Source organism: Dreissena polymorpha, chromosome 12 (assembly GCF_020536995.1).
Source record: "Dreissena polymorpha isolate Duluth1 chromosome 12, UMN_Dpol_1.0, whole genome shotgun sequence".
Taxonomy (NCBI): domain Eukaryota; kingdom Metazoa; phylum Mollusca; class Bivalvia; order Myida; family Dreissenidae; genus Dreissena; species Dreissena polymorpha.
This window is the reverse complement of record NC_068366.1, coordinates 1,693,519-1,824,847: the sequence shown is the minus strand read 5'-3', so window position 1 is coordinate 1,824,847 and position 131,329 is coordinate 1,693,519. Positions and strand designations below refer to the sequence as shown.

At 35.2% G+C, this 131,329-nt stretch overlaps 2 protein-coding genes across 2 annotated transcripts; one reads left to right on the top strand and one right to left on the bottom strand.

Annotated features, from left to right (window-relative positions):
- Positions 1-16,500: 16,500 nt before the first annotated feature.
- LOC127853770 (uncharacterized) lies at positions 16,501-82,712 on the top strand. The gene is made up of 6 exons (XM_052388537.1): positions 16,501-16,733; positions 48,025-48,544; positions 57,159-57,317; positions 70,155-70,737; positions 76,934-78,551; positions 82,634-82,712. The coding sequence occupies exons 2-6, from the start codon at positions 48,098-48,100 to the stop codon at positions 82,710-82,712; spliced, it is 2,886 nt and encodes a 961-aa protein (XP_052244497.1). The 5' UTR covers positions 16,501-16,733; positions 48,025-48,097.
- Positions 82,713-93,259: 10,547 nt separating this feature from the next.
- Positions 93,260-99,965, bottom strand: LOC127853769 (acetylcholinesterase-like). Its single transcript, XM_052388536.1, has 2 exons — positions 97,984-99,965; positions 93,260-93,680 (listed from the first exon to the last, which is right to left on the bottom strand). The coding sequence occupies exons 1-2, from the start codon at positions 99,573-99,575 to the stop codon at positions 93,260-93,262; spliced, it is 2,013 nt and encodes a 670-aa protein (XP_052244496.1). The 5' UTR covers positions 99,576-99,965.
- Between the last annotated feature and the right edge of the window lie 31,364 nt (positions 99,966-131,329).

Here is a 131,329-nt window from a genome sequence, read left to right as displayed (position 1 = left end):
TGCCCATTAGAGGTGCGCAAGCTTAAAAAGGTAGAATTACCGAAATTCCCGTTCTTACACGTTGTAGCATGGATCGGGTATTGAACACGATACACGTGTGTATTAGCACCCTACTGTAGTCCCGGCGGGGTTATCAACTGCACCAATACACCGGTAAGCAACCAGGGGAATATCATATGAAAAAAGAACTATCATGCATGTTTGTTTTGTTAAAGTGTGTCACAAAATTTCCCTAACTGCCGATGTCGGCTATAATCTCGGTATAAACATGCAAAGAAATTAACATATATATAATGTTAATGCCGATATGTTATTGGACATTTTGTATGTCAAATGTTCATTATTTGCATTAAAATTAAGACGATTGTATTGAACACGATACACGTGTGTATTAGCACCCTACTGTAGTCCCGGCGGGTTTATCAACTGTACCAATACACCGGTAAGCAACCAGGGGAATATCATATGAAAAAAGAACTATCATGCATGTTTGATGTGTTAAAGTGTGTCACTAAATTTCCCTAACTGCCGATGTCGGCTATAATTTCGGTATAAACATGCACAGAAATTAACATATATATAATGTTATTGCCGGTATGTTATTGGACATTTTGTATGTCAAATGTTCATTATTTGTATTAAAATTAAGACGATGCTTATTTGCCAGAAAGCGTTTATTTCAAATTCAAAACAAGCAATAATCATACATAATACCAAAATATAAAACTAACAAAATGGCAACACTCTCGCTTAACGCAACGTTCAGAAGCACGCGCACTTAACAAAATTATTGCAACTAATGCGAGCTGTAATTAATATGTGACTACTTGCTATACAACCAGTATCATGCGAAAATTGATCTTATTTAATTGTGGTTCCCTCTTTGAATTTATGTTGCCTGTCGACTTTTAGAATAATGTGTCAGTAAGAAATGTATTGCTTGCTCTACAACCAGCATCATGCGAAAATGGATCTTATTTAATTGTAAATCCCTCTTTGAACTTAAGTTGTCAGTCGACTTTTAGAATAATGTGTCAGTAATAAATGTTTTTCTTCAGTTTCACATGTTTTTTAAGAAAATTTAGTGAAAGATGCAAATGTGTCTTATTTATTTTTTTCTGTGTCTTCAATGTATCTTATTTTTTTTTCAAGAAATGAAAGATGCAAATGTGTCTTATTTTAATTTTATCCATGTCTTAAATGTGGCTTATTTATATAAGATAAAATGATATACTGCCAGTGTCATGCAAAAAAGGATCTAATTTCTTAATATCCACATTCACGCTTTGTTCTTTATTAGCACCGTCTTTAATTAGGCTATCTATTTAAAGTACAGATTACTGTGAACTTAATAATTGTGCAACGGTGATGTTGATCCATTATCGTTGTTAATTTAAAATGTAGACAACAAGTTAGCAATTAATGAAATCAGTTATTTTGGAAGTAAATCTAATTGTTTCTGTACAGTAGCCAGGTGGATGTGTATTGAGCGGATAAGATAGGGATCACCACAACAAGTTTCTAATACACAGTATAGACTTCCCCTATTATTATTAATTACCTGATTGGAATAAAAAAAGTGTTAAAGATCATTTCATGTGAAAAGCAGGATTTCTGACATAATTTCAATCGTTTTGCTTTTATACACAATTTCATGGAACAATGAATATATTGGCGCGATGGAACACAATTTATAAATCAAGCTGACAGTATAGTATCATTTTTTAATTATGTGTAATTTAATTCGCATCTCTCCCTTAACTCGTTCAATGACACGTGAACTTATATCAATTATAAAACATCACGTGCATCATTAAATATTTTTTTTTAATTATGAAAACATATATGTTCTACATGGTTTTGTTTAGTTTTTTTTCTCAACCAGAGAGACATTATAAAACATTGTTATATATAAAGCGCTTTACTTTTCTACATTACATAAAGATATATCGATTTTTTTGTTAAGTGTACGTGCTTGACATATTTATAAAAAGGCAGTGTTTATTTTTGTAATAAAATCGAAAATTGACATTTAATTTGATGCAATCCACATTGTTTAGCGGCCAAGCGCAGTATTCCGCTCTCGGCGGCCGATGGTGTATTGCAATATATACAATGAAAAGCTGGGTTTCTGACATAATTTCAATCGTTTTGTTGACGCGGAAGTGCTTTTTGGTGGCCAAAAATACTATTGTTCCCTTTATTTAAACCTAAATCAGTATTTTTTTACACTTGAAGGTTTGTACAGCGGGGATTTCGGTACCGGCGCGGGTTTATGTGCTTGTTAAGAATTACCAAAATCCCCGCTAAGAGGCAACATATTATCCTGATTTATGCTTTGATTAAACATTGATAACTAAATTGCAAAAGTGTATAGCATATTGTAAATAAGGTAGTACGATATCATTTGTTTCATCAGATTTGTTTGGAAAATACTTTCTGAAGACTTATTATTACTATGTCATGTTATATTTACATATACTTTTGTGTAACCAATGTTTTAAATGTACATTTTACCTTTTTTACATTCGTTTACACATTTTTCACATTAATAAACTATTTAATAATGGAAAAAATATTCTGATAAGAGTGTTTAAATGATTAACACTAATATGATTGTGTACAAATCAACATTAATGCAAAGCCAAAACCCAAACATAATGACATATAGACCCTTTAAGGCGTAATATGGGGGATTGGCGTAAACATGGGTGATTTCTGCTCTGGGCGTACGAATGTAGCAGTACCGAAATCCCCGCTAATTATTTTCCAAAAGAAGTAACCGAATGGGAGATAATACATGTCACTGGTTGCTAATGAAAAAAAACACTATAATAATTTTGTTGACACTTGAAGGTTTGTACAGCAGGATTTCGGTACCGGCGCGCGTTTAAGTTCTAGTGTAGAATTACCGAAATCCCCACTGAAAGGCAACTTAATGCTGTCAAGAGTGCTTAATAATTAAAATTAATATCAAATTTGTTGCACCTTAACATTCATGTGAAGTCAAAAACCATTCATACCGATGACCTATTGACCCTTTAAGGCGTAAATATGGGGATTTCGGTACTAGGCGGGCGAATGTAGAATTACCGAAATCCCCTTTTCATCATCGCACATTAGTGTAACATAAATTTTAACACAATATATGTAGGGAAACTCATATGAATCGCGTAATGTGAAAATGATTATTATGCTATAATTCGACCACGAAACTTGACGTGACTTAATACCGGACATTATGGAATGGAGCTACGCTTGCCGTATTTGACATAAGACCCATTTTCGCAAATTATCTTATCAATGCTTATATGAATTTGATTGCTATAATCTTATGCGTATTCGACACGGAATTATTGTCAAGGTTTTTCATTTTGTCAATATTTATCATAGCAGGGGACATTGCTGACATCAATATGGATACTGTTTTCATTTTCTGTCGAGAAATGATATGACTTATTATCAAGATTATTTTATAGTACGGTAGCGTTCTCTTCACAATTGAGATTTATTTGTACAGGTAAATTGCTCTTATACTCACCATTCGGACTCGACGATCGGCTCGAATAAAAATGTTAGTCGCTTAAAAGTACAAATTCATCATATTGAGCACGATTATTATTATTATTATTATTATTATTATTATTATTATTATTATTATTATTATTATTATTATTATTATTATTATTATTATAATTATTATTATTATATAGCTTTTAGAAACTTATACCTTAAAAAAAATCCCATTGGAAAAAAAAAATCCCATGGGAAAAAAAATCCCATGGGACAAAAAAATCACATGGGAAAAAAATCCCATGGGATTTTTTTATTATTTTAAAACACGATATAACGCGTTGAAATCGCGAGAAATGCTCATCATTTGTTAAAAGGTAGTGTTTCTGAAGGTTACATGAATAAATCTCTAAAAATCAGAAAAAAATCCCATGGGATTTTTTTTCCCATAAAAAAATGGGATTTTTTTTCTATCAAAGTAAATTGAACGAAAATAAGCACAAATGCTTTAACAATGCTTAAAATCGATAACTAAGCACAAACGAACGTGTTTTATGTTTTTGAAAATCCCATGGGATTTTTTCTCCCATAAAAAAAGCTGGAGAAAAATCCCATGGGAGAAACCAAAATTCCCATGGGATAATGAAAAATCCCATGGGAAATTACAAAAATCCCATGGGAACCCCAACTTTGCAAATAAAGTTCATAGTGAAGAAAACGCATTTAACAAGCAAAAATAACCAATTATTAATCACAAGTTAGACTTTTATCTTATACTTTATCACAAATAAGCAAACCTTCAAGAAAAAGGGTACTTAAGTTTGCGAAATTTCGGTTTCGCAAAGTTTTTCCGGTGGCCGTTCAGTGTGTCATTTATGACCCAAGGGGCATGATTAGAACAACCTTTTCGATAGGCCGTTTATATAAGTCCACGAAGTTGGCTCAATATTCAACATTCGACATCTAAAATTTCATTCGCTTAAAGGGGCCTTTTCACGGATTTTGGCATGTATTGAAGTTTGTCATTAAATGCTTTATAATGATAAATGTAACCATTGGATCTATAAAGCTATAGTAAAAAAAATCAAGGATAAAATAACAGAAAAAACAACAACAAAGTAACCCGCCACTGGGCTTGAACCACTTATCCCTGGAGTAAAAGTCTAACGCTTAGACCACTCGACCATCCCTACTTATGCAATGCTGATCCTATTTATAATTTATATAAGTAATCCTCGTAGTATCACAAACTATAACGACAACAACAAAACTCTCAAAATTATTCTATCGTTTCTCGTAGCAACGCTTTATAATAATGCAGGTTTTTAAATCGTCAACAGATGCATATAATGTATATTTGTGAGCATGGTAAATGTTGAGTATTACTGTTTGCTCACAAATATTATAACTACAACGAAAAATTGCGAATCAGAAACTTTTTTATTTTATTTTTTGTCAATTTACCAAAACATGAAAAGGCCCCTTTAGTCATTATTTATGGAAACCATTTAAGCTGTACCATAACTGTAATTGATCCTCTAAAAAGTTGTCATTTTGTTATACTTCAGGTTTTTTTATCCGTCAAGAAAGCACAAACGCCCGAAACACGCAAGCACGCACTTAAGTCATGCGCTCTTCCACAAGATGCATCATTCCTCGAACGACTAAATCATAATTTGATCCCCGCCGACCACACCCCGACCTCAAAACGAGTCCGAAATATACACGAATACATGTTTTCTGTATTTACCACAAATCATGAGTCAATCTATGAGTCAGTATTTTAATTCGAGTAATTATCTAAGTTATTACAAATCAGCACACCACGATACGCATAAATTCTAAAAAGCAGAGTTCTTCGTGTATACTTAGAGCACACGAGTAACTAAATGCACTGGTCACTTACTATTGCGTTGTAATATTGCAACCGATAGTATGTTTTTAGTGGAAGCCGGTTTAGGGACGCTGTGACATTAAAATTTGCCCACAATTATTTACAAGGCATGTTTAGTAGGCGTAGCTAGCTTGAAACGACAACAGCATAGTAACGGCAACCGAATTTCAAACTGAAATATAATAAAATGCACCATTAAAACTGCTCGATCCATTCTCCGTTTGCCAGATGAGCGACCTGCTATGACCGAAACCACGTCAGACATGTATGATCCCGTTCGGAATATTGCCCACTTGCATGGCATTGCACGTGGACAAATCTTACGTGTACATATGCACGCGCGTGCATGGCAGTACCAGCAATGTCAGACAAATACCAATTATTAGCATAGGACAATGTGAACTAGTAATTATGCATTCTTTTTTAGCTTAGACCGCCCGATTTGTTTGCCAAAAGCGCAAAGCGTGTTATGTATTATTCTACTGGAGTATACGAATTATATATGTTACCCCCAACTTTTAACTTTAAATCGAACAGTTTTTGATTCACCATGTAACGTACACAATTCGCCGCTGACGACATTAGTAATTGTAACTACGTGACGAAAGACGAACTCAGTATTTACGGCAAACAGTTAATGTTTGTAGCTGGGTTTAACAGCTGCGCCTACAAATTCGTCCCAACTTTTGTTGGTCTAGTATGTTTTTAAGAGATAAGTGTTGGGGCACACTTCGAAACCTAACACAATGTAGCCTCAGGACCCCATAAACTTCGAAATGCAAACTCACAGACAAACATTCTGAATGAAATAAGAAATACTTATCTATAAAGAATTGTTTACCGGACAATACATAAATGTTTGGAAGCCATGACGATGTCATCACACGTACACATTTAATTTGAAAGCCATGCAAACGAACCCATTATATGAGGATTCGTTAGATATAGTCTTTACTACATGGATTATACGGCACAATACACTAAAAAAGTCATACTCACCGTGCATTATAAAAAACAGATTTATTGACAAACGGTTTATTTCACAGATCTTTCATTAAAATACGGTAACAGCGGAGACGATGTTTATTATCATTAAATGAGACGCGTTCTGAGAAAACGCGGCTTAATGCTTTTTTGGTGAAATGATGTCTCTTTTAGCAAAATTACAATTAAGGCGGAAAGTGTCGTCCCTGATGAGCCTGTGCGAACTGAACATGCTAATCTGGGATGGTACGTTACGCTAATGCATTAAGCTCAGTTTTTGCAGAACTAGGCTCAAATGGTCAGTTGAGTCATTACTTGGGAAAGGTTCGGTGGTAAAAATGTGTTTTTAGTACATTTAATTGTAGTATAATATATTAGCTATTGTTTTATCACCTTTGTTTAATCTAAGATATTCGCACTGTTAAGGTCGTTTACTTGTTGGCAACAAAAATTCACTTTTCCTTTATGATAAATGTACGCCATCGTTTTGGCATTTTGTAAAGTAAAAAGACGACTGCTACCTTAACTGTGACACTTCAAGGTCAATGATAAAGGACGAAACTTTCCGCTTAAACGGGACTTGCGACTAGAAGATATTTTCTTTTTACAAAAAATGCAGTGGACAGTGTCATCCCTAATTAGTCTGTGCGGACTGCAGGGCTAATCTAGTTATACGATTTACGCACATGCGTTTTCAGAACGAGGCTCACACGAAGACGACGCGTTGCGTACAATATCGGTCTCCCTGCATCACGGGTCTAGATCAAACTTCAAGGTCAAATTTAGGCCATTATTTTCGGACTGAAAATTCAATATTTATCATGCAATTTTAAATAACTTATCGGTATCATAAATGTCCACCGTATTGATATGGTTTTATCTGCCCCTTAGGATTAGTCAAGGTCACACTAAAGGTCAAATATCAAACATGATCATGGCGCAGCTTGTCAATAATGGCATGCAGTATTTACAATTGGCTGACAGTGCTGTAGCTAGGACATACAAAGGACAGGGTGCATATTTGACAAAAGGCACGAAAGCGCACGCGGCCATATTTCATTTGTTTCATACATGTATTTCAATACAGCATGTGCACTATTATGTTTACATGTATACCTGAATCTCATAGTAAATTTAATTTAATGTGAAGCATTGTTTCTTTAATTAATAAAACTAGTTTCATGTTAAATTTGATTAAGTTATTTAAACACTAAATATCATTTGCTTTAAAAAAAATGTGATCAGATCATGAAAAAAAGCATGGCGGGGTCCAAGGGTGAAGGCATGTCTATATTTGCCTAGTAAGCATAATCTCATTTTGGACTTCATTTACTCGTGGTGTCCTTTGTTCTGGCGATTGGGTTGACTCACGTCATACGCACGGTTTATTGTTACCATATTTAGTATAATCTAAGAAGAGCACTTTACTGCAAAACAAATAGTAATCACAAACATGTTGTCCAAAAATACTGCATGTAATGCTGGGGTGATCTAACGTAATATTTGTCTGTGTCACCGCGACATTGGTCCCTAAATTTAACTCTGTCTACAAACTGCTCATTGTGTGATAAGATATCGTGAGTAAAGTTCAGTTCAAGCACTCGACCAACATAAAGAATGTAAAAAAGCAAATAAACCGCGATATGGGAAAATGGCGCTTTTTGGAAATCGTTGCCCCAGATTAGCATGTAAAGTCCACGCAATCTTAAAGGCGCATTATCACATATTTCGGCATGTTTTGAAGTTTGTGATTAAATGCTTTATATTGATAAATGTTAACATTGGATATAAAAGGCTCCAGTAATAAATCAAGAATAAAAATTAAAAAAAGGAAATTCACAGCAGGGCTCGAACCACTGACCCCTTGAGTCCTGGAGTAAAAAGTCTCCCACTTAGACCACTCGGCCATCCTTTTGGATGCAATAAACGGTGTATTATATACTTCATATAACCAATCCTCGTAGTTTCACACAATATGACGACAAAAAAAGAACTCTCCAAATTATTCATTCGTTTCGCATTGCAACGTTTTATAATTTTCGGGTTTTTAAATCGTCAATAGATGCATGTAATGGCTATTTTAGAGCATGGTAAATGTTCAGTTTTACTGTTTCCTCTCAAATAAATATCATAACTAAAACGAAAATTTGCGCATCTGAAACAACTTTCTTTTTCAATTTTGTTAATTTACCCAAACGTGAAAAGGCCCCTTTAATAATTATATGGTAAAGCACCATTCGACATTCAAAAGCGATTTAGAGATTTGAATGATTTTAAGGCAGGGTGATCACAAAAGCTACCTAGCACCTCATGAGCTAACAAATTAAGTCAACTGAGAAAACATATGATATGAGCATGACATTGTGTGTAGGGGAAAGTCGTGTAGTCACTATTTTTATCATGGGATAATTTGAACAAATATAACTGAACTTGTTATAATTTGAAGTAGACTATTTTAAATCAATTTATCGAATAGCAAATAACAATTTAGATCTGCTTCATACATCAGTAGACCTTTACAATCTAGTGACAAAAAGTGAATTTAATTCTTACAAACATGTTCTCCTTTTGTCTCTAGGTTTTAAAATTCGTCTGCAGGGAACAAAAGATGTCTGAAACTTTAGCGCATTGAAGTCTGAACATATGTTCAAAGTTATCACAAGCTAACTTTTCAGCAATGTTAATTACATAACTAATATTTCGGGTTTGAAAAGAGTGATGCATACATACATAATTTGCCATTTTTGCAGAATTTTACTAGATAACTTCTTATTAATTCGTCATGATTCAATTTCCTTTGAAACATGACTGATTGTTTCCGAAGCAAGCAATGCATAATGTTTGTGAAAAAATAAGACGTTATTACAGGTTACTTCTCCGTTTGTCATGCTGTTGTCGTATCGAAATGAAACTGTAAATATATGTTTAGTATTTAAAAAATATATATGTGCAGATGATTTGTTTTTTAATCAGTTACAAATGATTGGGAATTAATGAATTAAATATTTAATATCGCCAATGCTAAATGTTTTATATTCATTTAAAGAGAAAAGAGGCGTTTAAAAAATATTCATTCGTTTGACAGATTGTGGCATTTTTCATGGTTCAACGCAAAATTTGCGTTGTCGTATTATCATCTGCAGGTGTCTTATGTTTGGACTTCTCACGAAAACTTGGAATGGGTATTAATATTTCTAAACAGCGGTAAGTGGTTCATCGATGCTTAATAGTTCTATACTGTATGAGAGAAACTGCCACATATTTCATACTGGACAGATATCCATTTAATAGGACTGCAACACATTCCAGATCAGCTAGAGATAATGAGTTTATTTGTATAAGAGATTGGCGGCCAGGTCAACCAGGCCCCTCGCTAGTCAACTAAAAGTCGTCCCTGATGGACAAATGCTCAAGTTATCGGTCTAACTGATCGGCCATACAGAGATCAAGTTATCGGTCTAACTGATCGGCCATACAGAGATCAAGTTATCGGTCTAACTGATCGGCCATACAGAGATCAAGTTATCGGTCTGACTGATCGGCCATACAGAGATCACGTTATCGGTCTAACTGATCGGCAATACAGAGATTAAGTTATCGGTCTAACTGATCGGCCATACAGAGATCAAGTTATCGGTCTAACTGATCGGCCATACAGGGATCAAGTTATCGGTCTAACTGATCGGACAAACAGAGATCAAGTTATCGGTCTAACTGATCGGCCATACAGAGATCAAGTTATCGGTCTAACTGATCGGACATACAGAGATCAAGTTATCGGTCTAACTGATCGGACATACAGAGAAAAAGAGACAAAAGAATACAGTCATTATTAAGTCTAACTGATCGGGCATACAGAGAAAAAGAGACTGTCTCATACAGTCATTATTAAGTGGACATTATTATTACAGAGCTAACTTTATTACTTTTGACCAAAGTCCTAAGTTGTGGAAACTCATTTGAATTGTCTTAATGAGACGATTCGAACGAGCACCAACAACATAGGATGAAATTAACAATAAAGGAGTTTTTCACGTGGAAATACACTTTACGCCTCCGTACCATAACCCCTGTGAAATAAATGTGTGATTTTATTTTTTCACTAGTTGGACTGATGCCAGTCTAGGACTTTTGCACAAATCGCCATGATATTACAGAATAACTATTGAAAACGGCGTAAGCTAACCTAAACCATTGTGGCTTGTCTTGTCATAATATTATGACTTATCACCTGGGGAATACAGCACTTAACCCACTTACTGTCAAAGTTAAAAGCACTTAGCTTTGAGTTGCTCTGGTCGAGACTCTTGTATTGATAGATGAGGCACAGCAATATTTGCTTCAAAAAATATTTGTACTATTCTCGTATTTTATAATATCTGCAACTCATCTTGCTACTAGTTGTTTATTAAAATATATTTTATATTCAAAATCTTACGTGACCCACCCAGTCATGTAAGGCGAAATGATCCGTAAAAGTAAAACGTGTTTTTTGTCGAATGTACAAATCTGCACTGAAACTATATGTAGGTACACATCGTTCATGCATGATCAACTAACAAACGAAAGTACGGTTTATATTAAAATGCATTATTTTTCTCCTTCCGGGATATTGTTTTAGTTTGTTGATGAGGCATGTACAAATATAAGTGTATATGAAATGAAAACACCAAAAATAAACAACGGTTGCGATAGACACCTACTAACTGTTAGATGCCAATAATATCACTTTAATTGATGTGTTTTAGACAATTTACACTTTATATATTTTCAAATTGTGTATGCATTTATAGTTTCAGGCTTTTGCTGTTTCAAACTAAATGTATACATTATATTTTATATGTGTCACCAATAAGATTCCGAGCCTTAATAGCTCAGTAGGAATTGGATGAAACGTTGATTTTTCTTTTCTGACAGATGATTGAAAACGTTCGCTCTGCCAACTGGACGGACCCGGCGGTGGTCAAAGATTGTATGGACAACTTAAGCATGGCGAAACATTATCATCGATGTAACGGGCAAAATTTCGATGTAAGCATTATATCATAACTCCGTATTATATTTTAGGACTGGTCAAAATAGAAAACACTAGCAAATAAATCTTTGAAACGAAGATGAATACTTTTTTGTAATTAAGAGCCGATTACAGCAAAAGGAGAAATTGCTATAATGAGCATTTTCTCTTATCGTCATACTATTTTCTACGTATGTAAGTATTTAAAATATGGAGTAAATGTTAAGAGACTTTTCTAAAGATGAATAATAAATCAAATTCACTTGTTTTGTCTTATATGCATGAACATGTTAGGTTGTTAGGAAAATTACGAAAACAAAATCACTACTGATTCGAACTCATATTGATGAGTGTCATGTAAAAATCATTCATCCAAAGGAATTCCGTCTCAAGCTTCAAACGGTTTATTCTTCTTTACATGTCGTTTAATGCCGTATGCTCTTCCTTTCACACAAACAACCACCTCATATATAGTGCCTAACTTTATTAAAGCCTACTCAGCTACAATTACATTAAACAGTTGGAAACAACATTTAAATGAATTTTAAAATGCAATGAGTTTTAGTAGGTAAATATATCCCAAGTATATGTCGATAAATATCGCCCGCAAAATGTATTCAAAAGAAGGAGATTATATATGCCTGTAAATGCAATTATAAGTGCGCCAACTGTAGCTTGAGCACAGAAACATATCTTGACTGACCAAATGGGCTCAGACTTTTCTTTGGTAAGATAATATTATATATCCTCCCATAATGAATTCCCAATTCATGTAAATCTAACAAAGTCTTGGCATTGACTTAACACGATGGCGATGTTATTTCTACTACTTTCCAGGTGTATGCTGGTACGTATCGCGAACCACTTCCACACCTGCCCTATGTACCTCCAGCTCCGCATTGTACACATAACTAAAATGGTCGCCATTTGGATTGGTACCATGAAGTTGTATCTACATTGGAACCAATAGAACATAGAAATGATCGGACCAGAAAACCGGACGATGTCTTATAGACAAACTGTCGAAATAAATATTAGAAACAAGTCTTGTTCGACGTTTACCTTTTTTGTTGGTTTCGTTCCCAAAAGCCATAACTTGCGCAGTACAATCTTCATTAACAGATTTAAGGCTCGAGGCTGACATTGTTTTCCAATTATACTGGATTGGTCTCATTTTCAAACTCGCATGGCAAACGGCCGAGATCGTGAGACAACTACAATTGTTCGCGACAAAGTCGCAGGAGCGCATAACAAAGCTACAAACATTCTGAGAAACCGTGCATAAACTTAATACAATGTTGAAGGACAAATACTTCTGTACCCTTGGCAAAATGGAATACATGACATTAAACTACTTTATAATTTTAGGGTTTACACAAATAGCCTAATCGTGAGTAAAATAGGAAAATACGTCTTCTATTGTGGTCAAAATATAATCTTTTCTACACAATTCATACATGTTGAGAGTATTTGTATTTGTAACTTTCCACCGATATATATTCTCTATAACTCATGGACATAGCTTCTTACATGTTTTAAGGAACATTTTCTTTGTGATTAATTATGGGTCAGTGATATTTATTTACAATATAAACAATATAAACAGCTCTGAAACAGGTAGAACAAATATTCATATCCTCGAAGCAAAAGCAATTAAAAAGAAAAAGAAGGACTCCCAAAATAATGCCCGAAATGTCTTAAAATCGTTTAACGCAAAAATCTAAAAAAAAATATATTACTTGTGTTATTATTCAAAGCCTTTATGTAAATTTCATAACATTATCCGTTATCTCTCTTTTCTTTATCGCAATAAAGCTTAAAACATACTTATATTAATTCATGGGGATATCTTTTATTGAAGAAAGCTGCATATCAATACAATATATTCTAAATTTATAAATTAAATTTAATTTAAATTTAAATTTTAAATGAAATAAAGGGTATGTCAATATATGCTTATGGATATGAAGTTTTATATATATGTTTAAATATTTATAAATAATAATAATATATATATATATATTGTTTATGGTGTGCACACTATTATAAGTACATTTTTACTGACGTCATTTAATACAAAATGCGGTTGCTCGATATAATTGAATTTTAATGGCAATGGCTACGTTGTAGTTATATTACTGTCCTCAAGAACAAATATGTCCGCGATAAACCTTGTCATAAGTATGCAAAACTTCGACTCATTATCGGCAAGTCGTCATATCGAAAAGCGGTCACATGATTACAATGGAATGTTCTGAATATAATTATACCAGCAGATAATCACTGTTATCATCAAGTTTCGGTAATCCATCGAGGACGAATGGTGGTTGATACGTTTTTAAGTTTTATTTCATCATGCCTCACAAAGTGTAATAGTTTTGGTCTATCTATTTAATTGTGAACGTTTTCGTGGTTATGAAATAGTAATTACAAAAAAAATCGTAATCTCATATTTTTTATTTAATTTGAATTGCGATGCTATTAGGTACACAATAATTTACACTTAAAGATGTATACATACATCTATGCCAAGTGCGGGGTTAAGAGCTCATTCGAACCGGTTTACAAATTCACCTCTCTGAATGGACCGTTTAACATCGGTTACTCCGATTATTATTGCTTGTGTGATTATTGAGTTGTCATAGTCTTCTCCTGTAGTACTACATTTATTGTGTGCCTCACTGTTTGGCACTAGGTACATTCCCATCAATAAATGGCTACATGCTGTAATATCGTTTCACTCCTAGGTCCATATTCATTATCAAATTGTTAGACTTACGTCTAAGAATAAAACATATTCTTAAAACTGTTACATCATTCATCAGATAGAACAGTGTGCGTGTGACATAAGCCTTTTTTCATAAATCTATTTATATTTTGGGGTAAAATGTCTTGGATCTCAGTCTATTCTTAATACTTAAGTAACACGAGTAGGTAATTGCGGACACTGATGCTGCAGCTAAAATTTCAATTCATACATAGATAACAAAGCAGATATTTCAGTGTCGGAGAGGTATTTTCAATTTTTATTTATCTGTAAAGCCGAATGAGACCATTGTTCTGACATTCAGTTAATTGTATGCCTTTACTAGCATGTGTTTAAATATGATATAGCATATACATTTACTATATTGTATATACATTTTTTGGTTGAAACCTTTCTAAAAACGTTTATTTGTGCCAATGTAAGCAGTGCATTCATTTGGTCATATGTTTGACTGTTGGTCTACGCAAGGCACTTTAAAACAAGTATAATTTACTGGTATACACACCTCTGATATCGTTAATCAGATGTTGCCCTACCAATCGAGGAATTAAATAACAAATTAAAAACAGATAAATGCCCTTTATCGAACAGACCATTTGTGTAAAATGTATTTATAAAGGAGCAGATATCGGCCAAGGTCTAAATGAAGTAAACGTATCACGAGGACGGTGCATGATGCTGTCTGTTAGCTTTCACATATATGCGTAGCTAGCTTCTTTATCCCAAATATATAAACAATGTGTAATTGCAATTATGTTAAGTTAGATTTAAATTAAATATCGATTTATCTAACATGTGAACAATTAATAACATGGCATAACGTAGCGCGCATGTACTCTTTAGACAAGAAATCGCATTTCTATTTTCATTGACAGATTGCGTAAGTTTAAATACTTCTGACACAAAAACTGGAACAATTTGTTTATGATGTAAACACTTCAAGAAATGACGGAAATATACAGTCCAACCTGCCCGAGCGACCGCCTGTTAATAGCGACCAACAGTCAATAACGACCACCCCGATTTCCTCCCGAACGATTTTGCTATATATTGAACCTGCGAATAAAGCCCACCTGCGAACAAAGACCAAAGACCGCCCTTTTACATTCCCAAAAGTCCATTTTGATAGATTACAACGACCACTGCAATCATAAAAATCAACGATTTTGCAACTTTCAAAAAACAAAATGGCCGCCATGACGCTGTGTTACACATCTTACCAGTGGACGCGTTGGTCGCTATGGAAATATTGGCAAGTGACAGTTTTTTGCACTCGATAGCAGTTGTTTGTTTATTAAACACGCATTGCTAATTGGTAGTCGCCTGCTTCTTTTATGCATTTGACAGTTTGTCAAAAGTGTAAAAATATTGCCTTTGTATTAAATTGACTCGCGATTAATGTACTAATTGCTGAAAATATCAAAGACAAGTTTGGGGCTTTCATCAACTCATTAAGAAAATTAACGGTTTTATATCAATAACGATGCCTGAAATACAAACATTTTGATAGCCATTCCCTTCTTACATTTCTCCTTGATAAGACGTGCATAGATTATAGACAAGTAATCAGTTCAATTTAACCATCATGGCTTCCAAGCGTAAGTTCTTGATGTTGGAAGAACGCGTTGTGACATTAGTTTGGTAGTTAAAGGACACAATTGTAGACGAGTGGCTAGTGATCTTGGTGTAGGCAAAACTCAAATCCAGAACATTCTGAATTACATGTACATATACATGTATGTCAATAATTATTTATAAATGTATATGATTAATGAAATAAATAATAAAATCATAAGGGAATGGAAATAATAAAAACAAAACTGTGTTTTCAATCCTTTATTTATTATACATGCATAAGTATTTAAACATTTAAACAAAAGAGCACATACATAGATAAGGTACCTGCTAAAATACTACTAGCATATTTTGCAAAGTTTCAATCGACCCTGGGAATAAAGACCACCTGTGAACAAAGACCACAACGACCAAATCCCTTGAGTGGTCTTTATAGACAGGTTAGACTGTAAATGTGTGTTGATGAATATGCAAATATTTTAATTGCATGCTGAGCAATATTAAGAAAAATATCTATGGTATATGGCGTGCTAGCTATTTGTAAACAAATGAAGCTGACGTCATTTTAAACAGTTAACGCTTTGTCAAAATTATAGAATGTTTATCTTATTTTATTTCAAAATCGTATGTGTCTTTTTAAGTTAGTGTACCAATATGAAAGTATGATGAAAACAATTGCTACGCTTATGTTATATTGCAGTCATTTAAGATAAATACGTTATCTTTCCCGCACATGAATCTTATCTCGACCAATAAAATGCTTTTGGAAATATCACCCGGGAATAAATTATGATAAACCGTGACGTTGTTTGTTCAAATCTTCAACCCTTTATCAGCAGTTCGTCTCATCAAATCGCGGTAGACAATCAGTATCATGTGTCAAGGAGTAAATCATTGTTAGCACGCAGCACTTAAAGCAGGACATGTGTAGAGTCGACATGTAGCACTATAAGCAAGACATGTGTAGTGTCGATTAATGGATTAAGGTAAGATGATTGTTGTATTATAAGGTGCGAGTGATTGGCTTTAATGAGCTTCAAATAAAGTTTCAACAACATAAAAAATTTGTATTCATATGTGTGGCAGAATTCGTTAAGTTATCAGAATGTTGAATGAGATTTGTGAAGGCTCAATCAGTACAGTAAATGTATTGGTAAGTCAATTTATAAACTGAACTTTGGAATAACCTCTTTAAAGTTAATAAAGAAAAATAGTACACACTTATTAGCAATGCAAATTATTTCATTTAATATTGGCAGGTTCTCAAAGTCCGAACGTCGTGAAACAAAAAAAATCGGCATTTTAGGTGTTAAACATGTAAAAGTTTTCAAACAAATTATTTAATCATGTATTAATTTTGTAGGGTTTGTTTTTTATGTTTGTGTTTCGTCAAGTTCGTTTGTTGGTGATACATTGTTTGACAATTTTTGCTATATATTAATGCCTATGTGTTATAAAACGGTTACATTACTGCTAGTTCTTGAATGTTTTTATATGTTTAATTTTGTATTTTTATGTGTGTTAAGTTGCGTTATTTATATATTCGTGAATGACTTGCGACAACATGTCACCGTGTAGTAATTAATATAATGTCCGCCTAGTGACAATTAAGCTACCTATTTGGTACCCGCTCTTCTCAATATTTCATGTATGAACTCCAATCAGTGAAAATAACTTAATAAGCATTAGGCTTTCGATGTAATCGAGCTGAAATAAATAGGCTTAAACTTAAACAGGTAATGGTATTCGTCGATATGTTAATGGTTTCCGAAGTTAAAAAAAAATATACAAGGAATGTGTCTCATTTAAGTTGGAAATAAGTGATTCATTGTTTATGTTTTATATGCAAAGCAAACGAATACAAAGGATTAACAAAGAGTAATTTTTAAAGTCTGAATAAACGCTGTATTTGTCATAATACCGACTTCTGAAGTACTTAAATAATACTTTCATTACAACTAAAACCCGCTTTTAACATCGATTGGGAACTTCAGCCGTAGAGGACATAATGGAATATCGATAAACGTTGATAACACAGTATTGCTTTCAAGATGAGAAAACAAAAGCTACCGAAATAGTTTAATGTCAAGATAAGACGCAAATAGTTTCATTGCCTAATTACAAGTGTTCGCCGTACTCGGTCAGTCGGTATGGAAATCGTTCTTGAAATACTCAATTTATAACGAAAAGTATTTTCTTCCATGTTTCATTTATAATAAAAAAAAATTGCTAAGACCCGCGTCATGCGAAAATGGGTCGTATGCCATATGCAGTCAGCGTAGCTATAGCCCAGCATGCATCTCGCTATCTGGTAAGGAGATACCTAATGGGACCCCGAAACTTTGCTTGATTTATAACGGTCAGCGCCGCTCCTGACCATACTGCGCAATTGCACAGATTGGGCTTAGGCTACGCTAGACGACGCGCCATAACACCCATTTTTTGCATGGCAGGACTTTCAAAGAGTTATTTGAATTTGTTGATAGAACACTGCGTGTTCATCAAATTTTAAAATACCACACATTTTGATGGTGAAATAATATACTCATAACAAGCGATGTGAGGACACATATGATGCCATCTTCTGTAGTATTTTTTTAACATATACGTGTGGTTTGAATATACGTACACTTTATAACACACATTTCATGCGGTGATTATGCAACTATACGTGACACAAATCTACAATAATTCAAACCTTGTTTAATTTAGTTATTTAAAAACTTATTTTGTCTTACTTTATATCAAAGTCAGGATATTAAATGTTATTGTTTCTGATTGCCAAAATCGCCAATGGCGATTAAAGCTTTTATCTGGCGATTAAAATTGAAAATGCAAAAGGAAAGGGCGATTGTAAAAAACTAAAGGTATCAGTATCCCGTACTTTAAAAGATCACCATGTAACTACATCTACGCGTAATCGAAAAAATTCCCCATGGGTTAATGGTTAATACACTGATAAGAGATAGCATGGCGCACGTATTGAATTGTCAACCCTTATAACAAAGTCATGTGTGCTGACACAGATGCGTCACGAGACATTCTCCGGTAACTGTCTATTCGTAAAACTGCGGTGTTTACCATACGATCAGCTAACACTCTGGATCAGCAGACGATTTATTTCATAAATCAATCTCTGGGTTAATAGTCGCCATCTTTCGAACTACTTTCAAAAGTACAACAACAACAATAACAGTAGAAGACAATTTTAATTGCGAAAAGTTGAAAAATTGAGTACATGTGTCAGGGTTGTTGAGTGGAATAGTATTATTTTCAACTGTGTACGAGGCATGTGAACTGGTAGTGGAATAACCGAATTGTTGGTGGAAATGGAATTTAGAAATGGTAATGTAACGACTCGCCCCCTTAACGACTCGCCCCATAACGACTCGCCCCACTTTTTATAGCGACTCGCCCCACATGTATAACGACTCGCCCCACATATATAACGACTCGCCCTATCAAAATAAAATGTTATATATGGTAATATAAATGAAATCAATTCATAATATGAATTTAATGTTCGGCATTGTTTGATAACCATCGTTCAGCGGTTTTTTGCCTTATACCTGACCTTATATACGTCTATTGCAGGCATATTCTGAAAAGTAATAACAGAGACGTATTTTTTATTTCATGATTTTTTTTTTTACATCTTTGTTCAGTGACAATATTATCATAAAGCAAGACTATTGGATATCGGCACATTTGTCTCATGTCATACTTTCCTTTATATTTATAAAAAGAAGCAAAGGCTAAGATCATATCGACAATTAAAGATTCCCAGGTTAAATTACTCAAGAATTTAGGGATTATCGTTATAAAGGAGACCGATGAATTAACATTCAATAAATATTTTTTTTGCAATATTCAAAATACAAGTGTTTCATAGCTATGGTGCTTTTGACATAGTTCACTAACCATCAAGACTGAAATGATTCATGCACACAGGTAAAGTAAATAATTGGATTTGTGCAGAATGTTTATTTTTTACAAATTATTATTTAATTTAACCAATTTATTTTAGATAGATTGCACTGAAACTCATAGTCTAAAGCTTAGTAAGACACTTAAGCCAGTTTTCTGAGAAGAAACAATACTTGTTCAGAGTATAGCAGGCTCATGCGGACTGTGGTTTATTTATTTGGCCTCGGCCTTTAACCTGGGTCGCTTTGATTTCAGGTGTTTAGCCCCCATATCAACAAGGCTTTCTCGACCCTATATGTACTTATTCATATTGTTTAAAGATTTTGAGAACCCTCGCTCAGTGCCAGTGGGGATAAAACAGGGACCTTCTTATAGCTAGATGAATGCATCAAATATGCCAGCAACACTTTATAATCAATAACTTTATAATTGATGATTCTGTTCTTTTAACTACATTACTAATTTACCAAAACAATGTGATGTAACGTAACATAGATTAATACATAAATTAATTATGTATCCATATATAACATAAACATTATGTTATATTTAATTACAGATAGACATTAGGTTGATTTCTTGCATGTAGGAACTGGTTCAAATTGCCGGGTCAGTTTATCAAGAGAAAGTAAACATGACCTATCCCTGCACTCATTGTACAGTTCAATAAGTCAACATGGTGAAAGATCAAAGATAATTTATATCTTAAGTCTGTATGTTTAACGAGGCATTTATTTGATGGAGTGACCAACACTGTTGACATAAGGGATTTAGGGTGATGCTTTGTTTGCATTTAAGACTTTATATCACCATGTTTGATAAGCGTGTACAAACCTAAATATTAGTCTCTCAGTACAGTACATTAAGATAGTCAGTTAAGGAGACTTGGTTTGGGTTTCGAGGAGAACGGATCGGTAAAGATCCAATCATGTAGCTATCAGACTGTATTTGTATAACCAAAAATATTAAGTATGTTAGACATTAAATTGGACTAAAAACTGATACGTGGTGTTGTTGAATATTTTATCCTACATTATGCAGAGACATGCGTGACACGAGAAAATGGTAGTTAATGCAAATCTCGTCATCTTGGCAAAACGCGCATGACGAGATATCGAATGATATGCTACACACCGGTAATTAAAGAGTAATGAACATTGTTAGTAACTATGTGTCGTCCATGAACTATGAACGATTACGTGACAGTGAAACACATTTTTATGCTCCCAAAGGAGGGCATATAGTGATCGCACTGTCCGTCTGTCTATCCGTCACACTTTGCATTTAGGTTTCGAAAAAATGCTCATAACTTCTATGTCGCTTCAGATGTAACATTCATATTTGGTATGCATGTGTATATGGACAAGGCCTTCCCATACACACACAAATTTTGACCCCTTTGACCTTGAACTTAGGGTCGGCGTTTAGGTTTTGAAAAATGCTCATAACTTCTATCAAAGCGTTTATCGGGGGCGTATGTCATCCTACGGAGACAGCCTTTGTTTTTGCTACTGTCCTCTGCACAAACCATGATATATCTGCATATATGCATCCAACCAAATCAGTAAAACTATTTGTCACTTAATTACAGTAAACTTATTGCATGTTAACTTTTCAACAATATATATATATATATATATATATATATATATATATATATATATATATATATATAATTATATATAACAGATCTTAAAAAAAAAAAAACACATCAAACTTCAAATTGTTTTAGTAAATTATAGGCTTTAATTGGTATTGTGACATTGACAACACTCATGCATGCAACTATACGATTATACAACTATGGAACACATTATTCATGAGAAATTCCAATACATCAACATCAGGGCTTTTTTTCCTTCTTTAGGACACGCCGAAAAACGGCCCTTTCCCCTCGGATTTTTTTTCCCCCTCAGCTGGTTAATTTTCCCCCAGACTTCATTTTTTCCCCTTTAAAAAAAATGTGTTTTTTTAACTTTAAATACATAAGTTAACCTGATCCAGTGTAGAAAAAATAACATATTGCATAATTGAATTATCTGTTGCCTTGAATTTGTTTTAAAAACAGCAAAATATGTTAAATTGATAATTTAAGACTTTCCTTATTTTCCCCAAAATCCGGAATTTCGCGAAATTTTTTTCCCTCAAAAAAGGCCAGGCTCTTTCCCCTAAATCAGATAAAATCCCCTGAACATAACGTCTCAGATTTAAGGTAGATAATCTAGTGCTTTTTTGCTGCCATTTTTACTATTACACATTTTTTCATTTTATGTTATGTTGCATTGATCTTGTTTCTAAATTAACCAAGCAATCATGTTAAACTTTTGAAGAAAGATGTTGTCTGATAAATATTGAAAATATAATCACTACAACATGAACAAAATTCAGTTGAATACTGTGACCAAGGAAGATTTGCCAAAGAGCAATTCAGATCATGATTTAAATTAAATACAAGTAATATGAAAGTCTGCCTATTGGATCCCAGTTATGACTTATTTGTCAAATCTGCACATTAATTTGCCCTTGGCCATGTAGAATTGGGGACTAAATACCATCAAGTCATGTAAAAAGGAGCAGGGCATAGCATGCTGCTATTGGTCTCTTGAGCTTTCACATGAATTTTACGGGTAATTTTCATACAACAAATGATATTATACAGTGTAATGATAAAGCATTATGAGCACAAATTATATCTCTTACTAGTGGTGCAAAAATCAATTAAGTGTCACATTTCAAAAGAAATTTATATAAAAAGGTATTATTAATTGTTAAAACGTTATAAAAGGTTATTTCAATTCACTAAAGCATTTAATTACAAGAACAAGTGCATTTTATGTCCATTACAATACATGTAACAGTATTGGCATTGTATTTATCTGCATTTGATGTGCATTTAATACACTTAAAAATGCAGACCAGGCACACTTCTAACAGAAACAAATGTATTTTTTTCTGCATTTTTCCAGCATTAATACTCTTCAAGTGTATTTTTTATCATCCCAAATACACTTTACCAGGAAAAAGGTATGTTAAAATGCATTTTTAGTTTGTTTTAAGTATATTTTCAAATGCATTAAGACACTCTTTTGCAAAAAATGTTGAACAAAAACTTGAAAATATTTAATATACTAAAGTGAAGTAATAATTAAAGTTTTGTATGAGCATCAAAAACAGTGTCAAATTCATACCAGTGCCTATTTAGTAGCAGTAGGCCTTATATGGTCTACTTGTGGTAGAAATAATGCATTTTGTATAATACAACATACATAAATTAAAAAATATAGCTGCCCATACAGTTCAATACAATGTTCAATTAACTACACTATGCAAAGTTGAAATATGACATCAAGCTTGGAATAATCTTTTCAATAATGTATAATATGCTGTTTTAATTTATAAGTGAAATAGACACTTGCATATAAAAACTGATTTTACATCAAAACTAAATGTTTAATTTGATTTTTAGCTCCACTGGCCAAAGGTCCTGTGTCCATCGTGCGTCCGTGCATTAACTTTTCCTTTAAACATCTTCTCCTAAACTACTCGTCCAATTCTGATGAAATTTCTTAGGAATGTTCCTGGGGTGAACCTCTTTCAAATTTGTTCAAATTATGCCCCTGGGGTCAAATTTGACTCTGCCCCGGGGGTCACAAAATTGAAAACTTGCTTATATAAGGCCTATTTTGTGAAAACTTTCAAAATCTCCCGTCCATAACCATTGGGCCAAGGGCTATCAAATTTGGTATGTAGAGACATCTAATAGTCCTCTACCAAATTTGTTCAAATTATGCCCCTGGGGTCAAATTTGACCCTGCCCCAGGGGTCACAAAATTGAACATATGCTTATATAGGGTATATTTTGTGAAAACTTTACAAATCTTCTCGTCCATAACCATTGGGCCTAGGGCTACCAAATTTGGTATGTAGTGGCATCTTATAGTCCTCTACCAAGTTTTTTCAAATTATGCCCCTGGGATCAAGTTTGACCCTGCCCCGAGGGTCACAAAATTGAACATATGCTTATATAGTGCCTATTTTGTGAAAACTTCAAAAATCTTCTTGTCCATAACCATCCGGCCTAGGGCTATCAAATTTGGTATATAGTGACATCTAATAGTCCTCTACCAAATTTGTTCAAATTTAATCCCTAGGGTCAAATTTGACCCGGCCCCGGGGGTCACAAAATTGAACATATGCTTATATAATGCCTATTTTGTGAAAACTTTAAAAAAATTCTTGTCCATAACCATTAGGCCTAGGGCTACACAATTTGGTATGTAGTGACATTGTATAGTCCTCTACTTAGTTTGTTCAAATTATGCCCCAGGGGTCAAATTTGACCCTGCCCCGGGGGCCACAAAATCAATTATATGCTTATATAGTGCCTATTTTGTGAAAATTTTAAAACTCTTCTTGTCCTTAACCATAAGGCATAGGGCTACCAAATTTGGTATGTAGTGACATGTAATAGTTCTCTACCAAGTTTGTTTAAAAATTCTACTTTAAAGTAATCATGATAATTTAGATTATTTTCAGAATATTTAATGATGATAATGATACAATTATATATTACCTAAATGATAAAAATAAAACATGTAATGTTAATTTATGAAAAAAACGTTTTAATTTTATCAATATCATGGTAATTACAACTAGATACAGGCAATTAGATCACAAACGTGCATTAATTATATTATTGATCAACCCAGACATTTGTAGTGATTTATGGTCACTATTTTGATTAACGCTCTATACATGACCTGTCATAAAAGGTATTTTTTAACCAGTACTACAATCGGCAATGATAGTCTGAATTGCATACATATTCCACCGTCTAATATCGATTCGCTTCCTCAAACTGAACAAATATTTAATGTTTACATCGCGAAACGTAATGCATCTAGTTTCACTTTCGGTTTGGTTGGTTTTGTAAACACCGTAATTTCATCTTAAAAATTGGATGATAGGGTGATTAAATAATAATGGAAAAGTAAATCACTTGGATAATTGGTCAAAATGCAACACAAATGAACGTTAATAGTGCTCTTAATATCAAAGTTTCGGTAAAAAGTTTGGCGCTAGTTCAACGCGCATCGTATACAGCCTCATAACAATAGACTGACAACCTTTTGGGTAGTAAAGTAGTAATACAAGGCAATATGGCGACCGTTAGCCACGAGGCCTATCTTACGGAGGAATCCGAGATAGCCGATGTATCACGATTGATGCGTCACGAGACATTCTCCGGTAACTGTCTATTCGTAAAACTGCGGTGTTTACCATACGATGAGTTAAGAGTATGCGTATGGGGGCGGGGTTAAGTGCCGACTATGGATTATGATTGACGTCGATCAATTAAGTAAGCGTTTACGGAAGATAGGTCAACCGGTAATTGCAGATTTACCAAGTATGTAATAAAAAACGGTAATAAATACAGTTCACTGACACAAACCCTAACCTTAACCCATTATCATCACACCTTTTCCCTGTTAGTGATAGCAACTTATGAAATGTAAAAAGCAAAGGGCTAGCAATTGAATTTTTATGGCGCGTCAGTTGTGAAAATAATACCTTAAACAAAAATCGCGGTATCAATCATCATCATTATCATCATCAGCAGCACAACCACCACCACCACCACCAAAACCACCATCATCATCATCATCATCATCATCATCATCATCATCATCATCATCATCATCATCATCATCATCATCATCATCATCATCATCATCATCATCAACAACATCATCATCCTTGTAGTGGTTTTCGTCATCATCATGATCTTCGTCTAAATCATCATCATCATCGTCCACATAATCCAGTTATAATCATCAGTAGCTAACGAATCACTTAAAATCTAGTTTTAAATTTCCACCTTCTTCATCGCAGATTTTGATAAAAATGTAATTTGCAAGAAAAGCAAACAAATGTACACATTTAATTCAATCAGAATATTCATATAAAATATATAACCAAATAAATTTTGTCATGAACATTTTACTTCAGATATCAAATTTTGAAAGCAGGTGAGCGCCATTTAGAATTTGTCGTTAACTCATGGGGTATATGTCTAATGTTATATTAAGATAATGAATTAATATAAATATAATATAATGTACACGTGAACATTAAGATAAGATAAGTTATGTGTTTGTAAACGTATTCGACCATTTTCTTTTTTTGTATACGGGACGGTATTTAACATGTTCTCCAGTTTGTCATTACAATACATATTGTAGCTACAACTTACACACGGTACAATCGATACAAAAAACAACATCCTCCTTTTGAAACACAGTTAGTGTTAGCACATAGCAAGGCCGTAAATCACGCGCGCCACCTCTTATTTGAGATGCATTAATAAATGAGACAATGCTATTTCAGAGGTGGCGCTCAGGCCCGCATGTTTAGAAATTCAACGGATAATTTTACACAGTGATTAGGTTATTTAAGGTTTTTAATATAGTTCGCATTATTTTAAAAAATCGACCGATGTAGTGCGATTCAGCGATTATAAATTCATCCAAAGATGTACAAACACATACACTCACAACCTATTGGGAAACGTGAGGATCTTTATAAGTTGTGGCATGGAATAATTCGTAAAAGCAAATCGTTGTCTTTTGCCAAGGTGAGCAAATTCCCAGCCAATTAAATCGCTAATGACTGCAACGATTGCTTCGAACCTGTACAAGTAAATGCTTGCACAAAAACATCGGCTTCTATCCGAGCTAAAAAATAAATTTGCATTTTTCAAAAAGAGATGCAGCCAATGCAAAGGAGGTGGCGCTCAGACTAGGAGTCTGCGCCAATGCACATTAATAGCTATTTTAAAGTGAAATAGTGTATATTATTGTTTCTTTTATGTTTACAGTGCTTACAGTTTTTGTTAGTTTACCAAATTTAGCACATTTGAGTCGTGTGCGTTTTTAATTAGGAAAAATAGTGTTCTAATAATGTCTAGATGTATTTAAACGTTCGTCTTAGTAAGAATAGAACATTTAATATGTATTATACAAACAAATTAGCGGAAAATACCGGGCTATCTTCATCTGTTTGGAGCTGATAGTTGGAAAAACAAGATATATGAGCCCAATTAAGATGGGTTGACCTTGGCCTTTTACTTAATTAAGAATTTGGATTAAGGGGCACAAATCATCGTTTCAAGAAGACGTATTGTTTTATATTTATTTCGTGAATTATCATACTGTATACAAATAGTGATATGAATGAATTTTTTTGATAATATTGAACATTAAGGTATTTGTTTTATCGAATATTACATATTTTTGGTATATATCATACACTATGTTTTATTCATGTTGGTGGCTTCTTGATTACTATAAAATGTGTTTATGTTCTGTAATGATTTGGGCCTTCGTATATGCATTGACAACTAATCAAAATGTCAAATGTATGCCATGTGATGATGTTATTGCAATTCACATGTTAATTATCACATCCTACATTGTCGCCACCTCATATCATTAGCGCCATCTCCTTAGCATTGGCTCCATCTCTTTTGGAAAAATGGAAAATTATCTACTACGTCGACAAGAAGCCAATATGTCTGTTTATGCAACATCTAATGTATGTTGTACGCAATCGTATGCTGTCGTAAGCGATTTAATTGTGTGGAAATGTTCTCGGCACACAGGAAAAACTCCTCGTCATGCTTTTTAAAACTCCACCATGCCACAATTTATAAAGGTTCTCACGTTTTGAAATGGGTTGATAATGTGTGTTTCTGTACATTTTTTGAATGAATTAATCTTTGCTGAATTGCACTACATCGGCCGATTTAAAAAAAGCGATATATGTTGGAAAAAAAACATAAAAAACCTAATCACCATGTAAAATTATCAAACAAAATTCAAAACATCCGGGCTTGAACGCCACCTCGGAAATTGCATCGGCTCATTCATGCATCTCAAAAAAGAGGTGGCGTGCGTGATTAACGGCCGTGGTATAGACTTGCTTTGACAAACACGGAAACGACTTATTCACCGATTATTATTCAAGAAATTACCCTTTCAAGTTTAAATTTCCTTCGGAAAATACAACTTCACGAAAAATGAACGTTTACTATTGAACCACGCGCGTTTCGCTTTTAAATATGTTGGATACACCGTTATATTAAAAGTAAGTTTATTTTATATGTTTTAAATGTGCAATGTACATAGATTTTATCTGCATGTATCGATGAGCAAAAGGTCTTTTAACTTATAAGTGGATATGTGATCCATCACCCACTCATATTTTCAATAAAAAATTAGCAGCGCTTTATTGCTGTGCTTTTTCCCGATAAAGAATATAAGTTGTATTCGAATTAACGTTGCATCTGATATCTCGATGTTCATGAAAGTGAACTTTGTCGAGTGAAATTCGTAACAAGTAATCAAAAGAACCATATTTATTGCGAATATGTCACAAGCGGAAATTGTGTATTCAAATTTATTGAACTTCGTTATTTGCTTGAGCAACAGTCTTAGTTCAAAATAAATCCTATACATATTAACACTTTACCGTTCAACAATATTAACTAGTGAAATAACGCTGTTTTATACCTGCGTAATTATTATTATTGAAATGAAATGTTAACATGTATATATGGAGAAATGTTTCATTCGTATATAAAAAGTTTAGGTTTATACGGCTGAACACATTAGCCAATCGGCTGTTGTTCTAACCGTTGTCAGCTGGATTATTATTTATCGAGCCGATGTTTGTCCGTTATCTGTTTAATGATATGTTAGCATCAACTTAATGCATAAATAATAAAACAATAGAACAAACACAATAACAAGTCATACCATATTTAATTAAACGAGTTCAGGAATTGTGTTAGTAAGCGAGCCTTTGGCGAGCTTACTAACGAATTTCCTGGACGAGTTTAATAAATTATGATATAAAATGACAACGAGTGCCAGATCTTTTTTATCACAGGCTTTTAAATGAGCAAATTAAATAAATATGTACGCAGACATAATGCTACATCCCGAATGTTGTTTACATTTCGTGACGTCATTTGACGTTGCAGCGTCATCTCAGCAAAATAACAAAATTGGTCAATTGAATGAAAACTAATCCAATGAATTTGCTTAAAATGTATATTACACATGTGAACGATAAACATTTTCGTAATGATTATATTACATGGAAAACAGGATATGGCATGTGCTAAAATGATATTATTCACCATAAAAAACCTTTATAATTCAAACAATTTTGTCTTGAAAAACATGCATTTATAAGGACAATATATTGAAAGTAATTTTCTAACAGTATTCTATTTTTTCATGACAATGAAATTTTTCTTCACCATTTTGAGTATATCTATTGTTAATCACGCACTTTTTTAGACAACCCATTTGGGAGAATAGCCAGTCTTGAAACAAAATAAGATTGAATACAAAATCAAGTTAAATAAACAATATCAACTGCAGAATGAAAGAAACGTGTGTATATATAAATTATATCTGGACGATCCATTTTAAACTATTCCAGACAGTCTTGCTTGCATTTGAACAATCTGAGGTTGTATCAGTTCCCAATATAGCATGTTTAACGTCATTACGGATAAAGTGTTCAAGATATAGGAACTTTCATTCGTGGTCGTTTTGTATTGAATTTATTAAACTCGTGATCTAAATGAAGATAAAAACGAGGCTTGCCGATGCATCTTATGCGTTTTCTGGATGGTTTGAAGGATGAATATTCCTCCGTGAAATGGCCCACTGAAGATACTCTGAATTCCTCCTGTTACATGGAAATTTAAACGAGATTCATTCGACATGAGGGATGTAGACTGCTGTGTTGTGGGATTTAATGAGTAGTTCATATAGGTGTTTTCATTGGAATTCGAGTGCAGTATCTGTGAAATATTCCTATGCTGGATCGGATTTATGTGACTGTATTTATTGATAGAGGCAATGTTTCTATGATTCGAGATCTGCATGATTTGGTTTGGAGGAATGTTATTGTCATTTAATTTTTTAACAAGGTATTTCCTTGCACTGTGGTTGACAGTCGCTTGTCAGGATTCATGTCAGCCTGCTTCACCGTACGTTTCAACATAGAGGCAAGCTTGTTTACTCCGACTGGATTTCGTTTTGATCATTTTTCCTGGAGTGAAGGTAGGTAAACAGTTGTTATTGCATTATTAAAAGGATGATCAGCATTACAATAACTGTATGGTCTTTTGTCGGCATAAGTCTTGTAAACAGTAATAGTGCATCGATCAGGGTTTTGTGTATTAACCCACAAGTCTCAAATCCCTAGGGTTCTCACCAGAACGCGTCTTGTTTCTCTCTCGGTGAACTGCACATATTCACGGCCATGTTCGTCAGTTTACAGGGAAATGTCACCCCAACACATATCACGATTCTCTTGACAGCTTCGCAAACCAACATGTATGGTGTAATACTACTATAAAGTCTGAAGAAGTGTACCAGTGGTAGATACATTGAGCTGTTTCGAAGCCCATAATTGATTTAGATCGTCATCAGACAGCGGATCACTTTTTTAGGGAGATTGCCTTTACCGCTCCTTTTCAGTTGACGCTGTTTCATGGCTAAAGTTTCAATAACCTTCTTAAAAGTAGGACCCTGCGATATTGTCTGGCCAAAACCCTTTCTCCGAAACTGGCGATCGAAGCTGGGCACCATTCCTCTTATTACAGACGCCTCATAATCGTCGCCTTTCTGTTCCTTGACACTGACTAAAAATCGATGATGATAATTCTCCTTCGGGGATTTCGTGAATTTCGCGGAATTCATTTATTTCAGGTTCCGCAAAAAGGCTTTCAATATATTGAGGTCATTTACAGTTTTCGATAAAGTGTTTTTGTTGCTCTGTTGATGATAAAAATCATCAACATATAAGTCAGAAACGACCTGCTGGGCCATTGTCTCGGCATCCGATGCGTGCCAGTATTCGTCCCTGCGTTCGACAAAACGGTCAATCGTTCCCGTTCTATCTTTACCTCAAAGACTATGTCAATAATTTTAACCATGTAGAGTGTGGCGAATCCGCGGAAAATAATTTCTGTTCCGATCCATATCCTTGGCCATCAATCTGCACCTTGTCGGTGACAGATATGTAAAATGACGCCATGTTTGTTTTGATTATTTTGACTGCGCGTATAAATATCTTTTTAAGTTATTCGGCTAATTTGCGTAGTTATATAACTAGTGAAATAACACCCGTGTAATAAACACAATTGAGCATTAGGTTATTTTACTTCTGGAGCGTAAGTCATGTTATAAGGTATTTTAATGGAATTACGAATCTGTTTACCAAATGATCCATAGTCCATAGTTAGCGTTTACGATTTCTAGGTCGCGTTGTAAAATAGTCTACGTAGGTACACGAAAATCGGTTTAAGCTGTATACGTACTCCGTATCGCCATCGTCTGATTAAGATGACATGCTGTGAATATAACGATACATGCATATTATCACTAGTTTCGGTTAACATGGGAAACCATCGAATACAAGAGGTAGTTAATGTGTCATTATGTTGGTATGCATTTCATTTTAACATTCAGTAGTTTTAGGTGTTTATAGAACTTAGATTAACATCGCTTGTATTGCTATTTTATTAAAACTGTGGTTCAATTAGTTGTGATGCAATGAGGCAAACTATTTTCATAATAAATCTCTGGCCCATTGTGATGTTTGAAGCTCGCTCAAATAGGTTTAAAATCACACTGCTCTGAAATGAGCGTTCGAAGTAGGTTACCCAGATTTATAATCTAATTTATTAATGTGTTAATTGTGTGTTAATTTTTGTTGTCTAAAAATACTTTTCAAAATGGAACTTATGTTCGACAATAGGTACCTTGCAATAGGTAAACGACCACATGCTATACAACGGTTGTACTTCTGATGATGCATTTAAAGATTAACTGTGTGTATATGACAAACAGATATTTTCCAAGTATTATATTATATCGTCGGCTCCGTGCGAAAATGTCGTAACTAGAAAATCTTAACATTTCAGGAGGAGGAAAAAACTTCAGTACTTTTTTAAAAGCTGCTGAAATTTGGAAATATTTGTCAAATGGTCATCAATAGCATTACTTTACGTATTTTTATGTTGGAAACTGCTGTAATTTGCTTTGTCTTTAAATGTATCGAGATTTCTCAGGAACAATTAACACAATTCATACGAAACATTAAGATTCTCCAGATACGACATTTTTTAAGGGAGTATATATAAAGTTTTCTCTCGAGATATGTAATTATCCTTGCTACTTGAATACGTATTTCCATATATCTATACCTTTATGTTGATATCTGTCAGATTGAATCGTAGATGTATAAAAATACAAACAATCACATTCTTAACCGTTATTTTATATTATTTGATGTCAACATACTCATCACACTGACTGGGAAATCGTTACTGCACAAATGAACATTTTTTGTGTGATAAATTAAATCGTCATAGAAATAAAAGAAAACATGTTAATGATATTTATCTTTAGAAGTGTTTATAGTAATATTTATAAAAAAAGCTTTCCGACTATGAGATAAAACATTTTAAAAACATGTCCATCTTTTCTCGGTACAATGTTACAATGTGACATTTAACGTAACACATCATGGCAACTCCTAATTTAACAACGTACTTCTTGTTTTTTAAGTCACATGTCCATACTATTCACTAAGAAACTCTGATACCTATCATGGTGTTGTATATTTATGGACCGCTCATGTTAAATTAAGCGGCAATAGTCATTCGAGTGCGTGACTGGTAAAAAAAATCGACGGAAGAAAAAGTTACCGTTATAAATCATATAATTCAAAATGAACTTTTAATAAAAGCATGCGAATGCTATCGCGTAACAGTCATACATGCATGTCTACAACATTAACTTGTAGACTATCGTCAAATTAAGTAACGCACAAGGATATATTTGGACATTATCTAAAGTCGCCACAACGTAACTTTACAGAATTTGTGACCAATTATCTGCGCTAAAAAGCAGTATGAATAACAAGTAACAACAGCTATTTCAAAATCGTGTTACAACACTCTGTTTATAGAGGTCTAAACTAGAGTGAAAATATTAAGCGATAAAATGGAAAACTGTACTTATTAATTCAAAACTTTTAATAAGCAAAATTAGTACCATTTATTCGTTTTGCAGAAAGTGATAACAAAAACAATTTCATAACATGAACTGCTTCTATAAAAAAAGTATCTAGATCATAGGAAAATCTATAAAATCCATCGAAAACATTTTTTTTTCAATTTTTGCGCAATCACAAAATACTGTATAGCGTAAAAATAGTTATGTTTAAAAATGAACATTTTGGCCATTTTTCAGTCACATGTCATTTATTGAATTTGTAAGAGCAACATAGCTTGTTCGTTTTTATTCGTGGGATCAGTGTGTCCCCTGTGATATGAAAATCAAAACCAAAACGTTAAAACGATATGCACTTCCACTTCTATCTTCCATGTCTTTATCGAAACTTAGTTTCAACCACACTATTTTATTGTATTTCTATCGAAATATACATTTATGCATGATAAACAAACACTCCAAAATACGTTTTTAACACATAGTTTACTGCTAAAAAACACCACGTCCGACATGTCCTTAGAGAGTTTAGATAAAACTATTGTGTTTTGTGACAGAAATGACGTCACACGATGCGCTACGTAATATATTTCGTAATATAAAATTTTTCTATTTTTGGTGCGTGTAATGTGACGTCATTAAATGGGTCGAAGTAGTCCGGCTAGTATGGTATTACGGAATTGGAAACAATGAGTAGCGTAATACGGGATTTTTTATTTCAACGATTGATACAACCTGTATTTTGTTAAAAGCAACAATGAGGTCAATGTGTTCACTACATAATACAATCAGATCAATTTGTTCGCTGCATAATGCAACAAACAGGTCAATGTTTTCACTGCATTACGCAACAAACAGTTCAATGTGTTCGCTGCATATTGCAACAAACAGGACAATGTGTTCGCTGCATAATACAACTAAATTAGGTCAATGTTTTTGCTGCATAATACAACTTAATCAGGTCAATGTGTTTGCTGCATATTGCAACAATCAGGTTAATGTGTTCAATGTATACAACAACTAAATCAGTTTAATGTGTTTGGTGCATAATACAACAATCAGATCAAATTGTTTTCGCTGCATAATGCAACGTTCATGTCTATGTGTTTGTTGCATAATGCAACAATCAGGTCAATGTGTTTGCTGAATAATGCAACAAACAGGTCAATGTGTTCACTGCAAAATACAACAATCAGGTCAATGTGTTAACTGCATAATGCATCAAACAGGTCAATGTGTTCACTGCATAATACAACAATTAGGGCAATGCGTTGTTTTTTATTAAACAACTAAATCACTTAAATGTGAATGCTGCATAATTAAACACTCACTTCAATGTGTTTGAATCAAAATGCAACTAAATCAGATCAATGTATTTGCTGCATAATACTTCTAAATCAGGTCAATGTGGTCATTGCATAACACAACTAAATCAGGTGAATGTGTTTGCTTCATATTGCAACACTCAGGTAAATGCGTTGGCTGCAAAATGCAACGAAATGAGGTCAATATGTTTGCTAGATAATACAAAATCAGATAAATGTGTTCGCTGCGTAATACAATAAGGTTAATGTCATGGCTGAATAATACAAAAACCAGGTTAATGTGTTATCTGTATAATGCAACACTGAGGTAAATGTGCTTCCTGCTTTATACAACAATCAGGTAAGTGCGTTCTCTGCATAATAAAACTTAATCATTGCCATTCATACCTTGACAAATAAATTAGTTTTTACAATGATGTATGCATTTGATTATTCGTTCATTTGCTCTTCTTATTGATATCCGAGTTTTTCAAATTGCAGCGTTTTATCTTCCTCTCATATATTGTTTAAGTGCTAGAAGGTAACAACATTGCAATACATAGACCTATTTTTTGTAAAATAATACATGTCATTTACCCACAATTTATTTCATTACATTTCTATTTGATTTATTGTTTTTTAATAACACAAAAAATACGTCTGGGGCAGTGAGGCAAAACTTCCGTGTCATACAAATATAAACGATTAATAGGAAACATCCTTAAGGGTATGGCGATTTAAAAAAAGTGCTATGTTGCAGATAATATTATAACATGCATATTGCCTTTCTAAGATTTGCTTGTCAGCATGATCGTGGCAGTCCAACTAGTATTTTCCGGTCAAAATTAGCAATGTTTGTATGAATCCGGAGCGAAATATACATAGGACAATTTGGTAGTGACTATTTGATATATCTGTTAAGTTGTTAACTCTTATCGTGTTTAATTTGGTTGTTATTGTATCTATGAACTATGATGTTCATAATAGCAATACTTAACTATCGGTCCTTCATAGTCAACATTTAAGTATGCCCTTTCATTTATCAGATCTGCTTGCCGCTCCTCACAAGTAGTTATTTCCGTTGATCTTGATTGTGACACCAAATTGTATGTGGTACTTACAGTAATATATTAAATAGTAGACCGAATCCGAAAATATTGTGTATGCTCCGGAATTGACTGACTGACAGGTATATAATGATTGACTCATCCTTCCATCTCTACATGGGAAACACAAAATGGCACATTCCATAGAATATCAATTATTCTAACCTTATTAAGGTTAATCACTCTAACCTTACCTCATGTTGCTATTGACGCTGACCTACATTTTGCTCAGACTAATGCAGAGTCCAATCTCTTGTTTAACCCTTTTTAACTTAGATACATATTTGTACACATTTGTAGTCTCTTACACAATACTATTAAATTAAATTCCTATTTAACAAGATGCAAGTTGTAAATGCCTCATTTTCAACCCTTAGATAATATAAGCAGCGAACAGCATAAAAACCTGAACAGTCTGCGAGTTACTCGCAGGGTTAGAGTTAGAACGGTATTTTAGAACTTTTCTTTTTTCGTCAATCTGGTTGACCGCCCCTTTAAGGCTAGTGACTAATTACTGACTTTACAATACTGATCTATACATCGTATCTTAAAATCTGTTTCTTGTGCAAAGTATGCTGTCTCATCATGTGTTTTTAAAAGTCCTTTTTTAGACAGAATTTCACTACCAACACCCTACCAGATCACATGGAAATATGTATAATAGGTGCCCAATATACATAATTATGTATCCTTATCAAGACATGGCAGTGGGGAAAGATTCGTGCCTAATATCATTCAACATGTATTTCTATGAAGTTAGTCAAGAGCCACTTATTCAGAAAACGGATGCAATTTTTATTAATTGCTATTTCCAGCCATCCACTATTTAAGTACTCACAGTCAAACTCAACAAGGGTGTGTGTTGACTTTCTTGTTTTACTGTAGCTGTCTTATCCAGGGGTTTTGATCTAGATTCAATTCCATACTTGTAATGATTGTATACAGCGAGAAAATTGATGGCAGATATAATTGCGCACATGTTCATGTTTTTTGTATGTTCATGCTATTTAATTGCATCTTCCTCCCATGTCGACATTCACGCAAACAATCTGCCGTCCATGTAAACTTAAGTAGATTTTACGCAAACAATTGAAGGCCACTATTTACTGTACATGAAATATTAATGCTAGACATTGTTAAATCTATAAAAAACATTTTTGTAGGCAATTTTGTTATGCTCTCTTTCAAAAACACTTTTAATAATTTAACATTCAGACTGGAGGAGGATGAATGGTAGATTGTTCTCAAGTGGTTCAATACAGAGTCATGAATGCATACTTCAACCACTAGTTAATAACTAGAAGTGTTCTCCTCAACAAGGAAGATTTTATTCATAATGAGAAATGTTTAATTGAAACATAAATTGATTTTTGAAAGACACACTCAACTTAACAATACCATCAGTGTGATTATATACTTGGAAAAAGTATTTTGAAAATGAAAACCCACCAATGGTTAAAGAGGTTTGTTTTTAGAACATTAAGTTCGTACACTTATTATACAATTTTAAGCAAGCTCCACAAGACACTTAGCAAATTATTTGTAATATGACTGACATATATAGTTTAATCATATAGAATACATACATGTGCTATGTTATCTCTTTGATCATCTATGGCAGTATAGTGCTTGCATATTTCTTCATATTAATTTTTTATCATTTGTTTTCAATGGTTTTTATACCTGAATATAGGCAATAATTTCCTTTTGCCTTATTAAAATGGCATGAGCTAACATTTTGGTTCAAATTGCAGTATAAAGTGGATTCTAACAAGTTTACAATTCCACTGCAATTTGCAGAATCATTTTTAACTTTGCTTCAATTAATTATCATTCTTCCACCACCCGTACCTATTTTATGTAGACATATTTTGAAATTAAAGGTTATTGTGCGACAAATCATATGGTTATACTGCAAAACATTATGGAGTTATTCTGCTATCAAAACCTGTAAATGTTGTAGGGCTATTTTCCTTCTTTGCGTGTGGCCTGGGTCAGTCATCTCACAGTTTTGATACAAGCATTTCAAAAATCTAATATATCCACACTCTTTTACAAAACCAGCCTTTGTAAGTTGTTTGACATTTAACAGACATTTTATATTCAAAAGTACAATTCATCCGTCTGTCTGTCAAAAACATTTTAGAGCTATATCTCAGAAACTATTTAAGTTTTTAACATGAAACTTCATAAGGGTATATATATAAATGAGGAGAAGGGGGATATCCATTCAACGAATTTGCTTGATGTTAAGAAATTACAAGTATGAAATTGGTGAAACCAGTGTTGTAACGTTTGTTCGGCTAAAAAAACACACCAGTGCATAATGTATAGTAAATTGTATAGTAAAACTTGAGATCCTTTGTTTAAAAAGTCAGCATGGGGATCTAGATTTGTTTGAAGATATCACAGTAAGATTTAATCATGCACTTTTACATCGGAAATACCTTGAATCAGAAAGATCATGTGACGAAAGTGAAAACACTTGAGTAATGTAGTACTGACAGAGAGCGAGGCAAGGACAGCAATTTGGAGTAGATTTTCGTATTCTTATCCGTTTATATGTGTAAATTTTTTTCTTTAAAGCTTGAATAATTTCCTTTCAATTTCCTTTAAAATAGATTAAATTGCATTTTCATGAAATGCATTTAAATGTCAAATATTGTTAATATGTATGATTTATAGGGAATCCTTTGCGCATGTGACATGGCACAATTGTTATTGACAAAGGTTAAAAACTTGGAAAAATAATATGGCTTACATTTCTCACACGAGAACTAAAATTCAATGTATAACTAATGTGTCTAGCCACACAACAGAAATCACACAGACAAACATTTTGATGTTTGTCAAAAGTATTGACTATGGATCATTGAAGATACAGTTAAACCTGTCAGAATTTAGTTGCTCATATGATGTATGATTTAATTTTTCGAAAGCAAAAGTGTCCAGCCAATGAAAATATTTTACTATACCTATGCATAAAAATCATCATTTTACAATTTCTACAAGTATGTGAATATTGTTTGTAAAATTTTGAAGATTTTGGGACTAAATTTCTCACAATTTTGCAATTTGTGGGTTTTTTTTCCAAATAAATTGAGCGTCCTACATTTACTTCAAAAAAAGGAAAGCGAGCCCTACGTTGTCATGGTAATTCAAGAATTCCCAGATGTTCAGATCAGTAAAATGGGCCTCCTTAAATATGTGATATAGGAGACGTTTAACAAACATATCATTTCTGCATTCGGCCCAGTGATACCACATTTAAGTAGTAAAATGTTCATACATAAATTACCAAACCTGTTTACTTGGTATACATTTTGCATGATTAGTTTAATATTTTTATTGAATGTAATTTCCTCAAATAATCTTAATGAACCTGACAAAAGTTTTTATAATTTAAGTGTGTTGTCGTCATGAAAACAAATGTATGAAAAATGGCATATTATGTATTCAATCATGTTAGATTTAAAATTATATATAGCTTACGTTGTTTTTTAAGGTAATAACCAACGGTTTGTTATTCTGATGCTTGTATTTAATTCCTATTCATCGGAACTCCAAACCGTTGGTGATTACCTCACGAAGACAATTATAAATTCGCTTCTAATTAACTCATGTCCATTTTGTCTGGGTAAATCAACAAAACATGCAAAGTTTAATACTTTCATGCCATCACAGTCGGGACCTACAATGATTTCATTACAGTTCATGACACCGACAGCAAAGTAGAGCAAAGTTACAGTACAGATCTAATAAAGCAAACTCCGATTTTCGGAATGCACTCCTCTTTTTAGCTCATCTATTTAAAAAAAAAATAATGAGCTATTGTCATCACCTTGGCGTCGGCGTTGGTGTTGGCGTCGGCGTTGGCGTCGGCGTCCGGTTAAGTTTTGCGTTTAGGTCCACTTTTCGCAGAAAGTATCAATGCTAGTGCATTCAAACTTGGTACACTTACTTACTATCATGTGGGGACTGGGTAGGCAAAGTAAGTTAACTCTGGCGTGCATTTTGACAGAATTATCTGCCCTTTTTATACTTAGAAAATTTTGGTTAAGTTTTGTGTTTAGGTCCATTTTATTCATTAAGTATCAAAGCTATTGCTTTCATACTTGCAACACTTACTAACTTTCATAAGGGGACTGTGCAGGCAAAGTTATGTAACTCTGAATGGCATTTTGACAGAATTATGTGCCCTTTTTATACTTAGAAAATTGAAAATTTGGTTTAGTTTTGTGTTTAGGTCCACTTTATTCCTACAGTATCAAAGTTATTGCTTTCATACTTGCAACACTTATTAAGTATAATAAGGGGACTGTGCAGGCAAAGTTATGTAACTCTGACTGGCATTTGGACGGAATTATGGGCCCTTTATACTTAGAAAATTTGGTTAAGTTTTGTGTTTTGGTCCACTTTACCCCTAAAGTATCAAAGATATTGCTTTCATACTTGGAACACTCGCAAACTATCATAAGGGACAGTAAAAGGACAAGTTGCATAACTCTGGTTGTCATTTTTACGGAATTATGGCCCGTTTTTGACTAAGTAACTTTGAATATATGGTTAAATCGTATGGTGTTACGATCCACTTTACTTCTAAAGTACCAAGGCTATTGCTTTCAAACTTCAAATACTTTCATGCTATCATGAGGTTACTGTACCTGGCAAGTTGAATTTTACCTTGACCTTTGAATGACCTTGACTGTCAAGGTCAAATTATCAAATTTTGCTAAAATTGCCATAACTTCTTTATATATTATTATATATGATTGATACTTTGACAAAACTACTCTTACCTGACAAACCGCAATAGACTCCACCCTAACCTCCCCCGTGCCTCCCCCCTCCCCCCTCCCCCCGATTTCCCCCCTCCTTAATTTGTTTTAAGATCATCTCACAAATGACCACCACACCCTCACACTATACCCCCCCACCCCACCCCCCCCCAATTTTTTTTTGAAAAGGTTAACAAACACAAATATTAATTGTTATTATTTTATTTTGAAATACCGTCCAACCATCGCACCCAAGAATCCCCCCCCCGATTTTTTTTTTCATTTTTTCCCGCATTTTTGGAAGATGATGTAATAAATGTTCACACCCCCACACTATACACCCCTCTTCACTCCACCCTCCCTCCTTTGTGATTGAAATTGAGAGTCCCTTCACCTTTAAAAAGAAAATAGATGAGCGGTTTGCACCCGCAAGGCGATGCTCTTGTTTCAATCTCGTTCCAACAACATACTTACTTGAGAGAACGACCTACTAACTCAAACTCGAGGGAACAGTTAGCTAAGTCGAGTGAAAGATATAGATAAAAACAGGAGTGCACAACTAAATGAAAGAGGCGTACAATAAAAAAATAGCGGTGCAGTAAATATATTAGAGGTGCATTAAACAAAAGAAGAGAGCATTTTAACTATCGCAAGGGAACGACTTACTAACTCGTGGGAACGAGTAAGCTATGTTGTGGGACAACTTACTGAGTTAAGGGAACGATCGAGATAAAAAAAGAGTGCAAAACTAAATAAAATAGGAGTGCAACGAAACAAAGAGCGGTGCAGTAAAGTGTTTAATGCACTCTCTTTTATTTAATGCACTACTCTTTTTTTCATTGCACTCTTCATTTATTTAGTTTTGCACTACTCTTTTTTGTATCTCGTTCTCTCGACTTAATAAATCATTCCCACGACATAGTTAACTCGTTCCCTCTAGTTAGTATGTCGCGGGAACGAGATAGAAAACAGAGGAGTGCAGTTTATAAAAAAAAGGAGTAAATGTCATCTCTTTGCTACTGTACATCTAAATATGAATGCAAACATGACTGTATAAATTTAGTTTATTCTCAATCATTTAATATTAACTAGTTATATTTGTTTCACAATACATTTAAGCATATTAATATATTTAACTTTGCTTTGAATAATTGTTCATTGTTTTTTTTCATTCTGCCTCATCTAACCATGTTAAGGATGGCCCCCACCATTTTTATTGTCATATGGGCTGGGATGGTCATGGAAGGATGGAAGTGTAAGATTTTGAAGGGACTTGTTCACATATTTTGTGAGAAGGTTGACTGACATAAGTCAGTGATATAACTAAAAGAAATTAATACAGCAACAAATTTAAATTAAACAAAAACAGACATATACCGGTAACTACAAATTATACAGATATATAGCAGTACATATTGTATGGTATCGTAATATGCTTTTACTGTTTTTTTAATCTGTATATTATTTTAAGTAGGCATGTTTTAATAGACATGCGTATCTTTGTTTAATATTTATTTTATGTCATTTCATAAACTGTATTATTTCCGTTTCAAACCGAGATCGTATGATTTTGTCAAATATTTATGAATTTATATAAAACGTGTAAAAACTTAATATACATATAATTCAATATAAATTAAAATAAAAGTTAAGAAGGACATGTGTCGAAAAATGCGAAATAAGCCTGATATTCTGAATTCGACAATGTCTGTATAGTCGAGTTCGCCAGCATGTATATCATGCATGTACGATGTGAATCTAAATTTTGTTTTACGGATCATTTTAATTTCCTGCAACAATATATATTCATACGACACACGAACACTAACTCCGAACCTAATAAAAAGATGAATTCTTCAGTTATTGTAGGAAAATATGTACGAAATATATTCGTCACAATCGGCTCAGGGCGCTAATTTGTCTTCGCTTCATTTTATGAAATTCGTCTTCAATGTATATTTGTTCTTGCCTATTTTGCGTTATTGTAACATATTTTAATCAATACATTTAAGAAATAATCGACGGGTAACCGTTGGTTATTGCGGTAATAACCAACGGTATGGAGTTCCGATGCGTAGGAATTAAACCACGATGGCGTAGCCCGAGTGGTTTGATAACAAGCATCGGAACGACGATTCTAACACGATTTCATTTATAAGTTACCCGCGATTTAAAGGTTATAAATGAGAATTATCTTAACCGAACGTCCTCCATCTATCCGCGAAAACGCGACGTCACCACAACAATGAAAATCAAATGACGTCGTTCTTCTTCATAAACAGTGCACGGACAATCAAAAATGACGTCATACTAACAATCGTTGGTATATCGAGGTAATAACCCACGGTAGGATTCCTTCTTTGTATATAGAAAACAAGTCGCGTGCCGTGGTAGAATACACTTTAACACATACAAAAATCGTATAGTCTTGCTTTAATAATATTTGTTAAAATAAATTGCGAACTTTTTAACCAATTTATGTTATATTGTTTCATCTAAATCTGTAAAGAAAATGACACTAACACAGGGCATCAACAAGAACGATCAAGACCGTGTCCTAAATATTGCTCAATCTGTGTCAGTTTGCAACATGTATGGGGAAAAATTGTTGCCTTGTTTTACTGATGATGGATTTGAATACAGAACATGAATATATCTTTAAACATTTTCTATAAAATATGTGTTCGTCATTATCAGTAAACAAATTGACTGCATAATGTTACATAAAAATTCTGCCAGGAGAAAAAAGTCAGTTGAGGAAACCACGAAATCATGCGAGAATTTCTAGCTGCTGATCTACTCTGGAATGTATGGGTTTAGTTTTAACCTACGCCTTATATATTTTAATTTGAGTAAAGATTGATATTATTCAAATAAAAGTTGGTTTGCTATATTCTCAAATCTTTTTTTCTAAAAATAAGGGATGTAGTTGACACTTGTTCGTAATTTCATTTCATCGTTCCTCAAAAGGTTCTAACTTTGTTGCTCTGGTCTCTTCCCTACCATTGAGTAATTAAATGGTAATTGAAATGAATGCGTTTTAGTTTCCTTTTATAATTGTTTAATTTGAGTTGCAATGCTATGAGGTTAAATTTTATTGACACTTATATGTATCATGAATATTGCTGGGCCAAGTGTGAGGTTGACCGTTCCAAGGCGGTTACCCAAGCTTTATTATTATATATGTTTATGTTGTTTTGTTTTGTGCTGTGTTGTACTATTTGGCAATTGGTCACTTGCCTTAAATTAATGACCAACTAATTGCATGTCACTAACATGCAATACTGCTCCAGCACCTTGAGTTTCACTTCTTTATTTTCAATGAAAAATTTAAAGATATGTTATTCACTACAGTAAACATATATGAACAATGATTAAAATATTCTATGTCTTCAGAATATCCACAAAACATGTGTTTATTATAAATCATTAGAATTTTTTTTTTATTTCGATGCGCACACTATGACAAGTTTTGTCCACCAGTTTATACTAATAAACATAAAGATTGACGTTTTTAAATGCACATTCCAATGACGTCATACTGTGGATTCACTTATTTTAAGGAGGTCTCATTTTCGCACACCTACAATTTCTCCAATTTATGATCACTGGAATATTTACCAATTAGGTTTTCCGCATTCTTCACGTTAAACGTGAAACGTCGAATCAGATCAGTCGTAACACCCTATGCCGTTATGTTTGAACATAAGACGTTCTTCTGACGTTGATATGAACTCTTTGTAAAAATATAAGCACAACTTTGGCATGTTAAACGTTTATTTGAAAATAAGTTAATAGATGCACAGCTTTTAACATGCTTTTTCAAACTTTCAATGTGTAATGAACTACTTGAATGCTATAACCATAAAATTATACATCTGCAATAAAGCCTTTCTATAGTGGCTCTTACCCCTCGATATTATGCCCCCCTTTGAAGAAGAGGGGGTATATTGTTTTGCACATGTCAGTCAGTCCGTTGGTCGGTCCGTCCACCAGATGGTTTCCGGGTGATAACTCAAGAACGCTTAGGCCTAGGATCATGAAACTTCATAGGTACATTGATCATAACTGACAGATGACCTCTATTGATTTCCAGGTCACTAGGTCAAAGGTCAAAGTCACAGTGACTCGAAATAGTAATATGGTTACCGGATGATAACTCAAGAATGCTTATGCCTCGGATCATGCAACTTCATAGATAAATTTATCATGACTGACAGATGACCGCTATTGATTTTTAGGTCACTAGGTCAAAGGTCAAGGTCACAGTGACTCGAAATAGTAAAATGGTTTCCGGATGATAACTGAAGAATGCTTATGCCTAGGATCATGAAACTTCATAGGTAAATTGATCATGACTGGCAGATTACTCCTATTGATTTTCAGGTCACTAGGTCAAACGTCAAGGTCATAATGACTTGAAACGGTAAAATGGTTTCCTGATGATAACTCAAGAATAATTAGTCCTAGGATCATGAAATTTCATAGGTACATTGATCATGACTGCCAGATGACCCCTATTGATTTTCAGGTCACTAGGTCAAAGATCAAGGTCACAGTGACAAAAATCGTATTTACACAATGGCTGCCACTACAACTGACAGCCCATATGGGGAGCATTCATGTTTTACAAACAGCCCTTGTTTTATAAAAAAAAGTTGAAAACTTTTAATTGGGCATTTTTTGTCAGTCATAAGAAAATTTGTTGATTTTCCCATTGGGAAAGTGCCGTTTTCCGATACTTTATAAAGAAGGACGAAAATCAATGAGTGTGTTGTAGATTAAATTAAATGGTGATTTAACAAACATGTTCGAAAGTGTTACGTACTTAGGGGTCGGGAGTCCGAAATTTGTCACAGTTGGATGCCAGGGGGATGGGCTAAAATGGTAAAAAATATTGTGACATACTAAATGAACGGCCCCCTACCCCACCCGCTATAGCATTCTTATTAAACCAAAAGAAAGATATGTATCCATATTTGTCCATAATACTTTTTCTGGAGCATAACATTATTGATAGGTTTACAAATAGCTTGTCAGAAGGGATCAGCATGTTGAGGTGGAGTGTGGTGCATAAGAACCGGATTGCTAGTTCAAAGATCACGGTAAGATTTCAAAGTCAACGATGATATTGATCAATATAATCAATCTTAAGTTTTTTTTATGATGCATATAATCAGCAATGATAGACTTTGAAATGACTCAGCAGATGTGCTCAGCATGATGAGACGGAATGCCACATGCAACAAAACAGGTTCCTTGACCGAAGGTGTTTGTCACAATTTATGTTCATATTAAAATTAAATTCACACTTTGTCAAAAGCATTAATATATATCCAGAAAGGAAGGATTTGAATATAACTTGGCAGAATGTTATCTGAGCTTTCATAAGATGTTTGCTTATTGTGTGCTCGTATTACGTTTATAAGTCAGCTCCTTTCATCCGACCTTTCATATGATGACTACTTGTTGTGTGCAAGCAGTGTTCAAAACTAACTAATCTGAGAAAGGGGTCCTTTGGACATCTTACTTTTAAAATTTAGTCCGGACAGATTTCAAGGAGTCCAACAACAGTGTGTTTGTTTTCGTTCAAATTTGGGTCTGTTATTGGGAGTCCCACTGTGGGACCCATTCCCAATGGATAACATATTGTATTTTTCCCAAATGGGAGTAAGGACCTTAACACTCCAAATTGAAGGTGTCAGAAAGATAAAAAAAGAGTATAAACATGTTATTTATTATGCCCTCCTTCAAAGAAGAGGGAGTATATTGTTTTGCACATGTCGGTCGGTCGGTTGGTCCGTCCACGAAAAGGTTTCCAGATGATAACTCAAAATTGCTTAGGCCTAGGATCATGAAACTTCGTAGGTACTTTGATCAAGACTGGCAGATGACCCCTATTGATTTTCAGGTCACTAGGTAAAAGGTCAAGGTCACAGTGACTTGAAACCATAAAATGGTTTGTGAATGATAACTCAAAAACGCTTAGGCCTAGAATCATGAAACTTCATAGGTACATTGATCATGACTGGCAGATAATCCCTATAAATTTTTAGGTCACTAAATCAAAGGTCAAGGTCACAGTGACGCGAAACAGTGGAATTGTTTCTGGATGATAACTCAGCAATGCTTAGGCCTAGGATCATGAAACTTCATTGGTACATTGATAATAACTTGCAGATGACCCCTTTTAATTTTGAGGTCACTAGGTCAAGGTCACAGTGACCTGAAGCAGTAAAATGGTATCTTTCGTATTCAGACATTGGCTGCCACTTCAACTGACAGCCTTTTTGGGGGCATTCGTGTTTTACAACAGCCCTTGTTTAAAAATTATATTGTATTATCAATTTTAAAGTAGTTGTAAGCATAAAATCAACAGAATAAAATTCCCCATTTTAGTCAAAATGATGCAATATTTCCCAATTCAAATGAAAAAATAACTGAACTGCTGTTCAGTATTTGTTATATCATATTGCACAATTATTTGCCACACATTCAAGTAATATTGAAGTAATCACGCATAAGGATTGCTTGTTTAACCTCGACATTATGGTTATAACCATAATAGGAGTATTCTGTGTTGTAAGTTTCATACTTATTAAATAATAACATAAGGACGTAACAGCCCTATACTTGCCATTGCTGTATATATATTATACATAGTATTTCTAAAAATGTGAAAATGTGGAAAGACAATATAATGCTAATTTTATTTCAATGTTATCGTTTACACCATGAAAACATAAAATGAATAATGTTAAAACAATATTATGCATGAAAAGCACAATTTCCATGTGGATTACACCAGGTTTCCATAATCAGTCTCTGAAGCAATGTTTTATTGGTCATTGTCCGCTCGGGTACTACTTAAATGTGCCCCGGGTACTCTTACAGTAAGAATACTTAAATGTACCCTAGGTGTGAAAAATATACCAACACATACCCGGCAAATTTAGACTGTATCCGAGTTGTATTTCCGCCAAAAATGCGATGTCGGAAAACGCCCTACGGAATACGTAACGGAATTCCCCTATTCTCATTTAAGTAGTAACCGAGCCGACAATGAACAATCAAGCTTGAGTAACTTGCCACAATTGCATCATGGAGGAGTACACTGTAAGAACCGATTTGTGTGGTTGGTATGTCACAGCCTTCAAACTGCAATACACCCACTGAAAACATAGATTGATACATGTAGTGACACGAGTTATTCATGCTCAACTGATTCACAGCCGGTTCTATCTTCAGTACCTTGAGGCCATAAAACATAGAAATTATTTTGGATATTATGGTTAAATTTTTATAGTAACGAGAGACTGCTTGGAGAAGCGAAATTACTCTAGCAAAAATATCAGAGAAACAACGGCCACGGTCAGTTGGATTCGGAGTTTCATTATTTGCATATTTCCCTATTACTACACGCACTGACAGCGACAGGGAACAACATAATTTCGGAGTGTTTTATTGTTGTCCATGTGTACATGCAGGATGATTTGTGGCATATTTTTTGGGATGCGAAAAAATGGTGATATTCTGATCATTTTTTTGTTTAAATTCAAAGATGATTATAAAGGAGTCCGACGGACTCACCTGACACACAAATAAGGAGTTCGAGTCTCTTTTTAAGGAGTCTTGGACTCCTGGATTCATGCTATTGTCTTACGCTGACAAACGTTTAGGTCTTTTCCTGGCATATCTATGGATCAGTTAAAGTGACCCATTCCCAAACCAAAACCAAAATTGTAAAAAAAATCCCAATTAGAAAAAAAGTCACAATTTTCGAAAATAAAATGGAAAGAAGGGTCTACTTGAAATTATTATTGTGTCTGAATTGTATTTCATTTACATCAAACATATGATTTTGAATTACATATGTATTATATAAAGTTATATTAAATTAGTTTTTCCCAAATCAGCGGACATTATGCTTGAATAAAATCCCAATCCCGAAATTGCTTATTTTCCCAAACTGGCCAGGAAAAGGCCTTGCGGTACGTTTAATAGTGTGTTCAGACCATATGATAGGTTCAATCTATTTAAAAATGTGTTTTTTTATATTTTATAGATGACGCTGAAATAATGGCCTGCTCGTACAACACAAGTTGACTCTTCTGAAGATATTGTGTGGTTGTAACAAAATGGCGTGTTTAGCTGATGTGTATAAGGATAAGGAAAGGACAAACTGGCTGAAGGCGTGGCTAGCAATAGACATTGCAAAGTCTGGCTTGGAACACTTAGCTGACAACGTGGCTCAGAATTTTCACCGGCTAATTTACAGCCATGTAGGATCTTCTAGCACCAGCTGTACCACAGCAAATGTACAGCATAAAATTATCAAGGAACATAGGTATAATAGATTGTCTTTGAAAAATACATCTGCGCATTTGTGGCAAACAAACTATTGGGAAATAGCAAAATGTTTTTTCCCACCAGATGGATATGCTGCCACAAGTTCAATTCAAGATACAGACTTCAACGGAGTCATCAGTTTTATGCTAAACTTTAAACGCTTTGATAGCAGTTTGTCTTTTCCAATTACAACGGGAAAGCCCACAAATCCCATGTCTGCGTGCCTCCTGTATAAGGTAAGAACTGCAGTGTCTCCTGACACAAGTAATGTATGCATTTTGTTACTAAGTACTTAACATATATTTGTAAAAGTTATGCGTAACAATTATTGTGCTTATAAGCAATTATGTAAATTGGACCTTATACATGTAACTTGGATTATTTTTGCGAAATAATTGAAGGATTTATTGTTACATGTATGTATGAAGTTTAATTTAAATCGTATATAATATTAGCTGAGTAACGTGTGTTTCGTCCAAACAATCCATAAGCCATGTTTTTTTTATTCAATTACAAAGCCATTTAGCCTTTTAACAATTTAACATTAATAGGACATTTTAAGAATGTGCGATATTAACGCAATTGAAAGATGTTATAATCAAAGCACCGAAGGCACTGAATTTGTTCGCTGTTGTATAATCTTAGACGCAACTCAGTTTGCAAAATTATGTTATAGCGTTTTATGTCGCAAGTTTGAAATAACCACAACCCTTTCAAATTTATAAAGCGTGTGTTTTAAGGCACAGGTCGAGATGTATGTTTTTTTTAAATCATTGATACAGCAAATCAGTGTGCACAGGCTTATCTTATTTGACATGCATTAAGCCCCGTTTTCCCTGAAAGCAGCTAATATGTATAGATTTCCCCCATTATTTTTTTGAGGGGGTGGGGCAGGGCGGAGGTTCGGGGGGGGGGGCAGGGCGGAGGTTCGGGAGGGAAGGGCGCGGCGCCCTTCGATTTAGGCCTAGCTGGAGCACTGCTAAGTTACAAAAAGTTTAAGCAGGTTTCATCCTGGGATTCTAGAAAATATCATAACACACTCTATTTAAAAGGTCTATTTAAAAGGTCGATTCTAATTGGTTCGTATTATACAGCAGCGGCTCGACTAGAGCCAATCAAAAGACTTGTTGCATTATTCAAGCTTCATTCGGTTAAACGTTGCAGTATTCAAGCCTCATCGGTTAAACTCAGCGTTCATCGCTACACTTTTGACTCGTACCCAAGATGGTTTGTACTTATCGTGATTCGCGTATATGTTAACGGATTCGTCTAAGCAAAGCGTCCGAGAGGACGCACATATTTCAAAACTATGCGTCTGTTTCGATATTTGTGCGTCATAGACGCGGGGCGCGCATGTAGATTATTTCCTGAATTAATTAATTATCACCATTCAATTCAATTCGGCAAATGGCAGAGATGTGTAATATTATCGCCATACAACGTATTAATTATGCCCCCCTTCGAAGAAGAGGGGGTATATTGCTTTGCTCATGTCGGTCGGGCGGTCGGTCCGTCCGTCCGTCCACCAGGTGGTTTTCAGACGATAACTCAAGAACGCTTGGGCCTAGGATCATGAAACTTTAAAGGTACATCGATCATGACTTGCAGATGACCCCTATTGATTTTGAGGTCACTAGGTCAAAGGTCAAGGTCACGGTGACCCGAAATAGTAAAATGGTTTCCGGATGATAACTCAAGAACGCATACGCCTAGGATCATGAAACTTCATGGGTAGATTGATCATGACTCGCAGATGATCCCTATTGATTTTGAGGTCACTAGGTCAAAGGTCAAGGTCACGGTGACCCGAAATAGTAAAATGGTTTCCGGATGATAACTCAAGAACGCATACGCCTAGGATCATGAAACTGCATGGGTAGATTGATCATGACTCGCAGATGACCCCTATTGATTTTGAGGTCACTAGGTCAAAGGTCAAGGTCACGGTGACCCGAAATAGTAAAATGATTTTCGGATGATAATTCAAGAACGCATATGCCTAGGATCATGAAACTTTATAGGTAGATTGATCATGACTCGCTGATTACCCCTATTGATTTTCAGGTCACTAGGTCAAAGGTCAAGGTCACGGTGACCTGAAGTAGTTAAATGATTTTCGGATGATAACTCAAGAACGCATATGCCTAGGATCATGAAACTTCATGGGTAGATTGATCATGACTCGCAGAAGACCCCTATAGATTTTCAGGTCACTAGGTCAAAGGTCAAGGTCACAGTGACAAAAGTCGTATTCACACAATGGCTGCCAGTACAACGGACAGCCCATATGGGGGGCATGCATGTTTTACAAACAGCCCTTGTTAATTTTCACTCTTTAGTTCAGATCGGTAAATATAAGGTAGAAAGATAAAAAGTGGTCATCTTAGACATATTTATTGTTGGGCATTGTCACGTTTTTTGTTTCATTTGCTTATCTCTTTATACGACTTTCCGACCAGTCGCTATTTTGGAGGCAGACGGCGATATAAATTGTGTATTGAAATTATACAACATCTGCGCATGAATGACCCAATATTATCCGTTAGCTTCACCCGTTCCCACGTTTCATTCGACAACGTCATGTCATGTGTAAGCGAGTTCAATGCTGATTTGCCAGCTACCATGTGCACTTCATTAACAATAAGGTCAAGCAATGTCTAATCGGGTACAGACCGGGTTTCGTTAACTGTTCGAATTGCAAACACTTTCATTGAAACAAAGAGACAAATATAGAAAACCAGTCCGGATTAAAAAGGGCGGATGTTTTCAACGAAATTTTACAAGATTTTCGCAATTTTGATTTTTCTTGAGCCAAATTTTCAATAGTTTTGCAAATGACTCAAATGGCGAACGACAGCGCGATCATTGTGAACGTGTTATTATTGGAATAAATGATTACTACTACAGGGCTGGCGCTGTCGTTCGCCATTTGTAAAAGTATAGCGAATTTGGCTCTAGAAAAATATAATTTGCGAATATGCTTAAATCTCGTTAAATTTCATTGAAAACATCCGCCATTTTAATCCGGAGTGTTTTTTTAAAACTATTTTTCTCTTGGTTTCCATGAACAATTTGAAGCCCATATGGGAGCGGGCCAATCAACATAGAGTTCGCTATCGGGTAATATTGGGTCATTAATGCGCAGATGATGGAATACACAGTTGATATGGTCGTCTGCCTACAATATAACGGCTGATTGCAAAAGTCGTATAAAAAAATAAGTAAATGAAAAGAAGCTCTTTTATATAGAAAGAATAGACTTACGAATACACGTGCGGTGATACGGACGGTGCAGAAAAATCTTTGCCAATTTCCTTTCATGAGGCAGAAGACTTGGAGCTTTATTTGATAATTATCTTTCAGTTGGTAGAGGTCGGAGTCCATTGTCAGAAAAGAAAATTACTAAAAAAATAAAATCCCTACCTACCGATCCACCCAAATTTACCTGGGTCGGGTTATGCCAAACAAACAATTTTTTAAGGATGGCCTTATTTGTTCTTTTGTCTTCTTTATATAAACAGAATACTGATGCAATATTGGGCATGTTCAATGTTTATTCAACTACTGCAGTTTTGTTTACAGTTACAGTTACACTTTGAGATAAAAACTGTATAGTCAAAACCTTATAGCAGATATTTTTGACCAAAACAAAAACTGGTTAGTCACACAAGTTATAAGACACTTAATTCTTAAAAATGAAAAAATAATAATTTTTTGGGGAAATTGGGATTTTTTTTTTAAATTTCGTTTTGGGATCGGGTCCATTTGCTTTGGGAGTGCCTCCATTTTCCGTAGGCGCAGACAGTGCTGAAAAACCCTTGAAGTCACATTAATTATTCATTTTTCATGAAACTTTGTCAGAACATTTGTCTCAATAAAATCTCAGCTGAGTTCGAAAATGGCATCATTCAGTTGAAAAACATGGCCGCCAGGGGGCTGGGCAGTTTTCCTAATATGGCTATAGTAAAACCTTTTTAACACTCTAGAAGTCTTAATTTTTAGCTCCACTGGCCAGAGGCCAGCGGGGCTTATGTCATGGTCGTGTGTCCGTCGTGCGTGCGCCCGTGTGTTAACTTTTTCTTTAAACATCTTCTTCTCCTAAACTACTGGTCCAATTCTGATGAAATTTCTCAGATATTCCAGGCCTTTTTCTGCCTATCTCACGGGTCCGATAGTCGGACCCATTCCCAATGCCAAATATGCACATTTGTATGCTCCCCCCTAACAATTTTGGGGGAAGCATATAGTCGCCACTTCGTCTGTCCGTCCGTCCGTATGTCCGTCCGTAAACCAGGGGGTTTTCAGCACTGTCTTCGCCTCCGGGAAACAGAGGCATTCCCAAAGCAAACGGGCCCGTTCCCAATCGAATTTTGATTGCATTTTTCCCAATTAAAAAAAATAACATCTTCCAAAATCGTAGAAAGTAAGCATAATTTAAATCGAAAGAGTGACTTCCCATATTCGCGACGTAATAAAGCCTGTAGTGACACAGATTTTTTGGTTTATTTGCCGGATGCATTTACTCTCAGCGATGACGTTCGAACTATTCCGCATTATACACGAGTATAAAGAGCCGCACAATACACATTCTAAACCATATCTGTAGACTCTTATGTTCAATTATGGCTTCGCACAATAGTAAATATTACATTAAAAAAACACGAAAAATAGACGCTAAAGGATGTGTTACGATATCGATGTTTTCGAAACGCTCAGAATCTTCCGAAATTACTGCAGCGAACAGACAGGCTCGGACGATACATGTACGCAGCAAAATGTATTGTCTTGTGTAGACTCTGTGGAAAGGCAACTTCACCGGGGAAACTTCTGGCAACATTTGCTGGTGACGAGGCTCTGTAGGCATGCTTCCCAAAATTGTTCCAACTCGTCCAGCTGATGTGCATAATACCAACTAGCACTGCTGTGGTAGAGCGAGGATTCAGCACCACGACCCTGCTGTGCTCCCCATTACGCAGCACATTCACTCAAACCAAACAATTGAAGATGATGCTAATGCTTACCTGCATTGAAGGTCTAGACCTGAGTGACAAAACATTGGAGGAGCTTTGTAATGCTTTTAAAAATAGAAAGCAGAGAAAAATGTTGCTGTAACTTGTGTTTGGGCAGTGTTTGTTTTGCATGTGTTAATATAAAGATTATTGTTAGACCACAGACTTATTTAAGCATGATTAATTCAATTTTTTTCCCAAAATGAGCCGTTTCACGAAACAAAAATTCCCAAAATGGGCAATTTTGTCGATAAAAAATTCCCAATTTGGTCAGACTCCTTTTCCCAAAGTAGGCAGAAAAACCCCTGTAAACAATTTTTGTCCGGACTATTTCTCAGCAACTAATGACCGGAATTCAATGAAACTTTATGGGAAGCTTCACTACCAAGAAGAGATGAGCAAATTATCAGCAGGTTCTGGTCGGATGATTTTTCACAGAGTTATGGCCCTTTGAAATTTTCCATTAGCTGTACATATAGTGCAATTCTTGTCCGGGCTATTTCTCAGCAACTTATGACTGGAATTCAATGAAACTTTATGGGAAGCTTCACTACCAAAAGGAGATGTGCGTATTATCAGCCGGTTCTGGTCGGATTATTCTTCACAGAGTTATGGCCCTTTGAAATTTTCCATTGTACATACATGTTTAGTGCAATTCTTGTCCGAGCTATTTCTCAGCAACTTATTACGGGAATTCAATGAAACTTTATGGGAAGCTTCACTACCAACAGGAGATGTGCATATTATCAGCAGGTTATGGTCAGATGATATTTCACAGAGTTATGGCCCTTTGAAATTTTCTATAAACTGTACATGTAGTGCAAATCTTGTCCGGGCTATTTCTCAGCAACTACTATCTGGAATTCAATGAAGCTTTATGGGAAGCCTAACTACCTTGAGGAGATGCACATATTATTTGTTGGTTCTGGTTAGATGATTTATTTAGAGAGTTATGGCCCTTTGAAATTCTTAAGTTGCTAAACCATCCATCGTATTATTTTGTCCAAAGTTATGCCCCTCAAGACGTGTCCTTTTATTTGAATATAAAGTGCAATATTGTGACAAAAAAAACTTTGGGGAGCATCATCCGTCTCCGTTTCTTGTTTCCCAATTCTAAAAAAAAATCCAATTTCCGACCGAAATTACCGAAGCCGAAAAATGTGCTTCCCGGTACGTACTGTGTTTTAAATAATCTTGTGCCTGTTTTAGCGTGCCAATGGGAATACCCCATAAGACCTCATCGTATCCAGTGTACAATAATGCAATTTTTGCGACCTTGACACTTCAGACAATGGTGGCCGGTTGTGTTTATGCAATTTTTAAGACACATTTTGGTCATTTTTGGTCAGAAGTCACTTTCAAATATTGAAGTGCTGGATTATTAAGAATTATCAGGTAATGTACCCGGTATACAACAAGTTATAATCATGTGTAAGGATTGATTATTTTAAATTGGTTGAGAATAGATATTGATGGTCTGAGGTAGAAAAATGTTGACTGGTTTCACTTTCAACGTTACTATGATTCAAAAAATGGTTGCCTTCAGACATTTGGCAACTTTAATTAAGAATAATAATATGTTGAACGCAGGTCCTTCGAATGTGAATATTCATAAAAAATCCTAAAAGACATATCAAGGTATGTATTTTATTTGAACTTCAAGCATAACATTAACAAAGTCTGTATTTTTATCATACACATACTTACACTAGCAGTAGACAATGACTGTTGCATGGAAAAATATTTTTATCCCAGCCGAAAAAAAATTCGGAGGTGATATAGTAATTGGTCCTGCCGTCTGTCCGTCCTTACGTCTGTCCGTCCAGATGAAACTTTGTCCGGAGCATAACTCCAAATCTATTCAATGAATTTACTTTAAACTTAGAATATAAACAGATGGCAGTGACCAAGAACCATAACTCTATCTACCTTAGTTTTTGAAATATCTCCCCTTTTATATAACTAAAGAAAATTTTGTCCGGAGCATAACTCTAAATCTACGAAAGGGATTTACTTGAAACTTGAAATATAAACATATGGCAACTAGGAGAAGTGCAGTGACCAAGAACCATAACTCTATCTACCTTAGTTTTTGAATTATCTCACCTTTTATATAATTTTAAAGTAAATCTTTGTCCGGAGCATAACTCTAAATCTACTGAAGGGATTTACTTGAAACTTGAAACTTAAACAGATGGCAAGTAGGAGAAGTGCAGTGACTAAGAACCATAACTCTATCTACCTAAGTGTTTGAATTATATCCCTTTATTTAATTTCAAAGTAATTTTTTGTCCGAAGCATAATGAATTCTCTCCCTTGATTTGTTTTTACAAATATTATTCTACTCTCTAAAACAAATGTTGTCATACAAGCAAACACATTTCGGCGGGGATTTGGCACTACTGTGACAAGCTCTTGTAGTACTTGTCAGTGTTTTTTATGGCAATTTCGGGGCCGATTTTCGGCCCCATTCCCCTAAAAAAATAGTATATATTTTTCCCCTATTTTGTAGAAAAAATCCCCTCCAGAAGTTAAAAAAACACAGTTTTAGAAAGAACTGTCTAATGATACATATATCTCAGATTTATTTCATAAACAACTTACAAAGTATATAAATATAATATTAATATGATTTTGAATTATCATAAAGAGTTAAATTAGTTTTTTACATGAATTTCATTTTTTCCCAAAAATGGCCAGGAAAAGGCCTGATGTATTTATATTGTGTCGATATTTGTTGATAAAAACATTCCAATTTTTCTCCATTTTATTGATAAAAAATGCTCAAATTTGCCATTTTATCGATTAAAAAATTCCAATTAGACTCAAAATGGCTAGGAAAACTGAGACTGTTCATGACGGCTGAACTGTCTGAAACTAATGTTGAAACAATCATTGATATATATTTAAGAAAAATGACAGAGACATTCAGCTGTGAATAATATTGCATTCATACATACATGTATATTCATATAATTAATATCATTACATATAAAAGAGTGAATTTGTAATTTTCCTCTTTTCCTAAAAAACGACGCGTTTTTCCCCCTTTGGACGGGTGAAAAAAAAAACTGCTTGTCTTAGCATTTTAGAGCAATACCTATTTATGAAAACATAAGATTTAATATTAATATGATAAAATAAGAAAAATAATTTCCCAAATAATGCTTTTGCAGATGAAAATTCTTCCCAATTTGAACGATTTCGCGACTCGAAAAATCCCAATTTTGCTAGATACTTTTCCCCAAAATAGACAGAAAGAGGCCTGTATTCTCATACTCATTTACTTCCTTATAATATACTTTGATATATGATAACAAAATATTGTATTGCATTATGAAAAAAAAAATATATGAAAACTCAATTTATTGAAACATAACAGTTGTTTTCTGTATCTAAAGCTTTTCTTGCAAAAAAAGTCATCCCGTATAACACCCTTAGATGCTGAGATGCTTATATTATTATCTCAAAGCTTCACTTCAAATTGTGAAAAAAATCCATTTTCTTTTGCCAATTGTGCTCATTATTTAATTACTGTCCTCAAATTATTTTTATCCAAAATAAACATTTGTTGCAATGGGAAGCAAATGTCTATTGTAAAAAGCATAAACAAACACAAAAAACTCCTTATAACGCATATATTTATATATCGGCCAAAACAACAAACCCTTTTTCTTCACAAAACAAAGTTAACAACCCTTGCTTTACATGACTTCCACTCAGGTGAGCGACCCAGGGCCACCTGACCATGGTCCCTCTTGTTTTGCATTGTTTTCTCAATAGGGTAACTGCAACATTAACATATCACGTAAGGCATGTCGGTTATGTGTTTGTCTTCTAGGCTCGTGAAATCGGGAAAGCTGTGCGTCACTCTTCCGTAATGAAGGTAACAGACGTGGAGCTCCTAGACTACTTCACAACATTGTCCAACCTGCTGAATGATTCACGCTATCTAATTGGAGATAGCGATGCCCAAAAAGCTGTTAAGAAATTAGAAGAGGTACATGTAGAATAATAATGTTATGTTGTATCAATTTGCAAGTTTCCTTGCATAGTGTATAAGAAAAATAATAGAATACATAATTGTTTAGGAATTTATCAACATTTTACAACTCATATGAAACAGATTACAATAAAGCTCCATCCCGTATTGTTTAGAGTTGTGAGACCCATCTCGCTCATGGGAAGCCTTTTTGTTCCCTTTTTGTTTGTCATTCGTACAGGGTCTTTTGTTATCCCCCGCCAGAGGCGGAGGGATATTGTTTTGGCGTTGTCCGTCCGTCCGGCTGTCCGTCCGGCACTTTTGTGTCCGGAGCCATATCTTGGAAGTGCTTAGGCGGATTTCATTGAAACTTTGTATGAGTATATATATTCATAAGAGGATGATGCAAGCCAAATGGCATTGTACACCATCTGTTAACAAGGGACGAAATTGTCACAAAACCAGGTTTTCATTGTGAAAAAAAAATCTGATAAAGGGAGAAAACTCAAACTGAACTTTTGAAATGAACAAACAAAATTAACCCCCTTTGTAAGTTTGTTTTAAAAAAAAAATCTATTATTAGTCGTGGCGACCTTGACATTGGAGATATTGACGTGATTCTTTCGTGCGACACACCGTACCATGATGGTAAACAAATGCGCCAAATGATTTTAAAATCTCACAATGAATGACATAGTTATGGCCAGGACAAGCTCATTTATGGCCATTTTTGACCTTTGAACTCAAAGTGTGACCTTGACCTTGGAGATATCGACGTAATTATTTCGCGCGACACACCGTCCAATGATGGTGAACAAATGTGCCAAATGATTTTAAAATCTGACAATGAACGACATAGTTATGGCCCGGACAAGCTTTTTCCGCCAGCCCGCCAGCCCGCCAGCCAGCCAGCCAGCCCGCCAGCCAGCCAGCCAGCCAGCCAGCCAGCCAGCCAGCCAGCCAGCCAGCCAGCCCGCCCGCATTCGCCAATCTAATAACCAGTTTTTTCCTTCGGAAAACCTGGTTAAAAACAGAGTTATGGCCCTTTGTATCTTGAAAAAATGCTTTTTACTATAGGCACTTTTGTGTCCGGAGCCATATCTTGGAAGTGCTTTGGCGGATTTCATTGAAACTTGGTATGAGTATATATATGCATAAGAGGATGATGCACGCCAAATGGCATTGCATACCATCTGTTAAAAACAGAGTTATGGCCCTTTGTATCTTGAAAAAATGCTTTTTACTACATGTACAGGCACTTTTGTGTCCGGAGCTATATCTTGGAAGTGCTTGGGCGGATTTCATTGAAACTTGGTATGAGTATATATATGCATAAGAGGATGATGCACGCCAAATGACATTGTACACCATCGGTTAATTACAGAGTTAAGGCCCTTTGTATCTTGAAAAAATGCTTTTTTCAGTGTCAAATATAACCGTTTTATGTCAAGAAGCATATGGGCGGGGGATATCAATTCAACGAATTTGCTTGTTCATTTAAACTTTAAAGTCTAGTAGCCACATTCAGTAATCAATTTTGTGAAACTGTCAGAATAGTTACGGCGGGTTTGAAAAGCGAGCTTGAGGGTGGTGGGGGCATAATCATTTACATATATTTTATATATGAACATAAAACTTTTTGCGCACAATATTTTATTAACTTCCTTGATATCTCGGCTTGAGTCATTTGATAGTTGCTAAAAACAAGCATTTGCTCCAGTCGATTAGCGGCTATTGGATTAAGGCATTAATAAACTGAGTCTGTACGTCTAAAAGGTGACTTACTATTAGACATAGGCCACAAAAAAATATTTTCAAATTCTGTAAACTGACATCTTTACAACTGACATCTTTACTTATATTGAATGCTGTCTTTTCTTAAAATGTGATGGATGTAATTTGAACACGTAGGGTTAAAGACTTTTCGATATGTTTCAAAATGGCCAATTTGAGGCATGTATGCTAGCTACTTAAAAAAATCCGAAGTATTTTCCAATGTCCGTTATGCAAAAAATTTCTCAATATTAAGTCTAGAAAAAAATGCCTTATATCGGGTGGTAGATAGTTTGTACTAAATCATCATGCCTGGCACAAACCAAATAACGTTTTAGATGATGGCATTCTTGATGAAATGCATTTAAAGTCAAACAATTGCAGACATATTTGTGCGGTCATACAATTGCCTGATCTAAAAGAATGGGAATTCAATGTTTCGCTGAAAATGTTCTTGGATTTGACGATGTAACGTCTGGTCTGATAAAACACAAGTGGCAGAGCTCCAGATAAAGGTCTTATTTTCGTAATAACGAATTATTTTCAAGTCTGTTACGTATTTATTTTAAAATCTTGTCGTACTATTAAGAATTACAAAATCAAGTTACGAATATTATTTTTACATCGGTTCGTATCGATTTGTATTAGTTTTTTTTCGCATATTAAAGATCTTTTCAGTGCTTATATAGAATTGTTATTGGGTTTGTTTAACAAAGTGCATTTTTTCCAATAAAAGCGGCGTATAAGTCTATCTTTCAAAAAACATGAGCGGCGCCTGGAGAGCGTCAGAAAAAACTGCAAAGCCTGCAAAAACACACTTTTAACATATTGTAAGCAAAGTGAGCCGAAGTTGAATGTTAAGAAAGACATTATAGAAAAGATCTTATACGATGTTGTATGTTCAGTTGCTGACACAGTTAGAAAAGCTAAAAAAATCGCGACACGACGGATCCAAACTTAAACAAAAAATAGCATTGAACAAGTGGAAGGGACAATTCCCGTGGCTAATCGCTGAAAAGATTGAATGGGAGACCCATTTTAATTGTGAAATATGTAAAAAAATACATATGCAATCTAAGCACAGTTTGGGCATATGAAGGTATTTGAAAAATAAAATTGTATAATACTGAATAGACACTGTTGAACTCGTATAAATAAAGTTGCTATATGTTTATTTTGATTTTTTGCATGAAAATAACCATTATTATATATTTTTAGGTCATTTAGAAAAGTTGAGAATTATTTTCCAAAACTTAGTAGTAACGTTAAGATTAAAATTTTCAGAGACTGAGTTAAGAATTCTTTTAGAAAATCTGGTAGTAACGTTAAGAATTTCACAAAACCTTATCTGGAGCTCTGCAAGTGGCATACACAATTTATGCCGATAGTTAGATGCAAAAAGCATATGCTCCAGTTGCTATTGGATAAGGGCTTTAATTGACAGTGAGTCTAGATCTAAAATGTGTTAAAATATTAAACTAAAGAAGACAATCAACATATTTTCATAAATAACTGAGCAACAAATTCCCTACTACATATGCATCCTTAAGTGCCTTCACACAGAGTGGGAGGCATTAAGCCTTACACTTATCCCAGACAATACCAAACTTCGTCGGACCGACGGACATATCTGACAGAATATGAGAAGGTCCGATCGATTCTGCAATTCCGTCAGACCAAAATTTCCGACTCCAAAAAATTAATAAATATCTTTAATAATCATCGTCTGATGCTCAGTGGGATTCCAATATTTGCCATCAAAACATGTAGAACTAAATACGTTAATACCAGTGTCGTTTTTAGCTCATCTATTTTTTGAAAAAAAAAAAATGAGCTATTGTCATCACCTTGGCGTCGGCGTCGGCGTCAGCGTCGGCGTCGGCGTCCGGTTAAGTTTTGCGTTTATGTCCACTTTTTTTAGAAAGTATCAATGCTATTGCATTCAAACTTGGTACACTTACTTACTATCATGAGGGGACTGGGCAGGCAAAGTTAGATAACTCTGGCGTGCATTTTGACTGAATTATGTGCCCTTTTTATACTTAGAAAATTGAAAATTTTGGTTAAGTTTTGTGTTTAGGTCCATTTTATTCCTTAAGTATCAAAGCTATTGCTTTCATACTTGCAACACTTACTTACTATCATAAAGGGACTGTGCAGGCAAAGTAATGTAACTCTGACTGGCATTTTGAAGAATTATGTGCCCTTTTTATACTTAGAAAATTGAAAATTTGGTTAAGTTTTATGTTTAGGTCCACTTTATTCCTACAGTATCAAGGCTATTGCTTTCAAACTTCAAATACTTTTATGCTATCATGAGGTTACTGTACCTGGCAAGTTGAATTTTACATTGACCTTGACTCTCAAGGTCAAATTATTAAATTTTGCTAAAATTGCCATAACTTCTTTATTTATGATTAGATTTGATTGATACTCTTACCTGACATACCACAATAGACCCCACCCAAACCATCCCCAGTGCCCCCCCTCCCCCGTCCGAATCCCCCCCTATTTTTGTTTAAGATCATCTCACAAATTACAACCACACCCTCACACTATACCACCCACCCCTCCCCCAATTTTTTTTTAAAACACAACTATTTATTTTTATTATTTTATGTTTGAAATACCTTCCAACCATCGCACCCAAGAATCCCCCCACCCCCCCCTCCTTTCCCCATCCGAATCCCCCCCCCTAATTTTTTTTTTGTAAGATCATCTCACAAATTACCACCATCACCCCCCCCACCTCACCCCCCAATTTTTTTTGAAACGGTTAAAAAACATAAATATTTATTTTTATTATTTTATGTTTGAAATACCGTCCAACCATCGCACCCAAGAATCCCCCCCCCCCGATTTTTTTTATTTTTTGCATTTTTTTCGCATTTTTGGAAGATAATGTAATAAATGTCCACACCCCCACAATATACACCCCTCTTCACTCAACCCCTCCCTCCTTTGTGATTGAAAATGAGAGTCCGTTCACCTTTAAAAAGAAAATAGATGAGCGGTCTGCACCCGCAAGGCCGTGCTCTTGTTATTTTTTCGATCTGTTTGTGTCCTCCAATAAGAATAGCTTGCACATGTTCGGTTATACGCGTTATTTTTCGAAATAACTCGGATCACGCGATACTATATTCGTAAAATATTTTGAACGCAGAGACGAAATTTGCCGAGTGTGTTCCGATGTATCTGAAATACAAACTGTCGCAACTCGGTATATTCCGTGACAGCGTCTGGAAATTTCCAAACGGATATTTATAAAGTACTAGTTCCACGCTCATATGTGCATGTCAATTCGCAAAATGCGAGAGCCGGGACCATGCAACAACAGGTGTTCGCATATGTTAAGAGGTCAATTGTCTTCAATGTAAACAGCATTGCGAAGCGAAAATAACGTTGATGTATAATTGTTTTCAGGTGATTTCGTTTTCAAAATATTGTTGTCTTCTTTCCAAAAGATTATTTCACAACTAATTTTATTGTCTTTATATTTTGTATTGTGAGATTTGCCTGATATGCTGAGGTTTCTTACCAAAGTATTACAGTGCACTCCACGCGTTTTCCCCAATTTCCCTCGTTACTCCGCGGGGATTGACCTGGAGGGAGGTTAAGAAAATCCCGCGATACGCGGCGTTTGCATGATTTTGGACGCGGCGGTTAACGATCGGCAAAACTGATAAGCCGACGCGGCGGCCCTCGGCGTTGGCAACGCGGGGGAAACTCAGCGTTTTACGAGATAACGATCAATTTAACTTTGTTTGACTTCCTGATTTTCAAATAAAATTACATTTACATGTATTACAAGTACATATATATATATATTTATTTATGGTTGAGAAAAAATATTTAACACCAACGAATGAATCTTTCTAAAACACTGGATCCAAAAACGGATGCAAGAACATAAAGCAGTAATAATAGATTGGAGAAATTTGCTGTTCAAACAGTGCTAATTACATATTTTTTACATATGCCCTAGCGCTTTCGACTTTTCGTCTTCATCAGGGGCTTGTCAACACAGATATGGTTATACATGCAATATTGGACATGACAGCGGAAAGTTCTAAAAATAGATAGTTCAAAATAGATTGATCGTAACTCACCGATAAAAACGTGCACTCGCCTAGAGCCGTGTCCGTATTGTTATAGGCTAATTGAATGTTCGTAGTGGTTTACAATAGACTGGCTCCAGACTCATTTTAGCAATGAATCACACAGAAAACATTTGACATCTGCCAAAACACAACCCTCTAAAGTATGATGTATGTGTTTTGAAGACTCCATTATGTGTCATTTTTGTTTATTCCATATGGAGCAAGGGTGTTCAGTCGCCTTATCCAATATGTCTCCCGCGACTTGCGTTGCACGTCGGACCACTGTGTTTTTGCTTCTATACAATTCAGAATGATATTGTCAAACGAGTCAAATATTTTCTGTGTGATTCATAGCTAAAATGAGTCTGGAGCCAGTCTATTGTAAACCACTACGAACATTCAATTAGCCTGTAACAATACGGACACGGCTCTAGGCGAGTGCACGTTTTTATCGGTGAGTTACGATAAGTCAATTTTGAATTATCTATTTTTAGAACTTTACGCTGTCATGTCCAATATTGCATGTTCAACCATATCTGTGTTGACACTGATGAAGACGAAAAGTCGAAAGCGCTAGGGCATATGTATAAAATATGTAATTAGCACTGTTGGAACAGCATATTTCTCCAATCTATATATATTTATTTATATATATATAATTTACCATTAAAAAAACAACCAAGATAGATCGATCCCCACGTGGTTGTAGAAGTAGTTGTATAGAAAATTCGTTGATTTACGATAAACAAAACGTCGTTTTTAAACTGATACTTACCAATTAATATAATCACAGTTTGCAATATTGTTTTTATTTTGATAATACAATCCAAAGTTTTCATGTGAGCAGGTGTTTTTTCTATACTGAACATGTAAACAAATGACCAAGGACCCTAAAAGTCGCAAATCTGTGTGGATTGACAGTTTGACGTTATTAAAAAAGCCGCTTCCTGTCTGAAGGCATAACTTACTGAAGTAAACACGTTCAACGAATGCATAAGGAATGGTTTTAATTGTCGGAACAAAGTCGATTCTCTGCTCACTAATGCATTTATTTTCTCTTTGTAGGTAGGTTATTCCATTGATTGCTAAAAGAAGGTGGTAATTATTAAGTTGATAGTTGCATTAAATATTCACAGTTGTATTCTAATTGCTCGACATTCAAAACAATGTTTACCAGTAATTATGGACCAAATCGGCAGAGTGACATTCACACATATTAATCCCTTTTGTCAAAACACCGCAGACAGCAGTCTACACAATAGGTCAGTATACAAGCTTTGCGTGTTTACATAACGTCGAACACTTAATCCAGTTCTGCCCAGATGTCTTCTTAATCAGTTTACAGTACAATTACTGTTAAAATAATTACTCTACTAAAATACCGAAACGATAAAGATTCGGCGTGCTCGATTTGAAATTATTTTGTAGAAAATATCAACTTATTCGCGATATAATTTTGTTAAAAAATACCAAATAAGCTTTTAAACGAAATCAACAGAATTAAGTGTTCTCTGCGTATCAAAAAATCAATACACGCACGCTTTGCAGGAGTATACCTGGACCTTGTACATTGCAGCATAATTTTCGCGCGCTTTTGTCGGGAAATATACATGATGACTGTATATTGGAAGCATTTGTAAACTTCGTGTTAACATTTAAAATCGTAGTGTGTTTCGGATTACTAATTATTATTCTCATTTGGAAATTAAATGCTCACCTGGCATATTAGTTCATATTGTAGACGTATCTGTGAATTAAAACATATATTAATTTTCTATACAATTTTCTTTTGTATACATGTACTACAGTATTTAAACAATTTATTATAACAATGTTTTTATTTTTTGGCATGCCCAGTAGCACACTGCTAACGCGGCGTTGCGCGGCGGTCACTGATAAGAACGGAAATTTTCTGCATCTACTGACTAGGCTAAAGTAATACATGCCGCGGGAATTAGCGAACGCGGCGCAGTGTTCTGCCGTGGATGCGCCTTTGCGTCATTTGCGCAAAAAAAAGAGATTTGTCCCCACCCATTTTCGGTACATGGGTCCGCTGGCGCACATGAATTAGGAATAAAAACTAATCGATTCAATGTGTAACTCAGTAAAAAAAAATAGAGTTAATTCGTAAATAGAACAAATTATTTTATTGGATTTGCATCATTTCGCAGCAAATGGTTAATTTACTTTAAAACACTTTATTTCATTGGTAAGTTGATATTATAACAACCAATCAGGCATCAAGAATATTTCCACAGCTATCAAAATGACGGAAAGTGACCGGTTGAAAAAAACTAAATCTATTTTGATATTTTTCCTCCGGATATTAAAATAAGAAAATATGACGATAATAATAACACTCCAACAAGTCCAAACATCGTTTAGCAATGACGGAAATAAGCCTGCCCCTTAACGTGAAAGCAAACTGGCTTCGAGAATTTTCTTGGTTACTGTTTGACAATAACAAAAGGACATGCAGTTTGTGCATTAAGCACTAAAAAAAGAAAAGGCCTTTACTATCGGTAATTTGAAAGGGAATTCCAATCAGATGTAGACAGGTGTAGATGTAGACTAATTAGACATAATCATTACAAACCTGTAACTGTTAAAAATTTTGATAATATGTTGACAATTGTTTGACAGTTTAAAAAAGTTTTTTAAATGTTTAAGTTTGAATTAGAATGTTACATCCTGTGGACTGGCTGTAGGTAGAAATCAATCCAGTTTAAGAGTGCAAGTAAAAGGTTATTAGTTTCTGAAAATTACATTCTGCTACAAATATATTTCTGTGTCCCCAGATTTTTCCCTTTTGTCCCCACTTTTTTTACCCTAAAGGGTCCCTGTCCACAAAAGTAAAGATTCGCGGCAGAACACTGGGCATAACGCCCAGCGTTTTATCGAGTTCACCTCGCTCTCCAAACGCCGCGTGAACACTCGCTAGCAGAAAAAAACCCGCGGAGGGAGCGCGTTTTTTTGGGAAAACGCGTGGAGTGTACTGTACCTGGTACTGATACTATTATATTGACTATTGAAAATATTGGCAAAACAAATTTGTCGAGACTCAAGTGATTGATCATCTATTAATTGAAGGTACCTCAGATGAGCAGGAGACTGCTTAACCTGAAAATGTCGTAGACTTTGACGCAGAAACTCAACAAATCAATTATCAATACTGTACAGATGACAAAAGTGATTACTGTTCAGATTTTCAGGAGGAAGGAGACAATTAGAAGAAGATAATCAATTATTTGAATTCCGATCTCTATTCCGATATCTGATAATATCTAGTAATATATAGTAACATACTTGTTTTATGATATTACTAGATAGTACATACTTGATATATGTCATTATGATATAAATACATACTATGTGTAACCGTCATTTCATTTTGAGTTTTCTCTCTTTTTGTTTGGTCTGACAAACACTCATCCGGTCTGACAGAATTTGTCAATCCGTCAGACCGAATGTCTGACATCAATCTGGAAGTTTGGTATTGTCTGTAATCCGTCAGTCTTGAAACATGTTCGAAAGTCTTGAATTTTTATTCCCCCGAAGGAGGGCATATAGTGATCGGACTGTCGGTACGTCTGTCCGTCACAATTTGCGTATGGGTTTCGCAAAATGCTCATAACTTCTATGTCCCTTGAGATGTAACCTTCATATTTGGTATGCATGTGTATAAGGACAAGGCCTTTCCATACGCACACAAAGTTCGACCCCTGTGATCTTGACGTTGAACTTAGAGTCCGCGTTTAGGTTTCGAAATCTGGGTTTAGGTTTTGAAAAATGCTCATAACTTATATTTCCCTTCAGACAAAACCTTCATTATTGGTATGCAAGCGTATATGGACATGGCCTTTCCATACGCATAAATTTGTTGAATCCTTTGACCTTGATGATGAACTTAGGGTCCGCGTTTAGGTTTCGAAATCTGCGTTTAGATTTCAACAAATGCTCATAACTTCTATCAAAGCGTTAATAGGGGGCATATGTCATCCTATGGTGACAGCTCTTGTTTACTTTGAAATCCTCTTTAAATACTGCATGGATCTCGCTAAAACTTTTATAGATAAAGGTACTTAGTCTGTAAATGATCTTGAAGACAGGAACTTTAGCTGTAACTAGTAGTTTCGGCAGAACTTTGGCACTTTGTTTTTAGCTACTCTGGGTATGAAGTGTTCAAGGTGAGATATTGTGATCACACTTTTGTCGGGTGTCCGTTGAGTTGTGTGGTGTGCATCGTCAACATTTAGCTCATTACCACTTTAGAGACCACATTTTTTCAATTTTAATGAAATTTGGACAGATATTGTGTTTTTTTTTCAAAATCTAATTAGTAAAAAAGTAGGTCACCAGGTCAATCTTACAAAAACGTTTGCTACCTCTCTAGAGGCCAGATATATTACTTAATATAGATGGAATTGTGTATGTTTATTTAGACAATGTATAGGCAGAATTCAATTATGGGACAGGTACATCCGCAAACTAGGCCTCCCGGTCAAATCTTACAGAAACCTTGATACTGCTATAGAAGCCATATTAATGGCTCAATCTTTATGAAACTTGATGGTTATAACGTTTTTCATTACAATATCTAGACGAATCAAAATCAGACTTAAATAATTATCATATGAAGGTTTACAAAGCATAACATTTACCTTGCATACTGCTGGATATGAATTGTAATACATCTGAAATATAAAGTACCAAAAGGACATTACTTAAGTCATATTAAAGATAAAGTAACCACGTCACAATGTTAAATGCTTTAATATTATTTGCAATGTCAGTGTTATTTTGTGTATAACTATCAAGTTATTTCGATTGATATTATAAATTGCAAAGTAAAATGTGTACCAACAAAGCTCATTTGACCCTATTTCCCATAAGAAGCAAAGTGAAAATGGCTTTTGCAACCAGAATAAAACCAGAACAGCCTGCGAGTAACACTCAGCTGTTCAGGTTTTATGCTTGAATCCAGTAAAAAAGGTATTTAATTAACTGTAAATTTCTAAGGGACCATTAATGCGTCAAAATACGTTTCTAAGTGGTAATGGGTTAAAAAAGCAACAAGAACCTTGTTATTAGCTCATCTATTTTTTGAAAAAAAAGAGCTATTGTCATCACGTCTGCAACTGGTTAAGTTTTGCGTTTAGGTCCACTTTTCTCATAAAGTATCAATGCTATTGCATTAAAACTTGGTACACTAACTTACTATCATGAGGGGACAGGGCAGGCAAAGTTAGATAACTTTGGCGTGCATTTTGACAGAATTATCTGCCCTTTTTATACTTGGAAAATTGAAAATGTTGGTTAAGTTTTGTGTTTATGTCCATTTTATTCCTTAAGTATCAAAGCTATTACTTTCATACTTGCAAAGCTGATTAACTATCATAAGGGGACTGTGCAGGCAAAGTAATGTAACTCTTGTCTGGCATTTTAACAGAATTATGTGCCCTTTTTATACTTGGAAAATTGAAAATTTGGTTAAGTTTTGAGTTCAGGTCCACTATTCTCATACTATCATAAGGGGACGGGGCAGGCAAAGTTAGATAACTATGGCGTGCATTTTGACAGAATTATCTGCCCTTTTTATACTTAAAAAATTGAAAATTTTGGTTAAGTTTTGTGATAAGGTCCAATTTATTTCTTAAGTATCAAAGCTATTGCTTTCATACCTGGACCACTGACTAACTATCGTAAGGGGACTGTGCAGGCAAAGTTATGTAACTCTGACTGGCATTTTGACAGAATTATGTGCCCTTTTTATACTTGGAAAATTGAAAAATTGGTTAAGTTGTGTGTTTAGGTCCAATTTATTCCTAAAGTATCAAAGCTATTGCTTTCATACTTGGACCACTGACTAACTATCATAAGGGGACTGTGCAGGCAAAGTTATGTAACTCTGACTGGCATTTTGACACAATTAAAGGCCCTTTATACTGAGAATATTGAAAAATTGGTTAAGTTTTGTGTTTTGGTCCACTTTACCCCTAAAGCACCATAGATATTGCTTTCATACTTGGAACACTCGCAAACAATCATAAGGGGACAGTAAAGGACAAGCTGCATAACTCTGGTTGTCATTTTTACGGTATTATGGTCCTTTTTTTACTTAGTAACTTTGGATATATATGGATAATTTTTGTGTTTAGATCCACTGTACTTCTTAAGTATCAAGGCTATTGCTTTCAAACTTCAAATACTGTTCATGCTATCACGAGGGTACTGTACCTGGCAAGTTAAATTTTACCTTGACCTTTTAATGACCTTGACTGTCAAGGTCAAATTATTAAAGTTTGCTAAAATTGTCATAACTTCTTTATTTATGATTAGATTTGATTATTTTTAAAGCTCTTCTTGTATTTTAAAGCTCATCTAATAATATGACCACCATACACTCACACAATACCCCCTCCAAATTAATTCTTTATTTTAAAGCTTATCTTATTATATGACCGCCATACCCTCACACTACGCCCCCCCCCCACCCCCGACCCCCTCACCCCCACCCATCCCCCATCCCAGACTCACCCCCCACCCCACCCCCCGAATTTATTTTTTTTTACAGCTCATCTACTAATACGACCACCATGCCCTCACACTATACCCCCCCCCCAAAAAAAAAAACCTCTAACACTATACTCTATCCCCCTCAAAAAAAGTATATATATTTTTTTAATCTCATCTGATAATATGACCACCATACCCTCACACTATACCGACCTGATCCCCCCCCCCCTACAATTTTTTTTTCTTTTTTTTTTTGGCATTTTGGAAGATGATGTAATAATTGACCACACCCCCACACAATGCACCCCTCTTCACAAACCCCTCCCTTGTTTGTGATTGAAATTGAGATAGGTCCCTTCACCTTTAAAAAGAAAAATAGATGAGCCGTCTGCACCACAAGGCGGTGCTCTTGTTTTCAATTGTCATGAGAATGAATATATATAACCGTTACAATTTTCTTTTACAGTTGAAAAAAGATACCTTACTATTGACTACAGCGGAGATGATGCATTTCCTGGAGGCTGTTGATGCAACTTTGAAGAAGCACTTGAAAGATGTTGCCAAAGATGTTGTCGACACATCACTGATTGAGCTCAGAGAAAACACAGCGTTGTGTATTGATAAAATTACAGACTATATGGATACATGTAAGGAAGAGCTCGCAAAAGAGGCAGTATCGCAAAAACAAGATTTTGATAAGAACGCCGACAAATGCATGAAAGATTATAATGAACTGACAGTCTCACGCAAAAAAGACTTTGATGGGAACGCAGACAAACGCACACTAGCCTTTAATGAGAGAGCAGATAAATGCACGCAAGATTATGGTAAACTCACAGCCACAGGCAAAACAGATTTTGATGAGAACGCAGAAAAACGCAAGCAGGAGTATGATACACTCACAGTCACACGCAAAAAAGACTTTGATAAGAACGCAAAAAAACGCAAAAAAGACTTTGATGAGAACGCAGAAAAACACATGAGAAAAATCAATGAACAGTGTGGAAATACCTCTTTCACTGAAACTTCCTACAAAAAGTCCTCTGAAGGTATAACTAAATTTTAAGCATGCAATTATACAATTTCAAGCAACTTTTTTAACATAAACACTTACTTTAAGAACCATTGTGCTTCCAATAAATGGAATGCCCTTGATCAATAATATATATAATATTCATATGCATATTGATGTTAAAAAGAAAAAAAATTCTGAGGTACAGTCGATACAAGTATACATATGGAATGGATACAAGTAAATAAACAACTTTGTAGTACACTAGTATGATAACAATGTCCATACATACCCTAAACCAGCATATTAATCCAGCTTAGCTTCTTATGAGACAACTTACACAGTTATATGTCATTGTACGATGGAAATTACTTATGCATGACGCGCTTCAAAAATCATTATGTATACTTGGTATTTGGCTGCGATTTCGATAATAAGTATATTGCCACTAATTTCATTGGAAATTAAAATCACATACAAAAGTACTGTATTGTGTAGGTTATTGTCCCCTACCGGTTTCACCGGAGGGGACTTATGGTTTGAGCTCTGTGTGTCCGTCAGTGAGTGAGTCTGTCACACTTTTCTGGATCCTGTGAAAACTTTAAAAGTTCTTGATAGTTTTAGCTCACCTGAGCACAACGGGCTCATGGTGAGCTTTTGTGATTGCCTTTTGTCCGTTTTGTGTCGTGCATCGTACGTTGTGCGACGTGAACATTTACCTTGTTTACAATCTAGAGGCCACATTTATTGTCCAATCTTCATTAAATTTGGTCAGAAAATTGGTCTCAATGATATCTTGGATAAGTTCGAAAATGGTTACGTTTGCTTGAAAAACATGGTCGCCAGGGGGCGGGGCATTTTCTTAATATGGCTATATATTGCTTTAATAAAACATTATTAACACTCTAGAGGCCACATTTACTGTCCGGTCATCATGAAACTTGGTCACAAGATTTTTACCAATCATTTCTTGGACGAGTTCGAAAATGGTTACGGTTGCTTGAAAAGCATGGCCACCAGGGGGCGGGGCATTTTTCCTTAATGGCTTCATGAATCTTCATGAAACTCTGTCAGAATATTTGTTTAAATGATATCTTGGATGTGTATGAAAATGGTTCTGGTCTGTTGAAAAACGTGGCTGCCAAGGTGTTCACTAGTCATGAAAGTTGGTAAGAACATTTTGTTCAAATGAAATCTTGGGCATTACAGAACAGGTCAGTTCCTTTCCTCTCAGGTGAGCGACTTTGGGCCTTTCAGGCCCTCTTGTTTCATGAAACTTGAAACATGGATCCGATAGATAGCAATATGGACACTATGCACGTCATTTTATTTTGTTCCTACGTCAAAAATTCTGGATGCTATGGCAACAAATAAAAAATATATATATTTCTGACAATGGTGGAGCCGGTAGGGGACATATATTGATTAGCAATAGTCTTGTACGTACATGCTGCAAGCAATTATGGGATTCTTTATGTTGATTTATTCATAACACATGTATTATGTAAATATGGTATTCTTTATGTTGATTTATTCATAACACATGTATTATGTAAATAATTACAAGCATCATTGACAATGGGCTCTAAAAATTGCTTAAAGTTCGGCAAAACAAAATTCTGTGTTTTGGGCAACGGTCTGAAAACATTAGGTAGGTTAGGCTCTGCGTTTGTTGTTTTTCTCCTCTGCTATAAGTGAAACCAATCTGGAATGTTTATTCTGGTGTGATTTCAGGATAACCATTAATTATGGCAGTCTATTACCCAAAAGTTAAATAAGTCTTATTATGCCCCCGGTAAGATGGCATAAAGCAGTTGAACTGTCCGTCAGTCCATTTCGGCGTTCATCCAAAAACTTAAACGTTGGCCATAACTTGTGCAATACTGAAGATACATATAGCAACTTGCTATTTGGCATGCATGTGTAACACTGTATCTCATGGAGCTGCACATTTTGAGGGGTGAAAGGTCAAGGTCATCCTTCAAGGTCAAAGGTGAAAAAAAATCAAAGCGGCGCAGTAGGGGCATTCTGTTTCTGACAGACACATTCTTGTTCCCTATGCTTTAAAGAACTTCAATGGATTTTGAGATTATTGTCCAAATAGTAGCAAATATCATTACTTTACCAGGTGACCAAGATTTGAACACATATGACCTTGATGTTACATGTATGCCTCCTTTTTGCAGTTTTTGTAAATTCGGTAAATAAAAACGTGCAACTTCTCCATATCTGCCCTTCGTGGGGTTGCATTTGGGACCAGTTTGGTCAAGGTCACAAGTATTGCTAATAATAGGTAAAAACCGTTTACTGCACAACTTCATTTGGTTTGAGATGTGGGTGTGTTGAAATCGGTCATGAAGGTAGGTTACAGGATTGTCTAGCAAGAATTTGCATTTTTGGTCACTGAAGGCAAGGTCATTGCTACCAAATAGAAAAACAATCCCGGTCAATGTCTTCAGTATATATGGGGGTATTGTTTTTTATGTGTTTGTAGGTAGTTTCCATGCAGTTCTATGGTATAATTGCATTTACGGCTAGTTTGGTCAATGTCATTGTAACTTTCAATATAAAAATGCTTTCCACTAAATACCTTGCATTTGTATGGAAGTAATGGGCTGGACTAAAAGGATTTTGTGCGTAGGTAGCCCAGAGCTTAAATTTAGAGATGGCTTTCAAAGTAAAGTAAATTCAGTTCAGCTTAAAGTTTACATATATTCTGTAAGTACTACATAAAATCAGCATCAATTATATCTTTATAGTCATTACATCAGGTGACTGTCAGAAAACGTACATTATTCTATCAAAACGGAAGAATAGTTTAGCGTGCTGCTTTGTGACAGCTCTTGTTAGGTAGACTTTTCGAAGAATGACAGGCAATTCATTTAAAATACAGAATTTGTTGCATCTTCTCTTTACGCCCTGTCTCATCCAATAATCATCATCGTGATAAAATGAAACACGATTACAGCATCAACACAAAAACAATATCACCTGTTAATGTCTGTATGTTCATTATTATGCCCCCCTTCGAAGAAGAGGGGGTATATTGCTTTGCTCATGTCGGTCTGTCGGTCGTTCGGTCCGTCCACCAGGTGGTTGCCAGACGATAACTCAAGAACGCTTGGGCCTAGGATCATGAAACTTCATAGGTGCATTGATCATGACTCGCAGATGACCCCTATTGATTTTGAAGTCACTAGGTCAAAGGTCAAGGTCACGGTGACCCGAAATAGTAAAATGGTTTCCGGATGATAACTCAAGAACGCTTGGGCCTAGGATCATGAAACTTGATAGGTAGATTGATCATGACTCGCAGATGACACTTATTGATTTTTAGGTCACTAGGTCAAAGGTCAAGGTCAAAGTGACCCAAAATAGTAAAATGGTTTCCGGATGATAACTCAAGAACGCTTAGGCCTAGGATCATGAAACTTGATAGGTAGATTGATCAGGACTCGCAGATGACCCCTATTGATTTGATGTCACTAGGTCAAAGGTCAAGGTCACGGTGACCCGAAATAGTAAAATGGTTTCCGGATGATAACTCAAGAACGCTTAGGCCTAGGATCATGAAACTTGATAGGTAGATTAATCATGACTCGCAGATGACCCCTATTGATTTTCAGGTCACTAGGTCAAAGGTCAAGGTCACGATGACCCGAAATAGTAAAATCGTTTCCGGATGATAACTGAAGAACGCTTATTCCTAGGATCATGAAACTTGAAAGGTAGAATGATCATGACTCGCAGATGACCCCTATTGATTTTGAGGTCACTAGGTCAAAGGTCAAGGTCACGGTGACCCGAAATAGTGAAATGGTTTCCGGATGATAACTCAAGAACGCATACGCCTAGGATCATGAAACTTCATGGGTAGATTGATCATGACTCGCAGATGACCACTATTGATTTTGAGGTCACTAGGTCAAAGGTCATGATCACGGTGACCCGAAATAGTTAAAAGGTTTCCGGATGATAACTCAAGAACGCATACGCCTAGGATCATGAAACTTCACGGGTAGATTGATCATGACTTGTAGATGACCCCTATTGATTTTGAGGTCACTAGGTCAAAGGTCAAGGTCACAGTGACCCGAAATAGTAAAATTGTTTTCGGATGATAACTCAAGAACGCATACGCCTAGGATCATGAAACTTCATAGGTAGATTGATCATGACTCGCAGATGACCCCTATTGATTTTGAGGTCACAAGGTCAAAGGTCAAGGTCACGGTGACCAGAAATATTAAAATGATTTTCGGATGATAACTCAAGAACGCCTTTGCCTAGGATCATGGCACTTCATAGGTACATTGATCGTGACTCGCAGATGAACCCTATTGATTTTCAGGTAACTAGGTCAAAGGTCAAGGTCACATTGACAAAAAACGTATTCACACAATGTCTTCCACTACAACGGACAGCCCATATGGGGGGCATGCATGTTTTACAAACAGCCCTTGTTTGTTATTTTCTTTAGTTTACTGTTGTTGATTAACAAATGAACTTGTTCATTTACACTTATCATTAAATAGTAATTAATAAAGTGCATATTTGTTAGAACACACAAGTTTTTTACGGGAAAAATATTTATTTTCAAACTTTATCAAGTAATGCATGTAAAATGTAATCATGAAATAAGTATAGCGTAAATGTTTATACCAAATATATTAAGTCAGTTTTTAAGCGCATTGCATTGAATTTGTTTCGATTTGAATTCTTTGTACTCCTTTGAAAAGTGTCTGTTTAACATGATGTGGCAACTTCATATTTTGCATGCATGTGTATCTCATGAAGCTGCACATTTTGAGAGGTGACTTGATGTAGCAACTTCATATTTGGCATGCATGTGTATCTCATGGAGCTGCACATTTTGAGAGGAGACTTGATGTAGCAACTTCATATTTGGCATGCATGTGTATCTCATGGAGCTGCACATTTTGAGAGGTGACTTGATGTAGCAACTTCATATTTGGCATGCATGTGTATCTCATGGAGCTGCACATTTTGAGAGGTGACTTGATGTAGCAACTTCATATTTGGCATGCATGTGTATCTCATGGAGCTGCACATTTTAAGAGGTGACTTGATGTAGCAACTTCATATTTAGCATGCATGTGTATCTCATGAAGCTGCACATTTTGAGAGGTGACTTGATGTAGCAACTTCATGTTTGGCATGCATGTGTATCTCATGGAGCTGCACATTTTGAGAGGTGACTTGATGTAGCAACTTCATATTTGGCATGCATGTGTATCTCATGGAGCTGCACATTTTGAGAGGTGACTTGATGTAGCAACTTCATATTTGGCATGCATATGTATCTCATGAAGCTGCACATTTTGAGAGGTGACTTGATGTAGCATACAATTAGATCTAGGGATGCTATGAATTGTCTTAATAATTATGAAACTTGTACAAGATTTGAAATAGATTATTCTTTCTAGACAATTTGAGGTTTTATTTCAGAGAAAGTTTGTCTTCTTTTACAATTAATGTTACGATGAAACATCACCATGTTAATAATAATCAACATCATAGGTCAGATAAACAGCAAACATTTTATAAATACAAAAATTTAATATAATTTAAGAAGAACATTTTCGGCGGTAAGTAAATAATACAATAATGAAAAATCGCTAACATATTGACGAAAATTGTTTTTATTAAAATGTCATTACTACTTTTGTTTCTGTGCACTATGCGATGGCAATTATTTGATAACACATGATAACGGAAGATCCTTATTTAAAGCGTCTTTTTTTAAACACTCAATGTTAAATTCGATGGATATTTAGCTAATGAAAACAATGACAGCTTTTTCAATTGGCATAATAGTAACATTATTCTATTGATTGTTTCTGAGGTCAACATGTCAAAGGTCAAGTTCACTGGGGCTTATGACACAAAATAAGTTTTCACAAGTTGTTAAGAGAACCCGTGACATACAATCATGAAAATATATATGCGGGTTACTAATGGAGAAAGGTCATACATATTTTAAAATATCTAATTTTATTTCAAAATGCTTCTTGCACATAAAGCAAGTATGTGCGTTAATTTACCTGATATGAGTCAAAAAGAATAATTTCTATAAAAAAGGTTTTCATTTTTGTGTTTGGGCGTTAAGTGATGTTTTGTTGTTGTAATGCTTGAATGAATTCTTAGGAATTTATTTGTATGTTTCTTTAGACATGTTAGCGTGTTTGTTTATTTTATTCCATTTCTTGCAGAAATTCAGGCGTGCATAATCGAACAGTACCGGGCAATGTGTGTTGTGCCGGTGTCCATGCTGGATCCTAACATAGATGTACCTTTGGAACGGATCTACGTTCCCCCGTCCATCAAGGCACTTAAGAGAGGCCAGGACGACATACATGGCGGGAGTGAGATGGACAAGTCTTCAACGATGAAATCAGACGTGAATTGCTACAAAGAGTTGCTGCATCGTGACGGGAATCCGGTTAATACAATTTATATCCAAGGTGATCCAGGTTGTGGTAAAACTACGTTTTCAACAAAACTGGTTCTTGATTGGTGTAATGCCCATTCCGAAAATGGTGCCAGTACTAAGAAAAAAAGAAAAGTCACTACCAGAGGAAAGGCATCAAACCGAACAGGTTTCAGCGATCTTGACACTTTGCGAGACTACAAATTTCTGTTTTTTGTGTCATTACGTGATTACAGTGGAACCATGTGCAACGTCAGCCAGATGGTCGAGGAAGCCATACAAAGCAACAAACTACCTTGGGATGACAGTGTCTGGGAACATAAATGCATTGTTCTTACAGACGCCGCAGACGAATGGTACCACCCCGATTTATCCTATCCTCCACCACGGGACTATACTTGCAGGTGCGGTAAAGACCAGAGTATGCCGCTGTACTTACAGCGAAAAAACATTACAAACATTATAACCGCACGACCATGGAAACTTGCCAATCGCAGAATGAGCGATAGCTTAACGTGTATGTTCCAAATATCCGGCGTTGCGAACTACCAAACCTTGGCGAGAAATGTCATTTATGTTTTAGCTGAGAAAGACGGTATTTCGCAAAAGGCTCAACAAGGCAAATGTAATGATTTTTTGGAGAAACTAGAGAAAAATAACATGGGAAATCTCATAATAATACCAGCTATTTGTGTGCAACTCGTTCATCAGTTTTACGTTGGACGTTTAATGGAAGATTCACTATGTTCTATATACATGAATATGCTAGATATGCACATAGCCAATGGGTTGCACAAACTTCAAATTGAAGATTTTGACACTGAAGAAATTTGCGTTAAAGAAATAGAACACATATTTGAAACAGGAAAAAACGAGTATATGTCGGCTAATGGGTCGCTAATTCGCTCTGCATGTGCACTAGCGTTTAAGACACTAACAGACTCTAGTAAAGAATCGTCGCTAGTCTTTGCGGAAAACACAATGACAAACCACATGACAAAAACACAAGTTGATTACTTACTTCAGACAGGGATTATCACAAAGAAAAAATCGTTGGCGCTTAGCCAGCAAAAGAATATTCCATACATGTTCGTACACAAAACTATTCAGGAGTTTCTAGCATCGATGCATATTGCAATTAATCAGACGGATATTGAAGACATCCTGAAAGACATACAGAGGGTGTATTGTGATGGTGAGTCTATTCTGGACATTGGACAGTTATTTATCTTCACGTGTGGAATGTGTGTTCCAGTGGCTGAAAGAATGTCAAAGCACATGATGGATGTCATAACAAGCGACATGGAAAGCAAACTGCTTTCTATTTCAGACCAGATAATAGATCTATTTTCCACGCCTTATTTAGCACAAAGAATTTTATTGGGTGGCTTTATTGAAAGGTTGGCGAATAAACAGCCGTGCTTACAACTGACACTCACTCATATAGCACTTGATGATGCACTTGATGATTTTAGAATTCCTAGGAAGGAAATCGATGCTTTAAATACGTTAATAGATATGAACATCTCAAACATCACAAGCATGGATGCATTTTTCTGTTACAATTCTCAACAGGAATTAAATCGTGTACAGGAAATTATTTCACAATCGAGAGAATCATTGTCGTATCTGCGGCTTAGAGACCTGGGTCAATCAGACCTACAATTAGACCTACAGGGTCTTAAGCTCAAGAGCTTATTTTGTTCAAGAAATTCCGTTTTAAGTAATTTAGACTGCACCTATATGCGTTCGTGTTCTATATTATATCCAACACCATTATCAGAGATGTGCATCTTACAATCGATGTCCATCACTGGTAAAAACATTACAAGTCTACAGCTGATGGATGATCAATCAATTGACCTTCTCTGTGCAGCTCTTCCAACCCTGACTAGTCTACACACGCTTATATTATATGGGACAAATCTTGCGGTTACACTGCTGTACTATCTTCCTGAATCGATCAGAAAGGTAGTTTATCGAGCCAGCGATGTTTCCGCTCAAGATGTAAAGTCAATGGTGGAATGGTCAAAATCACGGTACGCGTGTGTGCGTTTTGAATTGTTAGACTGTCGTTTAACTGCCAATGAGTCGGATACTTTTAACTGGATGAAACAGCAGGACGGTATTGATATTACACAATGTGAATCGGTACCTAGCATAGTTAAAGATCACTTTCGAATTTCTATTTCCTGGAGTACCATTTTATCAAAGTGACAATTATCAAACAAGTTGTCACAGATTCAAGACGAAAGGAGAGTGACATAACACTAAGCACGTAGACAACATTACAAATTTACATTTGCTTCATAATTGGAAATTTATAAAACTATACAGAATTACAAACGCGAAAAGTGAATAATCTAAATGTGCTCGTTTGTTTTTTTTGTGTTCTTTAAATTTGGTGGCGATGCTCAATTCACTAATATAAATCTTTAAATGATTTTGACTGAAGCTTGGACAAAATGCAAAAACCGTAAACAACACCCTTATATGTTAAATAATTAGCTTTCGCTTTACTGTGTAATTATTATCAATAATTTATACAACTTCATGATGTAGCTATACATTCCATTTGAAAAACGAGTGAAGAGTTTATTGTATACGAGTTTGTGTTTTGTCTCCGGTGCTTTGCATCTCACGGAACACTGATGTTTTCTATTTCACTCGCCCTTCGAGAGTTTTATATGCCATTGAATTATGTTAAAATAAGTATTTTTAATATAATATGTTTTCCAGTTATTAAGTAACCTATTCCACGAGACAATATATTGTGCTGTTTTGTACAGAATATGCAATATATATATATATATATATATATATATGCATTATAATCCTCCCTCTATATGTTAACGACTCGTATAATTTATGTTATGTGTAATCATGTGTTATTTATGAATGAAAAGAACGCACTATACCTTCGGAGGAACTTCTAACTATACAGTGCTGAAATACATTTGTATCATAAACGGCAGATTATTTCACAGTAAATGTGAGGTTAAATCTTGTAATATTCCATAAATTGTATTTGAACGTGCTCACTCTTTTCAATTATCAATAAATCGCTGCACTTGTAAGGACTGACTATTTTTTATTTAATTGTACAGATGGTTTAATTTAAGATTATATTTTCCAAATAAACCTTTTTTATACTTCTCTTCACAGTTTCTGTTAAATCTGTTTCCAAGTAAATTTCATGTCTGAGGTTGTTATTGCACATGATTTGTGTAATGATAAATTGTGACGTATATACTACACGTGCGTTTCGTCTTAGTCTTCGCCGCTTTCCTAGCGCGTCCTTGATCCGACTATGATTTAAGGAAGTGGTTAAAATATAGCATTGAATATTTTAAAATCCTTTTCACATTGCTGAGACCCTTCTTGCAAATATAGTGTTCATCAAACAATATACACTCAAGCATTGGCTTACTAACGGGCTTTAAAGAGCATAATTAATTCTATGGACATTTAATGTATTAAATAAAATGTGTGCAAACAGTGCCTAATATTGCCTTCATTTTTTTTATTATTTCATAAAATTATTATCAAAGCATTTTTAAGTAACATAACTACTTAAAATCAACGAATATTCCGCAAAATATTTCGTAAAAAAGTTAACCCATAAATTATCACTATTCCTTATAGCAATAGCTACGGTTTCAACATTTACAAGCATCGGCACCGTCGGAAGAAGCACGTATTCATGAGAAACACGTCGTGCTTCCGAAGCTAGTCTCGCGTTCGCTCGTAAATGTTCGGATTTCGTAGTCGGAACTTCTTTGCATTGATATGACTAACAATGGCTCACACTGCTAATACAAAATATATTTCAGAGTGGCCAACATAATAATGTAACATGTGTTGCAATAACTTTATTTTCAAAAATGTTGACATGATTTATATTAAGTGGAAGATTTGGTTCTATGCTATACTCATTCCCTCATTTAAGCGCGTTCAATTAATATAATAAGCAAACACATCTTAAACGCTTACATCATTGTCAAGTTTACCATCCAGCCATGTTTAAGTAAAGTGTAACAAAATGCTTAACAAAATGTATTTAGTTCCTAATATTATTCCAGGTATATACGTTCGAATTTATTTGAGCATACCTCTACGAAAACGGGGCTTAATGCATTTGCGTAAAGTGTCGTCCAGATTAGCCTGTGCTGTCTGTAGATGCTAATCAGGGACGACACTTTCCGGTTTAAAGGTATACTGCGTTGAACGGAATTTAAATAATTTACGCACATGAATTAAGCCCCGTTTTCACAGAGCGCGGTTCTTTAGAAAATACGGTAAATGGTAGTTATAGCAGACGCCTGCAACAAGCTTCGAGGTACATACCTGAGTATATGCAGCAGCGGCTTTAATCCATCATCACTCAGCCCAATCACCTTCAGAACAATTTATCAATCCGTGGTTGTTCCGAAAGCATTATACGGCGGTGAACTGTGGACTGTTATCGGTGCCAGCGATATGTTACGCCTTGAGCGCTCTCATCGGTTCTGTATTAAATCTATGCAGCAATTTCATTCCTTAACGAATACGGACTTTGCATTAGCATCAATTAATGTAAACTCGATTGAGAATATCATTGACAGGAAAAAGCTAGTGTTTTTTGGTCAATTATGTCGTTTACCAAACCAATACATTGCCAAACAAGTGTTCATTAACAGACTTGTACGATACCTGAATAACGACAAACAAACTAAAGGCTTCGTTCCGGAAATCTACAGACTGCTGTATAAATACCAACTGCAATCGTGTTTAGACGGGTATTTACAATCAGGTTTGTTTCCGTCTAAGCAAGCGTGGAAACAGATGCTCCAACGATCGGTATCCGCTCCGGAACATCACAGACAGTTGGAAAGTATCCGGGACGTGTGTCCCACATTGAACCTTGATGATGTTCTACACGTAGATAAGCCCTCATCCCTCTGGAAAATATCCCGAATTTCGCCTAAGCTATCGCCCTTAATAGCCACCCTGATGGCACAACTGGGAGGATTCCTCTCTAGATCGTACCCAACAGTGTGCTCATTGTGTGGGATACACACGGAAAACAAACTACTTCATTCAGTGTGTTTTTGTTCGAGAAGGGAACTCTTACGTGAATCACTTTGGGATGCTGTCATTTACCAAAAGGGGTTTCAGTGTTTTATTGAATTAATACGAAAGACACCATTAGAACAAATCGTAACGTTGTTTGAAATGACGCTATCAACTACAGATGACAATCGCCTGAATAATCAATTAGCAATCCTATTGCTGAGACTAGTTTGTTAGTTTGTGAGTGTGCTAATTATAAAATCGTCTCTCTATTGTTGTTGATATGCATGTACATATATTAATATACACATATTATTATCTATTGTTTACATTAATGATGTAAATACTTGTTGTAAATGTGTTAAGCTCTCCATGAATGGAGGAAATAAAGAATCTATCCATCTATCTGTTCTATGTCATTTTACATAAGGGCAGTCATGCGAGAAAAGATCTTCAACTGCGAAACCGACCACCTACCAGTCTTCATGATGAAGTGCCTTGCCTCTTGACCAGGGCGTGCTACAGACGCCACGTAAGTTCTCGCAGTCGACGCAGCGCTGGGTGGCGTCCTTTTCTTAGCACCTAGGGAGAGAAACACGGGCGTATGGGAAAACACTCGGGGATGGGAAACACTGGTGTAACCCTATCGTATAGATGATAGGGGAAATACGGGCATATGGGAAATGTGGTGAGGGAAACACGTGCATATGGGTAATACGGGTTAGGGAAACACGGGTGTATGGGAAACACTAGCGTATGGGAAACAACAATGTATGAGAAACACTGGCGTATTGGAAACACTGGCGTATGGGAAACACGGGCGTATGCGAAAACACGACCGTATGGGTTTTGTCGAAAATCGTTAATACATGTACGCTGTGCTTTTTGGTACGGTATGGAAAATATTAAGGAATAAATGTTTGCCCAGTGACCGAAGGTAATTAAAAAAAACATCCCTTTATGATAATTAGAAACAACTGTATTGATGTTGTATTCAAAACAGGAATGTACATCTCCATTATGATAATTAATAGTAAATATTGCAATAGGCAATACATGGGCCGCGTTTATGAAAACTGGACTTAACGCATGTGCGTGAAGTGTCTTGCCAGATAAGCCGGTGCATTCCACGCTTATTAGTGACGACACTTTCCGCCTAAGCTTGATTATCTTTAAGAAGAGACTTCCTTAAAATTGGAAAGTATCGTCTCTGATTTGCCTACGTGTACATTAATGGCACATGCATTAAGCCCAGTTTCCATAGAACGCGGCTAATATTATAACGAATCACAAATTTGTGTGTACTGCGCGTTGACATGAAATATGTATGTATGTGTATTGCTTCATTGACCACGCGCATTTTGAATTCGCATAATCTAACACAAATGGAACTTAAAGTAGCGCATCTTAAAGCTGGTTAAAGTTCAACACATACGAATCATTGTTAATGGTCGATCGATAGAAAAACCTAAAACATAACAAATCTTCTTAAATTAAAAAGCGGCCCTTAGCTCATTCTCACCTCGCAAGGCACGTGGCCGCCAGGGCACGCTCGAGCGTCTGTTCCATCTTGCTGGTCGTCTTCGAATTGGGACACGTCGCCTTCCGGTACCGGAAGTTCCAAGCAACACACCGGGATGGGATAGTCCCTGATGCGCGCGCATTGTTGAGTACGGAAGATGCTTCGTCTTCTAGACTGTTCCGAAACATAGCGGACACCGGTCCATGGTCACAATGGAAGTATAGAAGTACAAGGTTTAGCCTGTGAAATCTTTATTGACGGTTTTAACACTTTTCAGTAAAAACAATGATTTCGATCGCATGTTCTTGATTTTACACATGATACAAAATACAACATACCCATGTATTCCAACAGCTATTTTATAGTTCTGCGTAAGAAAGCTACACTGTCGTCAAAATCATTCTCATGACCGTGAATAACGTATATATCGTAAATGATTGCGTGAATTAATAATACTTTATTTTAATTACACCCTTCTTAATACTGCATTGACTCTGTAATTGTTATTACTAACCAAAAAGGAATACTTGTTGCATTTTGTTTGTGTACATATATATCAAATTGACTTACAACATGTATTAAATGACACGAAATGTATTTAACTTCATCGTTATATTAAATAGATTAAACTTGCAAAGTCAACTCTGTTCTATTACCATACTGTATAATATTATTGGTCACTGAACAGAGAACACTGTTGTGTACGTTACAGAATGTAAAATTTAATAACGTTCTAAGATACGAGGGATTTTATTCGATAAATGAACAAGTGTCTTTACGGCGTCATAATAACATGTAGTTAAAGTAAATTATTTTATAGTAAATTATAGTTAACTACACCCTTCTTTATACAACTCTCTCTCACATCCCTGGTGAAGTGCCACTGCACCGAAGCATCGTCAACTGCATTGTGTACACGTCACCATCTATGTATAGAATTCGTCAACTGAGATCTTTACATAAGGCCGTTTAGCTTCAAGGTTACAGTATACTCAATATTGTTGGTGTGAAATTGTATACTCTTTAAAAATGAAAGCATTTATGTGAGGGCAGTTTTCTCTTTATGGGCACTTGCAATTACTTATTTTTAAATATTTCTGGGTGCGTGTGGTAGAAAAATCCATGATGTGTATTAATTACGTTCTAAGATACGAGGGATTTTATTCGATAAATGAACGTGTGTCTTTCCAGCGTCAAAATAATATGTAGTTAAATTAAATTATTTTATAGTAAATTATAGTAAACTACACCCTTCTTAAAATAGAACTGACTGCACAACTCTCACTCACATCCCTTGTGAAGTGCCACTGCACCGAAGTCTCGTCAACTGAGATCTTTACATATGGCCGTTTTGCCTCAAGGTTACAGAAAACTTCATATTGCTGGTGTGAAATTATATACTCTATCACGTTGATTGATTGCTTTTAAACAGTATATCATAAGTAGTATCTAATGAAAGCATGGATGGCTGTGTGGTTTCAGCTTTAGCCTTTTACACCGAGGGTCAGTAGTTCAAACCCAGGAGCAAAAATCCTATCAAATCTCTTGACGGAGTGCTCCTCACGACACGACACATGCGCGTTCCCGTCCGAGTATATCGCCAGGCAATTCACGTCGCGGCGAAGAGACGTGGTTCGAATGCACTGCCCGAACCTGTCGAATAGGAACACTTAGGTCTTCTAGTCGTACGCCATCCAGCACTTTACATCCGTCGAGGGACAGATTGAGCTGATGACGTTATACGTTTTATCCACTTAGCTGATGGAGATGCAGCGGGGCGGGTCAGGTCTGTGGACAGACGCCCGACTAGGTACCGCAGACCCATTTCCGCATGTGTCTGGAAGGTGAACTCAAAGTTGAATTTGATGTCCGTCAAACTGAGAGACACTTCCTTCTTCGCCAGTTTGAGGATTCCGATGATGTCCTTGATATCCGAACCGAAGTCTGCCATCTGGTTGGCTGTGGCGATCGTCTGCGTTACAGTCAGCATGTCCCACTCCAACGCGCCCATGTCCTCCACATCGCGCACCTGCTAATGAACCAATTCCAGTTTTCTGAACATGGCGGCACACTACCGATCTATCGCTTTGTGGAACTGCTCCCGCCTCCCGGACACCAAGTTTTTTATTTTACTTTTTTTGGTTCAATCTTTTTCTCGGCGTACACTCGCAGATCCTGGATTACGTTAACAAATGGAGCCGGTAGCTTTTATTTTCGTCCAAGTCGACTCTGAGGTCGCGTCTAATGCGCGACGCGAAATCCATGAGATTCTCGGTCGTGTGGTCATCGTGCGTGGTCGGGCGACAGCGCATGTACATCGGATATTGGCATGTGCGGCAGTATAACGTCAACTCCTCGTTGATATGATTGTCCCAGTAACCTGCAAGACAGTAGCAAATTAACACAAAACAATAGCACTAGCCTATTATGTAATGTACAATGTAAGCATACATACATCTTTATATTCGTTTTATCACACTACACATACACAATGTATTTCGGAGTGGCTAACGAAATAATATTAAACAATCTACATTTTTTAAATGACTTGTATCGATAGGAAGGTTGGTTTCGATTATCAATTCATTCTCGTATTTAAGCTATGTTCCGGCAATAAAATAAATATACACATCTCAAGTACTTGCTTAAATCGGTGTCAAATTTACCTTTCAGCCATTAATACGTAAAGTGTTAATTTATTTGGATTATATTGTCATGCTGATTCTATACGTTCTACTTAATATAAATGAACGTGGAGTAAACCACTAGCGTCATTACGTTGATATCTTTGCCCACATTGTATTTCCGTGCTTCTGTTACTTCTGTAAGACCGTTGGTTTGATTCAGAGATATATGCAATATAATATGAGGCGCGCTCTGTCGAACAGGGCTGAACACGTATGATTATGGCATTGTTTTTATAAAAGGACGTCTCTTCTTAGCGGAAACCCAGTTAAATAAAAAAATTGACGGTTGACGGTACCACCCCCGCGCACATATTCACTTATCCGCTGTTCTGTGCAAATGTGAATTTGCATAATTCTGGTAGAAAAGAACTGCACTTATTACGCCGACCACCCACCAGTCATCGTGAGGAAGTGCCTTCCCTCTGGCCCTGTCAGGCTGACCAGGGCATGGGTTCGAACAACGTTTAGGCGCAGATGTTCCCGTCTAAAGTTTCGCTCTCGACGCGGCACTGGTGTGGAGTACTTCTTTTCATTGCACACTTTGAGGGAGGAGAAACACTGGCGTATGGGAAACACGGACGTATGAGTAATGTGAAGGATGGAAATACTTGCGTATGGATAACACAGACGTATGGGTAATTTGGGGGAGGCAAACTCGGGCGTGTGGGTAAGGTGAGGGAGGATAAACCAAACATATGGGAAACTTAGGCGTATGGGCAATGTAACAATGGACAAAACGGCGTATGTGTTAGGGCGATAACCGCGTATACTAACAATTACAACAGTTAGGTATGTGTTTAGTTGTTGTTCATATAATAGGCTTTTTATGGTACGGCATAGACAATATTTAGGAGTAAAGTTGCCACTTGACCGTGGACAATTAAAAATAACAACATTTTTACTATATGGATAGTAGAAACCACTTAACAGAATATTGTATTTACAAGTAGTCAAATAAATGATCATTTCTGTTGTACTCTTTTTTATAATATTGCATCATGAATTAAATAAGCAGCGTTATGGCAAACTAGTTTAATGCATGATGCAATATTCTAATCAAGGACGAAATTTTCCGCCTAAATTTGATTTTCGTTAAGAAGATAGTTGCTTGAATTCCAAATTTTTGATAAAAGCGGAAAGTGTCGACCTCGATTAGCCTGTTCGGACTGAATAGGCGAATCTCGCACGATGCTTTACGCACATGCAATAAGCCCGGATTTCCCAGAACGCGGCTTATATGATAACGAACCATGAAATGTATTTGAATCGCGCGGTGGAATGAATACTTTATGTATTTGTTTTTGCTAATGTTCACAACAAGCATATTGAAATCGCAATATCTGTCATAGCTAAAACTTCAAGCAGAAAATTGTCAAGCTGGTTTAATTTCTGCACAACAGAACTCCGAAAAGACGTTCATGGGCAATCGATAAATAAAGATACATAACAAATACTTCTTAAATAAAACACTGAGTTACCCTTATCTCATTCTCGGCACGTTACCATGCGCTGCCGCCAGGGCGCGCTCGAGCGTCTGTTCCACCTTGATGTATTGTTTGTCGTCGAATTTGGACACACCGCCTTCCGGTGCCGAACGTTCCAAGATACACACCGACCACAGAAAGATCCCTGAACCGCGCGCATACTCATTGAGGCACGTGAAACACATGGCGTGCAGGCACGGAAGAAGCTGCGGCTTCAGGAAGGTTCCGAAACTTAGCGGACACCGATCCATGGTCTCGACGAAAGTGTTAGGTTTTGGCCTGTGAAAACTTTACGGACGGTTTAAACACTGTTGAATATACAAAAAGAAGTTATAAGGGTCATGTTCTTATTTAGTGTACACATTAAAACACACACGACATAACCATGTATTCCAGTGTCTTTTTATGTTAATTGTGTGAGAAATCTCGACTGACATCACAGGCATACTTATGCCGATCAAGAGCGTAGTTATATCGGAAATGATTGTTTAAATAAATAACATTTTATTTTAACTACACCCTTCTAAAAACTGTACTGACGTGGTAATTGTAATTACTATCGAAAACGGTTCACATGTAGCATTTTGTCATTTGCAGTAAAACAATTGTTTAAAAAAAGTTCATACCAAAATAAGGTCGGCACGAAATAAAATACATTAAATTAATTTAAATATTACTAAAAAAGGCTGATAAACATTCTATTAGCTCGTACATCACCAACAACCCATTCATGAAAATATGTGAATTTATTTAGTTGGTCGGTAGGTTTTTCGTAAAGCATCATTATAATACTGCAGTTAGTAACGTGATTAAGAAAACACGTATATTGCACCACATAGCATGCTATACAACTATAATATTGAAGTACAAATATAAACATTTTTAAAGATGGTAGGAAGTTCGTATCGAGCTCTTTAACATAGGAAAAGCTGTGTGTCATTTGGAAGTCAGGTCCAAAATTGTGATTAAAAGGAAGTCAGTTCCAAAAAGGGGGGTGAATAATTTTATTGTAATACATTTGTTATCAGAGATGAAACGGCGTCGAGAAAATGAAAAAAAGTGATTTTCGTTAAAGTTTAATGTACACGTGCGTAAAAATGTATTATAAGAGAACATGATATGTGTACATTTAATTCATCGAACGTCGCGTAAATAGACAACCGATGTGTGGACGGTTTACCTTCGATAACTGTTTTATCCCGACGTTTACGACCTTGAAGCAAAAAAAAAACACTGTAGAGACAAAAGGGCGTAGTCATTTGTAAGATATGTAAATATTAAGTGGCTTATCGGGTGAAAACATTCGTTACTTCTTCCCCAAAAACACGATAACGACGCCATCTTGTAAGTAAGTTCCAACTTACCCCACTTAAACCCGGAACGCTCCTGTATACGCATGCCCCCCCCCCCGTTGAACTGTGAACAAATTATTTAAACAAACTCCCATTGCATTAAATTGCATCATTTGTTGTAAAATATTTAAACCATAAACTGTAAAATTAATCATTTGGTGTCTTATTTTGAAATGTCATAACAAGATATATACAAGAGGAATAAAATAACTGAATGAAGACAAAAGTACAACTAACTGAGAAAACTGAGTTAAAGAAAAATAACAACATACATAGGTTTTAAGTGAAATTAAAAAATATGGTTACAACGTTCTTGACTGATTTTTATTCTGTCATAAATTTGTTAAATGTATTATTGCATTCTATTTCAAGCACTGACTTCAAATAATACTGTGACTATAGGTGCTACCTAATATACTGGCAAAAGCTTATTTGACAACTATGAAATGTAATACAAATTTGGACATTATTGTGTACAAAACAAAATAAATATTTCAATACAAAAACAATGCATCCAAACAATTAAATGTTGTTTTTTTGCTGGATGAAGCGTTTTACATCTGCCAATCTTTAAGATCCAATGTTTTATTAGTGTGTGCGTATTTAGCCTCTTGAATTCAAGATAGTACGGCGTAGTTGATATGGTGTCCACTGAGCGGCTCGGAGGTTTCGGTATTGTTCACTGAAGTGGAAACGTTTTCTAGATCACCCTTTAAAAACCAAATATTGGTCATTTCCCAGGAAACACTGTTTTAGTATGTCTCAATTCAATTAAAGCGGTTGATTCTTGCATAACACGATTTAACATAGGTTATCACAATAATGAAACGTGTCAAAACAATTTTTATTGTCAGTATTATCAATGTATAATGATGTAGAGGCATACATTTAAGGGCTCCCTTCCTGCCGAAGCACCGCCTCGCCCTTTTATTTCTAAAAAAACTATAAAAAATGAGACATTTTATTATTTATTAATGTCGCATTACATTGATATGTATTTATTACTAATTGTTGACATTTTATTAAAATGGTTAAATAATAATGGAAAAAATATATTCTAGCAATTATAAATAACATATAAATGAATATTCAACATTGAGCATGCCGGATACGACCGCGCGCTCGAAATTGCCTTTTGAGAAAATACTGCGCGCTTGAAAATGCCCTTTTGACAAAATTGCCCCCGCTGCTCTTTTCCAATCCTAGCTGGACACTGATAAGTATCTTACATGTTTTTTTTCGCAAACTTGTGTTTAAACTCTGTCGTAAAAAATCGCATTTTTAAAGCAATTCATAAATCACAGTATTAACTGCATAAACTTAGTTTGTAGCTGTATATTAAAGATTTGAATGCAAACAAAATGGCATATAATCAATATTTTTATTTATACATTCTAATAACGCATGGAACAAACATAGATATATCAGTAATCATATGAGCTTATTTAAATGTCAATCATTGTCTTTCTAAGCTTAGCTGCTAACAAAAGCATGTAACGTACCCCATGTGACAATAAAATGTGCTGTTTTGTTCATAACATGTAGTATATATTCATAATAAACTTCTCTTTAGATGTTTATCTGATTATTTGTGTAATTATGTGTCAAATATGAATGAATTGAATATATATCAAACCGAAAGATTCCATAAAAGCGGAGAGTGTCGCCCCCGATTATCCATGCGGACTGCACATGCATTAAGCCCAGTTTCCCCAGAACGCGACTCACATTATAACAAAACACAAACTGTGTGTGAACTGCGCGTTTTAGGAATTATGAACGTATGTTTATGGCTTGATTTGACCACACGCATTTTGAAATCGCATAATCTATTACAGCTGGAACTTTAAGCAGCAAATCTTTAAGACGGTTACATTTCTACACCCCAGAACATCCGAATTGTTGTTCATGGTCCATCGATAAACAAAAATACATTACAAATACTTATTCAATAATAAAAACTTAGGGGCCCTCAGCTCATTTTCACCTTGCAAGGCACGTGACCGCCCGGGACCGCCAGGCGCGCTCGAGTGTTTGTTCCACCTTCTGGTACCGGAAGTCCCAAGCCACTCGTGCGGCATGGGAAGGTCCCTAATGCGCGTGCATGCTTGAGCACGTACTTATCGAGGCACGTAAAACACATGGTGTCCATGCTCGGAAGAAGCTTCGGCTCATGGAAGGTTCAGAACCATAGCGGACAACGGTCTTTGGTCGCGACGTAAATATAAGGTTTTAGCCTGTAAAACACAGAATATATAGAAGAGTTTTTAAGGCGCATGTTCTTATTTAGTGAACAGCTTTTAAAAACCAACGAAATAACCATGTATTCCAACGTCTATTTTATGGTAATTGTGTGAAAAATCTCGAGTGACATCACATGCATACGTATGTCCATCAATAGCGTAGTAATATCGAAAATAAGTGTTTAAATAAATAATACTTTATTTGAAATACATCCTTGTAAAAACTTAACTGACTTGGTCATTGTAATTACTTAAGAGAACGGTTTACTTGTAGCATTTGGCCATTTGCAGTTAAATACCAAATTGGCTTAAAAATGTATTGATTACAGGAAATTTGTTTAACGTTCGATTTATATTGAAGCGAATAAACGCGTACAGTTAACTCTTTTTCATTACTCTGCTGTTTATAAGTTTCGATCACTGAATACCTTTTTCAACTTTAAACAATGTCAGATTTCATAACGTTGTAAGATACGGGGGATTTAAGGTAAAATGAGCCTCTGTTTGTGAAACCTGTGCTTAATTCAAACGCGGGATGATTCATCCCATTATAGCCTGTGAAGTCCGCGCAGAGCTTCCGTCTGTATGGACGGTTTCGTTTGAAAGAAGTCTCGAAAAACAAGTTTTAGCGTAGAGAGTCGTCCCTGATAAGCCCAAAGCTAATCTCGGACAAAACTTTACGCACATGCATTAAGCCCCGTTTTCCCAGAGCGCGACTCTTTGTTCGATTGATATTACGTTTTAAGTATTACCTTAACGTGTGTTATAAATCTATGCATAAGTATGTTTCAGTATAATTAATGGGAGACAAGTCTGCTATGCTTAATAAAACATCTTTATTAAGAGTTATCTCCAATTGTGAATACACGCAAAATCGACCAGTTTAGGATGAACCTATAGCTACTTCTTGATCTTTACGTTGTAATTCCTAATGTCAAACAATGTAATTGTAAATGCGTCTGTTATTCTCACTGAAGATGATGTTAGTGGAAATGCTTAAAAAACAGCCAATCTGTTCGTACATTTTATTATCTAAATAATAATAATATAAAACGTGCGTAAACACTTAGAATATATCTTTGTAATTATACATATACATACTGTATACAATTTGTAAAAAACGCTCTAATATAATTTTACATTAATTCTAGAACACATAAACGTACATGTTATATACTATACACAATCAGTTGTACACTCGTCGTCAATAAAATTTAGTCGGCAACAATGCAAAATGCTCTAAACATTCAGTTCATACGAACATATTTGAATACTAATACTATGGCGAGATACTTGCTACTGGCAAGACAATAAAACGTTCAATGCACTTCAAGGTAGTGAATAGAATATGGAATATATATCAAGTTACTTGTTAGAAATCTAGAGGTTAATGATTTAAATGGAATGTTGCTAAGAAAAATTAATATTGACGTAACCGACTGCAACATAAATAAATAATAAACATTTATGATTTGAGCCGCGTTCCTGGACTATTGGGCTTAATATATGCGAATAAGATGTCATGCCAGATTAGCCTGTGTATTCCGCTTTTATGGAAAATTTCCATTTAAGAAAATTTCTTTTAAATAAAAATCCGGTCTAGATGGAATGTATCGTCCATGGTTGGCTTGTGCGGACTGGACAGGCTAATCTGGGAAGACACTTCACTCACATGCATTAAGCCCAATGTTCCCAGAACGAGGCTAATTTTATGGATTTGCTTCACATTTTCTGCGCTTTAAAAAAGGACCCATGATGACTATTAGAGTCAGCTGTCGCTCGGGCCCGAAATAGAGGGGGTCTCGCTCAAGTTCGGGGTCTTCATCACCGCGTATTTGCTGTTGCTATACAATGTCGGCTCCCTAGCTACCGATAAGCAGACGAGCAACACACAGGCGCATAGCAGACAGAAGGAGACAATGGAGAGAGCGATGATGATGTTTTCAGCCGAGACTAAGTTCATTTTAATCGTGTGACCGATTTCTTTAGGGCACACAAGCGGAGAAGTCGCGTTCTGCGAGGTCGCTGTGAGCAGTTCCGGTACCACGCTTGTCCAGAAGGTCATGAATGGCTCCCGGAAGTGGTGTTTAGGGGTCACGTGCGCTGCGGAGATGTCTAGGTACGTCGTACTCGTGGAGTCATATTCAGGCCACTGAGGATCGCCAGCGGCGCTGAGCGGATTGGGATTTCTGAAACGACATTGACATACCTTTGACTTGAGCCAGCATTCATCAATAGTTCCAATAACCAATTCTTAGACTTAATACTGTTATTATTAGTGGGGCATCACATTTCGTTGATGACCGATCCACGCTCTTGGAAAACTGGGCTTATGAGCGTAAAGTAATGTAGCAAGTTCAGTCCGCACAGGCTAATCAGGGACGACACTTTCCGCCTCACCTGGATTTTCGCTAAAAACGAGACTTCCTTTAAACGAAAAGTACCATACAAGCGGAAAGTTGCGTTCCTTGTTAGCCAGTGTACCTGCTAGTCTGGGACGACACTGAACACAAATGCAGTTAGCCCCGTTTTCCCAGATCGCCGTCCTTCTGGGACACGCTTAATTATGAATTCAAAACAATTCAAATACTAAGTAATTTATTTTATTCAAAGTATGGCTTGAAGCGTGTTTCATTAGATTATATTTACCTATAGTTTAATCCATTCGTAAATGCTATATCCACGTGCTTTGAAAATATCATTAAACAGTTCGTTGCAACCAAATATAGAAACTTATATAAATATTGACGTTAATTGTATCACAGCGTTTATCTATACGCATGTTAGTCAGAAATTTCCTAATCGACAGTCTGTTTAATGCATGCCATTAAAAACTTATGTTGAACATTTGTTTCGAAGTCTACTTAATATCTCGAGTACATCTGTTTGAAAAATACCGTCAATAACTCGTGAACCCGTGCTAATGTTTGAAATGTCATTAGATGCACAAACTATACCAGATTAGGACCAAATAGCTTGCCTTATACACTAGACAAATTGAATTCCACTGTCAAGGAAACACACTTAAAAATGATAGAAACCAATACATAGAATATTTTACTTTAAAATAGCTAAACATGTACATAAGCGCCAACTCCTAATCTGGGCGCCACCTCCTTGGCATTGGATCCTTCTCTTTTTGAAAAACAGGAAGTTTATCTATTAGACCGGCTAGAAGCCCTTGTTTTTGTGAACGCATTAACTTGTACATGTTCAAAGAAATCTTTTATGTAATGAGCGATTTAATTGGCTGGGACTTTGCTCGTCACACAATTAAAATGCATCGATTTTCTTTTACGAATTCTGCAATGCCACAAATTATAAAGGTCTTCACGTTTCCTAATGGGTTGTGATTGAATGTTTCTGTACATGTTTGGATGAATTTATATTCGCTGAATCGCACTACATTGGAAGATTTTAAAAAACAATGCGAAATATGTCGAAACAAACATATAAAACCTTATCACCATGTATAATAATCAGTTAAATTTTAAAACATCCGGGCCTTAGCGCCACATCGAAGTAGCGTTGGCTCGTTTATTAATGCATTATAAAAAAGATGTGGCGCTCGTGATAAACGGCCGTGCTTAAACCCTATTTTAGAATACATAGCTGTAGTTATATATCATTGATTCATAAAGCTTTTTAAAGTTGATGGGTTTTTTTCAAATAGTTGTTCACAAATAATTTTCAATTAACGGTAAAGCTTGTGATACTTACAAAACTGAATATAAAGATAGGGAGCATGGATTATTCTGTTTAAACTTTTTTTCTCTCAAATCGTGGCCTGTATTAAAAATTCGATAATAAAGCGATTCAAGCGCATCCTATTATTCGGTATATAACAGGAACTCAATACTCGTGGAAATAAATGATCGTAGGTTGAAAACCCAGTTCAAACTGAATCTCGTATAAGAATGTTGCATACTTTGTCTGTAATCATCGTCATGCAAGAACAGACTTGAATCAATACATGTAATTTTTGAACATGTCAAACCGGTTTACATTTACACATCAATACTATATTTTCTTACTCATTACCATAAATTCGGTTTTATTGTATTACGATACATTCTGCCATCCGGTAATTGTTAGTAACGCTTCACTAATTTATATATATATCAGCCTTAATGAAATCGCAAAATTGCATTGTGCGAACGTATTTTGGGTACCGATTCACAGATTTGCAAAAGAAGTTGGTTAACAAGATAAACACATATGTTCATGTATTGGCAAGTCGATGATTTTTCCAAAAATAAATGAATATAGAGATTCTTTAAATGATTTGTAAATACATGTTTACTAATTTGTGTTTTGTCAGAAATTCAGAGTTTGAAAATAAGTTATTTTGATCTTATTTTTGTTTTCAGTAATTGAAAATTATGTATATTTTACTTTCTTTTACAAAGTTAATAAAAAAAACTAACTTTTGATCCCGACCCTCTCGGGTTTCCGAGTTAGCGGGGATACATATTTACAAGTAATTTCATCTTATTCTTTATAAAACCTATTTCATGCCCAGAAGTGAGAATTAACATCAAAGAGAGCATCCCCGCCCAAAAAATACTTACAACAATCCTTGTTATTGTGAACTGTGGATACACTATTTAAACAAACTCCCACGGTATTTTGTTGCATCGCTTGATGTAAGCAGGGAACAAAACTATTTCTAAACTGCACTCGTCCTGCAGGACAAGTGCATTAAAATTTTCACTCGTCCTGCAAACACATGCACTTGTCCTTAAAATATGGGTGAAATGAAGATTGCAAAGGGCTGATATGACTAATAAAAGTTTCTTGTATCACTGCTAAATTGCTGCTTACTCAGTTGTTCATGCCAGCTGATCACAAAATAAATGTTAAGCAGTGAAATAAATTACTTTATTTATGAGGAACACACAATAAATAATTGAAGACAATTTTGTGTTTGTCGTTTTTCTAATACTCGCGTGCTTTCCGTTTCGGACGTTTGAACATCGCTACCGCCAACTTTAAAGAACGCTCGTATGTCAGACATTTTTCTGACGAAATTCAGACTGGTTTGAAACCGTAGATTCTACTTCGCGTTTAAATAATTCTTAAAAAATCAATACTTACAGTGAATGCATAGGTTGGTTTCCTGTCACCATGGACGCGCAAAGTTTACACCAAAAAGCCAATATTTACTGGGGACACAGTCTCGCATAACAACGTGCACCTGCTGTATGAAATTTACAATTACAATTTCCGGTTCATTCGCGATCTACTTTCGGAATAAAAATATGATTTAAGAAAATGATTTTATTTCATGAAAACAAGTCTTACTTGTCAGAAAATACATATTTTAACATCAGCTTTTTTCACTCGTCCTGTTGGACGAGAGCTTTAGGGAAATTCACTCGTCCTTTCGAGATTTTACTCGTCAATACGAGCGGACGAGTGGTATTTTTGTCCCCTGGTAAGGGATTAAAACCATTAACTGTATAGATCATTTGGTGTCTTATCTTTCGTAAAAAGAATTTTAATCCAATATATTCCCATAGATTAATACCGTTATTAAGGTCAGTGAAAGGTTTCAATTTTGAGGTTTTTCGTGGCAAAAAAACTATAGTTGTACAAAATAAAAGGGTATAAATATAATGGTAGAACAAACTGAAAAAAGAGTGAATTATAAAACAATAGCACCGCATAACGGGTGCCAACGCTCGGCTGCAAAAGCTTGTCAGAATTGTTTATTTTATTTTAGAGGTCACAGTGACCTTGACCTTTGACCAAGTGACCCAAAACTGGGTGTGGCGTGTAGAACTCATCAAGGTGTATCTACATATGAAGTTTCAAAGTTGTAGGTCGAAGCACTTTGATTTTAGAGCCAATGTTAAGGTTTTAGCACGACGGTTACGGCGGGCGGCTGACGGCGGACGACACGACGAGCTGGCTATGACAATACCTCGGGTTTTCTCCGAAAACTGCAGAGCTAATAACAACATATATTTTTCTTAAGTGTTATTTAAAAAGGTTATAAAGGTCTTGATATATTTTTATTTGTTACTAAATTGCTAAATGTATTATGGTATTTTATTTCAAGTACTAACTACAAATACTTTTTAAATGCCTTACAGACTATACTCAAAATAACGTGCCCTCTTTTGTAACTGCAAGAAAAACAGTTGTTCATGGAAAGCGTAAAAAAATAAAAGAAACAGAACATTATATCATGCTATTATGACTAGATTGATCTTTTTGTTGGCACGGAGACCGAATACAGTCATCCTGAAAACGTTTAAAAATATGAGATAACAACAGTTCGGTAGTGTAAGTACTAAACACGTTAACAACAGTTCGGTAGTGTTTGTATTAAACAAATACGCCACGATGATAACTGTTATTCGTGACGACAATGACTTAACACGTGGAAAACGTATATGTTGTTATATTTTGAATACAAAATAAAACATGACATTTCTTAAAAGTGATTTACAAACCTGTACGCAGACAGTAAATCATCCTACATACCCTGTTCTCGCAAACTTTGCGATCATTTTGATGAGCCTTGTTGACAGCGCCCTCTGCTTTACGGTTGGCGTGAATCCCGTCACGTGGTTCACATACTGCAGACCACGCTCACTGAATCCAAACAGGAAGTGGACGTCGTCGGCGCGGTTTGCTCCCAACAACCAAACAGGCGCCTGCGTAAGATTCAAAGGCTCCGAAAACTGGTAAAGGTAGGTGCTACCTTGCCCCAGCAGTGCGTGAACGTTTCCGGTTCGAACCAGCGGCGCCGCGACGTCTATATCCGTGAAGAGGTCAACGACGCGCTGCCGTAGACGCTGGGGATCGTCAGTGCCAGTAACGTCGTTGTATTGAAAGTTAACGGTCTGTGTAATAGCTTGCGATATGTTACTACCGAAAGTCCGTTTTATAGCAATGGGAACTACGATGTTCCTTATGTCCGCCCTGCTTACATTGAACTCATTGTACGTGGTGTTCAAACGCTCCGCATACAGCAGCGCAACATGCGCCCCGCCCTCCATGTTGTTCAGGCCAAGCATCAGATCTACGTTCAGGAATTCAAGCTCCTCCGTAGAGTTGTCATCCTTCGCCAGGTCGGTCATCATGACTTCCGGATCAGAGCGCAGGAACGTGCCGTCAACTGAGGGTCCAAACGTGAACGACTTTTTGTCTAAGGCGTTTAATATGTCGGTTAGACTCTTTCCTCGAAGGCAGCTCATTATATCTGCATCTGACGCCCGCTGACAGCCTATCTCCTCAAGCACACCCGTTTCAATAGAGTTTCGCACATAAGATTTACCAGCCGAAGGTAGCAGCGCCGTGCCGCTCAGTGCGACCACTCGGTGGATGAGGCCCCTGTTTCCCGGATACAGCGTGTGATAGATGGCATTCGAGGCTCCAAAAGAATGACCGACTAGCGTCACCTTTTTGGGGTCCCCGCCAAAACTATGTATGTACTTTGCAATCCACTGTAGCGCCATCTGCTGGTCAAACAACCCGTAGTTCCCGGACGCCGCTTCGCTACCGAGACTGAAGAAACCCAGCATACCTTGACGGAAGTTTATCACCACAACCACGACGTCCCCTACCGTGCACAGAACATCGGCAGCGAAAGCGCTGGAATAACCTGGTGAACTGTATAAGAAAACCAGCACCGGAAGTGACGACTGGTTAACGATAGAGCTGTTTGGTGCGTATATATCGAGCGTTAGGCAATCCTCGGACATCATTGCAGTCTTCACGTGAAATGTGCCCACCCTAGCCGGGTCGCCTTGATGGTAGCATGCCGGACGGTAGTACGTCCCGTTGTACTCCCCCGCCCACGGAGTTTTAGGCTCAGGTCGCCGGAAACGGATGGGAGGTTCGGCGTAGGGAATTCCCAAGTACTGCGCGAAGAACATGACTGACGGATTTCCGGTATCATTGTATGATGTCACTTCCTCAATAGAACCGGAAATATTTCCTAACGCAGTCTGAACAATAATCAGTTCGCATGAGGCGAACTGAATACTACTCGTTACTATAAATGTTATCCATAACTGAATTAAACATAAATTGTTATTTAAGTTAAATCCCTTTATATTTTCTTTAGACATTCTTGTACGGGTGTTTTTATTCTTAATTCTCCTATCAGAATGTCATAGTTTTAATAGCAAACGTTTATGCTGTGTCTATACTTAAATCCATTAAGGTTTCATGTAACAACTAAACAGATAACAACCTGTAACATAAATCAATATTTTATGTATACAGACTGGTTTTAACACTTCGAGCGTGAAGTACGTGTTTAGTCAACCGATAGGCACTAATCAACTTCACTAATCAACAACTTTAATTGTGAAAACGTAAATTATACCGTATGTATAGATTTATATGCATAGCATAGCAAGGTTATATATGTCCATGAAATGCTTTTATTTAACCAAACGTGTGGACTGTTAGTTCACAACTCCCCGCTGGTTCAACTGCTCCATAGCTGTGCCTTTGTGCGGAATCTTTATTACGCCCTAAACCGCCATTTAAAGTTTTTTGAAAGCGCGCAGTGTGAAGTGTATTGAATAGATTTTGATACTTAAAATAACGAACACTGTGGTGGTTTAAACTAGAAAACCTCAACTGCAGTTTGTTTACGGATTTGGTAAACTACAAAATTGAAAATAACTTCAGCATTGCGTGTTTAAGACCAATTAACGTGCTCGTACCCTGTACGTATTGATTTGCGAAGTATCGATAACATTCACGTATATTTTACATACTGCGGCGGCGTGCTGTTGATTGAATTCTATTTTTACCCAATTTAAAATATCGTCTTTGTGTTAATTAAACTATGGCACCCAGTTTATACGAGCTTGTGGTTTTACATTAATATTGTAAACTTTATTATCATCGACAGCTAGTTCGTGAGAATTCGTGTTTTTTCCTCATGTATGGAGCTTGTTGTGGTCAAGAGACACATCGATATACATACTTTTATTAAGCATCATACACGTTTCGTATCAAAAGCGTTTATATTCATTACATATTTTACTAGATCAATTAACGATTGTTGGTGATATGTTTGAAACAGCTGTGACATCCATATATGCGTGGTGCTAATAAAGCGCGTGTAAACTATTAAAAGGGGCTTTTCACGTTTTGGTAAATTACAAACACAAACTTGTTTCAGATTCGCAAATTTCGTTGTAGTTATGATATTTGTGAGAAAACAGTAATGCTGAACATATCAATATACATGATATGCATCTTTTGACGATTTAAAAAACCTGAAACCGTTGCAACGCGAAACGATTTAATAATTTTGATAGTTCTGTTGTCGTTATAATTTTGATACTACGGATATTGCTTATATAAAGTATAACGTACATCACTTCTTGTGTGAGCACGGATGACCGATAGATTTTTATTGCAGTGGTCAGTAGTTCTATTCCAGTTGAGGGTTACTTTTTTCTTTAATTTGATTTTTGTTTTTTACTGGAGCTCTTTAGATCCAAAGTTTACATTTATCAATATAAAGAATTTTATGACAAACTTAAATATCTGCCAAAATCTCTGCAAAGGTCCCTTTAATTGCTTTATGAGACATATATTGAATTCGAGCAAATTAAAGAAACGGGAGAAAAGTGAGCCATCCGATAATTCGACCATTGTGAGACACACGGTAGCCTCTTAAAACGTCAGAGAGCATTGCAAACTAAATGTTATATTATTTGACCAAGGAGAGACATGTGAAAGAATGCTCAAGCTCAAGCAAATGTCTAAAGTTGAGACCACATATATCAGATTGCTAACACTAGCGTGCGACAGCGATGCTAAGTTCTGCTCGGAAATATTACTAAATGATCTCGACTAAAGTACAACCATGAATGTATTGATAAAATGATAAAAACGAAATTGCGGACCATCGATTACGGGGGACCGTTGCAACAAACATCGTAGTACACATTTACGATACGATACATTTTTCGAAGATTTATAATTGCTTTAGTCCATAACACAGGATTATACATGTTCAGTACTTGATTAATTACATTGGCATCTCAAGCGCCGTATATATTTGACGAGCACGGCAAGCTTGATTGTCTACTTATTAAGATTACACAATTCACTCTGAAGTTAAAATTGTCGTACGATCGTTTATGAAACGGCTCCCTGCAGTATAAACTGTGAGTAAGTTCGATATGAGCCTCGTTCTGTGAAAATGGGATGAAGTACATGTGCGTAGAGTCACGATGCCTAAACTGGCCTCGCTCTAGGACAAGGGGATGTAGTACATGTGCGTAGAGTCACGTTCCGCCTAAACTGGCCTCGCTCTAGGACAAGGGGATGTAGAACAAGTGCGTAGAGTCACGTTCCGCCTCAACTGGACTCGCTCTAGGAAAAGAGGATGTAGTACATGTGCCTAGAGTCACGTTTCGCCTCAACTGGACTCGCTCTAAGAAAAGGGGATGTAGTACATGTATGTAGAGAGTCACGTTCAGCCTAAACTGGACTCGCTCTAGGACAAGGGGATGTAGAACATGTGTGTAGAGTCACGTTCCGCCTAAACTGGCCTCGCTCTGTGAAAAGGTGATGTAGTACATGTGCCTAGAGAGTCACGTTCCGCATGAACTGGACTCACTCTAGGAAAAGGGGATGTAGTACATGTGCGTATAGTCACGTTCCGCCTAAACTGGCCTCGCTCTGAGAAAAGGGGATGTAGTACATGTGCGTAGAGTCACGTTCCACCAAAACTGACCTCGCTCTAGGAAAAGGGGATGTAGTACATGTGCGTTGAGTCACGTTCCGCCTTAACTGGCCTCGCTCTAAGAAAAGGGGATGTAGTACATGTGCGTAGAGTCACGTTCCGCCTAAACTGGATTATTGTCAACGAGTCTTCCTTTAAACGAAGATAACCAAAGCTAGCGGAAAGTGTTGCCCTTGATTAGCCTGTGCGGACTGTATAGGCTAATCTTGGAAATAACTTAACGCACATGCTTTCAACTCCCCTTTTCACAGAGCGAGGCTCATAAATTGAGACGATGATCAATATTTCAGATCTTTTCATTAGAATTTCTGTATTATGCGTGTTCTTTTTCTGGTATGTTTCAACGCAGTAATGATATACATGCCTGTGTATGTGATTTCGGTGCAAACCACACACCTATAATAACACACACACACTTTCATCGGCGTTCGCACAAATATGCATTTGAAATGATTGAGGAATATTTCAAAGGCAATGCAGCAAGAGCGACTTTTGTGAAGATTTTGTAGGCGACGCGTCTCGTTGATTTTGTGATTGGAAAGTGGACTTAATTCACGTTTTACATCGATTGTATTATGTTTCCATAATAAGCTACACAATCGTATTGGATTCTGAGTGCGAGATAGTAAATAGAGAATACTATGTCGGTGTCGAATAAAGCAAAGTTTATTTAGCGAGGCTTATAAAATCTGAACAACGAGCCTTAGTATTTGATTTATCCCATCAATTTTCTTAGTCGTAAATTAATTATTTTTAAATAGAATAGGAAAATCGAACTACACAGAAAATCCCAAAGTTACTTTAAGCAAACATTGATTCATTATTTTAATCGTGCCGAGCTTAATACATTACAAAAAGATCAGTAACTTACCTGTTTTTCTGTTTATCATACCTCAACGTCCCCGATTTTTAAGAATTTAAAAAAAAAACACTTAACAACTGCAGCTTTAGCGTGAAAGAACATGCATTGTGTCGTATGACGCGTTAATAATGACGTCACGAGTACGCGCACTTAATATTTGTAAATAATGTTTGTTTTTTGCTTTTTGAGTTGCATTATGTGTTAAAAATATATAACATCTTGAAATCAAATTGTTTGTTTTGTTGAATCTGATTCGAATTTACTAAAAATGATTACTTTATAGATGATTCCGAGTAATATGACCATTCTCCGCCGCGCGTGACAGCTATAGTTCAGCACTGCCGAAATAAAGATAAATTTATTCCACAGTGGTTTATTTCGACAATGCACGTCTGATGATGGGATAAAATATAAATACGGCAGCTTCAAAATAGTTATTCTGTATATTAGTAAGCATATTTTGGTTAACATACATTCATTGTTTACATACACACAGGCGATTAAAAGTTATATAAAATGAATCAGTAGATATTATTAATTTTATTGTACATTAAAAAGACAACATTAAACATGTGCAAGAAAAGAATTTGCACAAACACTATAAAAAATGTGAAAGGAAAGAATCTGCCCAAAATAAATGTGGCTTATTCGGTCTTACCGGCATCTTTAAATATACATATTACTTAAACTTAAATAAACACCATGATTGTTTTACAAACTGTCACAACATGTGACGGTTTCTAATTGATTTAACTGAACTATAGCAAGCTCAGCGGTTTTTAGCTCACCTGAGCGTTAGCTCGAGGTGAGCTATTGTGATCACTCAGCGTCCGGCGTCCGTCCGTCCGTCCGTCCGTCTGTAAACAATTTGTAAACATCTTCTTCTACTAAACCATTGAGCCAATTTCAACTAAATTTCATGTGGAGCATCCCTAGGTCATGGGACAAAAGAATTGATAAAAAAAAATTGATCACATAACCAAGATGGCCGCCATGACCATATATGGTAAAAACCTTAAAAAATCTTCTTGTCAGAAACCGCTCATCAGATTTTCAAAAAAGTTCACAGGGATGACCTTTGAGGGCTCCCCTGAAAAAGTTGTTCAAAGAAATTTGATTCGTCCAAAAACATGGCCGCAGGAGCTCGTTGAACTTTGCATGTTTATTCGTTTTTGCCTATTTTGTGAAAACTTTCAAAAATCTTCCACATTTTTTGTCCGATCCTTTCCAAATTTGCACAGTGTCTTTATATCAATGAGGACACGAACCCTACAAAAAAATGAGCATAATTGGTCCATGAAGTACAGAATTACCTCCCCTTGAATTGAGAAAATGGTGTATATGCAATAAAGTCCAAATTTTTCATCCAATTCTTTCCAAACTTGTAAGGATTTAGCATGGTTCAAACAAGGGAAACAACTACGGTTTATGCATGTTCTTTTTATTACAGATTTGCCTCCCTTTAATTCATTCAAAATCTCATTTTACAGCAGAGATTCCAAATCTGACCTGTAAATGAGCCCCATATTTACTGCTGGTGCTATGTTACCTTTTCCCATTTGATCATTCTTAAGTATTGGTCTTGTAATGCTGCTACTGCTACTGCTACTGCTACTGCTACTACTACTACTACTACTACTACTACTACTACTACTACTACTACTACTACTACAACTACTACTACTTCTACTACTACTACTACTACTACTACTACTACTACTACTACTTCTACTACTACTACCACTACTACTACTACTACTACTACTACTACTACTACTACTACTACTACTACTACTAGTACTACTACTACTAGTACTACTACCACCACTACCACCACCACCACCACCACCACCACGTCTACTATTACTACTTCTACTACTACTGCCACTACTACTACTACTTTTACCACTACTACTACTAATACTACTACTACTACCACTACTACTACTACTACTACTACTACTACTACTACTACTTCTACTACTACTTCTACTACTACTACTACTACTTTTTTAACCACAACTGTTCATGTTTATCTCCGACACATATTTTTAGGTCACCTGTCATGAAGTGACACGGTGAGCTTATGTGATCGTGTGATGTCCGGCGTCCGTTGTGCGTGCCTGCGTGTGTCCGTGCGTCCGTCCGTCAACAATTTGTTTGTGTAGACAGTAGAGGTCACAGTTTGCATCCAATCTTGATGAAATTTGGTCAAAATGTTTATCTTGATGAAATCCGGTTTGGGATTGTATTTGGGTCATCTGGGGTCAAAAACAAGGTCACTAGGTCAAATAATAGAACAACCTTCTGTAGACAATAGAGGTCACAGTTTTCATCCAATCTTTTTGACATTTGGTCAGAATGTTTATCTTGATGAAATCTGGGTTGGGATTTTATTTGGGTCATCTGGGGTCAAAAACTAGGTCACTAGGTCAAATAATAGAAAAACCTTGTGTAGATCACAGTTTTCATCCAACCTTTATGAAATTTGGTCAGAATTCTTGATGAAATCTGGGTGGGATTGTATTTGGGTCATCTGGGGTAAAAATCTAGGTCAAATAAATAGAAAAACCTTGTGTTGACAATAGAGGTCACAGTTTTCATCCAATATTTATGAACTGTGGTCAGAATGTTTATCTTGATGAAATCTGGATTGGGATTGTATTTGGGTCATCTAGAGTCAGGAACTAGGTCACTAGGTCAAATCATAGAAAAACATTGTGTAAACAATAGAGGTCATAGTTTTCATCTGATCTTAATGAGTCAGGTGAGCGATTCAGGGCCATCATGGCCCTCTTGTTTAAATAAATGTTCACCTGTGTCTAACAGAATCACCAAAGCTCACTATATATGTGCAATCGCTTCATACGTCATTGTGCGATATTTGGTTAAATTACTGCCGGCTCAATAAATGCTACATGGCCATCAGCATAGGCGGCAGCAGGAGTTTGATGATAGATATATCATATTGTGGCGCGAAAATAGTTTAGCAACAACGCTTCTGATATACGGTGCTAGTTGTGACGCCCCTTATTTCACTACAGTATAGTTTTACAGATAGAAAAAGAAGATTTTATTTCAGAATCAGTAGACCATAGGCCCATGTGAACATACAGATATGTACATAAACAGTAATAGCAAGTCACGTGACACAATGAAAATGAAAAAGTTATGTTAAAAAAATCAAGTACCAAAACATTTATAGGAATGAGTTGTGCTAAATAATTAAATAAAACAAAGATGCCGATTAATAATACGAGTCGAGGCAAAAAGGAGGATTATCGGACAAAACGCAAAAATGTGGGTAAGGTGTATTTAATTATACACTGTTTTGTCATGTGGGCTCTATATATCTGTTCGTTTAATTTATGTCAACACAAAATATATACAACGACCATATACAAATAACACATAATTTATTATACATTACAACGATTTGCTTCTCGTATATATCCGAATCTTTATTCATAAATTATTTAAAACCGTAACTTTCAAAAACATAATTATGTTGATAATTTAATGATTTGTTTTAAACTCTGCCAAAAGATACGCAACATGCATGCACACATTTCGTTATTCTAATGTTTAAAAAAAAAAAGAGACTCCATATCAGTCCATTACACATGTGTTACAAATGTACACATATATTGATAGCTCGGTATTTTTGTTAAATATTTATAAATTAATTACCAGAAGAGACTTGCTGTACGAGAAATCAAATCATTATATAACAGTGTGGGAGACACGATACAAAAGAACATGCGCACTATATTAGAGAAATCAAATCATTATATTACAGTGTAGGAGACACGATACAAAAGAACATGCGCACTATATTAGAGAAATCAAATCATTATATTACAGTGTGGGAGACACGATACAAAAGAACATGCGCACTATATTAGAGAAATTAAATCATTATATTACAGTGTAGGAGACACGATACAAAAGAACATGCGCACTATATTAGAGAAATCAAATCATTATATTACAGTGTAGGAGACACGATACAAAAGAACATGCGCACTATATTAGAGAAATCAAATCATTATATTACAGTGTGGGAGACACGATACAAAAGAACATGCGCACTATATTAGAGAAATCAAATCATTATATTACAGTGTGGGAGACACGATACAAAAGAACATGCGCACTATATTAGAGAAATCAAATCATTATATTACAGTGTAGGAGACACGATACAAAAGAACATGCGCACTTAATTAGAGATATCAAATCATTATATTCCAGTTTGAGAGACACGATACAAAAGAACATGCGCACTATATTAGAGAAATCAAATCATTATATTACAGTGTGGGAGACACGATACAAAAGAACATGCGCACTATATTAGAGAAATCAAATCAATATATTACAGTGTAGGAGACACGATACAAAAGAACATGCGCAGTATATTAGAGAAATCAAATCATTATATTACAGTGTAGGAGACACGATACAAAAGAACATGCGCACTATATTAGAGAAATCAAATCATTATATTACAGTGTAGGAGACACGATACAAAAGAACATGCGCACTATATTAGAGAAATCAAATCATTATATTCCAGTTTGAGAGACACGATACAAAAGAACATGCGCACTATATTAGAGAAATCAAATCATTATATTACAGTGTGAGAGACACGATACAAAAGAACATGCGAACTATATTAGAGAAATCAAATCAATATATTACAGTTTGAGAGACACGATACAAAAGAACATGCGCACTATATTAGAGAAATCAAATCATTATATTACAGTGTGAGAGACACGATATAAAAGAACATGCGCACTATATTAGAAAAATCAAATCATTATATTACAGTTTGGGAGACACGATACAAAAGAACATGCGCACTATATTAGAGAAATCAAATCATTATATTACAGTGTGGGAGACACGATATAAAAGAACATGCGCACTATATTAGAGAAATCAAATCATTATATTACAGTGTAGGAGACACGATACAAAAGAACATGCGCACTATATTAGAGAAATCAAATCATTATATTACAGTGTAGGAGACACGATACAAAAGAACATGCGCTCTATATTAGAGAAATCAAATCATTATATTACAGTTTGAGAGACACGATATAAAAGAACATGCGCACTATATTAGAGAAATCAAATCATTATATTACAGTTTGAGAGACACGATACAAAAGAACATGCGCACTATATTAGAGAAATCAAATCATTATATTACAGTGTGGGAGACACGATACAAAAGAACATGCGCACTATATTAGAGAAATCAAATCATTATATTACAGTTTGAGAGACACAATACAAAAGAACATGCGCACTATATTAGAGAAATCAAATCATTATATTACAGTTTGAGAGACACGATACAGAAGAACATGCGCACTATATTAGAGAAATCAAATCATTATATTACAGTGTGGGAGACACGATACAAAAGAACATGCGCACTATATTAGAGAAATCAAATCATTATATTACAGTTTGAGAGACACGATACAAAAGAACATGCGCACTATATTAGAGAAATCAAATCATTATATTACAGTGTGGGAGACACGATACAAACGAACATGCGCACTATATTAGAGAAATCAAATCATTATATTACAGTTTGAGAGACACGATACAAAAGAACATGCGCACTATATTAGAGAAATCAAATCATTATATTACAGTTTGAGAGACACGATACAAACGAACATGCGCACTATATTAGAGAAATCAAATCATTATATTACAGTGTGGGAGACACGATACAAATGAACATGCGCACTATATTACAGTGTGGGAGACACGATACAAAAGAACATGCGCACTATATTAGAGAAATCAAATCATTATATTACAGTGTGGGAGACACGATACAAAAGAACATGCGCACTATATTAGAGAAATCAAATCATTATATTACAGTGTTGGAGACACGATACAAAAGAACATGCGCACTATATTAGAGAAATCAAATCATTATATTTCAGTGTGAGAGACACGATACAAAAGAACATGCGCACTATATCAGAGAAATCAAATCATTATTTTACAGTTTGAGAGACACGATAAAAAAGAACATGCGCACTATATTAGAGAAATCAAATCATTATATTACAGTGTGGGAGACACGATACAAAAGAACATGAGCACTATATTACACAAAGTCAATATTACAATACAGACGCAATGTATATGTGCACAATAATAAGATAGTTACATATAACAATCATTTGTCTCATAGATGTCAGTAGGACGCAAATATACAAAACCACATAGCATTGTTACAATATATATCGGTAGAGAGGAAATACAAATGAACAAATAAGACTATATACAATGAGTTGGCTATGTCGTAATTTCAAACGGAATACAAATTTACAAAAAATTCAATGAATATGTTTCTCAAAGTACAACTAGAGGACATATTAAAGAGACACACGTTTTATATATACAGTCATATGATTATGATTAAAATGCTTTTCTAACTGGTCAAAGAGGAACAATACACATGAACGTATGAAAATGCTAATATTGTGCGTTGTACTATCAAAAGAGACATTGGGTGTCTTATACAAATTATGTATCAGTTACAGATTTTCTTATTTCAAAACAATTAAATACAAACATGCTTAGACGCCGAAGTACACTTTCACTGTAATGACACATTACAAATCTTTGAACAAAAATGGCATCGGATTAAATTCCCATAATGTTTGTCCACTTATATGTATTTCACTCTAATGTTAGTTTATCTTTCTAATATATTTTTGTATATATTTTTTTCAATCGTATAAGATCATTGTGAATATACAACGAAACACACAAGTCCAGTATGCTTTCTTAAAACTTTATACATATACAACCCATCATTTTTCATAACTATTCCTCTGTTGTTCTTTTTAATGTTTTTATTTTATTTTAAGGAAACCAAAAAAAGTATATGTATTAGCATATCTTGTATAAAATGTCTGAACTTTATTGCTTTGTACAATCACTATGTTGTATGATCATATACATGTATACATTGTATGTATTATATCGAATAAAAAAAACACACTTTCATTTGTGCTTTTGAACAGATGCTTTAATTTATTATTGCATAAACTCTATATATAATGCCCTCTGGCGAGGTGCAGAAACTTGTCAAAAGAAAGGCTGTTATGTGTTTTTCATATCCATACTCTGGTCCATCCGCAGTTACTTCCCTTCTCCAGCCTTCGACGACTTTCCAAGCATAAATGGGGAACTGAATAAGCACCAGTTTCCTCATGCATGCAGGGATAATGACTATTTCAATCCACTTTTCAAGTTATACCATCTTGACAACAGCTTTATTTTATTGGCAACGTCAATGAAGTTAAGGTTATTTAATCAACACTTTCAAAAGACTATGCTGTAAATGTAAGTGTTTATGTACCTTCAACGTTCTTGCTGTCAATTCAAAATAATTCCTCATTTCTTACTTTGCGCGGCTGCATTTCAACTTTGCATTAATCCACTGTTTAAACACACTTTAAATCGAAAACTGCCTATCCGAAGGAATAGCCTCGTCATTTCGGATGATGACCGAGTGAGGCATATGTAAAACACAACATTGAACTGTATTGAAATAATCGAATTATTGTGTCGATGTCGAATGAACAAAATATATTGTTTTCAATGTTATTTAAAATTATTTTGGTATGTTTGATTTGTTTAATTAAACAAACACGACAGATCAACTCAAAGCTTGAACGCCTAGATGGATGCATGAACAGGGTCAATAAGAAACTGGAAAACGTGATGATGAAAGGAGACACTTGAATTAGAGATACCTTGAAGGACCTAATAACAGAGATGAAAGATGAACTTTTAAAGTCGGTCATTAATAGAATTGAGCATCTAGAAGGAAAAATGTTCGAGAGAGAACAAGAGTATGATAAGTTAAAAGAATCAATTCAATCACTAGATAAAACAATTCTTGAAAAGAATCTGAAAAGAAAATATAGAAGAATCCATCCGAAAACAGGAAGAAATCATTAAGAAATTAGAAAATGAAACAGAACAATACAGCAGGAGGAACAATATAAAAATTCGTGGGCTTCCTGATACAGACCCTAGAGATACAGCCCTAGATTCAGCCAAGAAAATTGTTCATTTCTTGAAAGAAAAAGATATAGCGAGTCTGAGTCTTTCAGATATCGATATAGCTCATCGTCTTCCCAATACCCATAACAAGAACAGAGACATTATATTGCGTTTCGTATCTCAGCTGGTGAGGGATGAAGTTATGAGCCAGAGAAGGAAACTTAAAAATACTGGAGTTTTTATAAATGAAGACTTAACGCGCATCAATCTCCACGTCTTGATGTGCATTAAGAAAAAAATGAACGACGAGGTTCAATATGCCTGGACAGTCAACGGCTCTATTCGTTATAAAGACAAGGCCGGAAAGATCATAGTGGTGCGGTATGAAGACTACCAAGAATGGATTGATCTACCATGGCCATAAATACCCTAGACATTGAGAATAATCATAAAAATTCACACGTGTAAATAATAAATAAGTCAATAAATAAATAAATAAGAACATAAATAAATAAATAAAATGTAAATTTCTAGATAAACAATAAAAATGTTGTTGTAAATACAGAATTATTTACATGTACTACGAACACTACTGTTAGACTATGTTAAATGCTCGTACACATATTAATAGTATTTTATTAAACAAACCGCCGTTTCTTTGTAATACACTGTAAAGTCCGCAATGATAATAGGCCATCGAATCTTGTAATGCAACCATTTTCTAACGGTGATATTCACAACACGTTATAAGGTAAATCGATCTATTGAAAAAAATTAATGATGCATGACATGCTCCCGGGGTCAATGCGATGATAGCATCACAGTTGCTTTTTTGTCTATTATATATATTAGTGTGTGCATGTGAGTATGTTTGTAAGCGGTGATATATGTGCAGGCCTTTTTAATTGAAATTATGGCAATATTTTGTTTATACTATGTAAAAAAGATGTCTCTGTCTTGTATGAATAACAGTAGGACGAATTGTGTACACATTATGTGCTTTAAAATAAGGTTCTAGTCTATTGGTTTTTGCAATAGGATGGCTATACGTGTGTGTTTCTAAAAACAAAATATTACGCGATATGTAATGTAAGCACAGGAATACAAAAAGTTACTTAGATAGATACATTCAGCAATAAACATTCAAATATAAAAACTATTGTTAGAAAAGCATATTTTTATGTTAACATTCGATTCTAAAAACAAAATATTACGCGATATATTATGTGAGCACAGGAATACAAAGAGTTACTTTGATAGATACATTCATCAATAAACATTCAAATCTAAAAAAAATAATGTTAAAAAAGCATACTTTTATGTTAGCATTCGATCGTTTTCTTATATCCATGTAAGATTATAGTATGGGGTTAAGTGAGATCAACACACAGGTTTTTCATACAATATAGATACAAAATAAAGTTTTAGAATTTATTGCGATATAACATTATTACGTACTTATAATGTATTCATAGCTATTGGACGGTGTGTAAAGTATGCAGTATGAGTAATATGGTTACAAACTGTTGTATTCAAACACGTTTTTCTTTGTTATACACTGTAAAGTCCGCAATGATAATAAGTCATTGAATCTTGTAATGCAACCATTTTCTAACGGTGATATTCACAACACGTTATAATGTAAGTCGGACAATCTATTGAATAAAATTAATGATGCATGACATGCTACCGAGGTCGATGTGATGATAGCATCACAGTTGCTTTTTTGTCTATTATATATATTAGTGTGTGCATGTGAGTATGTTTGTAAGCGGTGATATATGTCCTTCCTTTTTAATTGAAATTATGGCAATAATTTTGTTTATACTAAGTAAAAAAAGATGTCTCTGTCTTTTATGAATAACAGTAGAACGAATTGTGTACACATTATGTGCTTTAAAATAAGGTTCCAGTCTATTGGTTTTTGCAATAGGATGGTTATACGTGTGTGTTTCTAAAAACAAAATATGACGCGATATGTTATGTGAGCACAGGAATACAAAAAGTTACTTAGATAGATACATTCAGCAATAAACATTCAAATATAAAACAATTGTTAGGAAAGGATATTTTTATGTTAACATTCGATCAAAAAGGAACTAAGAATGAAGGTCGAAAATAATCTTAGATAATTTCGCTTTTGCGAATTTAAGATTACTTAGCATTATTGAAATTTACAGCTAAAGTCGCCGACCCCATCGTTTTCTTATATCCATGTAAAATTATCGTATGGGGTTAAGTGAGATCAACACACAGGTTTTTCATACAATATAGATACAAAATAAAGTTTTAGAATTTATTGCGATATAACATTATTACGTACTTATAATGTATGCATAGCTATTGGACGGTGTGTAAAGTATGCAATATGAGTAATATGGTTACAAACTATTGTATTCAAACACGTTTTAACATTTAATATATTGCCCTTAACTTCATCAATGTACATATCAATAATTGTTAAAAAATGTGTATGCAATATTATGCTCTGTAATTTCGTTGTTCGCATGTTTAAAAGCGACTTTGCGATATGGAATTTAAAAGCCCAAATAATAGACCCAAATGATTATTTCTACATATAGTATGAGGTTTAAGTAATGTAGGAGGTTTAAGTAATAAGGACGATTGTAGTTATAAATGAAACGTAGATAATATTAACACATTTATTTTTTAAATAATTAAAGAAAACATTGTTGCATCTTTCATGCAACTGCTGTTAATGTCTGTGTATGTATGTGTACATGTGTTTTTAAGATGTATTTGTATGCGTGTCTATATGCATATGTGTTTCCCCTTATATATTGTATGTTACTGTAGTAAGAGACGACGTTTCTTTTTTAATGCTTCAGAAATGCAATACAACAACACTATTTACACATATTACAAAGTTGTTTTTTTAGCGGTCTATCTATCAACAATTGAAAATTTTTGTTTTTACAATAATGAATTTTTGTTGTTGGAGAACTTTGTTTCTAAGCCCTCTTAAAGTTTTATATTAAGTTATATTTTCCTTTATTTATAACGAATGTAAATACGTGCGTTTTGTCAAAACCTTTGTAAATAATTTGTCTTATATGAATTTCTGTTAACGTGAAATTGCGGATGTAAGTGCATCTCAAATAACCTTGACACTTCACCTTTTTTTTCTACATACAAAATGCAAAACTTTATTATTTACATTTCTTACAAAAATGCATACTGGTCTACATATAATTCATTTACTTCATGTAAGAAAGCATATTTAAAACTAAAAATCGGTATATTGTATCGCGAACACAATGATAAATATAATGAGAACATAGTTCAATTATTTTACTGGAAAACATGACGAGTCTAAATATTTGCACCTTTAATGTCAAGGGTCTTAATTGTAAAAATAAACGTACACAAGTTATAACTTATATAAAATCAAAATCAATTGACAGAGCACTGCTGCAAGAAATTCATTATGATAACAAACTCGATAATTCGGCCTGGGGCAAAGATTGGGCAGGAGATACGTTTTTACGTGGCCAAAGTACCAACAGTTTAGGATTAGGAATTTTGATTAATAGAAAAAGCGAAATACAATTTATAGAACATAATGAAATTATAGTAGGAAGACTTCAGGTGTTAAAACTATTGGTCAACAATAACAAAATAGCTATAATAAACATTTATGCACCAAATAATGATGACATCAAGTTTTTTAATACACTTGAAAATACTATTGCTGACCCAGATGAATTCTTGCCGATAGTTGGTGGTGACTTCAATGCCGTGCAAACTTTTATAAAAGACAAATTAAATGGTAGAAATGACACCAATAAAAAGTGTTCTGATAAAATTAATGATATAAAGGAAATACACGATTTAGTGGATATTTACAGAAATTTTAACCCAAATGCAAAGGAATATACATGGCATTCGAATTCAGACTCGCCAATATTTTGCAGACTCGATTATTTTCTGTTAGCATCTTCACTGGTTAGTAATGCGAAAAAAAAATGCACTATCAATCCTGGCTTCAAATCGGATCACTCAATTGTTTTACTCAGCATTCTTTTTGATACGCTAACACGAGGCCCAGGTTATTTTAAGCTAAATAGCTCACTTCTATTTGATCAAGATTATAAAACTTCAATTAAAAATGCAATAAAAGAGGTAGTTGATTTTAATAAAGAAACGACTCCTAATATTTTATGGGAATTAATTAAGGGTAGGATTAGGGATGAGAGCATAAAATACTCAACATATAAAAAGAAACTAAGTTTAAAAAAAGAATCAGAAATAGTAGCAAAATTACATGATATTGAAGAAAAATTAAAAAAAACAACTAATGACGTAATATTACAACTAACATATCAAACAGAAAAAGATCATTTTAATGCTTTAAATGAAGAGAAAATTAAAGGCATTCTAATAAGGGCAAAAGCAGAGTGGATTGAGGGAGCCGAGAAAAATACTAAATATTTCTCCAATTTAGAATCTAAAAGATCGGAACAAAAAGAACTTAAACAGCTTAAAATTAATCGTGAAATAGAACATGATCATGCAAAAATTTTGGAACACGTTATGCAATATTTCGCCTCACTCTATAAAATAGACGTAACTCTGGATCAAGAAAACAATGACCCATTCTTTCAAGATCTTACGAAATTATCAAACGAAGATAGAGAACAATACCCCGACCATTTATCCGAAAACGAATGCTTCCAGGCACTAAAAAACATGAAAAATAACAAAAGCCCTGGCTCAGATGGACTAACAACAGAATAAACTCTTTTGGACTGACATGAAAAAAAAATACTTAATCAGCTCGATAAATTATTCTTTTGATACCGGACATTTAACTAAACTAAAAACACAAGGGCATATTTCTCTTTTGCCAAAAAAAGATTAAGATATTCTATCTATCAATAATTGGCGACCAGTCTCTTTGTTAAACGTTGACTATAAAATTGCAAGTAAATCTATAGCTAATAGAATTAAACCTTTTCTTCAAACACTTATTAACTCAGATCAAACAGGATTCATAAAAGGGAGATATATTGGAGAAAACATAAGAATTTTGAATGAAGTAATTGATAAAGTGAACGATTTAAATGAAACAGGATTGATATTTTTCTCCGATTTTCAGAAAGCTTTTGATAGCTTAGATCATAATTTTATGTACAAATGTTTAGATAGCATGGGCTTTAGCCAGTCTTTAATACAGTGGTTGAAACTGTTTTATAATAATGCAAAATCTTGTGTAATTAAAAATGGATATTTTTCTGAATTCTTCGACATCAAAAAGGGAGTACGGCAAGGTTTTTCCCTCTCACCATATATTTTTATCATATGCATTGAATTACTAGCTAACTATATACGACATAATACAAATATAAAAGGGAATTCACATAGGCAACATCGAACTCAAACAAACATTATTCGCAGATGATGCCTGTTTTATTCTTGACGGCAGTCAAAGGTCATTTGAATTTTTAATTATTACCCTTGACAAATTCTCCACTATATCCGGTTTAAAATTAAATAACAGTAAATGCTCTGTAATGAAATTAGGTGCACTTATAAACAGAAATGTAAAATTGTGTCCACATACAAATTTGATTTGAACTGTGAAAGCGCAACCACACTTGGAATAACAATATACAATAATACTAATTTAACGGCTGAACACAATATATGTAATTAAATTCAAGAATTTGAAAAATGTTTATTTAAATGGAGAAAATGGAATCTTTCACTGATAGGAAAAATCACAGTAATCAAAACTTTTGCATTACCAATACTAATATACCCATTTACAGTTTTAGAAAGACCAGACGAAAATAAAATGAAAACCATAAAAACAAATATTTTCACATTTTTGTGGAATGATAAACCCCGACAGGATAAAACGTGACTAAATTATACAGGAATATGAAAATGGCGGTTTGAAAATGATTGATATAGATAGCTTTGTGGATGGTCTCAAAGCTACTTGGATTAAACGATTTATACATCAACCTGAATAAAAAATAACCAAATTATACAGTATTTTTCTAAAAAATTATGGTAATTATTTCATTTTAAAGAATCGCATCAAACCTGACGATATAAACACACTTAACATTTGTTCAGTGTTTTTAAAGGACATATTAAAGGTCTGGAATAAGGTAAACGCACAAAATAACATCACACAAATCGGAAAAGAAATTATTTGGAATAATTCATTTATAAAAAATTCAAACGGTTTATTTTTCTATAAAGAATGGCATATTAAAGGAATCAACCATGTAGAACAAATAAACGACTATGGAACAAGATAATTTTATAGTTTTGAGCAATTACAAAACTTGTACGGGTTAAATACCAGAGATTTCCTGAAATACTTGAGTCTTATAAAAAGTGTGCCACTAGAATGGAAAGAAAAGCTGAAATCTGAAAACATTAATAATCAACCGCAAGAATATTTACTCTAATCAATTTCAGAGTCAACTAACATCTGCAAATTAGTATATCAAAAACTCGTACTGTCAAAGCAAATCAATCCAATTAAGGCAATTGCTAAATGGGTACTATATTTTAATAAAGAAATAGAAACGAATAAATTGTTTATTCAACCATTTAGACTGACACATGATACCAAGCTAAGATCATTCCAGTATAAATATATTATGCAAATTATTCCAAACAATAGCTATCTATTTTTATGTGGTTTAACACAATCCAATATTTGTGATTTTTGTAGTATGCCAGTAGATTCGAATGTGCATATGTTTTGGAAATGTCCTGTAATTCAACATGTTTGGAACGGTGTTAAAGGGTATATCGAACAAACAGCGAATTTGCCGTTTATTTCATATTTTGATTATCAACATATAAGCTTCTGTAACGTTACAGCAGGTCATTCGAACACGTCACAGATTGTTAATTTTATCACATTGTTGGCAAAATTTTATATTTTTAGAAATAAGTGCCAGAACAATATACCCAATATTAATCATTTTATAACATATCAAATAGAAAATAGTTTTATTTGTTTATGCAATAATAGCGAAAATACACATTTTCTCGGACTTGATTATCTGCGGGCCTCTCAAAATCCGTTCCTGCCCGAGTACGAGCGCCCGCAGATGATCATGCCATCGAAAACGTGTATTATCTCTATAAACATACTAGGTCTACACCAAAAATATGTTTTATGTATTGTTTGCGTTAATCATGATTTAATGAACATTCTTAAATTGAGTGAAACTCGTCTTCAAGCTTATCACAAACAGTACATTGCTATGCTAAAACGTTGCTATGTATAGTTATGTATGACTCAAGTGGGTCTATTTATAGGATGGTCAATATATTTGCATTGTTTTAAATTATTATTCAACACACTGTAAACGTGTATGTTACTGTTACATTAATTTTAGTCATAGACAAAATAGACAAAATACACTATTCCATGGTCTGCGGTTGTTACAATGGACTTCCCACAAATGTAAGCCATCAACAGACGGTGTGTACGAGAAGTGAAACACCCATCTCCCCTACCTCAAAGGTCATGTCGTACAAATAGGTTTAAAGAAAACTCCGGCTATAACTGCGTGTTCGGACTGAATGTTTGCCATCTATCATGAAATGATACATAATTACAAGCTAAATTGACCATGTGCTCCAAATGTTGCAAACAGGCATCCAGCTAGTATTTCTGTGTATTTTTCTTGCCTCTACTTTCAATCAAACTGGTTTTGATCGATTGTTTACTGGCTTGGCAGTCTTTTTAACATAAATAATAAACACAATAAACTTCAGTACTAATAACCAAAAATCATAAAAGAGATTGTCACAGAAGTTATCTATTTCCAAATGAACAATTTATTTGTTAGAGTCTGTGCTTTTCTGTTGTGAAATTTAAAGTCCGTCCCAATCAATGCTCCATTCTATATACATTATAATACATATTTTACGATATTTTCACACACCATTCTACAGCGTATGCAAAAGTCAGTCTATTTGGTTGTAATTTTAACAAATTTTCGGCACGCGTAAACAAAATGTACAGTTAATATCTCATTACAAACTCAAACAAATTTAGTAGGTAAATGACAATTACAATTATAAGAGAAATCATCATTTTACAACAAAAATGTCAGCCATGAAAACAAATACCAGGGGAAGTCCACCACTCGCCGCTTGCCAAGGGAATAGCCATAAACGGTTAACCGAGCCACCCACTTGTAGCCATGTTTTTCAATAGACCTGAAAACATGTTAACCCATTTATGCCTACCGTCTAGAAAAAAGACCTTGGCAAACAACGTAGACTCAGATGAGACGCCGCATGATTCGGCGTCTCGTCAGGGTCTGCGCTGTTTGCTTAATGGAATTTCTGTAAGAAAAAATGTAAATATAGAAATAAATATACTAGACATCCCTACGTTTGGAAATAAATTGAGCTGTCGAATTTTATGTATGTGTCTGAGTCTAATTGCGGCTTAGCGCAATGTGAAACGAATTCCTTTTCGTGAAAAATGTAGGCAGCATATCCCTTAACTAATCAAACAGTTTGGTTACCACAAAAACGTTATTTATTTGATTTATTTTATTTAACAAATTAAATCGGACAAAACCACAAAAACGTTATTTGTTTGATTTTTTTTATGTAACACATTAAATCGGACAAAATGTAGCTCATAAACCATGTACCCCATTAACCCCGTTTCGTTGGTCCATCCGTAGGAGCGATTGTCCGGCATGTATACCTGTATTTAAGGCTGAATGGGTCGAAGTCCCACGGGTACTACTTCCCCGTACCCCGTGTACTTTGAAGTATACTTAAGTTCATTTTGGATGGGAAATATAATATTCTGCTCAATCATCTCAGGTGATCGGTGTGTACCAACTCGTATACATACTTTAAATTTTCTGTTTAATGCGAAATCACTTGTTAAACAATTAATAATTGTTGACGCATCAACATCAAAAACAGAAAAATGTGGACAATTTACATTTTAGGTGGTCTATGAAGAGGACTATGACAAGATCGTACAAGTGTGAAAGGAGAAAAAAAATGCCTATCAAGGAAAAAAGGGATACACTTACGATTGGCTTAAAAGAAAGCAAGGACTGGCACTTGAAACAACAGTGGTGTACAGGACAAGGCCTTAAAACCATATAGAAAAGGTAAGCTTAAGAGTTTGCGTTAATAACTGGTTTTTATTTTACATGTTTATTTTTATATGCAAAGTTACACGAAAAGTTGGCATGAATTCATTTACTTAAAAGTTTTCATTTATTGTTTTTGTCGCGCAATAAAGCAACAACATTGTGTAAGATGTTTAACAGATTTTTACTCCAAATCATTGGACTGAGCGTGCGAAATAAAACTACTAGTATTATATTTTTAGTCAATTTCTGATATAATCAGAGGCGAGCAAAAAGCGCAACATTTAAACAAATTACACATTCAAAGCATATATTGCCAATAATGACCTCTTAATGCAATCATTTGATCCAGTTTGTCCTTGATTTGAATTTTGTTTATGATTCGAAATAACTGCAAATGCATGACGCCAAGGCTCGTTTATTTGCATCGACAGGGAAATATTTCCAAACCAGTACTGAAATTCTGTCAGTTTTTATAACTTGATGCATATTAGGCTTTTTTGTCGGTTATTTTTAGAAAATCTACAGCTTAAATGTTAGAATAGACGTTACGACAAAATTTAATATGCTGAAATTAATTTACACACATAACTGTAATAGTTGGAATAGTTTAAATCAATTATATAAACCAAAAAGAGATAAAATAAACAAATGTGCCTGGACTTCGGATCGAACCCGGGACCTCAAGAAACAAAAGCTAACTCTCTCTCTCTAAACCACGCAGCTTTTGAAATCTGTGATGTAGTTAAAGCCCTATGTCGGTCATACACGTTTTTGCTAAAATATCGATGCAAAGCTTTGCACATATTACATTGAAATGGTTTGAATTCATTTTTGATGGCCAGTTTTAATTATTTAGGTGTTCAGAAACGTGTAGTTATGCAATATCGGAATGGAAAGTGTCTGCAGAATCATTATGAAAGCAGTGATCAGGATGAAACAACCAAACAAGCAAACAGCAAGGATGTAGTGTCTGCAGAAACTTGTATACATTGTGTACTGACAGCAAATAATTGTGTTTTCAGTCAGCAGGAAAATACTTCGTGCATTTGGAAATATTCAGTCGGATTTAATAAGTATTATTCCTAACTCAGGGACCGATGTTTTGTTATTCTAGTTTACACGTATACCAAAAAGCGACCTCAATCCATGCAGTTATCTTTTGTCATTTAAGTAACAATAACCTCTGCTCGTTTGTCAATATGCGATTATGAATGTGACGCAAGTGCATATAACAAATAAAAATGTGTTATTTCCTCGTTTATAGTTGAGTTCCGAATGAGGTTTATTAGTATTATCTGGATGTTACACATTCCAGTACGTGTTACATTCTTTTCCTATTATATTTTTAAGGAATTGTGTGTGCTAGTTTGGTTGTCAATAACTTGATTCATGAACAAAGTCTGTGCATGGTGTAAATCAATGAATTAAGTTTCGTGGAATTACTTAACATCCGTATCTACGTTTTCTAATGTCGTCACGCATTTTGATTGTACAACATTTTATTTCTGAGGGAAACAAACGTAAGTAAAACAGGTACAAGAGTACAATCCGCAATTATCCGCACTACTTGTGATTTAAAAAATCTGCGGTGTTCTGGAGTTAAAAGCTCGAGAATTTGGCCATCAAATATTGTTCGTATTGAAAACATCAGCACCAAACAGGCGAAAAATAATTATAAGAGCATACAGGTCGGGAAAATAAGGGTTTAGTGTATTTGAACAGAATGAATCATGTATTGACACAGAACTCTTAAACGATGTTTGTTTTAAAATATAACCATTTTTAAGCTTTATAATTACAATGTTGTATAATTGTATGAAACATATATCAGAATGGAAAGCGTTAAGTTTTATATTTATATTTAGGTTTTGTCTTATATTCAGATAACAACTTGGAGACCGATGACAATACGGAAGCGTCGCAGAAATCTGACAGTAAGGACGTGTTTTGCGCAGCCACTAGTACTGCCACCGAACGTGCGTCAATAATTATATCATATTTTAACCGCAGTAACGAAATAATGGTCCTTCTGATAATCAATTCTGATCATTAGATAGATTTAAATTAATGTTTGTTCTTTTGTAAGGACTCGAGTTCATATGACAATTTGAAAACAAATGCATACTTGAATGCATACAGTGCATTACATGCATGATACAAAACAGCAATACAATACACGTTCTGGAACCAGAACAATCATATTGGCGTAATGCATATGATAATTTCATAGATTGTTTGCATATATTAAATTGAAAATGTTTGAAATCAAGTTTGATGGTCGGTTTTAATCATTAAAATGTTCGGAAAATTATAGTGATGACATTTGCAAATTAATATTCGACCACTTATCCAAATGCAAAGCGTTCGTGTCGGTTTTAGTTATTAACAAATTGATTTATTGTATGCTGGTACCAACTGTTTACAATTAGATGACGTCATGGACGGCGAAGTCTCCGAACCATCAACCAGTCAAAAAACGGTTTCTTAAGCAGCAAACGAAAAAAGACAGCGAAGGTTAATAAATAATTGTTTATTTTTTTTAGGTTTCAAATCAATAAGTGATTACTCCGCAACTTAAAAGGAATCAAACACAGATTATAATCTTATGAATGTATGTTGTAAATGTGTATCAATATGTGACATTAATTCCATATATATAAATGTAAAAGAGTCTTTATGTGCTATTGTAAATGTTTGAATATGATTAATGACTTACATTTAGTGTAGAGAGTTATCTGTATATGTTTATAGACATTGATACGTACATTTGTTGTGCTTTAGAAACAGAACTCAAGATTATCACTGATGAAAATATAGTGGATATGGACAGTTTTGCTATATGGAAAATAGCGCAAGCGTCTAAACAGGTAGTGGACATCGATGAAGTTACCAATAAATATTCGGTGTTGGCAACAAATTCAAACTGCCTGTTATATAACTTTCCATAGGAAGTACCGTCCTACAGTTCCAAATCATTATCAATGTTTTGCAATTAAGACTTCAACTCTTACTTCATTTTACGCTCTTCATTAACAAAATTGGACAATTTAAAAATTGAAGAATAATATTTTCGCGTATAAGAAGTATTCGTTAAAAAAAATGCATCAATTCAAATTATGTGATTTAAGAAAATTAGTGTATTCGAGTTATAATGTGCGTTGTGAGAATCGGATATAACAACTGTGCTTTATTATTTTTTGCTTGAGTGATGCAATCATGAATTCATCGCCTTTTTTCGGGTGAGAAAGATATTGCTTGTTCATCGGGATCAAAATGGACGATTAATGACAATAGTTGTTCTACCAATTCGACGGAATCAGACAGGACTGTTGATAAGAATCGCTGTTTAGACACAGGCACGGAGGAAGTTTATGAAAAAGGAGACTCCGACAGTGAAAAATAACAACAATCAGAGCACGACGGCATAGTCGACAGCGATAACATAGGTGATACCAACAATCCGAGCACGACGGCATAGTCGACAGCGATAACATAGGTGATACCAACAATCAGAGCACGACGGCATAGTCGACAGCGATAAAATAGGTGATACCAGGTGCCAACAAGTCGACAGCGATAACATAGGTGATACCAGGTGCCAACAAGCTTTACGACCCGCAACGATTGTTTTGGACAATAATGTAGATAGTCGGCACATAGCGGAAAAAAGCAAGACTTTTTGTTACAAACACCGACGAATATATATTAGAAAACAATCTACATCAGGCAAGTCAAAGTCATGAAGAATATACGACATTGTCAACGCATTCTTTTATTGTTCGGAACTGATTAAGCGTTTCCTAAAGCGGTATTATGCAGAGAAAGATTTTGGATTCAAAAATTAAAACTATAATTTCTAACGGTCTAAATAATAAACTGCTTTATGACATAAAGAACATAAGCATAATTCAAATGTACATTTGATGTTTGTCTATTCCAGTGTCTTATTATAAAGGAGGGGGCACATTATCAATCGTATTGGAAATTATGAAAAGCGACAAATCTGAAAAATGTACGTATTTATTTATAAATTGTTTGAATGTAAAACATTATTATGGAATGTTTTCAATACCAACAAAGCACTACATTAAATAACTTAATTAAAAATTGCTAAGGCCTTATCTCCAACCCTATCATACTGATTAGCAGCAAACAGCATTAAACCTGAACAGACTGAGTTACTTGCAGGATCTTCAGGTTTTCTGCTGGTGGCATATAGCCATTTTCATTTCTGAGCGGGAAGAGTTAAATTAAGTTTGCTTTTCCACTCAGAAGCAATGTGAAACTTGCTATGTGCAATCGGTTAAGATTTTATGCTGTTTGCTGCTCCTCAGTACATGTTGTATCTAAGGATGGGGAATGAAGCCTTTAAAACTAGAAGCTAGCAAGAAAGGTCTAAATTTAACTTTTTTAGTGACTACAAACACGTCAAAATACGTACATATATCTAAGTGGTAAAGGGTTGAATCCAACAAAAAAAGACACTTACCTCTTTATCTTCATAATTTATCAAGTTACCTCAAACAAGCTGCACAACATGTTACTGCCCCGTTGACATTCCATTCATACCTAGTAATTAAGAAAAAAAAACATGTTCAGTGTATTTTTAGATCTCTAGCCAACAGGGAGGTGAATTACTTTGAAATGTGTCAAATAAGGTATTTAACTTGTCTGTATAACAGCAGCGGTCAAGTTCAATATGCGACATTGCGTAGTATAATGTATACAACGACCCGAATGCTCTTTAGTCAATATTGCACCACAAAGAAATGCTCAACGTTTCAAAAATCTATATATTGATATCCCATAAGGCTGTTTTTACAAAGTAAGATTTTACATAAACGATTAATGAATTTAAATGAAAAATGCAAAAATACGCGTATGTTTGTTTATAGATGTTGTAAACAAAGACCAAGATGTCACCAGTATTGGCATTTCTCAAGCATCTCAAGGTGATCGCACCCATCCACTGCCTGGAATGCTGGAAGTTAAGACGTCGTAAAGGTGCGCTGAAATCAGAAATATTGCAATCATACAATATCACGAACATTAAATCACATGAGCCTGGAACAACGGGGCATGTGTGTAAAGTGTTGCCGCAGATTAGCCTGTGCAGTCCACACAGGCTTATCAGGGAAGACACTTTCCGCTTCTATGGGATTTTTGTTTAAAGGAGGTCTATTATAAAGGAAAAAACAGTCAAGGTGGAAAGTGTTGTCCCAGGTGAGCATGCACAAGCTAATCTGGGTCGACAATTTACACACAAGAATTAAGCATGGTTTTCCAAGAACCAGCTTATATAGTGCATGATGTCCATGATCTTCTATCGGAAGGTATATAGGCCAGCGATTTGTTTTAAATCTTTACTAAGTACCGGAAAACGGCACTTTCCCGATTAGGAAAAAACTAAACATTTTCCCAATGGCTGTCCCAAAAATTCCCAATTGAAGGTTTAAAAAAAATATTTTGTTGTCATAAATAACATGCAATATTTCGTTAGTTTCCCTGGAAAGCTCTAAGTCTTCAAACTAAGTAAATATCATATTGACAACTTAACAATACTTGGTTATCTATTTTAAAGTATTTGGGAGCAAAATATCAAATACACCATTTTCCCAATATGACGACTTCACCACGCGGATTTTCCCAATTTCAGGGTTTTTCACGCACATTTTTCCCCAATAGTTCTCGTACCGGTAATTTTCACAATTGGGCAAAAATATCGCTTTAGGCACATATTATATTCTAATTTCAGTATCAATTTATATTAATTTTGCCCTATTGGTGCAAAAAGGTACCATGTAACATTGAAATTAGAATGCAAATGGTACCTTTTTGCACCAATTGGGTGATAAGGTACTTCTGGTTTGTATTTAAAACTACTTCAAAGTCATTTGTCAAAGTGATATTTATGATTTTCACTAAACTCAATTCAGCTTTTATTTAAAGTATCAACAATTTTGCTAATCATTTTGTTCACATCAATAAATGGTCCATTTAGACATTCATGATGCATTTCATGACCATATTGGAAGCTGCACACACATGTTTTATTACTAAATTTTTTAACATTTAACAGAAGAAGCATAACATAATTCCCAAGACATCTGTTTCTAATAGACAGAATACTATACTGTTCTTTACATACGGACTTGATAAAATAAAAATTCACTTTGATCGTTTCAATATTTTGTACTTTTTGAGAGTTAAAATAGTATTGAAGGTACAAACTTTAATCTTAAAGGAAAGTTTCCATGCAAAAGTATTGTAACTAAATAACAAAATTTTGCAAAAAAATCAATTAAATGAATCATGAAGAAATTATGTTATTGTAAAGTGGCTGCCAGTCGATTTCCAACAGCTCATGAAGGTGTTTTGTTTAAATGTCAAATTTGCTCTCTCAAATGAGTGCCCCTGTGCTTCAGTGTTTACTTTGCCACCCACTCTTTTAATGAAATTATCTACACAAATATCAGTGTTTCAACACAACAATATTCACCACACAGGTTAATTTGAATTTACACCAATAGTAATTTAAGAAGAAACCAAAGCGCTCACGTCACTGAAGTTGTTCGCTATTGCATAATCTCAGAAGCAACTCAGTTGTCTAACTTATGCTATAGCTTTTTATACCGCGGGTTTGAAATGAGCACAACCCATTCACACTTTTAAAGAGTTTGCATTAAAGCACATGCCGAGACGCGTGCGACTGTTTATCTTCATATTTATGTGATAGAGATAATGTAGACAAAATAACAAACATACGTCTATTTTTTTCAAAATTGGTTGCTGCACTGGCAACAAGCTTTAGAATTACGGTTGCTTTACTATAGAATAACACGCCTATAATCATGTACTTTTTGTGTTATGTGTATCTAATACTTTATCTATTTTCTTTAAATTATTGAAAAACAATTTTGCCGACACTACAGACTTTTCATGCAGCATTAAGCCATGTTTTCCCTGAAAGCAGCAAATGTGTAAATATTTCAATGATAAACTGGTCAATGTCGTCGCACAAGCTGTTATAAACATTAGACTGACCAATATGTCCCACAAGCTCTTAAACCTATTGTTTACATAATTACAGGATGTCTGGTGCAGTGTACCAGTGGAGAATACTCAAGCAGTGGTAATCGTTGCTAGCGCAGTGACTTGCAGTTACCGTTCTTAGCGTAGTAAAAAGCAGACTGACTTGCAAAACTTGCTGCTAAAGCTCACAGCTAATAACCAAGTAATAAACCTTTCCAGAAGCCGGGGCCGTTTGATTGACCTCTAATGGGAAATGTAGCACCTAGTTGACCCGTAGCACCTAGTTGACCCGTAGCACCTAGTTGACCCGTAGCACCTAGTTGACCCGTAGCACCTAGTTGACCCTTTCTTACTATGTGCAAATGCAATGTAAAGTGTGCTGTGTACTGTCGAAAAACTCACTACGTAAGCGTACCCGTCGCTTGGTTTGAGTAAAAAAAAGAATGAACCACAACATAGTTCTAATAATAAATGCATTGGTATTAACCAGCACTGTATTCAATTCTCAAGCAAACCACATTGCATCTGCGAGCAATACTTTTTACTCAAGAATTAGATAGTCATCAAGACGGCCCTGTTGACCCGTACTTTGTTGTTTATGCATTACTTGTTACCCTAGCAGCTCACACGGTTTCAACAACTCTGACCTTAACTTGGGATTCGAGATAAAACTTCTGAATTTTGGCTACATTACTTGTGTCTGGGCTCAGCGCAAAGGATGTATCACTATTCAGTGTAAGAAATTCCGGACTGCTCTCTCTCTCTGTATGTTCAATTGACACAAATTGAGGCGCAGTTACAATTACTGGGTATGCGTTAGAATCCATCTCGCAGCATTTCAGGCTCAGTACTCGTTCACTAAATCGTCCGGGGAATATATAAATAACTATCGATAAACATAGTTTTGCTTTCAAGATGAGAAAACAAACAAATAGTATAGTGTCACGATAAGAGGAAAATCGTTTTAATTAACTTATCCCATCATAAATGGTTGCCGTACTCGGTTCGCATGTCTAGAAATCGTTCCGAAACGCATGGATACGCTGCCCTTCTTAACACGCTTGCTATTTTGAATACAATTTTGCATCGAAAGGCATTTCAGGAGATGCATAATGAGACCATAACACATTGGGTGATTGTATAGCAAGTTGTGCTTAAGATACGCTGGCCGAAACGCATTAGACCCATTTATGCATGACACGGCTATGAAATTTTGATTTAAATCTGTCGAAAGAAAACTGCGTGTAAAGCAAATATTAACATACTATATATTTCGATGGTGAAGAAATACTCTCATTAAAAGGCATGTGAGGACACATATGATGTTCACTCCCGTAGTATAATTTTGATCTACTTACACTCATGTGTGGTTTCACAATGATAAGTTGATAAGACAAATTTCATGCGGTGAATAACGTGACTAACAAGTTAACATACACAATAGTTAAACTTTTGTTTTCAATTTAATTATTTAGAAGCGTAAATTGCAAACTTTATTTCAAAGTCAGCCTTTACGCCGACTACCTTTTAAAAATATATTTCTTGTTATATTTAGTTGTTTTTTTATAATTGGGTTTTAGCGATTATAAAGCATTTTTGTTGTTTTTAATAATATACCTGTAGTTATTGGTGAGAAACGTAAATTGCAAACTTTATTTCAAAGTCTAGCGATTATATAGCATTGTTTGTTGTTGTCAATAGTATACCTGTAGTAATTGGCAAACTCATGTTCAACGTTTTATTAATTGAGACCTGTGAATATAAAACTTAACCTTCTACTATTGCATTGTTAGCACCAGTGAAAACAAAAGATCGCCGCTATCTGTTGAGAACAAAAGAATGATTTCCAGGCAAATCAAATTTAACCCCGAAGTTGCAGCATGCACTATGAACAAGGTTACACAACATCCCACTATTCTTGTTGATCAGCATCTATTAATAGCCTCAACGGCAGAAACGGCGATTATCGTTCTTAGTGTAGGATGCGGTGGTACCGTCCTAAGCGTAGCTAAGCGAATAATGACTTGCAAAAAGTGCTCTGTAACTTAAGTCGGCCGTTAACGCGACCAACTAAAAACTATGTAAAGATGTAAACCATTTCAGTTGGGAATACTTGCGAAAGTTAATGCAATTATTAAAATAAATAAAGACCTAGCTCAATGTTGTAAAGAATATAATTGTATCATATTCCCCAATATAGCTTGTTTGTATTATTTCTATAACATTTACAGGGCTCTCGGAAACTCTTGATCAAGTGATTTGTACGCATAAATCTGAGAAATGACGCTGATTTGAAACCAATAGAGAGTCCCCAGGACGCACTTTTTTGCATTACTGGGTTCTTCAAGTCAATCCATTAACAAACAAAACCTGTAAAGCATCTTCATATTGAAACTTAAGCAAACTAAATGTATTTCCTCACACCTGTTTAACCCATTTATGCATAGTGGACTCTCCAACTCTTCTAAATTGGATCAATTTATTTCCAAAATTAGTGATGTCACTAGAAGAAATTCCAGAAATTCCTTTAAGCAAACAGCGCAGACCCAGATGAGACGCCGCATGATCTGGGTCTACGCTGTTTGGCGAGTCATTTTTTTCTAGACGCTAGGCATAAATGGGTTAAAATCCAATTATACAGATGCCCTAATGTTTCTAAATTGTCTGATAGTTTTCTTACAACCCATTCTCTATGGAGCTAGGCCCTAATGCTTTATCTGAAAGTATGAGCATGCTTACAGTAATATAGTATTGATAAATGCATTTTGAGATGGCCGCTTGCTCATGTGGTACAAATTTACAGTAGTAACTTCCTAGAAACTTGACCAAACTCTGCATTCACATCAAAGACCTTGGATGCCTGCCAACACCATTTGCACCTTGCAGTTATTAGGCATTAAATAGGTTTAATTGATGTCATCGGGTAACACTCTTGTGATTGTCAACGACTTTTGTACTTAACCCTTTACCACTTTGATAGGTATTTTCACACATGTGTAGTCCCTTAGAAAGTTGAATTTTATTAAACACCTTTCTTGCTAGATTCAAATTTTAAAGCCTTCATTTCCAAACTTTAGATACTGATGAGCAGCAAACAGCATAAAGCATATGTATTATCACATTTATTTCAATAATTGTGTAAATGTGTAAATGTAGCTTTGTTTTGTTTTGTTTTCCTGCGTAAAAGCATTTAAATTAAAACTTATAAAAACTACACAATGTTCATGTGTACGTTTCATTAATGCATTCTTGGTTGGGTCGCTTATGTTATGTTCGGGTCGTATTGCTCACAATAATGTTGTGTTTCTTTGTTCATTCTGTTTTAATTTTTGAAACTTAATTTAATATAAAAAGGATTTTAATTCATTTGTTGAAACTAATGCAACGATATCCCACAGTTCAAACAAATCAGCAACCATGCATGTATATGCAGAACATGAACAACACAACAATGTACAAGAAAATGACTCTGTCCACTAGCTTGTGACTGATGCGGTTGCGAACATTGACCTGTTTGTGAGAACACTCGCTCATACGACACGGATGTCAATGGCATGGACAAAAGCACCGAACTACGTGCCCAATTGTTGGGAAACATCTTTTATTTGCACACCACCATGTCAACGGGTCGCCCTCGAGATTACAATTCACTCGCATGATAAATGAGTTTAAATTGGTTTCTTAAATAAAATGTGCCTCAGACGGTAGTGGTGGAAATGTTGGTGACGTAAATTACTAATAACATGAAATTATGATAACACAAATGCGACGTTAACTTGACAGGTTTCTAACTACTAATAAACACTTTATTTTCGCACACAATCAGTGCTGGATATCGATAAACAAAATATCAAAATTAGCCACCCAATGTATCAACTGATTTTTATCACGAGTTAAATAATGGTGTTAATTACGTCTTCGCTCATAGCCACAACTATCCGCAGTGCGCTAGTTAAATGTTTGCGAGTAAAACAAAACGATAGCACCAATTATCAAAACGTATCCCCTGTTTGTAAC

Bases quoted from the DNA above. Each gene is read 5' to 3' on its own strand.
- LOC127853769 (XM_052388536.1), bottom strand. From the start codon at position 99,575: ATGTCTAAAGAAAATATAAAGGGATTTAACTTAAATAACAATTTATGT. The intron at 93,681-97,983 runs GTATGTAGGATG...ATGTCGTTTCAG, and splicing joins GCAAAGTTTGCGAGAACAGG to AAATCCCAATCCGCTCAGCG.
- LOC127853770 (XM_052388537.1), top strand. From the start codon at position 48,098: ATGGCGTGTTTAGCTGATGTGTATAAGGATAAGGAAAGGACAAACTGG. The intron at 48,545-57,158 runs GTAAGAACTGCA...TTTGTCTTCTAG, and splicing joins CTGCGTGCCTCCTGTATAAG to GCTCGTGAAATCGGGAAAGC. The intron at 78,552-82,633 runs GTTGGCGAATAA...ATTTTACATAAG, and splicing joins TTGGGTGGCTTTATTGAAAG to GGCAGTCATGCGAGAAAAGA.